Source organism: Paramormyrops kingsleyae, chromosome 5 (assembly GCF_048594095.1).
Source record: "Paramormyrops kingsleyae isolate MSU_618 chromosome 5, PKINGS_0.4, whole genome shotgun sequence".
NCBI classification, from domain to species: domain Eukaryota; kingdom Metazoa; phylum Chordata; class Actinopteri; order Osteoglossiformes; family Mormyridae; genus Paramormyrops; species Paramormyrops kingsleyae.
Window position 1 is genome coordinate 36,719,056 of NC_132801.1, and position 139,811 is coordinate 36,858,866.

General features: G+C 41.6%; 11 protein-coding genes and 1 long non-coding RNA gene across 25 annotated transcripts; 9 read left to right on the plus strand and 3 right to left on the minus strand.

Annotated features, from left to right (window-relative positions):
• The first annotated feature begins 4,296 nt into the window (after positions 1 to 4,296).
• Positions 4,297 to 14,149, plus strand: LOC111835820 (uncharacterized). Of its 5 annotated transcripts, none has more exons than XM_072712691.1 (13): positions 4,297 to 4,367; positions 4,769 to 4,902; positions 6,377 to 6,697; positions 6,919 to 7,221; positions 7,392 to 7,916; positions 8,617 to 8,787; positions 9,631 to 9,897; positions 10,083 to 10,133; positions 10,302 to 10,559; positions 11,357 to 11,692; positions 11,811 to 12,077; positions 12,383 to 12,667; positions 12,958 to 14,149. In XM_072712691.1, exons 2-13 carry the CDS (start codon positions 4,851 to 4,853, stop codon positions 12,969 to 12,971), a joined length of 2,850 nt encoding a protein of 949 aa, XP_072568792.1. In that variant the 5' UTR covers positions 4,297 to 4,367; positions 4,769 to 4,850; the 3' UTR covers positions 12,972 to 14,149. The 5 variants fall into 5 exon arrangements, with proteins under 5 accessions (XP_072568792.1, XP_023652278.2, XP_023652279.2 ...); XM_023796510.2 differs by having other exon boundaries at positions 7,392 to 7,697; positions 7,806 to 7,916; positions 12,383 to 14,149; XM_023796511.2 differs by having other exon boundaries at positions 7,392 to 7,697; positions 7,806 to 7,916; positions 9,667 to 9,897; positions 12,383 to 14,149.
• A 10,028-nt stretch (positions 14,150 to 24,177) lies between these two features.
• On the plus strand, positions 24,178 to 38,212 carry LOC111835821 (uncharacterized). Of its 2 annotated transcripts, XM_023796513.2 has the most exons (10): positions 24,178 to 24,547; positions 25,163 to 31,915; positions 32,891 to 33,101; positions 33,247 to 33,323; positions 33,688 to 33,787; positions 34,211 to 34,269; positions 34,380 to 34,512; positions 34,623 to 34,693; positions 36,244 to 36,296; positions 37,152 to 38,212. In XM_023796513.2, the coding sequence occupies exons 1-10, from the start codon at positions 24,491 to 24,493 to the stop codon at positions 37,213 to 37,215; spliced, it is 7,578 nt and encodes a 2,525-aa protein (XP_023652281.2). In that variant the 5' UTR covers positions 24,178 to 24,490; the 3' UTR covers positions 37,216 to 38,212. The 2 variants fall into 2 exon arrangements, 1 of the variants encoding a protein (XP_023652281.2); XR_011991829.1 differs by lacking the exons at positions 34,623 to 34,693; positions 36,244 to 36,296; positions 37,152 to 38,212 and having other exon boundaries at positions 33,247 to 33,312; positions 34,380 to 34,456.
• Positions 36,303 to 41,108, minus strand: LOC140590926 (uncharacterized). The gene is made up of 3 exons (XR_011991832.1): positions 40,994 to 41,108; positions 38,456 to 38,610; positions 36,303 to 37,039 (listed from the first exon to the last, which is right to left on the minus strand). It is a non-coding gene; the product is annotated as an uncharacterized lncRNA (long non-coding RNA).
• A 26-nt stretch (positions 41,109 to 41,134) lies between these two features.
• On the plus strand, positions 41,135 to 47,596 carry ppp4cb (protein phosphatase 4, catalytic subunit b). 3 transcript variants are annotated; one of them, XM_023796515.2, is made up of 9 exons: positions 41,135 to 41,301; positions 42,350 to 42,651; positions 42,970 to 43,021; positions 43,112 to 43,162; positions 43,837 to 43,938; positions 45,850 to 46,023; positions 46,255 to 46,381; positions 46,483 to 46,672; positions 46,774 to 47,596. In XM_023796515.2, the coding sequence occupies exons 2-9, from the start codon at positions 42,554 to 42,556 to the stop codon at positions 46,901 to 46,903; spliced, it is 924 nt and encodes a 307-aa protein (XP_023652283.1). In that variant the 5' UTR covers positions 41,135 to 41,301; positions 42,350 to 42,553; the 3' UTR covers positions 46,904 to 47,596. The 3 variants fall into 3 exon arrangements, with proteins under 3 accessions (XP_023652283.1, XP_023652285.1, XP_023652284.1); XM_023796517.2 differs by having other exon boundaries at positions 42,482 to 42,651; XM_023796516.2 differs by lacking the exon at positions 41,135 to 41,301 and adding an exon at positions 41,308 to 42,059.
• A 2,735-nt stretch (positions 47,597 to 50,331) lies between these two features.
• eif3c (eukaryotic translation initiation factor 3, subunit C) lies at positions 50,332 to 63,343 on the plus strand. Its single transcript, XM_023796523.2, has 23 exons — positions 50,332 to 50,488; positions 51,605 to 51,723; positions 51,807 to 51,872; positions 52,805 to 52,994; positions 53,120 to 53,245; positions 53,646 to 53,697; positions 54,969 to 55,099; positions 55,575 to 55,702; positions 55,929 to 56,076; positions 56,354 to 56,451; positions 56,649 to 56,790; positions 56,929 to 57,054; positions 57,160 to 57,253; positions 57,354 to 57,541; positions 57,809 to 58,033; positions 58,597 to 58,788; positions 58,993 to 59,164; positions 59,508 to 59,667; positions 59,834 to 59,899; positions 59,998 to 60,085; positions 60,273 to 60,438; positions 61,132 to 61,173; positions 62,964 to 63,343. Exons 2-23 carry the CDS (start codon positions 51,623 to 51,625, stop codon positions 63,038 to 63,040), a joined length of 2,778 nt encoding a protein of 925 aa, XP_023652291.1. The 5' UTR covers positions 50,332 to 50,488; positions 51,605 to 51,622; the 3' UTR covers positions 63,041 to 63,343.
• Positions 63,344 to 65,890: 2,547 nt separating this feature from the next.
• prodh2 (proline dehydrogenase 2) lies at positions 65,891 to 73,418 on the plus strand. 2 transcript variants are annotated; one of them, XM_023796525.2, is made up of 11 exons: positions 65,891 to 66,023; positions 66,384 to 66,764; positions 67,358 to 67,548; positions 68,295 to 68,418; positions 68,500 to 68,571; positions 68,655 to 68,735; positions 70,275 to 70,418; positions 70,794 to 70,960; positions 71,958 to 72,068; positions 72,202 to 72,290; positions 72,780 to 73,418. In XM_023796525.2, exons 2-11 carry the CDS (start codon positions 66,528 to 66,530, stop codon positions 72,968 to 72,970), a joined length of 1,407 nt encoding a protein of 468 aa, XP_023652293.1. In that variant the 5' UTR covers positions 65,891 to 66,023; positions 66,384 to 66,527; the 3' UTR covers positions 72,971 to 73,418. The 2 variants fall into 2 exon arrangements, with proteins under 2 accessions (XP_023652293.1, XP_023652292.1); XM_023796524.2 differs by having other exon boundaries at positions 68,295 to 68,571.
• Positions 73,419 to 76,395: 2,977 nt separating this feature from the next.
• Positions 76,396 to 88,022, minus strand: tbx6 (T-box transcription factor 6). Of its 4 annotated transcripts, XM_072712692.1 has the most exons (9): positions 87,894 to 87,909; positions 81,362 to 81,796; positions 80,605 to 80,812; positions 80,147 to 80,414; positions 79,372 to 79,515; positions 79,018 to 79,088; positions 78,702 to 78,772; positions 78,268 to 78,529; positions 76,396 to 78,002 (listed from the first exon to the last, which is right to left on the minus strand). In XM_072712692.1, exons 2-9 carry the CDS (start codon positions 81,429 to 81,431, stop codon positions 76,805 to 76,807), a joined length of 2,292 nt encoding a protein of 763 aa, XP_072568793.1. In that variant the 5' UTR covers positions 81,432 to 81,796; positions 87,894 to 87,909; the 3' UTR covers positions 76,396 to 76,804. The 4 variants fall into 4 exon arrangements, with proteins under 4 accessions (XP_072568793.1, XP_023652288.1, XP_072568794.1 ...); XM_023796520.1 differs by lacking the exon at positions 81,362 to 81,796 and having other exon boundaries at positions 87,894 to 88,022; XM_072712693.1 differs by lacking the exons at positions 81,362 to 81,796; positions 87,894 to 87,909 and adding an exon at positions 86,721 to 87,250.
• A 42-nt stretch (positions 88,023 to 88,064) lies between these two features.
• Positions 88,065 to 99,975, plus strand: mapk3 (mitogen-activated protein kinase 3). Its single transcript, XM_023796522.2, has 8 exons — positions 88,065 to 88,506; positions 89,451 to 89,633; positions 92,906 to 93,095; positions 93,722 to 93,838; positions 95,484 to 95,598; positions 95,697 to 95,828; positions 96,383 to 96,492; positions 97,259 to 99,975. The coding sequence occupies exons 1-8, from the start codon at positions 88,289 to 88,291 to the stop codon at positions 97,376 to 97,378; spliced, it is 1,185 nt and encodes a 394-aa protein (XP_023652290.1). The 5' UTR covers positions 88,065 to 88,288; the 3' UTR covers positions 97,379 to 99,975.
• A 2,158-nt stretch (positions 99,976 to 102,133) lies between these two features.
• On the plus strand, positions 102,134 to 104,985 carry gdpd3b (glycerophosphodiester phosphodiesterase domain containing 3b). Its single transcript, XM_072712811.1, is given in 3 exon segments — positions 102,134 to 102,150; positions 102,400 to 102,493; positions 104,848 to 104,985. Coding segments are annotated over 3 exon segments (249 nt in total).
• Positions 104,986 to 105,560: 575 nt separating this feature from the next.
• Positions 105,561 to 108,282, plus strand: LOC111835830 (protein yippee-like 3). Of its 2 annotated transcripts, XM_023796530.2 has the most exons (6): positions 105,561 to 105,638; positions 105,902 to 106,060; positions 106,590 to 106,708; positions 106,975 to 107,018; positions 107,178 to 107,286; positions 107,450 to 108,282. In XM_023796530.2, the coding sequence occupies exons 3-6, from the start codon at positions 106,592 to 106,594 to the stop codon at positions 107,537 to 107,539; spliced, it is 360 nt and encodes a 119-aa protein (XP_023652298.1). In that variant the 5' UTR covers positions 105,561 to 105,638; positions 105,902 to 106,060; positions 106,590 to 106,591; the 3' UTR covers positions 107,540 to 108,282. The 2 variants fall into 2 exon arrangements, with proteins under 2 accessions (XP_023652298.1, XP_023652299.1); XM_023796531.2 differs by lacking the exon at positions 105,902 to 106,060.
• A 506-nt stretch (positions 108,283 to 108,788) lies between these two features.
• Positions 108,789 to 113,721, minus strand: nif3l1 (NIF3 NGG1 interacting factor 3-like 1 (S. cerevisiae)). Of its 2 annotated transcripts, none has more exons than XM_023796526.2 (7): positions 113,626 to 113,721; positions 112,284 to 112,950; positions 110,322 to 110,478; positions 110,088 to 110,211; positions 109,827 to 109,965; positions 109,224 to 109,307; positions 108,789 to 109,077 (listed from the first exon to the last, which is right to left on the minus strand). In XM_023796526.2, exons 2-7 carry the CDS (start codon positions 112,936 to 112,938, stop codon positions 108,893 to 108,895), a joined length of 1,344 nt encoding a protein of 447 aa, XP_023652294.1. In that variant the 5' UTR covers positions 112,939 to 112,950; positions 113,626 to 113,721; the 3' UTR covers positions 108,789 to 108,892. The 2 variants fall into 2 exon arrangements, with proteins under 2 accessions (XP_023652294.1, XP_072568795.1); XM_072712694.1 differs by lacking the exon at positions 113,626 to 113,721 and having other exon boundaries at positions 112,284 to 112,679; positions 112,865 to 112,953.
• A 61-nt stretch (positions 113,722 to 113,782) lies between these two features.
• LOC111835829 (phosphatidylinositol transfer protein beta isoform-like) lies at positions 113,783 to 121,354 on the plus strand. The gene is made up of 11 exons (XM_023796529.2): positions 113,783 to 114,078; positions 114,456 to 114,486; positions 114,671 to 114,816; positions 115,855 to 115,946; positions 116,255 to 116,262; positions 116,369 to 116,443; positions 116,541 to 116,624; positions 117,100 to 117,177; positions 118,672 to 118,779; positions 119,073 to 119,195; positions 119,625 to 121,354. The coding sequence occupies exons 1-11, from the start codon at positions 114,059 to 114,061 to the stop codon at positions 119,670 to 119,672; spliced, it is 813 nt and encodes a 270-aa protein (XP_023652297.1). The 5' UTR covers positions 113,783 to 114,058; the 3' UTR covers positions 119,673 to 121,354.
• The last annotated feature ends 18,457 nt before the right edge of the window (positions 121,355 to 139,811 follow it).

The following is a 139,811-nucleotide window of genomic DNA, read 5'->3' on the forward strand; positions in this document are numbered from 1 at the left end:
TATTTTGCATTATGAGTAGAAGGAAACCTTTTTTTCATAGTTTTTTCATGCTTAGCAACTGTCTGCAAAATCACCATGAAATTTCTTTTATTATCTGATTGTGCTGACCCAGGGCGTAACTTTGGCTGGAACATTGGGGGGGTCAAGGTCTCCACCCATTACAGGGGAAGCATGATTATTGGGGGGGTTATATTGGCTGGATCTGATTATTGGGGGGGTCATGACCCCCCTAACCCCCCTGGAAATTACACCTATGGTGCTGACTCATCATGTCCTCTTTGTGCAATGTTTTGTGTGGCTGTAAGTAATACTACTTCACTTGATGTTTTAATATAATTTAGCTTTTCTTTAACTTGTTTCTTGTGTTCTTTGTTTTGGACATTTTGCAGTGTTGCAGTATTTTTTACAGCTAAATGATAATCCATGCAGTCATTGGCTGTTGGTGCCATTCAGACTTTGGATGCACTGCAAATCCTCCCTCTTTGCAAGTTGCTTTTTCTGTTTGTTAAATCCAAATAGATAGAGAGTCAAACACAGTCTCTGAGCTTTTGGGAGGACGAAAGTGTCTGCAGGTGCAACAATATGTGGAGTCCAAATTATTTGAGTATTCAAGGCAGGGGTGAATATTGTGCTAGGCCACCTTGAAACGTCTTCTTCTGTCTCCCATCAGAGTCCTTGGCTAAAGATTCAAAACAGGCTGTATTAGTGGATCATCTATACATTTGCTGATATCTACAAATTAAGAAAAAAAAACGCTAAGAAAAATCAGCCAAGAACTTCCTGCAATACACATTCTTATATCGATATAAAACTGTTGTTGTGTGACATATGGACTGTTTTCAGTTACAAATCTACACATCACTTCAGTGTGTCAGAGAACATCTCAGTCTCACAAACCTGATGATGTAGTGCTAGTGGATGCATATTGCTCCTCTGCAGGACAACACAGTGCGACAGTTTTAGATGTGAATGCTACAATAGACATAAACAACCAAAGTGGTGCTTTAGAGTCTCGTCATCACTAACCTATAATAGATAAAGACCAATGAGTTCATTAGGGCCCGCTGGCTTATATGTCTAATGGTAAATGTATGAGGCTATAAAGTTTATACAACAGTAAAAGCGACAAGGATGAAAAGATACTTTCCATTTGTTAATATCACAAAGAAGCAAGGAAGATGAGTCCCCCTCCCTATCCAACATAAACCTGGTTAGCGCTACTAGTGTTGCATCACCTGAGGGGGCAGCCCCTGCCAAGCTTTATCATCTAACACAAAAACATCCCAGTTTAACTCATAGTATCTAAAAGAATTCCCATGGCCTTTTTACAATCAGTCCAAAAAGGTCATGTTCTGCAGGTACTGTAAACGGTGGGAGAACTGTTGGCAGGCAAAACGTTGTACATAACTGGAAACCAGATTGTAAAAAGGGATAACGTATATAAGCATAGACTTAAAAAACACATTGTATGTCGAGATTCTTATATTGCCAAGAATCAGCCAAGCCACCATGGAACTGTGACCGCTACTATGAACAGCAAAAAAAATAAACTTAATGAGGAGGTTCTTAATGACATAAAAATCAATATGAACATTGCATACTGTATGCATGCAATGGCATAAACATTAATCCAACGCATGACAACCATACACATTGTGCAGAAATGACTGACTAAATAGCCAACAGGATGAAAGGAGCACTTGTCACAAAAGTTTGTCAGTAGCCAGACCACTGCAATTCAGACTAGGTAATCCACCTAATCCTTGCATTTAATTTTACTGCATTGCTTTTACTTTTACTCTATTGCTTTTAATTTTCCAGCTTAGGGTTTCTAACCCTATTTTTCTAACGTAAGCAAAAACAATAGAGAAAAACATTAATTTTCTTATTCTTTTATTTTTAATTTCTTTTCATTATTTTTATTTGTATTTATTTCACTTTCTTATTCAACATTTATTTCCTTATTCTTTTACAGATTTATCCTTTTTATGGCTCTCCTGTGACTCCGTAGTTTCTAGCTATTGAAAAGATCAGGGGCAAGTCAAGTTTGCCTGGGGCTTGACTTTCTCTTTTTGATTTTTTTTTGTTTTTTTTTTTAAAGAAAGCCTAGCATTGGGACTAAATTACTTGGAGCTATAGCTCCGAGTGAGTAATTGGACCTAACAACACCCATGCAGTCAGCCCTGCTCTGTCGAGAAGTGTCAGGCTGCGGATCCACTGTGAGGAAGATCCACAGAAGACCGGACTTCACTGTGGTGTCAATAGAGCTTTTTTATTTTAAATTCAGTATGTCATATTTTTTGCTATGTTTTAACTGATAATCTACACTATTTAAAAAGTTGTTTTTACACTTATCGTTTATTATGTTGGATGCATGGAAAAACAACATCCTCTGTCAATTAATTTTTGAGTTTTAAATTGCGTTGTAACAGTGAAAGATTGTTAAAATGAAGACATTTCTTTCTTTGATTATGCCAGTGTGATATGTCTAACTTAACTTTCTCTGAAATAATGCTAAATCTTAGCGGTAGCGGTTAAAATAAACAAGTGCTACTCCAATGGCTGCCTGGTGCATTGTTATTACTTCTCTGTTAACACAGTACTTTAACAGCTATTGGAATATCTTGTTTACTGTTGATCAGTTGTGATTACAGTGTTCATGTGCATTTATTATTTATACCACTTATATTGGAATGTAACAATCACCCACTTATAACTGGTAAGATGACATTCAACCTTATAGCATACCCTAAGTTTATTACAACTGCATGACCATAATGGGTTTTTTTACTTTCATATTCATTTGGCTTTGAAAAAGAATGTCTTCCTGTCCAATAAATGTAATTTATGTATGTTTCAGTTGTTAGCCAAATGTCAGTGTCACTGTAGGTAACAATAATAATAATCTATACTTTATTATTCCCTGTGGGGAAATTGTCTTTACACCTCCTCTAACTTGCTCTTGTAGTAAGCTGGCTGCAAAGGGCAGCCACCTGTTGCAGTGCCCAGGGAGATGGCAATTAAGGGCCTTGCTAAAATACTTGCAGATGTGCTGAGGCCAGATTCAAACTGGCAACCTTCCAATCACAGGCACACAGGCCTAACCCACTGAGCCACATGCTGCCCCTAGATTATAAAGGGGAGCCATTTTACACTCTCGGACAGACCAAAAACAGGGTTTTAACTGTTGAGTTCACCATGTGACAACTTCACATGAATGAACGGGCTAAAGTGTTTTTGATAATAATGTAAACTCACCTTGTGCTGGGCAAATGCGGCATTACACATAGGACATCTGGACTCATATTGTAAACCCCTACACTTGGATATATTATGTAACTCATTGTTATGTAGCAATGTCAATATCTTCGAAACACACACACACACACGGCTGTATTTCTGCTTACCAGATTATCAGATACAAAGTGCATAACTGCTGATATATTGCATTACAAGTGGTATAAACAATAAATGCACATGTACATTATAATCACAACTGAGCAACAGTAAACCCGTAATCCCAATTGAGCTCTAAAATTACAGTACTGTGTCAGTAACAGAGTAATCGCAACAAACATCACAGACATCACAGTACTGCTTGTTTATCTCTTAACCCATGCATGATGTCATAGGGGCATGCCCCCCCTGCCCTCCCCAGAACCATCACCATAAGCTGGCAAAGCAGTTTAACTGCACCATGATCCTTTGTGCATGGAACTCTCTTTACACCATTCTTTCAAGAAATTATATATCTTGGTGGTTTCTGGTGCTCTGTTGTCTCCTTAGGTTTTCAGATAGGTTCAAGTCCAGAGATTAAGTCAACCACAGTATTAAGACTGTATCATTTGCTCATGCTCATCAGATCATTCAGTTACTGCTCATGCCCTGTGAATTTTCAGACTGGAAGATTCCTGCAGGACAGAAATGCTTCACTGTTTTGTTTCAGGTGGCCTCTGGGGGTTTGAGTAGACATAAAGCATGTAAAAAAAACAACAAAAAAACCTGCACTCCACACCCACAGACCTGCCAGAACCACTCTGTGTGGCAAACAGACACTCAAGCCTTTAGGCGTCTTTGGCTGCATATTAGACATGTCTGCTTTTTTAGAACGGGATGAAGGGCAAATTGTCCTCTGACTATATTATTCTTTCCACTGCGCAACAGACCAATGCCTGTGTTTTTTACAAAAGTACATTTTTTACATTATGATGATCGCCATATATAACAACAAAAAAGTTTTTGGTGTTGTTCATACGGATATTTGTGGATAATAGCACTAAATTATCCGATAGTGTAGCACTAGAACGTAAAACAGAATTTGTGTTATTGTGAAATTTCTAATGCATAGCCAGTGAACTGTACTACAGGTAAGTGATGGCATTTTTCAATATTCCAGCAGTCTAAACCTGAGTTATTTACATCTATCTGGGTTGACATTATAGGATTAACTTAGTCCAAACTACAATCACCTCCTCAAGGTTAATATTTAACAATAATAACAGATTGATTATTGCTACATGGAATGTGATAGCACAGAAACAGACTAATAAAAAGTGTGACTACTCTCCCATTGTGTAATTTTGCATTAATGCAAGTTACAAGTTTGCTGTGTTCGTGTGCTGCGATAACATCACAAAATAGTACCTTTTTTGTACACTATTCATTGACTAGTAAAATGTAAATATATTCGACATACTATACCAAAGTGTACATATATTTAAGCGACAAATGCAGTACGTCTTAATTACCTGTGTGTCTACCCACATAGCCCTCCCCTGTTTCACTCTTTATATATATGTCCGTGTGTGGCAAGAAAAGATAAGGATTTAGTTCTGCACAAATCAGAGGCAATGAAGTTTAAAGTCCTCATCTGTTTCTGCCTTTTGACTGTAATAAAACATGGTAGGTACTATTTAATCATGCTTTCTTTGCAAATTACTATTAAATATTCATTATATATGTTAAAAGTTTAGATTTTCAGCTGATTTTCATAGTATAGATGCAATTATTGTGTTTTGACACTGTACGCTGTACAACTCGAGTAGCAGTAAAATTTTACATATATTGAGCAATGAAAATGTATTTAGAATGTATTTTGTTTCATAAGTGTGAATTTATCACTATAAACACAACATTTCTGCAGAAGTAAACTTTTGGGTTACACTTTGGAGGTAAGGAAATGGGCTGCTGATATTTTACCTTTTTGTTCTTGTCTGTTCTTGTGGGATTGTTAGTTTTACAGAGAAAGCTTGTTGATGGAATTTCCATAAAATACTTACACAAACCTGCCTGAATCTTTTGCTCTGATTACTGTTGCCAGTGACATGATAATTAGCTGTTCAGTACATCGCTGTCTTTTCATTAGACACACATCGTGGGCTGTACCAGTTATTGCGTAACTGCAGTTATTGATTACATTATATATAGCATTTAAGAAATGCAGATTTCTGGAAATGTCAGGTTTTCATTAGTGTGTATGAGTCAAATATGAGGCATGAAAGAGTTACTCATAGTTATGTGTGAATATTAAAAACTACAGTAACCCTTATAATAAATAAATATTAATAAATAAATGTTATTTTAAATATATATTTTACCCCTTTCTTTTAGTTTCTTTGTCCTTTCATTGCATCCAGATACCTGCATCGTTGCAACTATTGTGACTTTAATTGCGTAGTCAGTATTGAGTCTTTTTTAATTATGCATCTTGACCAACTCCTTTTTTGCAAACAACTTTTACGCCTATTACTATAGTCACTGCTGCCAGTGTAATAGTCACTGAATCACTCCTCCAAAAGATAAAGAAAAGGAGGAAGGAGTGCTGAGAAGCTGGCCTTTTGCGGGTGTTGTGGTGGCTTGCTGGATAAATCTGTGACCTCACACCTTTAGGGTGGTGGGTTTAATTCTTGGCTCGGCTTTGTATGCGGAATTTTGCATGTTTGCATGGGTTTTACTCAAACCCACAACCTGAAAACATTTAGTTTTAATTAACTACTGTCACTAAATTGCCCCTAGCATGTGTGTGTGTATGTGCTGTAAAGATATGACATTATGCCAAGGTGTTCAGTGGTTCACACTCTGAGATTCCTGGAATAGGCTGCAGGCTCTGACAATGTATTGGAAAATCAATCATGAATGGATGTTGACCTTTTAACTTTTATTATTATCCTGACAGAGCTGTAATGCACAGTATATATTCTGCCATCAGTGGGGTTTTTCCTTTGATGTTCCACCCATCTTCTGTAACCAGATGATGTGCCATTGCAGGACACACACTCACACATAGATTATGGCTAATTTAAAGACATTTAGCAAAGACATAACTCTTTTATAATAAGTTTTTGTTATAATATTGAAGTCTGCTTCTTCCTGACAGTTTCTCTTACAGATATCTGGGCTCATCCTAATTCATCAGTACTTCTGCCCTGTAATGTTGAAGCAGATGAGATAGAGCTGAACAAAAACATCTTTCTGCTGGGGGTTAGCTGGCTCCACAATGGATCAGTAATAGCATCTTCTGGAGCAGATGGCAATCGCACTGAAGAGGGGTTCAGCTTGGAGGCTGGAACCCTTGAAACTGGGGCTTTCTCATTGACTCTGCACAGCATCTCAGCCAGCAAGCAGGGGGAATATGTGTGTAGCATCAGCTACAACCACACTCTGCTGTATTCGGGCAGTGTAACACTATGCATTTTAGGTATGTCCTGCTCTTACATTGGTTGGACCTTTGACCATTATGTGGGAAGGTGAAGGTCACATTGCATTTTCAGCAAAAAAGACCAGTTATTAGCCTACAATCCTTGATAGTCTCAGTTTTTGATATACAGTATGTGTATTGCGAATACCTTTTTAAATGTATAGATGTCTTTCCATTATAACAGATTCATCTGATAACTGAGTTCTGTGCCTCCCTGCCAGGCCTGCCCTCTCTCTCCATTCCCTCTACGGTGGCTGTTATCGACAGGCCCAGCAGGATAGAGTGCCGGGCAGAGCATTTCACCCCCCCGCTGATTGATTTCACCTGGGTTCGAGCAGGTGTTGTGGTGAAACCCCCAGAGAGCATAACAGCAGTCAACAGAACCAGCAGTGGGTTCTTCTGGGCAGTGAGCAGCCTGACACTAACACCCACTGAGCAGGACAAGGATGTGAACTTCAGCTGTGTGGTGAAACACACCGCGTCAGAGGAACCCATTGTCTTGAACTTCCATCTCAATTTAATATGTAAGTGCCTGGATTTCTTGCACCGTGATTTATGTCTAGTTCTTGTTTTGGACTCGACTTTGTTTCTGGCCTGCTGTTACTTGTGAATGTTATCAGTTTTCATTCATTTAAAAGGGGAGATAAAAGGCTTATGCCGATGACGTCTCTTTATTTTTCCTTGCTCCTGTCAGATCTTCCTACTGTCACCCTCTCCGCCCTTCCCCTTACCTCACAATTTTCCCCTGTCACTCTCTCCTGCGATATCGAGGGATTTTACCCTGAGGAAATCTCTGTCTCCTGGTTCCAAAATGGCTCACTGGTGCCTGACATGCCGTTAGCCTGGCCTGGCCCTGGAGGTTCCTTCCGCACTCGCCGCTTCTATACTCTGAGAGCTGAAGACATGAGGAGAGGCACTGAGGTCCAGTGTGCGGTGCGGCACCCCGCTGTCGCTGAATCAGTCTCTGCCACCATGACTCTCTCTGCCACTGGTCCAAATGGTATTGGTATATCTGGGTTTCCCATATTTCAGTATCGTATTCCTCTGTTATACTTTACATACAGGCTGTTTCTCTGCAGAAGAGACACCATTATCTCTCTCCCGACAGCAAAAGAACCAGTAATGACTAAGTCTGCCAAGGCATCGGTGGCCGTTATTATCATTTCTCTGGCTATGATTTTCTTGCTCTGCTTTGGATTCTCATGGAAGAAAAGGGATGGTAGGTTTGTCCAGTCACCACCACTTCAGAGCTCCATTATTCTGTAACCCCAAAGATCTATAACTAACAAACAGATTGGTGAATTTTTAGTGAGTGTTTAAGCACTGCAGCCTCCAGCATGGTTGGTTTGATTCTCTTCCCACTCTGTGTGGGAACTGCCCATTGTGTGTTTGTGTGTGTGTGTGTGTGTGTGTGTGTGTATGCTCTGCAATGGACTGTCATCCAGTCCAGGGGTGTACCCCTGTCTCGTGCATTACCCTCTTCAGGAGTAAAGTTATGGATTAAATAGTATGTTGCATATAGCACATTACTATGCAGCATTGTACATTTCATTTATTTTGCAGATGCTTTTATCCACAGCAACATACATTTCAGAAAGCAGGGTCGGTCCCTGCAGCAATTGGGTCTTAAGAGCCTTGCTCAGGAGCCCAATATTGACATCACTCTGCCGACCCTGGCGACCTTCTGATCACAGGCACAGCGTGCTAACCCGCTGAGCCACGCAGTGCCACGGACATATAGTATTACAGATACGTTATTATTCCCACAGAAAATTTCCCTGAAGTACTTGGCTATGATGTAAAAAAAAACAATTTGCATTAGACCTGGGGTACAGAACTCCAGCTTTAAATATTCAAGTGTAGGTTTTGGATTGAATACTGTTCTTTCACACTGCACTAACCTGTCTTTTCCTGTTCAGAGAAAGAGAAATCCCTGGTTGTATCAGGCATAATCCTGCCCCCCCGAGTTATAGTGGGACAAAAGGGCAGAGTAACCATCAGCGTGGAAGGCAGGAGGGTGGACAGGGTGCAGGTTACTTGGTTCCTAAATGACATACCTATCTCAGATACTTCTAAAAGAGCACCAACAGGTACCAGCCTGTTTTTTCTCAAGCTGTTGTAGTTGGACCCCAGGTATATCATAAACAAAGAGCAAAAAAAAAAAAAAACATTGTCTATGTATATTATCCATTCAGGAGCATGTAGCATTGTTGCTGTTGTTAGAATTTTCCACTGCTGTCACTATTGCAATATTGGCATTTGCTTCTGTTATTTGAGAACCCAGCTGATCACCCACAGGTATCCTGTAGCATCCTCCAGTGTCCACAGTTTCATCATATTATTTTGGCTGCTAGGTTTAACATTTCAGTAGCTGATCTCACTGCATTGTACCATCAGATTAATGTATTTAACAAGTCTGGGAAATATACAAAGGATTCCCTCTATTTATTCAAGCTTAATTCCTTTCATTATCTTCATAAAACTGTCCTACATTCAGTGCATGAAAGCAGAGTTATAACAGGATATGACCGTGACCTTAACCTGAACTTCTGTTTGTCATTTTTGCCTCCTTTGTTTGTGAAAGCCAGACTATAGTATATCTTACATTTCCAGTGTGAATGGAACTATCATCCTTTGGGAGCATCAAATTAAGTTTTATTAGCAATTTGACCTTTAATCATTTTTGAAAGACATTTTACATGAAAATATCTTTGAAGTAATAAGCCCCTGAACCTGGTGAGGTCACCATTATTTTGATCACCTTATGCCTGCTGATAGTGTAAAATATTACAAGTGTAAGCAGTATTTACCTCTATCATCAGTTCATACTTAACGTGCATGCATTTCTTTTTATTTATACCTTTTAGCCTTTCTTAACCTTTCCCCATTTGTATTTCTTTCTTCTTCTCTTTCTCTTGTACAATATATATCAGCAAGTCCTTCTTTTTCTTACCTTCTCTGTTTGCCAGAAAATGAGAAAAATCTATTGCTGCCCCCAAATGGAAAATTTGGATATTACAAGCTACACACGCAGTACCCCATTCCATCAGGAAACAGCCGCACAATGCAGCTCTTCTCATCTGTCACATTCATCCCCGATATTGCTGTTCACAAAGGGGGCATCTTTAAGTGCCAAATCTCCTATAAGGGGAAAGACCAAGTGGTAGCAGAGAAAGTGTCAGACAAGTTAATGCTGTTAGGTAAGAAAAATATGTTCTGTGCTTACAACATAACAGTCTCTGTAAAATTTTACCTGTGTGTAGAGTCTTTGCCACCCATATCCTCTTGACACCTTCCCCGTATGCTGTTTTGTAGTGTTTTATTTATTTCCAGTGCTCTTGAGTCTGGCACTCTTTAGTTTTGAGACTATTCCTGCTTTTTTCAGCTGCCCCAGAAGTGTCAGAGATTAAATTTTCAGAACCAGCGGACGACAGAGGTAACAGCTCACTATCACTTCCATGCGATCCAGGCAAACAATTTTAATCGTGGAGCTTTTGTTGACCTGGAGGTACTACTGGCACATCAGTGTTGGGTAAATGTGCTTTCTAACATTTATTCCTCTCTTAACATTTCCTCCTGAAATCCCTCTGCTCCAACTCCCCAGGTGTTGTCACTCTTACAGTAGAAGCCTCTCGCTTTCATCCCGCCCTCATCACCTTCCGATGGTTTTGTCAGGGGGGAGAGCTCAGCCCCATAGCGCCACCACCGTCGCTCGCCACTCCCCGTCCAAGTATCCAGGGATTCTTCTCTGCTGTCAGCCAGTGCAAACTACCTCTGGAAGAGCTGGAGAAAGGCCAGACCAAGGTGTGGGTCACAGTGCACCACATGGCCATGAAGGGGCCAATCATACGACAGACTCCAGGTGTGTAAATGTGAAATGAGGCATGGGGTACACCATTTTCATTCTGGGAACATGTAGTTTTAAGCAAACTGAGAGAGATCATTTGCAGATGGGCATGATGAAGGATGGACAATCCACATTGTGGTTCACATAACAGGACTTTATTAAAACTCCGAAAGGACACAGGAAACAAACGGACCACAAGGGGTCAAAAAACAAAGTAAATGACAAAACTAAGCCAGGGAGCAACACAGGAATAACAATAGGAAACACAGAGCAACAACTACAAACAATGACCAACTGAGGAACAAAGGCAAGGGAAGGCACATGTATATATGGATAACGAGGGAAAGACGTAGACCAACTGCAATCAATGAACCTAACAATAGGGCTGGGAGCAACAAGACACAGGTGAGAGTCATGATCACGAAGGACTCAAACACTAGGAAAGGGGTAATCAGTGACACCTGCTGGCCAGGCAGGGACTGACACTGACAATCATAGAGCTAAGAGGTTTTAGAGAGAAAATATGCGCCAAAGGTGGGGCCCTCAAAATGACCATCTTATGAGATTCTGTGCCACCCCAGGCACTTCCCACCCCCCAAAGACATGTCATGTTATTCAGTGTAATATGAGTTTGCTGATACAAATCTGTTTGTCGACAATATCACAGTCAGATCAATAGTCTATGCATTCAGAAAAATAAAATAATTTGATAAAACAAAAAAAAAATTTGGGGGTAATACAGCTTACCCAATTTGAGAAAAATGAACCAAAATACAAGTGTTTACCTAAATGATGGTGTATTTCTTTTACAGGTTTCATAAAAATGCCTATTGTGTCTGAGATCTCCTCTTGCCCTGCATACACATCTTCTCCTGAGGAATCTGTCACTCTCCTGTGTGAAATCACGGGCTTTTTCCCACCCGAAATCTCCGTCACCTGGTGGGAAGACGGTGAGCAAGAGATAATGGAGGGCAAAGATTCCTGGGGGCCCTTACTGACCGATGGCAGCACTTACCGTGTGACTGCCACTCTGAGGATCGGACAGCGTGAAACAAAGGTGGAGAGGAGTGAGAGAGATATTGTTTGCAGAGTGATGCACTGCTCTTTACAGGAGCCCATTGAGAAACACTGGAGGCAGAGGCACATAGGTGATTGTTTCCTCATGTTCCTACAAAATGTTATGCTGATTCTGTTTAATTATGACATCACACATCACATTATAATGACGATAAGCCTTTATTTATAGGCGTGTCTCTTCTCTTACAGCCCTTCCCATTATTCCATCGTCTCTCTCTGTTCAGTGGAAAACGGGGGGTGTTGGGGAGTTTTCCCTGCTGTTGTCAGGGGGGCACCCGTACGCCACCCTTTTGTGGGCAGCTGGAGGCGCCACTCTGTCTCCCCTCATCTCAACAGAAAGCGAGGAGGACGGGAATGATGGAAGCAGGCAGCTAAAGAGTATGTGTACCCTGGAGAGGAGGACAGGGACAGGAAGGCGCCCTGCGGCAGGTGCTCACTGCATGGGGTCTCCACAGAGTAAGGGGCCCTTCAGTCATGTCATGGTGACTCTTCATCATTAGAGCTAACATTGGCTAGAGCAGCCACCTTGCATCATGCGTGCAGTACACAGGTGTGAGATTATCCATTTAGTGGCATCCGTAATAGATGCTAACATCCTAACATATGCAATTTAACATTTCTGAATTAATATTTGGAGCCCTGGAATACAAATGTATGTGGCATGTTATAGGGGATAATTATAAGGCATCTGGTTTTTGTAGAGAGAAGTTTCAAATTTGTAGAGTTATGCTTACCCCAGTTTCAAATCTTGAAAAATGCAGCTACAAAGGATGCCACTTTGGATTACAGTCCAATAGATATGAAGCGTATGGATGATGTAGAGCACGTATGGATTAAAAAGACCAGAAACAGACCTGGGACACCAATAGTGAAGCGCGCAACACAGAGAGAAGACGGGGCAGATGAGCAACAGGAAGAAAGGAAAAGAGAGAGTGACCTTTCCCAAGTAAATATTGTCCATATGGGAAAGGGTGAGGAAAGACTCAGGGTAACCGTGGAGATCACTCACCCCAGACTTCCTCTGCCTGTGCACCTGACATGGATGGGTAATTATCAATGCTATGATGATGCTGTGAAAGGAAGAATTTCGAAATGTGCCACTCTCTTAGTGGTAGTAGTGTTGAATCCTTGTTTTGGGGGGTGTTCCTGTGTATACTAGTGTTTTGCCTCTACTTATAGTTATCAAGGCATCCATAAAATGAATGATTGAAGGTGGAGACACCGTAGATTATCCAACATAAGTTTAAATACACATTGTGCTTTACAAGTAGATCCATGCCACACTCTGATTTCCTGAAGTGGCATTCACTGTTGCTGATGTGTTTTTTTCTTTTAGAACCACAGGAGTAATTACGTTTCTGATCTCAGGAACCCTACCAGTTGGGGAACATCTTCCTTGCAGGCTGCTTGAATGCCTATGGATTCCTGGTGCGAATTCTTTTCTCATATAGAGTTACCAGAAATTATGTCTGTGTGTGGATTAGGTTTATATTACACTGTGGGGACCAAATGTCCCCCACAATTGAATGAAAACCTGTTTTTTTTACATTGTGGGGTCCATTTTACAGGTCCTCAGAAAGATCTGTGAAGGGTTGTGTGCTTGTGAGCAGGTATACCTTACCTTATGGGGACAAAATGTCTCCACAAAGTGATGAATACACGTTTTTTTCCGTTATGGGGACCAGTTTCCTGGTCCCCAAAAGGGAAAACTCAATTTAATAAAAATGTGTAACTGCAATGAAAAAACTAAAAATGCAAAAACTCTTGTATTACTTATGGTTATTGTCACGTTCGGGCTTAAAGCGAGCAGGGAAGCAGGCGAAAGCAGCCAGGAAGTCAGGGTAACGGGGTTTATTGCACACAGACTGACAGGTACGGACACTACAATGACGGATCTGGGGTACACTGACTTAGACACGGACTAAATACAAGACACAGGCTAAGGGTAACGAATCACAGGTAAGAGACAATCAGGGAATCACACGAGGTAACGAGGTGGGCGTGGCACACATCGGGAGCGGACGGAGCGGGGCGTGACATAACCCCCCCCCAAAGGCGCGCACACTGGGCGCGCCCGAGAGGAGGCGACGGACGGGACGAAACCGGGGAACAGGACCTGGAAGACAAAGCAAAAACATCAACCAAAAACAGGGAACAAGACCGAGACACAAAACAGGAACAGGGACGAAAAGAAAGACAGAACCCGACAAAGAACAGGGAAAGCGGACAGACAGACCTGGAAGGGAGACACAGAAGGGGAAACAGGCGGAACAAAAGGGCCAGGAGTGAACGGAGGAGGAACAAAGGGACGAGGAGCAGAGACAGGCGGGACAAACGGAAAGGGAGGAGGAACAAGGGGAGCACGAGGGAGCCCAGGCGGGCGACGGGCAGCGGCCGGAGGGGCCGCAGGCGGGAGGGAGAAGGGAGCTGAAGGGGACCACCCAGGGGCCAAGGGAACGGGACGAGGGAGTGACGGAGGGGACACGGAGGGAGCAGGAGGGAACACCAGTGCAGGCGGGCAGGAGGGGGAAGCCGCGGCAGGTGAAGGCGCAGCCGGAGCCGGCGAAGGCGCCGTCCGACGCCAAGCCGGAGCAGGGGGGCCAGGAGGCGACCGACATGGAGCCGGAGGAGGGACCGAGGACCGGCACCGAGGATCCAGGGGAGGACCCGGCGGCGACCGCCGACCCCGAGCCGGAGGACCCGCAGGCAGCCACCGAGCTACAGCCAGGGGCCGAACGGGCGAGCCAGGGGGCAGGGCGGGCGGGACCCGGGCCTGACGCCTGTGTCCCCGTCCCTTGCGGGACACCGACAGGCGGGGTCCAGGGGGCTGTTGACCTCGCCGGGGCAAGGGCGAGGGAGTCATGAGGGAGGTCAGTCCTGGGCGGACAAGAGTCAAGGCCTCAACAGGCGGGGCAGCCAGAGCCGCGGGCGTGGCCGCAGGCGGGGCAGCCAGAGCCGTGGGCGTGGCCGTCTGGACAGGCGAGCCGGGCTGGGCCGGCGAGCCGGGCTGGGCCGGCTGGACAGGCGAGACGGGCAGGACCGGCGAGCAGGGCTGGCCGGACAGGACAGGCGAGACGGGCAGGACCGGCGAGCAGGGCTGGCCGGACAGGACAGGCGAGACGGGCAGGACCGGCGAGCAGGGCTGGCCGGACAGGACAGGCGAGACGGGCAGGTTAGGCGAGACGGGCTTGGGCGTGCGGCCAGCAGGAGGTGCCGCAGGCAGAGCAGGCCCCTCGGCGGACGTGGGTGCAGGCGGAGATAGCACCCGCACGTGGCCAACAGGGGGCGCCGCAGCAGGCACCACCAGCACGTGGCCAGCAGGCGCCACCTCGGCTGGCAGAGCTGAGGCGGCTGTAGGCGTGCGACCAGCAGGGGGTGCCTCGGCGGGCGCCGCCGTCACGTGGTCAGCAGGGGTCGCCTGGGTAGACGCCTCGGGCATACAGTCAGCAGGGGTCGCCTGGGTAGACGCCTCGGGCATACAGTCAGCAGGGGGCGCCTCGGCGGGTGCCGCCAGCACGCGACCAGCAGGGGGCGCAACCGCGGCCACCTCACGCAGCTCAGGCGCCGGCAGGACAGGCGGTTCCAGAGCCGGCAGGACGGGCGAGACGGGCAGGTCAGGAGCCGGCAGGACAGGCGAGACGGGCAGTTCAGGAGCCGGCAGGACAGGCGAGACGGGCAGGTCAAGAGCCGGCAGGACAGGCGAGACGGGCAGGTCAAGAGCCGGCAGGACAGGCGCCTCCATCACGCAGCCAGCAGGGGGCGCCGTCGCGGGCGCCGCCATCACGCGGCCAGCAGGGGGCGCCGTCGCGGGCGCCGCCATCACGCGGCCAGCAGGGGGCACCGCGGCGGGTGCCGCCATCACGCGGCCAGCAGGGGGCACCGCGGAGGGTGCCGCAGCCAGAGTGGTGGCAGCTGCAGGGACTGCAGGCAGAGCAGGCAGGACAGGCGGGTCAGGTGGGACAGGCGGGTTCGCCGGCAAAGCGGCGGAAGCTGCAGCAGGCGGTGCCGCGGGCAGAGCGGCGGCAGCTGCAGCAGGCAGGACAGGCGGGTCAGGCAGGACAGGCGGGTCAGGCAGGACAGGCGGGTCAGGCAGGACAGGCGGGTCAAGCGGTGCCGCTGGCAAAGCGGCGGAAGCTGCAGCAGGCGGTGCTGCAGGCAGATCGGCGGCGGCAGCAGGCAGTGCAGCCGCGGGCAGACCGGCGGCGGCAGCAGACAGCGCAGCCGCGGGCAGATCGGCGGCGGCAGCAGGCAGCGCAGCCGCGGGCAGATCGGCGGCGGCAGCAGGCAGCGCAGCCGCGGGCAGATCGGCGGCGGCAGCAGGCAGCGCAGCCGCGGGCAGATCGGCGGCGGCAGCAGCAGGCGGTGCCGCGGGCAGATCGGCGGCGGCAGCAGCAGGCAGTGCCGCGGGCAGATCGGCGGCGGCAGCAGCAGGCGGTGCCGCGGGCAGATCGGCGGCGGCAGCAGCAGGCGGTGCCGCGGGCAGATCGGCGGCGGCAGCAGCCGGTGCTGCTGACAGGTCCGGAGTAGCCGGATCTGGAGCCAGCAGGTCCGGCATGGATACGCCTGGGTCTATCCCTTTAAGGACGGCATCCGCGGCGTCTTCCCAGGCGGGGAGAAGGGAGCACGTTCCCAGAAAGAGCGTCGGGGCGGTTCTCTTTCCCTTTCCCCTTCGCCTCTTCTTTCTAGGGAGCGCGAGGCTCTCTAGGACCCAGGGCAGGTCCTTCTCCTGGGTGCGTTGCCCTGGCAGTTCTCCGGAGTAGGGGGGTTGAGCGGCCGAAGCCGCGTCACGCTCAGATATGCGCCGCTGAAGTGACGTCCTTCGCGGTGGGGTTGAGGCTGGAGTCCTTCCCGGCTTGCTAGCGACCGGGATCGAGGCAGGCGGTGAGTCGGGGGGCGGCTCCCAGGAGGTGTACCCCAAGGGGCCCAGCCAGACTGCCGCTCTCTCCCTCAGCTGCTTAAGGTGTTCTCCCACCTTGTCACGCAGCTGCTCCTCACCGATCTTGTGCCTCTGTCTCAGGAGCACCCAACATTTCTTCACCAGTGGGCGGGCTATTGGATCCCCTTGAAGCTCCAGCATGTTCGTCCACCAAACGATCTCTTCATCGAGGGGACACTTTTCCCAGGCAGCGCTGAGCGTGTTCGGCAGATCCGTCATTCTGTCACGTTCGGGCTTAAAGCGAGCAGGGAAGCAGGCGAAAGCAGCCAGGAAGTCAGGGTAACGGGGTTTATTGCACACAGACTGACAGGTACGGACACTACAATGACGGATCTGGGGTACACTGACTTAGACACGGACTAAATACAAGACACAGGCTAAGGGTAACGAATCACAGGTAAGAGACAATCAGGGAATCACACGAGGTAACGAGGTGGGCGTGGCACACATCGGGAGCGGACGGAGCGGGGCGTGACAGTTATGGTTAGGGCTGGGTAGGGACTGGCTCACAGTCTCCATTCTGATAAGACATTTTGGACAATTCTATGTTTCCAACTTTGTGAAAGCAGCTTGGGCAAGGCCCTTTTCTGTTCTAGCATGACAGGGCCTATGGTTGGTTGGGTGAGTTGGGTGTGGAAGAACTTGACTGGCCTGCACAGAGCCCTGACCTCAACCCAATTGAACAACTGAATGAACTGGGATGAATTACAGCGTAGACTGTGAGCCAGGCCTTCTCATCCAACCTCAGTGCCTGACCTCATAAATGCTCTCCTGGATGAATGGGCAAAAATTCCTACAGTCGCACTCTAAAATCTTGTGGAAATCTTTCCCAGAAGAGTGGCAGCTGTTATAGCTGCAAAGAGGGGACAAACTCCATATTGATGCCTATGGATTACAAATGGGGGTGGCACAGTGGTTAGCGCTACTGCCTCACAGTAAGAAGGTCCTGGGTTTGGTCCCAGGTCCCTTCTGTGTGGAGTTCACATGCTCTCCCTGTGTTCACATGGGTTTCCACTAGGGGCTCTGGTCTCCTCCCATAGTCCAAAAGCAAGCAGGGCAGGCTGATTTGCAAGTCTAAATTGGCTCTGTGAATGTGTGCACCCAGGGTGGTTCCTGCCTGCATCCATTGTTCCTGGAATAGGCTCTGGTCCCCCCCACAACCCCATTTGGGATTAAGCAGTTACAGGGATGGATGGATTTAGAATGGGATGTCATAAAAGTTCCTGTAGGTGTAATGGCCAGGTGTCCAAATGCTTTTGTCCATATTATGTGTGTATGTATAAATTAACTTTATAGAGTAACATTTATTATAATTGTTTAAAACACGAAACTGAATCTGGGGTCATAAACAAATGAATTAGTGTATTCTGAGCTCAAGATAAAATGTTGCTTATAGACTCAGACAGGGAGCAAGACAGGCCTAAGTAATGTTTCTGCACTACAAGTTACATGCTGTCTATACTGTTTGCATTTAACACAAAGAGGTGTGATGGTGTGAACATCTACTTCCTTTTCCATTATAAGAACAGCCTTAAAGAGACAGAAGCATGAAAAAACACCATAGACTATAGAGCTCACAAGAAAATTAATAATCATGATTCTGAAAGATAAAGAGCCAGTGACAAATGCAAATTTGAAGTTATTTAATCACCAATTATGATAAATAACCAGTACCAAAGATGTAATCCAAGAATTAGGAGTCAGAAAATCTGAGACAATGTCCTCAGGCAGGGGCATCCTTAGGAGTATTTTAGGGGGGCTTTAACCCCCCTAAAAATGTTTTTAGCCTCCCCAAATAAATGTATATTTACTGGCTTAAGTCATAAATCGCTTGCCATCAACCCTCCCTGTAAAGACTCAGCCCCCCTATCTATTCACCTCTAACTACTCCCCTGTCCTCAGATACACAGTAGAAACCTAAATTACTGAAAGAAGATACATTTTGCTTATTCCTGAGCCTTTGGTGATTCTGGCACAAAAATGAAGCAACGCATATAGTAAAAATGATCCACAATAACCAAAATTATAGTAAAACCATCGAAGGCAGGTACTGTAAGTTGGTCATAAAACAATAAGGTACTAGTGTTTGTGTGGGATTGGCATCTGTACCAACTAAGGGACCATGGACAGGGTACAAAAAGGGCAAGATTAATCTCCTTAACAGTTGAATGCTGCACCGTGCCAGTCAGGGCAGGCCCAAACCTTTTCCTTGTTCCCTGAGTTGGCTTTGTCAGTCTGTGAAAAACAGAGCCTCAGTGGTATGAGGTCTCTCTGTGGCCTCTCTCCCCCTTTCCCTGATTAAACGTGGCCTTTCAGCCAATCTGGATGCAGCTGGAAGAGTCTGGTGAGCCCAAAGTCCTGCCTGGAGATTTTCACGATTATTTCACTTAATTGTGCAGGAGTCATTGTCCTGTGGTGTGATGCTGAAACTTTCCAGGGTATCCATTTCCTGTGACAAAAACAACAGTCTGTTACAATAATCAAACTGGTTTTTAATATCACAAAAAATATCATGCATAAAGTATTGGAAGACAAGTAACTGGATGTACATAGTGCCCTCTGGTGGTAATAAATATCATATCCTTCATGAACAGTGATAGCAGTCTTTATGCAAACTTCATCTAAAGCAGCAAGGATCAATGGGAGTTCATAATCTATGTTTGACAATGAGTTGTTCAAAGCTCAGTATTCCATTCTATACAGGAATCCAGGTTGCCATGTTGCATACAGTTTCTCATGAATTAGAGGATGGCATCACGTTCCCTTGAAAGTGGTGTGAAGCACATTACGAGGACAGTTGGTATCAGGCACCTAGAAACAGGACTGAAGACCCATAAAGCAAGGAAGAAGCCCTTCATTAATGAGAAACTTCTCCTTAATGAGAAGCACCGGGCTGCAGTTTACAAATAATATATATACAGTGGCACATTGGTTTGCGAGTATAATTCGTTCCGGAAACGTGCTTGTAATCCAAAGTGCTCGTATATCAAAGCGAATTTCCCATAAGAAATAATGGAAACTCAGATGATTTGTTCCACCACTCAAAAACGTTCATATAAAAACAATTAATACAAAATATAAAGTAAAAATACATAAAACAAATTAACCTGCACTTTACCTTTACAAAGAATCGTGGATGATGAGGGACACGAGAGAGAGGAGAAGAGGAGGGTTATTTGGTAGGACGACTTTCACTATAACTAACGGAATCACTGCTATCTGTTGGTTCACGGGAATCTTTTTCTTTTTGTGCGACTTTAACAAGGAACCTATATCCAATGACAGCCGCTTTTGCCTCCTTTTCGCGGAAATGTGGACATTGCATTGTCATTAAACAGATTAATCGCTCGCACTGCTACACCCTTATTCGGGTGGTGCTTTTCTGCTAAATTTTGACTATACGAGTGAGGCACGCCGACTGACACCGAGCATGGGAGATGATTACCCACAATCCCACAGCGAGAGAGAAAGAGAAGAACCATTGGCTCAGTTGTGATCACGTGACGATCAGCAGACAAAGCTTATACATAATACTTGTATTGCAAGACCTTGCTCGTTTATCAAGTTAAAAAAAATTTGCTCGTCTTGCAAAAACACTCGCAGGCCAACTTACTTGCAATCCAAGATTTTACTGTACATTATTCACAGACGAACACCCATAAATTGAGAAATGAAACAAAAAATGTTCCAGTGGTCTCAATTTTTTTCCAGAGCTGTATGCATCCCTGCAGCAGAGAGGCACCTGGAAGTAGGTCAATTGCAAAATCCCAAATATATTTTCAAAATGTAAAGCCCCAATCTGTGGGTTCAGCCTGATCTGGGTAGTAAGTGCACATTTGCTCAGAACAAAAAAAATGTAATTTAAAATTAGAACACACGCAAATAAAGAGTAACACAATAACTAATCAATATCTCATTGATTTAACTGATTAAGTTAACGAATTGAGTGAGCTGGTGAAATTTAATAAATATATGGAGTGGCTGGGATGCTCCTCAGGAGGAATTGAAGCAGTGTTCATCTAGCCATCCAACTAGATATCATTAACTTTTTGGAGAATATAAGAAATTTATACTAGTTCTTATTGTGTTACTCTTAATTTGCACGTGTTCTAATCTTAAATTGTGTTTTTTGGTTCTGAGCAAATGTGCACTTACTACCCAAATAAATAGCTTTAAACATTTTCAATTGACTGCCTAAGACTTTTGCACAGTATTATGTATGTCGTGCAAGAAGCTGCTCGGAACGCAGACAGAAGAGCAGGACGCCAAGAGTCGGGGAAAATGCGGGGTTTAATCGAAGCGCATGCACAGGCACAGGCACAGGCACAGGCACAGGCACAGGCAGCAACACAGGTTGACAATACAATGATCGGACTGGGGAAACAAACTCAAACGCGGACTAAATACAGAGGACTAATGACAACAATCTGAACCAGCTGGTAAACACGGGATTCCACACGAGGTTAACGAGGGGGCGTGGCACACGGAAGGAGCAGACAAGCGGGGCATGACAGTGTACACACACATACACACACACACAGGTTTGTAAATATATCTTTGTGGGGACTCTCCATTTATTTCTATGGGGAACACTCTAATCGCATGACAACCATAACCCCTACCCAGCCCAAACCTTAACCATAAGAAACCAAACAAAATATGAGACTTTAATTTTTTGATTGCATTCACATATCTTTGTGGGGACCGGAAAAATGGTCTCATTGTGGGGGACATTTGATCCCCACAATGTAATATAAACATAATTCACACACCCACAGACACACACACACACAACTGTGGGAAAAAATAAAAGCACCACAAAAACACTAATTTCTCAATTTATGGGTGTGCGTCTGTGAATTTTTTAATATATATATATATATATATATATATATATATATATATATATATATATATATATATATATATTGCAAATTGTAGCCTGTTTCTTCTCTATTTCTCATTAAAGAAGGGCTTCTTCTTTGTTTTATGAAACTTCAGTCCTGCTTCTAGGAGCCTGATACGAATTGTCCTAGCAGTGCACTTCACACCTGCATTTCATGACAAACTGTCAGATAGGTTAACAGTCATCTCTGGTGTTGGAAAGTTGCTTCCACCCTTTACTTGGTTGGTTTCTCGCCATTCCCAGTGTCTCCTGCTTCACCTAATTTTTGTATATTGCTATCTTACATATTTTGAACCTGGAAGCAACCTGCTGCTCAGCGTAGCATTCGGCCAGCAGAACCACTATTAAACTATTTAAAAATGCAAATTTGTTTAAAAATATAGTGGTGTCATTTTTTTCTACGGCATACATGCAGACATACAGACACAAACAGATACTCACTGGCCACTTTATTACATAAACCTGTTCAACTGTTTGTTGAAGGACATATCTAATCAGCCAATCTAATATCAGCAGAACAATGCATAAAATTATGCCGACACAGGTAAGCAGCTTCAATTTTTGTTCACATTAAACACCAGAATGGGGAATAAAGGTGATGTAAGTGATTTTGAACATGGCATTGTTATTGGTTCCAGATGGGCTTATATGCAGGTCTACTGAGATTTTCACGCAGAACCATCTCTAGGATTTATACAGAATGGGCCGAAAAAGAAAAAAATGTTCAGTGAGTGGTAGTTCTCTGGCTGAAAATGCGGTCAGGGAAACAAGGCCTGACTGGTCAAACTGATAGAAAGGCAACAGTAACCCAGATAACCACTCATTACAACCAACTTTAAGCAGATGGGCTTCTGCAGCAGAAGACCACAGAGGGAGCCAGTCCTGTCTGCTAAGAACAGGGAACTGAGGCTACTGTGGGCATGGGCTCATTAAAATTGAACGATGGAAGACATGGAAGAAAATGTTGCCTTGTCAGATGCGTCTTGATTTCTGTTGCGACATTCCGATGGTACGGTCAGAGTTTGGCGTAAACAACATGAAAGCATGGATCCATCCTGCCTTCTATCAACAATTCTGGGTAGTGGTGTAATGGTGTAGGGGGATATTTTCCTGGTACCCTTTATTCAATGGACTCAAATGGCCTCCACAGCCACCTCAATCCAATAAAGCACCTATGGGATGTGGTGGAACGGGAGATTAGCATCATGAAGCTGCAACTGACAAATCTGCAGCAATTGGACCATGCAATTATGTCAACATGGATGAAAGTCTCTGTGGAATATTTTAAAACCTTGTTGAATCTACGCCACAAAGAACTAAGGCAGTTCTGAGGGCAAAAGGGGGTCTGACCTGGTACTAGCAAGGTGTACCTAATAAAGTGGCCAGTGAGTGCATGTATAACCTATAATGGATTTTATGTTCATCATCAGCATCACTATTTCCTAAATGATGGGACAAAAGAGGAGACAAAAATAGTTATGGGAAAAACTGAACTTTGCTTTTGCCACGTCACAAGAACACATACTCAAACCACATTCAGTTGAAAGGATTCACAAGCAGGAAAGAGATGCAAACTTACTCAACAACAATCCTGGAAAATCATCTAGTTAGCAATGAACATTCATTCATTCATTGCCCACGAAGTTGTTGCCTCAGTGACATACTCTTGGTTTAACAAAGGGGTGTGGGCCAGTTGTGCCTGGTGCTAAACTGGACTGCTTACTGGAGGCAGGTGTTACAGAATTAATTGCGCTGGCTTCAATTGTCGATGTTAAATACATAAGTGATAATTTGCATCACAGGATATTTTGCATCTGACTCCAGATTATTTAGTAAAGCTGTTTCCTCTTCTATTCAATCTGATTCGAATGAAATATGATCTATCTTTGTTTATAACTAGTTTTTAGTATATTTCATTATTCCTTGATCACATTGTATGTTTTTATAATAAATACAATGGCCCTTTGCTAAAGAACATGCATTTTTTTGTTTGTTTCTGTTCCTTCACCCTGAATTACGCCCAACTAACATATTCAACAGGAACGAGTCACTTTGCATCTGTGCATCGAGTGTGGTTATGGGTAAATGTCTGTCATTATGCACTGTGTGTAAGTGTACTTTTATTGTCTCTGCAATTACAGAATGTCGGCATTGTCCTCATCACTTTATATATAACAAAAACAGAACAGAATCAGTAAGCTGGGAAGCAGATAGTCTAACGTGTTATAAAGGTGTCTCTGCGTTATTATTAAATACCAAGTGTTTAAAAAGACATCCCGTGTTAAACATTTAGAAATGAGGTAGTGGTGGCTGAGGTTAACGACAGGAGCTTAAGTTTTTATGAGTACATTTCCATAGATGGAAATGTATGTCAATTTAATAAGCAGGAAAGGCAGCGTAATCAAGAACTAACCGTTACCAGTGCAATTTAGAACATTATTATATTCACGACATAATTCTGGTTTTATTTCTTTTTGAGGAAGTCAGGTCTGTAAGTTTTAAGTTTATGACTGTAACTGACACGTAAACCACAGTTTTTTCAACAAGAAAAATAAACTGATGGCAAATTAACTCCTTTCATGCACGGCCAATTTTCACAATAAAATAAATACACCGGCCAGCGCTGAAGTCGATGATAACTTGATGAAAAACTCCACCCCCCTCAGTATGACGGACTGCGGTGTCCAGTTTTCTCTGTGAATTTGTCTCTTCCTCATTTTAATGACAACAGGAACTAAACCACTTTGGACTTTTGAAAAAAAGTTTGCTATGGCTTTAATTTTAATTTCGGCTGACGACAGAACTCGCTTTAGATATTGCCGTACTTACATAAATGATAAATATTAAGTTTGTAGGAAACCCCGCAAATTCATTTCTTAAACTGATCAGAGAAATAATTGCTTTACTTGCTCTATATTTTCGTTGACGTTCAACAAGATAAGTACAGACGGTAACAGTTTATTGCTTGGACAGGTCTGAAGACACGAACTGTTTGATCGCAACAGGATATCGAACTTTTCTCTAAGCATGGACTCCCAGGCCAATTTTGTGTCACGTATTGGGCAGATGTTCTGGGAATTTTTGGTAAGTCGGCGCACTTGCTTATTTATTTATTATAGCCTATTTAATAATTTTTTATTATTGATGCTTCGCGAAAACCTACTGTAAAAAAGCCTTAAGTCTATTGAGGACGCCCAAAGATAAACAGTACATGTTAATAATTGTACATGAATTAATGGTATATTATAATAACATCTATAATATGCAATATTGTTTTATTGTTTCATTGCAAATAAATAGTCTGGTAACAGTACATTGTTCTATTGGTGATTTGAACGTGGCTTTAACTGATAACCGTCACTTGGTGATTAACAAGTTAATAAAACTGTTTTGCAGTATTTTCAAAGCAAAATACAGTTTTACTGTGTAAGTATTGTATGTAATATTAAATACACTGTGCATAGGTAGAAAAGCGGAATTCCATGTTTGCATTTTCGCATAACATTCCTGGTCAGATTCCGTGCGTGACAAAAAAAGGTAGCGGTATACAGTATACTTATGTGGTTCGGTGTTTATTATTAAGTTTGTTAGCTATATGTTCTCTTACTATCTATAGTCATTATAGTAGCGTAAGAAATTATAAATGATGGTAAAATAAAATTGCCGCTTCCTTTCTTTCTTATAAATGCAAACTCAAAGGGCTATGTCACATCAACTGTGCAGCGATATTTAACGGCAGCGCCTCCAGATACAGGAAACGATGACACAAATATTAGCCCGGAAGCTAGAGTTTGCGAAGAAAAAAACAGTGATAAGGAGGAAGAAGATAATTATTTAAGAGAAGAAACCAAAAGAGAGAGTAAATGTTGGTCACATGTGGACACTGCAGATGAAAGAGTGGTTAATTTGATGCGGCATGAGATCTTCCTTTCCAACCAGATGGAAAGCATGAGTGAGCAATGCATGTCTGTGTACGTCACAAGCACAGAGAAAGAACAGGTTAACCAACATCCGGAAAAGGCAGTCCTTGAAGAAGCTGATGATGCTCAAGACAAGGGGGATATAACACAAGACATAATAAAACTGGGGGTGGAAGTTGAAGATACTTATATCTTCACTAATGAACAAGAAAATAAAAATCAAGATGACAAAACAACTGAGGATGAATCTCACAAATCTGTTGATCAAAGAACAGAAAAAAAAATCGAATTAGTGGAAGAAACAGATGTCAGATTACCAGGGGATAAATATCCTTTCGGAGAGGAAGATGAATCTAAATGTGAAATAAAAAAAGAAAGGAAAAATGCAAGAAAATATGAAGATCTTATACAGTCAAATGAAGTGAGTATCTTCAGAGGGCACACTGAGGAACATGATGTGACTGAGAAGGTAATAGGAGACAGTGTGGTAAAAGAGGTGGTGATGACTCGAGAGGACATGATGAGAGACTCAAATGGAAAAACTGAACCAGTAGCAGGGGAGACACCATTTGAAGAAGACAAAGTTTTGCTTTCTGACATTATAGACACACGAGAAATAGAACCTGGAGAAACAGCAGATGGAGTGGAAGCAGGGGGAGCAGGACAAGGAAGCTATGAAGAAAATGAAAGATCCACAGAAGAAACAATGGTAATTGAAAGCATCACAAAAACAAGTATGGGAGTTTTAGAAAGAGGGTCAAAGGGAGAAGAAATGAGAGGAGAGTGGCAAGAAGTACAAAAAAGTCAAAGACTAGAAACAAAGAAGAAGAGCTATAAAAAAGACTTGGCTGGAGCAGATGAAAGGGACATAAGATATTTATATGAATTAGGAAGAGAAGATAGGTTAGGAGAAGAAGATGGTGAAGAATGTGCAAGAATACAGCCTGTGCAAAAAGAAAAGATGGATAATAGAAAAAAAGCAGAAAAAGAAGAAAAATCTTATGAAGAAAAACAAGAAGCTAGGATACAGGGGGAGTTTGGATCTGGGATGTATGGAGGCTTTGAAACTGCAATCAAAAAAGTAGATGTCAGTATGGAAAATAAAGAGTCAGACAAAGTCAGACAGGAGGAGGAGAAAAGAGAAGCGGAACAGAATGAAAAAGCAGAGATGGGAGTGCAAGAAAGGCTTCAGGTGATGGAAATTGAAATAAAATATGAAACAATCGAGGCAGGGGAAGGACAAGATGAGAGTAGAAAAACACAAATGGCAGGACAAGATGAGGTCCAAAGAGAAACACAAAGAAATGAAAAAAGCAAAGATGAAGAAATTTTACCAGAAAGTGTTCTCACATTAAACATGGGGCAATATGAAAGAACGGAACAGCAGGTGGAAGAGGAAGGAGATGTGAACAAATTGAGAGAAGAGCTGGATGAAGAAGACAAAAGTAAAGGATCTATGACAGAAGACAGAGATGAATCTGTTGTAATTGAAGAAAGTGGAGAGGATGGAGAAAGGGAAAGATGTTTATTTGAGATAGAAAAAGAAGAAAATGTTTATGAGGGAATGAGAGACACAGAAATCCTCCATGAAGAGAGACGGAGAGAAGAGAGTAAGACAAATGAAGAAGTAGCAGCATCCGGGGTGGATGTTGGAGAATCTGTGGAAGCAAACAAAAAAGTCGCTGAAGAAAACAAAGAGATATCAGGAACAGAATGGGAGGATGATATAAACCATGAGGGAGAGGAGTACAAAGAAAGCGAAAGAGAGGAAATATCTTCCAAAGAAGAGCCAGCTGGAGTTGAGGTCAGCATTGAAGAAGGAGAGTTAGACAAAGTCCAAGAGGAGGAGGAGGATAGAGGAGCAGAACTGAATGAAAAGATAGAGATAGAAGTGCAAGAAAGAGAAAAGGAGAGTGTGGAAGAGGAGGGAGATGTGGACAAACTGAGAGATGAGTTGGATGAAGAAGACAAAAGTCAAGGATCTGTAACAGAAGACAGAGATGAATCCGATGTAATTGAAGAAGGTGGAGAGGATGAAGAAAGAAAAAGATGCTTATTTGAGTCAGAAAAAGAAGAAAATAATGTTTATGAGGGAATGAGAGACACAGAAATCCTCCATGAAGAGAGACGGAGAGAAGAGAGTAAGATAAATGAAGAAGTAGCAGCATCCGGGGTGGATGTTGGAGAATCTGTGGAGGCAAACAAAAAAGTTGCTGCAGAAAACAAAGAGATATCAGGAACAGGATGGAGAGATGATATAAACTATGAGGGAGAGGTGAATGAGGAGAACGAAAAAGAAAGAGAGGAAAGATCTCCCAAAGAAAAGCCAACTGGAGTTGAGGTCAGCATGGAAGATGGAGAGTTAGACAAAGTCCAAGAGGAGGAGGAGGATAGAGGAGCAGAACTGAATGAAAAGATAGAGATAGAAGTGCAAGAAAGAGAAAAGGAGAGTGTGGAAGAGGAGGGAGATGTGGACAAACTGAGAGATGAGTTGGATGAAGAAGACAAAAGTCAAGGATCTGTAACAGAAGACAGAGATGAATCCGATGTAATTGAAGAAGGTGGAGAGGATGAAGAAAGAAAAAGATGTTTATTTGAGTCAGAAAAAGAAGAAAGTATCATTTATGAGGGAATGAGTGACAAAGAAATCCTCCATGAAGAGGGATGGAGAGAAAGGAGTAAGATAAATGAACAAGTAGCAGCAACCGGGGTGGATATTGGAGAATCTGTGGAAACAAACAAAAAAGTCACTGAAGAAAACAAAGAGATATCAGGAACAGGATGGAGAGATGATATAAACTATGAGGGAGAGGTGAATGAGGAGAACGAAAAAGAAAGAGAGGAAAGATCTTCTGAAGAAAAGTCAGCTAAAGCCAAGGTCAGTATGGAAGATGGAGAGTCAGCTAAAGTCAGAGAGAAGAAGGAAAATAGAGGAACAGAACAGAATGAAATGGTAGAGATGGAACTGCAAGAAAGGCTTAGTATAATGGAACCTGAAAAAAAACGTGAAACAATTATGGCAGGAGAAGAAGAGATGAGAAAAACACAGATGGCAGGACAAGATGAGGTCCAAAGAGAGGAAGAAACTGCTGAAGTGGAAGAGAATGAAACACAAAAAAATGAAAAAAGCAATGATGAGGTTACTTTACCAGAAGGTGTTTTCATATTAAACATGGGGCAGTTTGAAACAGAGAAAGAGAGGGTAGAAGAGGAAGGAGATGTGGACAAATTGAGAGATGAGCTGGATGAAGAAGACCATAATCAAGGATTAGTAACAGAAGACAGAGATGAATCAGATGTAATTGAAGAAGGTGGAGAGGATGGAGAAAGGGAAAGATGTTTACTTGAGATAGAAAAAGAAGAAAATAATGTTTATGAGGGAATGAGAGACACAGAAATCCTCCATGAAGAGAGATGGAGAGAAGAGAGTAAGATAAATGAAGAAGTAGCAGCATCCCGGGTGGATGTTGGAGAATCTGTGGAGGCAAACAAAGAAGCAGCTGAGGAAAACAAAGAGATATCAGGAACAGAATGGGAGGATGATATAAAACATGAGGGAGAGGAGTACAAAGAAAGAGAAAGAGAGGAAAGATCTCCCAAAGAAGAGCCAGCTGGAGTTGAGGTCAGCATGGAAATAGGAGAGTTAGACAAAGTCCAAGAGGAGGAGGAGGATAGAGGAGCAGAACTGAATGAAAAGATAGAGGTAGAAGTGCAAGAAAGAGAAAAGGAGAGTGTGGAAGAGGAGGGAGATGTGGACAAACTGAGAGATGAGTTGGATGAAGAAGACAAAAGTCAAGGATCTGTAACAGAAGACAGAGATGAATCCGATGTAATTGAAGAAGGTGGAGAGGATGGAGAAAGGGAAATACCATTATTTGAGTTAGAAAAAGAAGAAAATAATGTTTATGAGGGAATGAGAGACACAGAAATCCTCCATGAAGAGAGACGGAGAGAAGAGAGTAAGATAAATGAAGAAGTAGCAGCATCCGGGGTGGATGTTGGAGAATCTGTGGAAGCAAACAAAAAAGTCGCTGAAGAAAACAAAGAGATATCAGGAACAGAATGGGAGGATGATATAAACTATGAGGGAGAGGAGTACAAAGAAAGAGAAAGAGAGGAAATATCTTCCAAAGAAAAGCCAGCTGGAGTTGAGGTCAGCATGGAAGAAGGAGAGTTAGACAAAGTCCAAGAGGAGGAGGAGGATAGAGGAGCAGAACTGAATGAAAAGATAGAGATAGAAGTGCAAGAAAGAGAAGAAGAGAGAGTCAAAGAGGAAGGAGATGTGGACAAATTGAGAGATGAGCTGGATGAAGAAAACAAAAGTCAAGGATCTGTGACAGAAGACAGAGATGAATCCGATGTAATTGAACAGAGTGGAGAGGATGGAGAAAGGGAAAGATGTTTATTTGAGTCAGAAAAAGAAGAAATTATCATTTATGAGGGAATGAGAGACATAGAAGTCCTCCATGAAGAGGGATGGAGAGAAAAGAGTATGATAAATGAAGAAGTAGCAGCAACCGGGGTGGATGTTGGAGATTCTGTGGAAACAAACAAAAAAGTCACTGAAGAAAACAAAGACATATCAGGAACAGAATGGGAGGATGATATAAACCATGAGGGAGAGGAGTACAGAGAAAGAGAGGAAAGATCTTCCAAAGAAGAGCCAGCTGGAGCCGAGATCAGTATGAAAGATGAAAAGTCAGACCAAGTAAGAGAGGAGAAGGAGAATAGAGGAGCAGAAATGAATGAAGTGGTAGAGGTGGAAGTGCAAGAAAAGCTTCTGCTGATGGAACCTGAAATAAAAGATGAAACAATCATGGCAGGAGAAGGAGAGGAAGAGATGAGAAAAACACAGGTGGCAGGACAAGATAAGTTCCAAAGAGAGGAACAATCTGCTGAAGTAGAAAAGAATGCAACACAAAGATATGAGAAAAGCAATGACGAGGTCACTTTACCAGAAGGTGTTTTCACATTAGACATGAGGCAATTTGCAAGAGAGAAAGAGAGAGTAGAAGAGGAGGGAGATGTGGACAAATTGAGAGATGAGTTGGATGAAGAAGACAAAAATCAAGGATATCTATCAGACGACAGCGATGAATCAGATGTAATTGTAGAAGGTGTAGAGGATGGAGAAAGGGAAAGATGTTTATTTGAGATAGAAAAAGAAGAAAATAATGCTTCTGCTGGAATGAGAGACACAGAAATCCTCCATGAAGAAAGATGGAGAGAAGAGAGTAAGATAAATGAAGAAGTAGCAGCATCCTGGGTGGATGTTGGAGAATCTGTGGTAGTAGAGGAAGGAGATGTGGACAAACTGAGAGATGAGCTGGATGAAGAAAACAAAAATCAAGGATCAGTAACAGAAGACAGAGATGAATCTGGGGTAATTAAAGCTAGTCGAGAGGATGGAGAAAGGGAAAGATGTTTATTTGAGTTAGGAAAAGAAGAAAAAAATGATTCTGAGGGAATGAGAGACACAGAAATCCTCCATGAAGAGAGATGGAGAGAAGAGAGTAAGATAATTGAAGAAGTAGCAGTATCCTGGATTGATGTTGGAGAATCTGAAACATGTGAAGTAAATGTACAAAATTTAAGAGAAGGAAAAAATTTAGAGATCTCAGTGACAGAATTGCGAGATGATAGGAAACATAGAGAAAATGTTTATGAGTTAAAAGAACATGAAATATTTGATATATCTACAGAGGTGCAACCTTATGAGAATATCAACATATTCCATGAAGCATTAGATATGAGCAAAGAGAATGAAACAAAATCAGATTTGCAACAAACAGTAGAACCTCAAATAAATGAAGACAACATTTTTGGGAGGAATTCTCACATAATTGATTTGTTAAAAGTAGCTGAAGAACAGGAAACCAAAAAGGAAGAACGTGACAATGAATGTCCTGAAAAACAGCCAACCATATTGATAGTAGGAGAAACTAAAGATGAAGGGCATGTGTCAGATGAAAATGTAGACATAAAAACAATGGAAGAGGGAGATGGAATGGATTTCAATGTGGCTCCAGCTACCAAATCAGAACTTATCGAAGGATTTAGTGCAAACATTGTAACAGAGGGTATTACACTTAGAGATGGATGGGCAATAGAAAAGACAGAAGAAACCATAAATAATGATGGGAGTGAAAGTGGTGACACTCCGTATGCTGTGGACAGAGGAGCAATAAGGGGAGCAGAGAGTGGAAGGGATATCAATGAATCTACAATGAGCACAACAGAAGGACAAAGACCAAAAATACAGCTGAAAATCGAAAAGGGTGTAAAATTAGAAGAAGATGAAATTTTTACAAAGGCAAAAGACATTCAGAGTCAATTCAGTGATGCAAAATTGCACAAAACAAGTGAACACAGGAAACTGTTAGCAGAAAGTACAGGACAATCCAGAACAATAATCGTGAATGAAGAAACAGATGGAAATGAGGGAAGAAAGCATATTACAAAGGATGGAGTAGGCAAAAAAAGAATTCGGAAAAGGACCCATGAAAATGAAGAAGAAGAATTTAACCTTCAGGTAAGATTTATCATCCAAACATTTAACCACTTTTTTGAAGTTTAGTTCTACTGCTAAAGCAGTAGGTTTTATGTGGACTCATGTCCTGATTTTGCCAAGTTCAGTGTGTCATTGGGTAAACAAGGGAGTGGACAAAACATAGGAATATGCTTACCTGCAAAGGCTGTATGGAGCAATGTAAGGGTGTGTTTTTATTTCATGATGATAATAGCAATAATAATTAAAATGTTAATAATAATAATAATAGCAAGGCTTGAAACAGCAACCTCGCAAACACAAGCAGATAGGCTTAGCTTCTTGAGCCACATAATGATTCCTTGATGGCGGCAACCCTTGAGTTTGAAAATGAGAGAAAAAAAATAGCAAATGTGGTGATACGATCATACGATGACGACTGTGATTGGTTAAAGAAGAATAATGCAAGCCCTTCCCATGTTGACCTAGGGACACATAGAACTCTGCAAAATCATAATGTCCTTATGTGGACAAACGAAGGGACTGTGATGCTTTAATTCTACCAGAACACATGCATGCATTTTAACAGTGCTAAAATGATCAGAAAATGTCAGAGGTTGTTAGAATTATTAAAATCTTGAATTTTAAGTTAAGCTTCATGGTCCATTGTTTCTGTTTTCTCAGACTTCTGCTCTTTGTGTTTAGCTTGCAAGTTCTCCCCCTGTACTGTTCTCCCAGGGTCCAAAGACATGCGTCTAGCTTAACTGGCATCGCTGAATGGCCTGTAGTGCTTGATGATGTGTGAGCCGTGTGTATACAGTAGCATTCTATCCAGGGTGTGTCTTTGCGTTGTACCTTATGCTGTCTATGCTGTGTGTCCTGTGCTTCATGCCCTTTGCTTACTGGGATCAGTTCCAGACCACTATCTGACTCCGACCAGAATAAGCAGTTGCAAGCAGCATGTGTAGGATACAGTGTTCTTTCATTAATGATAAGAAATTGAGAGCATCTCCTTTACAGCTGGATTCACCCTCATTGGATTTCACTGCACAAAAGTCCCGAATCGCTCTTAAGAATCGCCACATTCGCGCACCCAAAGACCCTCGCATTCTCCTCCAAATACCTTCCTTAAGCCCCACTTCTGCACCACCAACACTGGATGAGGAGGCAGCAACAAAGCCAGCTGGAATAAAGGTGGGAGGAGTAGAGATGATGCGATTCAAACTGCCAGGTAAGGGACATTTAGAGAGTACTGAGGTCTTCAGATTTTGTTCTTCTATACAATTGACTGCAGGAATCTTACTTCAGCATTTTACAGAAGTATACACAGCAGTTCTCTCATTGGTCGTCCTTGTACTTACTGCTTGGCTGTACAGGTATTGGTGCAGGGTTTCCAGTACTGAAGAAAACAGAACGAAGAGTGGAGGAGAGGGGAGAAGAAGGTACAGGACAGGTATTTACACGTCTAGGGTGTGTCTGTGTTGCTCTGCAATTACACCACCAAAACACTAGCTGGCTGAGTGTGGGGGGTTTAATTTAGCTAAAACATATTTATCACAAAAAAAATCACATTGTGATACCTGAAATTTTTCAATATCGTGCAGTCATAGCATAAAGTTTTTTTTTTCAACACCATGAACAGCAACAACCATGGCAAAAACAGCAGGCTAGCAACATACCAATGTATAACTCAGCCTTTATTAGAGTGACTCACACCCTGAGGAACCTATAAGTAACACACTGATTCGTTGATTTATACTGTAGAACTTATAAATTGCCAGTATTCTTTAGTTGTGAACTGAATTATATTCCTATAGATGACCATAAAGGCACCAACCCCAAATCTTGGTCCTGAGGACAGGGAGCCAGCAGGCACAAAAAAGTGGGCAGCAGGATCTGTTGGAGTGAAGCTGCCAGGTAACTATTGAGTGATGTGAAACGAAGCAACCTGGTCTCATGGAGATTATGCAAAGTATCCATATATCCCAAATATCCATCCATGCATTGATCAATCCACTCATTTTCCAAATGCTTATCCAATACAGCATGACATTAAGCCAGGACATGAGGCAAAGGATAGCAGGGACAGAATGGCAGTCCTGCACAGGGCACACACAACACAATCACACACTAGGGGCAATTTAGAGACATAGATTCACTGTATGTAATAGTTAAACATATATTTTTAAGTTTCCTAGTTTTTAATATTTGCATTTTGAGTCTTGAATCATAAAAGAAAACAAAGAAATGAGAGTAAAAATAGTGAGTATGAGAATGACCATGGTCAGTCATCTTTGCCATTGAATGAGTTTTTCCCACAGCTTTGAGTTTATGCTTCAGGTTTTGGCCCAGGAATGCCTGCCCTGAGGAAGACAGACAAAGGAGTAAAGCTGATAGAGGTACAAAAAAAACACAAAGACAGAGCACTAGCCTTCTACATGACTAAAACACAAACCATTTATTCATTTATTAGTTTACCCAATTGACCAAAATAAATGAAATCTTTCAGAAGACTACAGATGATGCTACAGTCTCTCCTGGTAAATGTGATACATCGAGTGGGGGAGGAGCTGAGAGAAACGGAGAAGAGTCAAAGGAAAAGGGAATCAAAAGTGTTGGACCGTCCACTATAAAACTTCCAAGTACGAGAAAGCATATTGATTCTTTAATGTTTTTTTCTTGTTTGTGGCTGTATTTCTGTAGCATACATGGATAACTGCCCTCTATCTTATTACAAATTGTATTTGAACAGGTTTTGGTGCTGGTTTTCCTATGCTCAGAAAGACAGAAAGGGGAAGTAAAATGAGAGGTGAAGAGGGTAAAGTAAGTATTACAGTTGATATTTCACATGGTTCAGTATGTAAGAATATGTTTCTCTTAAAATTCTCTTAGTCCTCAATAACTGAGGCTTGTGATTTTTCTTGAGGATGGAGGGCTGGCTGTTCAGTTGGGTTTCAGGCTATTTCATTGAATTTAATTCTTATGCATAAGGTACAACGCAAAGCACTTCTATCTAGCAGCACAATAACATGAATTTATTTCCCTTCCAAAGTACAAGAAGTGGGGTGCACCTCATGTTGCTGAAATATATTTCACTTACACACACACAAACCCTATATATAATTGAGATTGAGCTTAAGGTCGACACTACCCGTTATGCATCTCTTGCCCTTCTACACATGCAGTTCATTACATGACCACTAAGCGACTCTGTCTGAAACGCAGATGAACTCATCGCGAAAAGTTTAAAAAGTTGTAAAACATGTATGTTTAATCCTGGAAGAAAAATAGACAGTTTATTTCTCATTGAATCTGAATTATTTAATAATTATAAACTGTTTCGCATATTGAAATTGCACCAGGATTTAAAGAGACGTTTTAGTTATTTTCCGCAAAACAAATGCATAACAAAACTTATATTAGGAACCATATAAGATACCTGTACTAAACATTTGGATTATGGGAAATATTTAAGTACTATTAAAAATACTAATTACATTTTTCATGGATCAGTGTCCATCAGGGAAGAGCCTAGATTCTGTCATGGCCTCGGGCGGTTCTGGCATGGGGGCGGGGCATCATGCAGGCGGGGAAAGGAGGTGACGATCCACTGGCAGCTCACAGGAACACAGGGATTTATTAACAAAACCAAAAACACTGGGAACACTACAAAACAAAAATGGACCAAACTGGGTAACGACACAGGAGGAGTGAGACATGAAACAATTAACCAGTCAGGGAGGGTGCAGGACAACGAGCAATCAGGTTGAACACACAAGGACTGGTACAAGAACAGGCAACAGATGAAACTAATAATTAACTCAAGGACCTGGGAGAACAGGGAACCTAAAAACTGATAGAGAAAAAGGAAACAGAATCTTACACTGGGGAATAATAAAGACAGGTAAAACACAACCAAGGCTCAAAGCAAAATATGCAGCTGTCAAGTGAGTAGTGGAAACACTCTAAAGACAACAGGGAGGACAGGATGGCCAGCGACACCTGCTGGCCAAACAGGGAGAAGACACGAAAGACTCAGACAGACGGGTGCTAACCCTGACAAGATTCAATGTACAGTAGCTACCAAAGTTAGAGCATTGGACTTATTAAAAAATTTTATGCCACCGCAGTTATAATTCATCCATCCCTGCAGCTTTTTTTTTTTTTCCAGATCGTTATAAATCAGTACTATATTGATTTGACTGACTGATTCACTGAGTGTTAATTGGTAATTGAATTAACCAAATAGTTTTAAATAGAGCCTTCAAAGTATAAATGTATCAAAAACACAGCCAACAGGATGTCTGGGTTAAAAATTGATTATTACCTTTATGATCATAATTTTCTAACAAGGTTTGTATTTTTATTAAAAGACATCAGAAGCAGAGCGGAATGAAACTGAAAATAATCAGCCAGAAAAACCAGGGTAAGAAAACTATGAACTTTAAATGTTTCATATTAAAATATTTTTACATTATTTCATATTGTACCTGAAATGACAATAATTTCCTTTTTTTCTGGTGTACTAAAATGATACTATATTCTGATTATCAAAAACCGGTCTAATGGCTTATCCAGGTTTGGGTAGTGGGTGCCTGGAGTCTGTACCAGGCAGCAGATGCAGGGCACAGCTAGAGATTCTGGGCCACCCTGCCCAATTTTAATTATAATTTTATGTGTTTAAGGGGCCCCCTGAATCTGCCTAGGTATCCATGCCCCCCTGATGCCCCTGAGCAGAAGGGATGATGGGATGTCAGTCCATTATAGGGATTATACTACAGGGGATTTTGAAAAACCAGTGAGCCTAACTCATGTGTTTGTACTGAGGGACGATAGTGGAGAGTTAATAAAGGAAACCCACAGATCACAAAGAGGAGATGCAAATTCCACACAAATAAAGCAGGGGAGATTCATACCCCATTGCTGAAGGAATGAGGCTACTACACATAGCATATTCATACAAATAAAAAGGCAATGTAAAACCAATCTACCATCCATTTTATAATTATTTTAAATAATACCTAATGGGTGGTGTGTGCCTCTGCAAATTAGGATGTTGTGCCTGGAAAGTTGCTGGTTTGATTTCCAAAGTGATTTTTTTCTTTGGACCCCTGAGCAAAATCCTTAACCACTGGGTGATGTTTAGAACAGACAGTTCGGATGATCAGCCTGTGATAAAAAAGAAAAGATCACTGCTTCAAATCCAAAAGTTAGCAGAGTGATTTCACTGTGTCCTTTACCACAAATCTTATTTTGATTTTCTGTCTCATTTTCTTCACAGATCAGACAGCCCAATGTTGGTGTCAGAGCTTAAAAAAAAATTTATGAAGACTGAAAGAAAGTGAAAAATCCATAATATATTATAATGAAATCGATAAGTAATAGAGCAATATGGTTATATTGTTCAAATGAAATTGATTGTGAAGGCAGGAGTAACTCATTTGAAGTTGGGATTCACGGTTCTCAAGTTTAAATGTCACAGCACTTTCTATCTGCTTCAAAGGTCTAAGTACAAACATTCATTACAACGTTGCTGATTAAGGACTACAGAATCTCTTTTCATTATAATGTAAATGCACATTTAAGCTGCTTCTTCCATTCGTGCTTTTAAAATGCTCATTCATGATTTAAAAATATTTACTTATGCATCTTATAATAACTTGCACTATATGATTCTTTGTTTTATTAAGAAAAAAGATATATAGCATATGTTTTTAATTGCTTTTAAAATACCACTCTGTACTTTGACATGTTCTGCACAAAAACTTATAAATAATGTCATGCATCCCATTTCGGATTTTATTATTATTATTATGATCTGGTATATAATTATTTTCTGTTAAGATTGTCTTTAAATTACTAATTGGGCACACCGAATGAATGTCAAGGTATTTTCCTATTACTTTTGTCTAATGCAAATAAATACTTATATTTTACTATTCCACATAAAATTTGAATGTAATGTTTAGGTATGAAATACAGTGAACAAATATGCTAAAAAGAAAACAGAATTGGTTAACATCTATGCATCTGTTATTCACATAGCAATTGTTTACCTAATTAAAATACATATTATAATTCATACGTAAAAAGAGAAAACATGTATGTGAATATTTGAGACAAAGGTAGAATGCAAACTTTATCAGGAACCAGTGAATTGTGGAAAATAATGGTTTTAATTAAGAGTTTCTGTTTAATATATATTCATGGAAATGTATTCTCTTAATTCATTATCCTTTTATAGTGTGTGGTGTATTTTCAGAGGAAAAATTCAGTTTGTAATGTCTTTGCTACCAGATTTTTTTTAAGCTATGCAGTTATAATGAATATTTTCAAAAACAAGTTGGGTTCTCCTGAAAACTTTCTATATTTACAAAAACGCCTTACAAATTGGTCACACTAAATTTCAGTATTAGAATAACAATGGCTCTGTGTAAGATGTGGTTAGTCCAAAGCTGCACTGGTCAGTAGGGTGACCATCCATCCAGATCTCAATCATTCCGGTTTTCCAGTCCTCTGTCCTGACTGCTGTTGGATGTCCTCCTCAATACATAAGAGATACATCCTGTCACCTGGAATTCTTACCTTGAGGTCACAGGTGGTGTTGATTAGGAGATTGAAGGGCTTGAGGTCTCTGTGTAACACATTAGCTCAGGGGTGCCCAACTCCAGTCCTGGAGGGCCGGAGCCCTGTGTAGCTTATTCTTTCCCTGTTCCACCATAAATGATTCAGCTGAAGAGCTGTGTGGTAATTAGCACAAGGAGTTGAATCAGGTGTGTTAAATGAGGGGAAACCCAAAAATGTGCAGGACTCTGGCCCTCCAGGACTGGAGTTGGGCACCCCTGCATTAGCTGAATGGATATATTTGAGGCCTCTAAGGATCTGGTAGAGGAAGTAGCAGATGTGGTCATTGCTGAGCTGCTGAGTCTTCAGCAGTTTGTACAAGTCTGTCTCCATTAGGTCCTGCACAATGTAGCTGATAGGCGTGTACAGTTAAGGACTTTATCCAAAGGCAACATATACATTTCCTCCTACTGCAAAGATCATTAGACGACATGAGCATTTATTTTGCATTTATAGTATGGCCTTTCGCATGATGAGAGGTTTACTTCAGCATGCAAAGTGTCAATTCACATCGTCAAATTAAATAGTGTGTTACAAACACACTAAGCAGCATGGTGGCTTGGTTGGTAGCTCTATTGCCTCACATATCCAGTGTCAGTGGATTGAATCCATGTTCCACAGTTTACAGTTCTACTACTCCCAAAACATGCTGTCAGGCTAATTAGTTCCCTTACCCTTCTTTTTCCTTCCCCATCAACTACTAATGGCACTCTCTCCCACCCCTGGTACATAGCAAAAACAAAGGGAAATGTGAGACACATGCGCACACATACTATGAAAGCCAAGAATGGGCGTCTTTCAATTTTTAAATGCATTTTTCTCAAGATAACGAGATAAATATCACGATAGATGTACTGTTCTCAGCTTTCATGGTGTTTGCATGATATACTCCCCCCACTCAACACTTTTCATGGGGGTCCTTATTTCTGAGCCTTAGTCCTTCTTTTTGGACACAGGTGTCCTTTTAAGAGTCATGCTGGTGGTCACCCTTCTGGGCAGGTGACCTACAAATTAAAAATGAGAATATGGGAATTCATTACATACAATAAGCAAGTTTATAGGATTATTATGGGAAAGTTTATCATAAATAGTACAGAACAGCACTCAGTTCCACCTCTGTTCTTTTGCTTCTCCAGTAGTGACCTGGATGTGCCCATTTCCCAACTCTCACCCTGGTCAGATTTACAGGTGATATCCCAGGTACAAGGCTGGGGTATACCCTAAATGGGATGCCAGTCCATCACAGGGCACAAGGCTGGGGTACACCCCAGATGGGATGCCAGTCCATTACAGGGCACAAGGCTAGGGTACACCCCAGATGGGATGCCAGTCCATAACAGGGCACAAGGCTAGGGTACACCCCGGAGGGGATGCCAGGCCATCACAAAGCACAAGGCTGGGGTACACCCCGGGGTACACCCCGGATGGCATGCCAGTCTATCACAGAGCACAAGGCTGGGATACACCCAGGACAGCAGGATGCCAGTCCTTCAGAGGCACATAGACTTGCAAACTATGCACAATATAAAGATGCAAGTTAGACTAACTATATGTCTTTGGACTGCAGGAGCAATCTTGCACAATTTCCACACACACCCAGAATGTGTAATTCTGACAGAATAGCTAATGAAATTCGTTTCTTGGGATTGATCTTGTAGAAGTAATTCACCACACAAGACTGAGTTTCTTCTTTGGGGGAACAAGCTTAATTCAGGAAGGTCAGTCCTGTATACCTATCATTCAATAGTGTCTCCTTTGTGGGTTTTGAGCCAACAAAGAATTTCTGAGTTCTGAGACGCAAATGCTTTAAGAATGGTACAAAAGGTGCAAATTTGTGTTCACTATGCAATTAATTGTTCAAGCAGAATAAAAGTATATTAGAATATGTATTTTAAGTGGAAAAAACTTTATGACACTAATACCACCACTAATATTTTAGGAATGTCAATTAAATAATAAAAAAATAAACATTAATAAATAAGAGATCTGAACTGGGACCATTCTGCACAGTGCTCCATAACATAACAAAGGAACCTTAGCTATCAAAAAAAGTTGACCAAGGCCTAAGCATTGCATAATTATTACGTCGGTATATGGGGTAGCTAATTAATATTGACATGGTGATAAATGCAGTCAGCAGGAGGAACCCTCCCGTTAGCAGCTTAAATAGTTGGAACCGTTCAGTTGCATGTTAGCAGCATGGCTTTTGGGAAACGTACCCCCATATGACACAGGGAAAAACATGCAAACTATACAGAGAAGAGGCGGGTTTGAATCCCAAACCCGGGTGCTGTGAAACGGTACCAAGACGCCAGTCCCATTTTAAGGTTTTTTTTTTTTTACATTTCAAAATCACAAAATAGTTTTAAAATACTAATTATGAATGCCTTAGAAGTTAGTACAAATGAATTTACTTCGCATCCTATTTCAGTTTTCTCTTTATGTTTTTAAATTGTTTATATGTGAATGGTGTTAAAATGTAACTGTAAATTTAAATACCTTTGCGATTATCGTAGACCTTTAATTTGGAAATAACATTAGCCTGTTTTTTAAACATTTAAAACGTTGTGGCCCCTCCCCTCCCCCCATTGTCGGAACAAAGCGTGACGTCAAGATCACGAAAAGAAACCCAAGCGCAGTCCTTCCGAGGTGGAGCTCATCACCGGAAGCTGTCGCGCGCGCGCGCGTGTGTGTGTGTGCATGTGCGGCATTGCGCGTGAGGGGGCGCTAGCCATCTACAGCCACGGCTTTAGTGGCGCTGTGAAAAGAACCGGGGGAAACCGGGAAAAGAAACGTATTTCAAAGAGGTAACAACTAACTTAGAGCTTTACACGAATTTTATACGATTGTTAGTAGTTCTTCGTACGGCGAAATCTGAAATTGATCGCGTGTTCACGTTTTATGTAGATCTCGGTCGGTCTTAGTCCGCCCGTCGTCTTTTTTCCTGGGCCTTTCGTTGTTGCGAACTGGCTAAATTGAGACTAGCTGACTAACTGGCTAACACACTTCAGTGGCCGAGAAAAATGTTGAGTGTCGTTTAAAATAATTTTAAACTTAAATTGATACACGAGTGGTATTACTGTTGGTATTTATAATACGTGTTAAACTTCGGTTAGTTCGGTATTTCTTGGTGGAACTTCAGTAAAACAACGCAAGACCGCAGGCTAGCCTAGCTAGCGGATTTTCACGGACGTACACTATCTAACCGGCAGTTTGATTTAAACACATCAGTGTATTCTCAAACTCGGCATTAACATTTCACTAATCGTTTAAGGCACTTCTTTTTTCAGCTAGCGCCGAGTGAGGATAACTGGTTGTGTGGCTCATTTGTCTCTTAGCAAATGCCGGTTTTGTTTGCGGAGTCCCTGGCGAACGAACGAGAGATCCCTCGCCGACGGTACTCTAAATTTGACTAGAAAAATAGTATTTTCATCAACGAAGGAAATTGAACAGGTGTTGTCGTATACTTTGAATAAAAAGCAGTTGTACTGTAACTAAAATGCGGTTTTTATATTTGGTAAATCGTTGACCATAAACATCTAAACCAAACGAGGAACAACTAGTAGTGAGTATTGCTTTCGTAAGTTAACTTCTGTAGGAGTTTTTAGTCTAGCAACGCTGATATGAGCATCGCGATTTTTATTCATGTTTTAAATAATGTATTATTTTTACGAGCTGTTATATAACCCTAAGTTAACACATTGGTGTTCTTCACTATTTTGTTTGTACTTGGTTCATAACGTGTAATTGATAAGCTCATTGTTTAATCACCTGCATTATTTTTCGTTTGTACGTTTGAATATTTAGTTGGAGTCGGCAGATTGTGAGATTTTGTTTTTCCTCTCTTTTGTATAGGTTCTTTCATCCTTCTGGATCGCCCCCTCTACTCTCCTTTGCGTTTAATCTTTAATTTTAGTCGGAGGTAGTCAGTAATCGGTGTTTGTGAGTTGGAAAGTAACTGTGCTTGTTTGTATGTCAATGAGACAGTGCTGGTGTACCTGTTCAACACAAATTTTGAATCGGTGACGTGGGTGAGGTGCTGTCCATCTGTTGTTCACTATGGGGGACATTAGTGACTTAGACAGACAAATTGACCAGCTCCGGCGGTGCGAGCTCATCAAAGAAAATGAGGTGAAGGCTCTGTGTGCCAAAGCCAGGTAATTAATTTTTTTTGTATGGAAACCATGTGTACGTTTAATTTATTGCTGATGTTTATTTCCATTCAAATATTACCTTGTATGCTTGGGCAAGAATGTTCAAACCAGGAAATGCATCATATATATATTTGAGCCATTTGTACATCCAGATTACATTGTGTTTGCTGTCAGACCCCTTTGAAGTTCTTCCTTCAATAAAAAAAAAGTGTAGTGACTGATTGTGCCTGGTCCTTCATTATTCATATGTGGATTTATGTGTAATTCACATTTGGATTTTTTTTTAATGCTGTGTATATGTGTGTGCGCTTGTGTTTCTAGGGAGATACTTGTTGAAGAAAGCAATGTTCAAAGAGTGGACTCTCCAGTCACTGTAAGTAGTGCTTTTTTTTTTTTTAACCCGCCCTTGAGTATGGTATCTTTCAGTAATGTAAGTAAAGTATTTTCTCCCCCACTATGTCAGGTATGTGGTGATATCCATGGGCAGTTTTATGACCTGAAGGAGTTGTTCAGAGTAAGTACAGTGATTTTCCCATACTCCTGGGTTTGGATTTTTTAAATTTTCATTTTTCCAAGTTTGCTTCGTTATAAGTTTTGAAAATAGTAGGTTTGTCTTTTGCCATAATGGAGTATAATTTCTGTGTGTGTGTGTATGTGTGTGTGTGTGTGTGTGTGTGAGAGAGAGAGAGAGAGAGAGATATTAAGCAACTTGTGTCCTTTGGTAGCAACAAATGAATACACAAAGCATTTTTGTTGAGAAACACGGTAGCTTGACTCTGGGTCCATTGTGTGTGTATCAGAAAGGCCACATTTGTAATGGTTTTATCATCGGAGGGCAAGGTGCTTTCGGGTATTTTCTCAGTCCTTGTAGATATTGCTTGGCATTCCCTTGCTCAAGTACTCAGTGCTCGTTGATTTTTATGCAATCTAGGTATAACAGGACCTGGAGTCCTGCGGTGGTTTTATTTCCAATCCTGCAATTAAGTGCAAAGTCACAAAGCTGGTTGAGAAGGAAAATTTTAAATTTGCATATGCATCTGTTTGTCCACATCCTGATATACAGTTTTTAAGTAGGGGTGGGATTAACAATCTCAATGCAGCTATGGTAGTATTGTTCTGAAACATTATTTCTCATTAAATCATTATGTACTACTGGAAAACCATAATTTGCCAATTGTCCATTAACAGGTTGGTGGTGATGTCCCAGAGACAAATTACCTCTTCATGGGTGATTTTGTGGACCGCGGATTCTACAGTGTGGAGACGTTTCTCCTTCTCCTTGCTCTTAAGGTAACTTGGCAGTCATGTTCCCACACTTACATTGAAAGGATTCTTCACATGAGGTCTTCACATGTACTACATTTCATTTCATAATTGGTAGTATGAGATTTATACATTTTTGTTTAATAAAACAGAATCCATATCCATTCACTGTAGTAATGCTGTAGAAAAGAATTTTTGTATTCACCTGAATATAAAACCCACCACTTTTACAGAACCATTTTTGAAAGGTTTTCGTAATACCAGATTATTCTACTTAAAAAAAATAAAAATAAAAAAAAAAAGACAAAATCATACAAGAACCATCCCTGATAAAAAGCAATCACGGGCAGTTGCAATCAGCTTTCACATTGGTGTGTTAAACAGAAAACATAACAAAAAACAAATATTTAGTGGGAAATGGGATACATGGTCAATACTACAAACTCCAGAAACGTAGAGAGCACAGAATGTTTTCGATACAGCAGACCCCCATAAAGAAAGCAAGAACGTATTGTGGGGAGTGGTTGAGTCAGTTTAATAAAGGTGAAAGTTGTAAAATGAGTTACTCAAGTGACAGCCACTACTGGTTTAATTTAACAGGCAACCCAAAAATATACGTGGTGCAAAGCATGCGGGTAACTGCATAATTAGCCCTTCTGAACAACTCTGCGGCATCACATTGTTAGTCAAGCATGGCCAGGCTGTGGAATCATCGCTCATGACGTATTGCTAAAACGTCTTACATTTGAAGTATGCGGTCACCTTTAGGTGGACAATTTGTGCCATCTACTGCTGTATGTGTGTAATGACATAAAATTTTGGGTCCTCGAATACAAGATGACACCAGTTTTTTTTTTTTTTTTTTAAATCTAATGTTTTGGGGGGGAAAACACGAACTTATATTTGGTCCAGTATGGTACTTTCAAAACAAATTATCGGCGCCAATCCACACCTATTTGATGGATCGGGTATCGGCCATGCGTGACCGATCCATGTCCTATGCTTACTTATTTAGTTTTTGGCAATCTCTAAAAAGAACTCCTATTTCGTGTTAAATCTATTTGTACAATCAGTCGCACGACAGCTCTTTCCCATTTTACATGTGTTTATTTGCAGCATTCAAATCAAAGGTTAACGCTGCCCCTCAGTCTTTTTTGCTACTCGGTGGGTGTGAGTACAGTCACTTCCGCCTGCTGTGACATCATGCGCATACCCTTCGCAGTACGAGGACGTGGCGATCTGGGAGTATTTTACACTTTTAACGGAAACCAGTAGCACAGTGATTTGTAATCTTTATAAAAAGTTTTGAGAGGTGGGAATAGCATTTAATGGACAATCCCACTTAACAAAGCGCATGCAACTGTGCAAGACAAAAAAAGCAATGGTTGATTTTGGAGTCGCTGACTTGGACAGTTTTGTGAACTTGCTGCAGCTTGTGATACAACAGGGGCTGCCATCGCAAAAAAGTGTTAATCAGCTGACTCCAATGGGAGAAAATTTGTGTTAATTTTAAGCATTCGCCACTTGTGTATACTTGCAGTTCAATATGAATATCTTCAATGCAAATGCCTCAAACACTTAAACACTTATCACAATACAAATGAGGTGAACAGTACATTATGTATGTTTGTAGTAGCCTAATTAAATATTTTTTGGCATACATTTTTTCCATCTATTTACTAGCTTAAAAAATTAATATATAAAGTATAACAAAGTAAGAATAGCTCTTGCATCGGAATCGGATCGGAACTGTAAAAATGTGGATCGGCTCATCCCTACAAATTATTGTACTGACATTGCTGCAGAATATAGATTTTGGATATGGCTAAGTCTAAATCCACGTTGGTTTGGGGTGTGATATTGTTCATTTACTAACTTGAGCAGGCTGCTTCATTTTCCTATTAAACACCTTTCATTAACCCTTGTCCTAAATTTCAGGTGCGATATCCAGACAGAATCACACTGATAAGAGGGAACCATGAATCCAGGCAGATTACACAGGTGTATGGCTTTTATGATGAGTGCCTAAGGAAATATGGGTCTGTGACTGTGTGGCGATACTGTACAGAGATCTTCGACTACTTGTCTCTCTCTGCAATTATTGACGGGAAGGTTAGTGTTTCTCCTGTCCATAATGATCTGCGGTCTAATGATTTAAATTAATGATTTGATTTACAAAAAAAAAAAAATCTACAAAAAATGTAAACTAATACCCTTGATCACAATTCCAAGAATGTATAGAGCAAGACATGGAAATCGAATTTTACTGGCCTCAGTTTGTATTATCCTATAATTGGGTGTGTGTATTATCAGTGACAGACTTCTCCATCCCTGCATCCTCAGATATTTTGCGTGCATGGTGGGCTCTCCCCATCTATACAAACTCTGGACCAAATAAGAACCATTGACAGGAAGCAGGAGGTCCCACATGATGGGCCTATGTGTGACTTGCTATGGTCTGACCCAGAAGGTAAGAACCCCCTCCCTCGACATTGCTATACAATGTTCAGAAATCATCCCCTTTATATATTCATATGTACCATTGCCCCCACCCTCATTTTTCTCTTTCAGACACAACAGGGTGGGGTGTGAGTCCAAGAGGTGCTGGATATCTGTTTGGTAGTGACGTTGTTGCCCAGTTTAATGCTGCAAACGACATTGACATGATCTGCAGGGCCCACCAGCTTGTTATGGAAGGGTATAAGTGGCACTTCAATGAAACTGTGCTGACAGTGTGGTCAGCACCAAACTACTGCTACAGGTACCATCTTTCTTACCTGCTATATGCTGTGGTCATGGCCATCAACTGTTTTGTATTTGAGCTCTTTTAATTGTTTAGAATGAATTGTTTGTCTCTCTCAGGTGTGGGAATGTAGCAGCAATACTGGAGCTGGATGAACATCTGCAAAAAGAATTCATTATTTTTGAAGCTGCACCACAGGAAACAAGAGGCATCCCTTCCAAAAAGCCAGTGGCTGATTACTTTCTGTGACCTAAGATTAAGAATCAGTCAACATAGACCGCAGGAGAACACTCTAATATTTGTGCATCTTTCCCACTGCACTGTTTCTTTATATTGTCCTCTTATGCCGCAGTCTCTTCTCTTGTTCTACCTCTATATTAGATATTCTTCCTCTTGTGGTTTGTCCCCAACATTCTACATACCTTTCTATATTCACCATCATTCACTCGTGCTACTGTTGTAAAACCAGTCTGTCAATGTTATACTTGCGTATGTCTTCTGTGCCCCTATTCTGCAGTATCCTAGCATTTTCAAAGAAGTAAGTGATGGTAACTGGCAGCAAATGAGATTGCAGAGATTGATATAAGTGACTGCAGAATGTCAAGGTGGAGTGGCACGACCATTTGCATTTGTTTCCTTTGAACATCTTTGCTTTGGCCTGTGAGAAAAAGGCAACTGGATGATTTTCAGTTTGGTCATGTTACTGATTTGGTGTCTGAAACATATAGTGGTACAAGTGCGTCAGTCAGCAGTTTTTGGGCTGACAGCAGTATTTGTGGTGGAACAACTGCAGAACTGCTATGTAGCTCTGCATTCAGCAAGTTCAGACAAGTGGAAACAACCAAACTGAGAACTTATTCCCATTTCATTGACCAATCTTTCCATAGGAATCATTGACTTTTATTGATCTGTGAAAATAAATTGTACCTTTTTTTAAAATAATTGTAGCTTCTTTATCGGTTATTTTTTACTTGCATTTACTTTTATTGAGCAGATGGTTTTGTAGCGACGTATATAAGTGAGACAAATGGCGCATTGCAAACGTGTGCTCTTGAAGAATCTGGGTACAAGTGCAGCTGAGCTTCCAATGAATGTCTAGTGTAAGCAGCACTGGAGCAAGAGCTACACGTTGAAGCTCAAACTGGGCAGAAATGCATAACTTCTGAAACTCAGCAGCCTATTCTTGTACTGAGAAGTAAAGGCTATTCCATGTGAAATTTCTATGTGATCCCAAACCTTTGAACAGTGATGTAGATTATTCAGCGCTGTTTGGTTTTATCAAGTTAACCTATCAGTTATAATTACCATTTCGTGTCTCACATCCCCACTTTCTATTAAAATATAGTAGTGCCAGCTTCAGTGTTGAAAAGGGGAAAAAATATACATTGTTTGAGCTGTGTTCCTTTCATTTTTAGCTGCTTATCCTAGTCTGGGTTATGGGTAAGCCTAGAGCCTGTCCCAAGGGGAACAAGGCTTCCAAGTGATACCAATAACCTGAACAGGACACCAGTCCATTGCAGGCACAATCACACAGACAAAGTAGGATGTTGGTTGGCGTAACTGCGTGCAGCCGCCTCACACAGTGGTGTTAGGCAACAGTGCTATCTGTTTACAAAACAAGAATGAGCTTGTTCTGTGGGGACAAAAGTTTAGTTCAGAAAAGCCAGTCCTGTAGCAACTGCTCAGCTCTGGCCCTTGTCCTCTGGGATGTAGATCATGTAAGTAGAATAATGAGTAAATCTGTAAATTTAAAGACTTTTTGTTGTTCACTCAAGTAGTGGTGCAAATTTGAGTTTACCAGTTGATTGTTCAGGACTGTTGAACATAATATACACTCACCTAAAGGATTATTAGGAACACCTGTTCAATTTCTCATTAATGCAATTATCTAATCAACCAATCACATGGCAGTTGCTTCAATGCATTTAGGGGTGTGGTGCTGGTCAAGACAATCTCCTGAACTCCAAACTGAATGTCAGAATGGGAAAGAAAGGTGATTTAAGCAATTTTGAGCGTGGCATGGTTGTTGGTGCCAGATGGGCCGGTCTGAGTATTTCACAATCTGCTCAGTTACTGGGATTTTCACGCACAACCATTTCTAGGGTTTACAAAGAATGGTGTGCAAAGGGAAAAACATCCAGTATGCGGCAGTCCTGTGGGCGAAAATGCCTTGTTGATGCTAGAGGTCAGAGGAGAATGGGCCGACTGATTCAAGCTGATAGAAGAGCAACTTTGACTGAAATAACCACTCGTTACAACCGAGGTATGCAGCAAAGCATTTGTGAAGCCACAACACGCACAACCTTGAGGCGGATGGGCTACAACAGCAGAAGACCCCACCGGGTACCACTCATCTCCACTACAAATAGGAAAAAGAGGCTACAATTTGCACGAGCTCACCAAAATTGGACAGTTGAAGACTGGAAAAATGTTGCCTGGTCTGATGAGTCTCGATTTCTGTTGAGACATTCAAATAGTAGAGTCAGAATTTGGTGTAAACAATGAGAACATGGATCCATCATGCCTTGTTACCACTGTGCAGGCTGCTGGTGGTGGTGTAATGGTGTGGGGGATGTTTTCTTGGCACACTTTAGGCCCCTTAGTGCCAATTGGGCATCGTTTAAATGCCACGGCCTACCTGAGCATTGTTTCTGACCATGTCCATCCCTTTATGACCACCATGTACCCATCCTCTGATGGCTACTTCCAGCAGGATAATGCACCATGTCACAAAGCTCGAATCATTTCAAATTGGTTTCTTGAACATGACAATGAGTTCACTGTACTAAAATGACCCCCACAGTCACCAGATCTCAACCCAATAGAGCATCTTTGGGATGTGGTGGAACGGGAGCTTCGTGCCCTGGATGTGCATCCCACAAATCTCCATCAACTGCAAGATGCTATCCTATCAATATGGGCCAACATTTCTAAAGAATGCTTTCAGCACCTTGTTGAATCAATGCCACGTAGAATTAAGGCAGTTCTGAAGGCGAAAGGGGGTCAAACACCATATTAGTATGGTGTTCCTAATAATCCTTTAGGTGAGTGTACATCTCATCTCTTCCGCAAATGATGTGCAACGTCCTGAAAATCTGTGATTTTGCTATTCATTGGTGGTAAAATAAGGCAGCAAGAAGTTCCACTGATGTCCTACTCACCCGTCCATACCTCAGTCCGGAAAAAATAAAATAATTATATATATATATATATATATATATATATACACACACACACATACACACAGTATTACCGAAATGCCAGCCAACACCACTGCCCTCTCCGATACTACTCATCTGCCTCCTTGACATCAATATCCCTAAGGTGGGATGTCTGACACTAATTATATTAGAGTGTTCATTTTAAGAGAAATAAAAACTATTTGTGCCATAAATGCAGATAATATTTCAGAAATGTCAATTCGGTCAAAAGCCCAATTAATAATTAGAATATCCGGAATGGTAACAAGTGCATCTCAGTGCTCTATAACATTAAATGGAAATATTAGGCATACGAAAAGTTAACCAAGGACCATGGATAGCATGATTTTCACCTTAATATAAGGGTGAATTAATTAATATTAATATATATATATAATTCAACGTACATAACACAGCGATATACTCCGTCACAGCGATCCCCATGATTATCTGCGTTTTTCACCGGCAGTCCCCAGCAGTATGCGCGCGTGTCCGTCACTTCCTCTTCCGCCGAGCGTCCGACCGCTCAAGCAGCGTTTCCCCACACGCATCCTTAAGACTAATAGGCAATATCAGTACGCGCGTTTTAAAATCTTCTTTGCTCACGGATTGACAGCATTTTTTGTGGACGCAGGTGAGGTCGAGTCCTCGAATTGTGGTTCCCTATGAGCGCTGGAGGGTATGCGGTGTTTAGGCGCGGTGCCGGTGCTGTGCCTGGCCTTTATCAGCCATGTAGATGTCCAGGCCTGTCGGCTGCGCAGATAAAGCGCGTGCACTTAGCATATGCAGTTCAGCTTAGTAAATTCCACTTTTTTATAATTGCATACGTTTTGAATTTATACGGTTGATTATGTTATACGATTGCTGCGTCATTAAGATTGCTCCCTGAGATTTGTTGAGGTTGATTTCTCGTTATTCTAGTTAGATTGGCCTTTTAGCTTTATATTGGTTAGCTCCTTGGCATATGATGGTACCGAGTAATTTTAATTGCATTTCCCAGTCGTTTTTGAAAATGTAAAGAGCGTTATTTCTCCATGTTTTGGAGTGTGAGCAAATCGTAAGAGTCGTGTCGGGATGAGTTATTTGTTCGAGGAGTTTAGGTCCTAGCTAAGTTCATTTAGCTGGCATGAAAACTGCAATGGGGACTCAGTGTCCGAATGTGTAATGTTCGGTAGTAAGGAAGCTGTCAGGCTGAATTTTGGCCAAAAGTAATGTTGTTAAAATTAATATTAAGGGTGTGGTCTTTAAAAATCTTCTGCCACTTTTTGTTGTGGACTTGAAAGAGACAACTTTAATTACAGTTACCACGAAATTAAATGTGCAGCTTATTCATTTTAAAATGTTTATATGAGTATGAATGAATATGTGAAACATTAAGTGTAATAAAATATATGAATATACACGATTATTATTATTATTTATTATTATAACAACAACAGTAATAATATTTAAATAAAACCTTAAAACGATGTTAGCTTTAAAGCTTAGGTGAGCCTTACATAAATGCATGCCGTCAGAGGTATCGGTCATCGATAAATATTTTTTGTTGAGAAAATCTGTCACAGGAAAGAATCCCTTCCTTCAGTGAAAATATCATGGCTTCCTTGCTAATGCAATGTGCTTAGTATAGTGGGTCATATTTCTCCACTCTGTCACACAACTGAATTTGCACATGGATGTTAAATTTCAGTTTCACATGTCAAGCAAAAATCGGGGTTTAGTGTATTGATGGTAGTTTGTTTCTTTACAGCATCAGCTTCCTACAGCAATGTCTCGTTTCTTTGCGACTGGATCTGACAGTGAGACGGAGGAGTCCTCATCTGGGGAAGAGGTCATTGCCAAAACCACTGGGACCACCTTCACTAAACAGTTAGTGTCTGCCCATCACCTGGGTTCCTCCAGCTGCCCTTTTGTGCCACCTCTGCTGTTTCTCACTCTGCTGTTTTCCTCAGGTCTCTGCTGCTAAGCGACGATGAAGAGGACACCAAGAGGGTGGTGCGCAGTGCCAAGGACAAGAGGTCAGTTTTTGTGTTGAATGCAGTAGAGGTGTATGTATCATGTTAGTGATGTGATTATTTGGGTTGTGTGAATATGTATTGTAAACCTTAAAATTCAAAAGTTCTTTCATAAAGGAGAATAATTTCTGTAACTTGTTTACAGGCAGTATATGCATGCAATTAGTCTCCTGATTAAAACCACATACTCTTTTTGGAGGGGATTCTGCATTGAGTCCGAAGTACTCAACCCAGTTACTTAACTGGTTGTGTTATTGCTAAGTCATTTTTTTAAAAGAGTACTTGCTTTGTTGTTAAAGCATCAATACCAGCAAACTGGCTATGTTTATGTGCCTAATTGATAAAGTATGCTTTAGTGTTATTTTGAACGATTACTTAAAAACCAAAGATCAAATTTTCTGGATGTTCATGACATGAGCTAGCTTAAGTAAAATACTGATCAAGTTTGAAATATAGGTTTTTTGTTATTGAATTTTTAATATTTTAATCAGTTATTACATAGTAGTTATTTATATTGGGATGGCATATTATATGTTCAATCTATAGAGCTGGACAATAGCTTTAGAACAATATGAGGACCACTTCTGTGCAGCTTACATTAAGGTAAATATAGCTAGTCAGAGTCATAGCCCCCCCCCCCAAAAAGAATTTTTTCGCTTAAATCTCCCTCAATATTGATCCCAGACATGCCCAATCTCAGTTTCATGAATTACTCATGTGACCAAATCAGCATGCCAAGTTTCGTTAAAATCCCTGACGATTAGGTCCAAAACTGTGATGATTTGACATGGAATGACCCATGCCCTGGTTTTAGTCTACTGCACATAATGTTTAATATAAGGTCTTGTTGACAGTCAATTTCTCTGATTCACTGTCACTCCTCCTGCCATTGTTTTCCCAGCACCAGTATGCTAACTGCCTAATTTTGGCTCCAGGTTCGAGGAGCTTACAAACCTGATCAAAACTATCAGAAATGCCATGAAGATTCGGGACATGTCAAAGTGCTTGGAGGAGTTTGAGCAGCTATGTCGGGCCTTCGTTAAGAGCAAGAATATTGTGGACAAGGAGGGTGTTCCCAAGTTCTACATCCGGCTTCTGGCTGACCTTGAGGATTACCTGAATCAGGTGTGAGACACGCAAACCTTGTGTTTAATGAGCTGGGAGTTGATGACTTCAGTGTCACAATGTAGCTCCTGATTCAGATATTGGGATTTGACGTTCTGACAGTAACCATGTCTTTCCTGTGACAGTTGTGGGAGGATAAAGAAGGGAAGAAGAAGATGAACAAGAACAACGCCAAGGCCTTGAGCACCCTGCGACAGAAAATCCGCAAATACAACCGTGACTTTGAAAATGAAATTGCCAACTACAAGGAGGTATGTTCTATGAGTCAGCAGAATGAGGAAATGCATGTTAAAAGCACCACTTTTTTGGTCCATATTAATTGTGCAGAAAATTGGCGCACAGTTAGGATTATTTGTCTAACATCCATACTCATACTACGGACGTAATTGGTACGGCTGCCTCTGCTGATTTTAAATTAATGCATCTTCCAGAATATTCAGTTTTAGAGTAATAATGAAACTGAAGTTGTTTTATTTATTTTTTTATTATTATTGAAGTTGAGCTTAAATTGTGGCTTTAAGGGGCTACCTAGAGTAAAACCGCATGGATCTTCTGTCTGTCCTAAGGAATAAGGCAGCTCTGAGTGATTGTTTCTGCCAAGCTCACGCCCAGCACAATTAAATGACTCTAACGTACTTCCTCTGCTGTCAGAATCCAGAGCAGTCTCCAGACGAGGAGGAGGAGAAGGATGAGTGGCCTTCAGGTGAGCTGATGTGGTATTTCTGTGAATATTATACAGGTGCTGAATTTCTCCTCTGCTTTTGTATTGTGCCCTGGTTGTACAGTGTAGTGCACTAGGGGTTTTCCGTAACACATTCTGAAAACTGGAAAGTGACATGGGTTGCCTGAAATCCTGCAGTATATCATCATGAATATTTGGGAGTAAATGTATTCATTAAATTCCCAAGCCTCTAATTAGAGATGGCATGATATTTTTTTCTGGTCCTATACCAATATTAAACTCAAATATCTACCGATACAATCTGATATTTTTTCCCCATTTATCAACTACTAAGTATTAAATGAGATGTGTACCAATACATTTTAATTAACATGTCAAATTGACAACTGTCTGCATTTAGTGTTGTGCAGCGTTGCTCGAGTATGCCAAGAATTGGAAAATATAACGATCATGTTGCTCAAACAAAAGGTATGCCAGTGCAGTACAGGAGCGCATCCACAGCCAACATGATTTACGCAAGTCTACTGCTTGGTTTTATTCAGTAACACCGAAAACGATCAGAAATATTTATTCAAGTGCAAATTGTGCAGTCTCTTGCCAAATATAATAAAGAAATCAATCAAAAATATCACTATACTCCAGCTATCCATTTCTAGTTAAAAATTGCACAAGTGTCCAGTACAAAATATGTAATGGGGCACAGATAAAACTGTTAACTAGGAATTAATTAAACTTTAGAAAGAATACAAGTCTGAAGACATCTAGTTTGTACAAATTTTACTGTGTTCAAACTTGAGAAAAATCAGCACTGTCCTTACGTACATTGTACTCTGCAGTTTTGCTTTTTTTTCTTTTAGCGTGAACCACATTAAGTTAGTGTGAAATTTATTATGCTTGGGTATTTATTTTATGTGAATTTAAGTATTCTGTATTTATATTTAAAGTGTTAATATAGGCCTGTTGTTCAAGCCATTCTTTAATGTCGTCAGCCTTCGTTTTTGCTCTTTTTTTCTTAGAAGTCCTGTATCAGGCACCGATTTAACTGTGGTTTTTGCACCAGTATCAAGAAAAAATCCAAATGATAACCAACCCTACATATAGTTGGAAATGTTGGTTATCCAAATGGATCTTTTGCTTTGCAGGTTCACGTCGTTCCCTGTTTACGTTGGTCACGTGGTTCATAGTCATTGTTGGATTATTTCGTAAATGCTCTCTAAAGGCTGTGGTATGTGTAAGACCCCAGTCACTTAATCATTTTTGAGGATCTTTCTTTTCCTACTCTTGGTACCCAGGTTCGTCTTCAGAGAGCGACGACGACGAGGACAAAGGGGAGAAGGCAGCAAAGAACAGAAGCTCATTCTTGAAAAAGAAACCCAGCAGTGAGCCCCTTCCTGATGCCAAGAAGTTCCTCAAGGGAGCTGTGGTAAGACAAGGGGTCACTTGGCAAACTAGCTGCAACTGAGGAAAAATAACGTTTTCATTGAACGCTATATTTCTAACGCTTGCATGTTCTTTGGTCAGTAGGCTCTTCCCAGGAATTAAATTGGTGGAAATGTTTTTAAATGTATATAACTTTACCCAATATAAGAGTTTGACTGACAAAACTCTCTTATGGAACTGCTATGTAACTGGGATGCATAAAGTTTATGGGAAGTACTGGAATTGGTGCTTATGGATATATGGGGCCATTGTGATGTTTCAGATCTATAGGTGATTTGGTCTGTATCGAATGGAACTTTTGCCATAATTTGACACGAACCAGACAGTAGGGGATGCTAGTTCATGTCATGATGCAGACAGAATAAATGCGATTTATTCATTTGAGCTTTGGGAGGTGAACCATTTGGAAACACTAGAAACCTTTTTGCTTTTCCTCTTGATATGCTGTGAATTTTCAGGATGAAGAGTCAGAGAGTGAAGATGAAGAAGATGATGAAGACTGGAGTTCAGACACAGCAGAAAGTGGCAGTGAGAGTGAAGATGACGAAGGAAAGAATGCCTCCCTCGCTGCGGTTTTCCTCAAAAAGTGAGTCTCCTTCACTCCCGTTCTTCCACTGTATATTTGTGGCCCTGTATATTTATTTGCATGGTGGTTAGACTGTTATTGTCTCGGTCAACCTTTTCTCAATACCGGAGAAACGTTTTCTTTGTGCTATTTTTCGCAAGTTTTTGGTGTAATTTTTTTAAAACCAACTGCAATTTTTATGCTTCCTCTTATTTCTACATTTATCCAAGTTGTATCTCTCTTTCAGGACTCAGGAGCCTGACAAACAAGCCGCAGGAAAGAAGAAAAGGAGACCAAAGAAAACTGGGCAGCAAGATGAGGAGGGTGAAGAGGAGCAAGGTGATGAAGAAGAGAGTGGTTGGAAGAAGGTTAAAGGCGGCGTGCCCCTGGTCAAGGTAGCGTGCAATTCTTTATTTGACTGTGATGCTATGTCTGTGTGCAGGCCTCCTGTCTACACTGACTATATTCATGTCTGTGTGCAGGCCTCCTGTCTACACTGACTATATTCATGTCTGTGTGCAGGCCTCCTGTCTACACTGACTATATTCATGTCTGTGTGCAGGCCTCCTGTCTACACTGACTATATTCATGTCTGTGTGCAGGCCTCCTGTCTACACTGACTATATTCATGACGGCTGGTTTTCTTTCCTTATGCTTTATTTTTGGCAATAGCCAAGGATGTTTCCCAAGGGCACTGAGATCAACACTGGTGTTGTTGTCAAGAAGTTGAATGAGATCCTTCAGGCTCGTGGCAAGAAGGGAACTGATAGGTATGACCCCTCCATCCTATAATTGTTCGTCTGTGAAAACGAAACATCTGATTGCAGTTGCTTCTGCAGGTGAATGACTCCTGTTGGGGAGGAATACACATCTGAACAGACTTCTAAGCTACCGCTTTGTTCCTGAATGCTCTCACCTGCGCGACTCTACAGTGAAACTTAACTATCTATTTCTTACCAACCCCCAGAGCTGCCCAGATTGAGCTCTTCCATGCTCTTGCTGGAATTGCCAATGAAAACAACTTAGGAGAGGGAATTCTGGTCAAGATCAAATTCAACATCATCGCCTCACTCTACGACTATAACCCCAACTTGGCTGCTTTTATGAAGGTGAGGTTCAGGATTGCTTCCATGGAGTGTTAAATTTGGACCTTTTCAAGCAGTACTGGGAAACTCCACTTGAATGCTTGCAATTATGCAGCCTTTGTTATAACGTGCTGGATTAATCTATTTCTCTTCCTTTTTCAGCCTGAGATGTGGAAGAATTGTCTGGATTGCATCGATGAACTGCTTAATATTTTGTTTGACAACAGTAACATTTTCATTGGAGAAAATATCGCAGAGGACAGTGAAAATCTCGCCGTCTCTGATCAGGTGAGAAACATCAAATTCAACTAGAAATCCACACTGATCTGTTACGGTAGAAGGTTAAATAACTGAAAGGGGTGGATCATCTGAAGATTGCTGTTGTACTTGCAGCCGTTCCGGGTCCGAGGATGCATTCTCACTCTGGTTGAAAGGATGGATGAGGAGTTCACCAAAATCATGCAGAACACTGACCCACACTCACAGGGTGAGCTGCTTTGGATTTTCCCCACAATATTGGAGTCATCACTCCTTATGTTTTTTTTATTTTTATTTAACTTTCCCTTCATATCTTTTTTTTACGTCAGAGTACGTGGACAACCTGAAAGATGAGGGCCGCGTGTGCGGGATCATCGACCGCTTGCTGCAGTACCTGGAGAACAAGGGCAGCACAGAAGAAGTATGCCGGGTCTACCTACGCAGGATCATGCACACCTACTACAAATTTGACTACAAGGCCCATCGACGCAGCCTGGGCCTGCAGGGGGAGTCCAAGGTACAGCATTAGGTTTGACACATACGCAAACATGCAGCGTATATATGCACAGTGAAACACTTTGCCGCCTACTCCCTCGAGCTCTCAAAAAGTCCTCATACAAAAGCCAAAAGAGAAATTAAGTGTCACTATAACATATGAAATTGTAAATCATTAGTTGTATTGATTGATTATTTGGGATTAGGGCATCAGTTGGCTGATATAAGAAATGATATTGCTTCTCAGTCAATTCAAATGTTTAGTCCATCTCTTTGAATCCTTTGCCAGTCTGAGCAAGACCAAGAGGAGAGTGAGGGGGAGGACAGCGCAGTGGTGATGGACCGACTCTGCAAGTTCATCTACGCGAAGGACCGCACCGACCGCATCCGCACCTGCGCCATCCTCTGCCACATCTATCACCACGCGCTACACAGCCGCTGGTACCAGGCCCGCGACCTCATGCTCATGAGCCACCTGCAGGACAATATCCAGCATGCCGACCCACCAGTACAGGTAACATTTACCTCTGTGTCTATTCACTTGGCAGATCCTTTTGTCCAAAGGGATGTACTAGTGAGGATTAGACTGCAGGGTCAGACAGTGTTTTAGGGCCCAGTGGTGACCTCAGTCTGAGATTTGAACCAGCAGCCACCTGTTTACGGGGCTAGAATTCTAAGCTGCAGAGCCACTCAATTACTCCTGAACAATTAGTGTTGTGCACATCTGCACTTGGATGTGTATTTAAATATATAACATTGTAGCCTCATCTCCAGGGTTGATGGTATAGTTCTGACCCCCAGATCTGTGTGTTTAGTTTCCCTATTTGCAGAGTTTTTCTCCCACAGCTTGTGATTTACTGAATTGATGCCTGTAAATTTGTGCATTTGTGCCCTGTGATGGACTGGCACCCCATGCAGTTCCTGGGATAAGTTCCAGGCTCACTGTGACCCTATACTGAATAAGCGATTATGGATGGGTGTAAAGACAATAGTTAACGAACATGTCGTTAATGTAATGGAAAATGTACACGTGCAAAGCTAAAACCACATGACATTGTCTGTTTCCTTTTATTTCAGATCCTGTACAACCGCACCATGGTGCAGCTGGGCATCTGTGCCTTCAGACAGGGTATGATCAAGGACGCCCACAATGCCCTTTTGGACATCCAATCGAGTGGCCGTGCCAAGGAGCTGCTTGGACAGGGTCTGCTGATGAGGAACATGCAGGAGAGGAATGCGGAGCAGGAGAAGATTGAGAAGAGGCGTCAGGTAACGGGGATTTTCAGCGGCCTGGAATGTTGGAACGTTGAAAACTGAGGCTGAAGCCATTGATTGTACTGTGACTGATGCGTATATTAATTAGCTGATTATTGATTCGCTCGATCACCAGACAGCTGCCTTCTGCACAAAATCGTCATTGTCATGTCCGCCCACATCACGTGTCACTGACCCCCCCCACCTTCCCTCGGCCAGGTCCCCTTCCACATGCACATTAACCTGGAGCTGCTGGAGTGTGTATACCTGGTTTCTGCTATGCTGCTGGAGATCCCCTACATGGCTGCTCACGAGTTTGACGCCCGTCGCAGGATGATTAGCAAGCAGTTTCACCACCAGCTTAGGGTCGGCGAGAGGCAGCCTCTGCTGGGTAACCGCCAGCCCCTATCATGGGGATTAAAGATTCCTCCAGATCAGGGAATATATGTTGTCATGCCGGGATTTCTCGTATATAACTTGCCATTGTTTTTGCATTGCCATCTCTTTGTGTGAAAGTTAGCAGCTTAATAGAAATGCAGAAATGTTTAATGCAATGATTTACATTTGAGTTTTAAGTGCATTTTAAATCGGGTTCCATTATACTTAACACCCCCACCCTTTTGAGAAAATGGCCGACCTTGAGTGAATTGTCACTGTCTGCGCCTTTTCAGATGTCGGGCAAACAGCAGGCAGTTAATACCGGCGACTATCTGTCCTTCCCCCCATTTCCTCAGGTCCCCCTGAGAGCATGCGGGAGCACGTGGTGGCGGCCAGCAAGGCCATGAAGATGGGCGACTGGCGCACATGTCACTCATTCATCATCAACGAGAAAATGAACAGCAAAGTGTGGGACCTGTTTCCTGAAAGCCAGAGAGTCCGGGAGATGCTCGTCCGGTAATTTGCTCTCCCCAGTGCATCACTGAGCTGAGGATGGTGGAAGCACAGTACTGACTGCTCAATTTTAAAACCACCGTCTATTACTGTATTGTATTTGATTCTTTGTGATTAATGCTGTATACCCTTTTATATCTGACTGGTAATTTTTTTGGGTTGACTGCAGGAAGATCCAAGAGGAATCTCTGCGTACCTACCTGTTCACCTACAGTAGTGTGTATGACTCCATCAGGTATCATTCCGCACCAACTGTTTTAGTCCCTGAGCTCTTCCCCTGATAAACTCAGTGTAGCTGTAAAATGTCATTGGGTGCTTTGTTCCCTCTTACAGCATGGAGACCCTCTCTGAGATGTTTGAGCTGGAGTTGCCCACAGTTCACAGCATCATCAGCAAGATGATCATTAACGAGGAGCTCATGGTAAACAACTTTGTGGTTAATTTCTCTGCAGTCTACCTTTCTAGGAAGGTAGATTGATTTTGCATTCATCATTATCTTTGGGTGCCTCACAGTGTTACTGAAGGTGTTCATGCAAATCATCTTTACTTCTGTAGTAGCTTCAAAGTGCATCTTTTAGAAGTGTTACAGTGTACAGTGTTTCCCCTAGGCATCCCTGGACCAGCCCACTCAGACTGTCGTGATGCACCGCACAGAGCCCACATCCCTGCAGAACATGGCCCTGCAGCTGGCTGAGAAACTCGGTGGGCTTGTGGAGAACAATGAGAGGGTCTTCGATCTGAAACAGGGCGTTTATGGGGGCTACTTCAACAGGGGTAAGTATTACCGGCAGCGGTCATCATGGAGATTTCTCATTGCCATACAACCTTGACAGCTAGAGACATAAGATCCCACCACCAATCAGTTTCAGACAACAGGCTATAATAGCATTCAACACCTATACTGCCTTGCCGTATTAATATAAGTTTTGTATAAATAGATGGATTATATGAAGGGTTTTCGAGACCTTAGAATGTCTATGGAGGACTTCAATATCCTCCTTGAGAGGGTAGTTCCACTCATCATGTGGAACCCTCCTAAGAAAGGCAATCAGCCCCAAGGACAGGCTTTCTGTTACAATACGGTTTCTAATCTAATTTCTGAGTACTCCAGTTCTGTGTTCGCACATGTGCAGTGAGGACAACCCACTCAGGTTAAAGTGAGTCGGCTCGTGGTCCTGCTCCTACAGTGCGATATCCCACGACGGGTGACCGAAGTTTCAAACCGGTTTGATTTTCTCACGATCATCCTATTGCCAGTGGGGACCTGGTCAGGAGGGGTGAATCGGTGCTCCTTAAATCCTGTACACTATGCGATATACAATACACGATCAAGCTGAAATTTGGCCCGATTCCAAGAATTATCGCACGAGTGAAAAATCGGCTCAAAATGGGCCGAGAATCGCAGTGTATGCCCAGCTTTATGCATCTAAACAGTAGGCATATCATTTTTTTTTGTCTTTATTCCAGACCAGAAAGGTGGTTACCAGCAAAAGCAGGGCTATCAGAGAGGTAAATATCATTGTCGTTTCTTTGATATGGTGCAATAAATGTAATCACTCCTGTCTTTGTGGTTGCTTGTAATCCATGTGATGGGGAATTGCAGAGCTGTGAGTGAAGCAGAGCTGCTTCGGACAAGTGTTGTCAGTTTTTGCGTACATGCTGTTGTCTCTCTTTCTAAAATGTTCTTTCAGTGGATGCAAACCATTGAAACCAGGTTACCAAGGAGAGGGGTTCATTAACTAATTTATTAATCTCTCTACTTCTAAAGAAACGTCTCTTCTTATTTGAAGCAGTCATTAAAGCCTCAGTTATGTCACTCGGTTGACATGCTCATCTAAGTCAAGCTACGGTTATAGCTACGCATTTAATCGGGCTACTGTCCTTGCCCCAGTATACATGCACGGGAGGGAAACAGATTTATTGACCGAAGTATGTTTGACTCCACTACAACAGCTGGCGATATGGCTCCTTTCGGCTTGTTGGTATTTGGCTTTTTCTGGTTGATCTATTGCATCACAGACATAAAAAAACAAAATAAAAATAATAATGGATGCATGGATAAATGGAGTGACACAAGCTTTAATTGCGATGTGGTCAGAAGAACAGATGCAAGATCAGGATATCATAACAAGAAATAAAATACTTTGTATAATATATTATGGCAGCACAGTATTGGAAATTGTTCAGATATTGCAATATGGTTTTGTCGTAATAAATATTGGGCTATTTGAAACCGAAAAAGGAGTTCAGCAAATTTTACACAAACCCATCTAGGAGTGATTTAAACAGCAAGGATGAAAATGATTGATTGTCTTGGAGAAAGCATGCAGTGTACATGTAAAAGCAGTGGAGGTAAACTTTAAACTGATTTTTAAACATATATTAGATAGTCTTGAAAATGAATAATCATTAAAATTGCAAAACTTGCTCGGTTTTTTTTTCTCCCTATGACAAAGTAAAAATGTTTTAGCACGACTTAAACTCCCTGCACTGTAATATTCATACCGAATTGAAAGTCAGAGATAGCCTGATCTTAATCTAGCCGACTAGTGCTGTAAGAATTGGATGTGCATAACATATAATGTTGGTATTAATGTTGCACGACGTCCAGTCCTATAACACATTGCAGCTATTTATCAAAATAAGTACAAAATACCCCGCCTTGCATTGTTATGTAATGCGACACCAGTACCAGTTTATACACCAGTGGAAAACCAACACCTTGAAGTACCAAAAGTACTGTACCTAGTGCGGTGAAAAAGCACCTTTAGTTGAGTGGGGAATTGGCCAGCTTTACAGCGCTGTACATTTCATATGTGCTGTACATCCTTTGCTGTGCCTCCGTGCTGCTTTTATCTGTTACTACTGGCACAAAGGCCGGGGTGGGGGGGGACTACGGAGCATGCGCAGAGTACCTAGGCCAGTTTGAGTCTGATTGAACGTATGCATGCAGGAGTAAATCGACTCCCAGTTGCATTATCTGGGTGTCTTAGTCTGACAAAGAGAAATTCGATTTAGTGCGATTTCAGTCGGGCTAACATGTTCACATATACGGTAGAAGTGCGGTTTTAGTTGAACTAACACTAATTTCATTTTCTTAGTGTGCATGTAAATTTGCTGTGTTTAGTGCAGATGAGCTCTTTTCCTCTCTCTCCTCCAAGTACTGTTGCATAACTGGTTTTCTAATACTTTGTCAATCATCTCTTTGTGTGTACCTGCCGCTTTCTGTGTAACAATGTAGGATTGTGTCTAATTACTGTGTGTTCGCATTGCATTGACGTCTGTTCTCTGTCCCATAGACCAGAAAGGCGGGTACCAACAGAAACAAGGATACCAGAGAGGTGGCTACAGGAATCAGGCTCAAAGCTCATATTGATCAGCTGGAACCTGGTCTTGCAACTCCTGAAGTCCTGTTGAACTTCCCAAATGAACGATCTTCATTTAATTACATTTGTGTTTTTGCCGGCTAAGGCATAAAATGATCTGCTCTTACATAAGTGCTGTGACTCTGCGTTTGATAGTCAGGATCATTGTGGTACCGATTTTCCTTCGTACAGCTACCATTTAAAATGAAGTTTGCAAGAACATAAGCATTCTTACCTTTAGTTGAAATATTTCCAAGTATCTGAGTGCTCAATTGAATTTTAACCCCAAGCAATAAAGATTACTCATTCAGCTACTCCCAACTGTTTTTGTCAAAAGCAGCGTATGAAACATTTCTTCAACATGATGGTGTGACAGTCAATGAAGTCTACAATTTGTTTCTTGAATAGTCAGTTTTAAAGATACTTTGTGGTTTCATGGTTTATGAAATTTATCTCAACTGAAAGCTTGGGAGTTAGCTTCTCATCACAGAATCATAATATATAGTGAGTTACTAAATAATACAGGTCTGCTAATAAGTTACAACCAGTCTCCTGGTTAAGAACGAGATCCATTCCCTGTCTGTCTAAGTTGAATTGGCAAACAAGTCAGAAACTGTAGTAACTACATACGGTACTGTACACAGTGCGTTGCAAAGTAATTTGTGCATTGAATATTATGAAACTTTGTATTTATCTCATTTTTACTAGACTTTATTTTTGTCCATTAATATGAGTTGTCTGTAAGTCAGATGTTAACCTGAGGACTATCTGTTTATAGGCCTATGCAAGTTTGGACTAGGGGGAGTTTTGAAATACAATGATCTTATTATTGTAAAGACATAGAAAGTTAAGGCAATCTTGCCTTGGAAAGACTTGCCTCCTTGGCACACAAAGAGACTTAAATTCCAAATTGATTTAGTTTGGGGATTTTGCTGTCCAATGATCATTTAGTATTCTTCCAAGAAGATAATGATCACCACCCTGCCAAAAAAAAAAAAACTAAATGACTAAAAAAAAAAACTGGTTTATTGGTACTTTCAAAAGAGATACTGGGTTTGGTATTTAAGGAGGGGTCCACAATACAGCCACGGGGACATTATGTAGCCTCATGGTAGGTGTGATTAGCATCTATAGGCAGATCCCTCATAACTACTGTATATCTTCTGCTGGGTTGTGTATTACTTTCAGTGTATGTGTTGTCTTTTATGTGTAAAATACAGTTAGGTTAGAATTAGGTTAACCTCTGTATTCATCTTGAGTTGTAGTTTACGTTTTTCACCCATTGAATGCATTATATTTTGATTACTTCTTGGCTTTCGGAAATTGCTAACTCTAATATATTCCAGGGGAGTGGTATTACTTCTATTCCTGGCCAGGATTAAGTATACAGTAGATAATGAGGTAAGAGCATTGTGTATTACCACCTAATGACTAGCTTTATGACTAAGAGCTTGGCTTAGGTAAACTGGCAGCCGCCTTATATTATGCAGTGATAAACTTTCTTAGCCTCTGAACCGAGTCAATCGGGTAATTGACCTTGGCTAATTATGCAAGCGGATCTGCTAAGCTGACCTGACAACTTGTAGACAAGCTGGATGTCTGGGTTGAATCACAAAATTAAACAGAGTCACTTCTCTGAATTAACCAACCGAGCTGCTGATGTGCTACTTCATGGTCCCTGAACAACACTAAACGATATCGCTTTATTGGCCAAAAGCGAATCCTGAAGTAATCAGCGCAACCTAGATTATCTGGAGATTATAACTAAATGATTCAAAGCCAGTTCATAAACTGTAAATTATCTGATTTAATTAGGTCTAAAAGGTAAGTGTCTTTTCAGGAGCACTGAGGAATACATTGAGAACCTTCAGCCGCACAAATGGATTCCTTCTTCAGGACAGCGGGTAGTTTCTGACCACACAATACTTTTTGATATATTTGTTAGGTGACAAAACAACTCATTTAGCAACTCGAGCTCATTTCACTTGCTCCTCCAAACCACCTGCTGCTTTCCCTTAGGTGTTCCTGACCCTCCATGATATCATTCCAGGTTCCCTTTCTATCACATTTCCCATGTGCTACTTTTCAGTTTGTTCCACATGGGCAATTTGAAAGTGAAGTTCTGTTTTCCAGTATTAGAACTAATAAGCTGCCTTCCACCATAAAGACTGCACCAGGCACCCCTGAATGGCAGGCAAAGAAGCTGTATGAGCAGGTGAAGTCAAGATCACTGATCCACTGGTTTTTAATTATGTTTTAGTTAACCTGGTCAAACCAAACTGACTGACCTTACGCTGCAATCTCAACCAACATGGATTTTGAAGGTTCCTGACTTCATTCATTGAGTTGTTCAAACAAAGGTGTTGGGAAACACTTGCAGGGGTACATGGGCCAAGAGTGCTTTGAGTTCAATGGCAGAGCAAGAAGTTTGATTTTAATTACTGTGTGCTGTAAATTGTTAACATGCAGTTGAACAATAACTCTACACAATAAAGCCATTTTCTGGCACAAAAATCTCCAAACTGTGAGTGAATGTCCATGACAACCTAAGATTAAATTTCATAGAGGAAACGGTGTTATTGTCACCCCCCTGAAAAAAAAACATGGAGATTTCATAAGATACTGCTTTGCTTCAAGAGAAACACAGAAAAATAAATATGATGCCCATTGACAAGAAATCTTCAAGCACTATAAGTCTATAACCAATTTCTGTGTTGCAGGCATTTATTAACCAAAGTAAATGATTAACCGAATCGTGACCCAAAAAATGACTCCACCCCTCCCCCTCCCCCTCTTAATTTCTGAAAGTCCCTATTTAAAACATTTTTTTGCTACTTCCAATATTTGCAGCACATGGTACTGATTGTTTTGCTCATTTAGGTATGTCTCTCTCTTTAATTAAATTCAAGATATTCCAGTTAGTCTAGGTGGTGCTTTTTTAGGGTGTACACAGAGGTTAACATGAAACCAAAATGCTGAGTATGAAAATGCGAGGTAAGAGTGTGTACACCCAAATAAATTATATATCTTATATTGAAGTCGTATTTTATTTTAAAATATTTCTTTGAAATTAATTCTTAGTACCTGAAGATTTTAGCCAAAAGATTTGTATGCTTGCAGATATTTAGAGGTAAATGATGGATCTATTGACTGATAATATTAACCTTGGTGGTATCTGTCTCTATCTTCTTGGTTAATAATAGTTTTGTTTATAGAGTTTTTTTTTCATCTTTTATATTAAATATCATCAGCTTTAAGCATTTCCTTGTGTGACAAAAATTTTAAATGTGACCCCATGTATTAAAAGTTACTCAGACAATGTGAATTTGTTTAATTGCACTTCTGTTTCCCTAGGAGAGTTCCCACACAGACTTGGACATTTGAACCAGCTAATTCAGAACATATGGTGTTGTATCCATAAGTCTTGTTAAATTATAGCTAACTTCCAAGCTATTCACATAGACATATAGGTTACTTCTGAATATCAAATCATATGTGATGTCGACTCTTGTTCGGCTCCATCACCTGTCAGTGCCTCTGTTGAGAAGAGCAGCTCCCAAAGTTTTCGATGGTCGGCACCTGCCTGCCCTCCATTCTCACACGAGCAGCCGCCCACCGGACCTGACCTTTGAGGACCCCAGCGCCTTCAGTGTGAAGAGTTTCAGGGAGCTCATGCGAGCGCTGGGGGTGTTTCAGCTGTGTTCCTTTCCCGTGCTGGTCAACAATTGTGGGAAGGTAAGTATTATTTATTTGATATATATGTTTTGTGTTGTCCAGATTTATTCATAATGACTGTTGGCATGGGTGGGCTGGTTTGGAGTGACCAGTTATTTGAAAAAAAAATAATAAAAAAATAATGACTCTTGGTCTCTATTATGGATGCTATTGTAAAGACTTTCATTGTGTTAAATGCAACAAGATTACTTTGGTGATTTAAAAAGACGATGCAATATAAATATATAAAAAAGTAAACTACATATAAAGGTAAATATAGTGAAGTAGTCTTGCTGTAACAGAGAGAAATAAATAGGTGGACTGTAAACAGTAACATAAAGTGCAGAAGTGACAAGTGACCATTATTGTAGATTATTTGTATATTACACATTGACTAGTAATTCCTGTGAAACTGCAACAGTCGAGTATTGTATTTTTATTATGAAATGTATCATTCTTGGGTCTTTGAATTAGCTGTGAGATAGCCTTTGGAAAAAAGCTTTTCCTAAACCTGTCCAAACTGTCATCTAATCACCATGCATATAAACATCAGTTAAACAAACGGCATTCTTCGCTTGTCTTTACAGCTCTTGCTCTCTGTCTTTCTCCCTCAGCTCCTGTCTGCTACTCGCTCTATTCTGGGTAAACAAGGCTTCTCTCTGATCATGCGCCCCTCAATCTATGCCCAGTTCGTTGCTGGAGAGAGTGAGGGTGAAATCGCTGTTGCCATGGAGAAGATGAGGTCATTGGGTTTACGCACCATGTTGGCAGTACCCATTGAGGAGGACCTGGGAGAGAGCACTGGGTTTGATCATAAGCATTCATCCTCCAAACAATTGTCCAATTCAGCATGTTTCACTCCTAATTGTCTTTTATTTGTATGTATTGAGCATTTGTGCTTTTAGGCAGAGGTATTATACAGATAAAATTAAATATTCATAAGCACTGGGTTCAAGAGTTATTTGATTTTTTTTAAATATTATTAGCATTATTCATTTTCACTGTTATTGTTGTGTAAAAACTATTTAAAATCAGGCTCAGTGTCCTTGTTCTACAACCATGTTCTCTTCAGCTTGTGCAATGCATAAAAACAGCAATGTGGTAAATTAGTTAAGCAGAAACACAGTGTTTTTAAGCAAAATATATGAACAACAGAAGATACTCCATTGAGATGAAAACTGGACAGGGAGTTCAGGGGTCAAGGTTAGTTATCTATGCTTGGAAAAGGATCCTCCTGATAAAGAACAGGGGTAGTGGACATGCTTATCAGTACCTGCTTCATTGCCATTTGCTGTATCACTGATGAAAAAACCCACAGGACATAACAAAATTGTCTTAATTTAATTTTTTATCCATTTGCTTTGTGCATTGTTTGTTTTAATTTTACATTTACATATGATATTGTGTATAGTACCAGACAGCTTATGAACTGCCTACTGTACTTACAGACCTGTATGAATATTGTACGGAATGTTATCTACTGGTTGTCATTAGCACTGTTCCTTCAGATTGCGTTGTCAGTGGTCTCATAAAAGCCATCTTCTGTGGTAGGGAGTGTCGCTACGATGAAAATCTGGAGGCCATGCTGCAGTGTGTGCGCCTGTCCCATACCAAAGCTTGCTCAGATCCTAAGATGCAGCTGAAGATCACTGCACTGCTAAGCCCTGAGCTCTGCGTGAGTCGCGCATCCACACATGGCCAAGGGACTGTCAACTTAGTGACCTGTAAATTTGTTGTATGTCTCCATTTTCTTCAGGTGAAGATAACCTCCAATCTGCCAGAACATCCGTTTGACCTGGCCCAGCTAGTCAAAGCAATGGATGGAGAGGTAAAAGACAATATGAATAAGTGTTTTGATGTCATGGGTCATTCCTACTCTAGTTATTGACTTATATTGATCTGTTCCCCAAGCCTGTCCACTTCCCAGGTTTAACTGAGGAGGAGAATGCACATTTCCACTGTGGCCTACATCGGCTCAACAAGGTTGGAGAGGTAGGAAAGGACTGGCACTGCCCAATTGATCCTCATTACTGTCTGTCTGCTCAGGGTAGTTCCCTTCTTATGAGATGTACCACATGGCACTGGACTCCATACAGTGTGGCTGGGGCACTGTTTGCTCACTACATAACATGAGCTGCGCATAGGCATGCGAATATGAATGGACAACTCGTCCCAAAAGTGTCAGCAGAGGGAAAGGTGAAAGCAGACAAAATTTGACCTTGTGAATGTGATAAGTCAAAAAGAATTTCATGGATCGTATTACTGTTTCGCAAACATCAAATGGATGCCAATCTACACCTGGGGTGTTTCTCAATATGCGTACTTGACCATACTTGTATTCTCGTGTACCTGTTTCATGTTATCTTCCATTGCGGAACACCAGTTCTAACACTAAGAACAAAAGTATGGGAACGGTAAAAATCTCCGGATGTCATTCTTGCCCCACCCCAAATATCAAGGATACATCAGTTGCATCCTCGCCAAACGAGACCAATCCCATGTGTCCCAAGTTGGTTCTTGGAAGGCAAGTTAGCAAGACTGGTCTTCCGAAGACCACAAGTATGGTATTTGCATTCTTGGTATTGAGAAACACCCCTGATTTTGAGACAAAGTGCCTCAAAAATGAAGCCACAGTGGTATGTGGCAGCAAAGTAAGGAAATGGCAGTTATAGAAGATACATGGGTCTTGTGAACACAGTAACTCTAAAAGTATTTTATAGATCTTTTTCAATTTTTTTAAGGTGACAACCTAAAAGTGATCCAATTTTCAGACAGACCCAAAACTGAGGCAGCACCACACAGTGATATCAAACAAAGGCAGTTTCAGATTCTTGAGCTCATTAGTACAACAACTCAAAAAATATTATTTACAACTTTTGCAAAAATGGTGAAGGGTGTTGATGTGGACCTGATCGAATTTTGAGACAAATCACTCCAAAATTGAAGCAATAACACCTAGTGATAGCAAAGATACTTGACCTTGTCAATATGGACAAGTCAAAAATTTTGTCCAATTTTTTCCAATTGCACCAAATTGAAGCAATGAAGCTTAGTGACAGCAAATAGAGCATCTTTTTAAGTATGCAACAGAATAGATGTTTATTAATATACATAACTGATCATTCTTAGCTGAGTTATAGCAATGGTTTTCATTGCCTAACATTAAGGAACTTGACAACTGGTAACAACTTCTCTGGTGTTATTTGTGCATTTTTTAAAATCATAATTTAATACCTGTTTCAAGAGTAACAATACAACTTATAATAGGCTTATAATTGATACTTTCATTCTTTTTTTTTTTGGTCGCAGTTATTTGTACTAGACAAGTAGTTATGACATATCACAATTAAAACCCAACCACTCTGATTTCCTTCATCTAGTATCCAGTAGGGTGCTCCAGCGCCCCCTCTTGTCTGTTGCATCAAAGAAAAACACAGCACTATGTTATTTCGCAATGGCTCAGGGAGTGATGTGTGACAACACACAATGTATCAAGCTGACAGAATTTAACAGTGGCTGCAATTCCAACAGGCCAGTATCTCAAAGGTGCGAGTTTTGGTTGATGCGGAGTACACCTATATGAACCCTGCCTTGTCCCTGGTCACTATGGCAATGATGAAGAAGTTCAACCAAAAGGAGCCTTGGGTCTGGAACACGTATCAGTGCTATCTTAAGGTTTCTCTCCTCTTATTTTTTTCGTAACTATATACAGGCAGTTCTTCACTAACGTAAATAAAGTGTTCCACAAATCAGCAAAAAGCAAAATTTAATGTAAGTCAGATTTATCTTCCCATATTATCTATTCAAGACACCAGAAAAATAGACATGTGATGCAAAAATATACTAGCCCTTGAATATTGAATAAATAGCCAACTTTTCCCATAAGTCAAGAGCTGCCTGTATGGTTAACATTTTGTTCTGTTTTGTTCTGTAATTTACAATTGTCATTTTTAATATGGTATTTTATAAGATGGAAACAAAATAAGAATATTTGATTGAAGTAAATATTTATATTTATGCCCTTTACTCAATGACTGATTTCCTGCTCAGGAATCAAGGTCTCTTTTACTTGATGCAATCAGTCAATCTGTGAAGCATTCATTCTGCCTTGGAGTCAAGCTTGTGCGAGGAGCTTACATGGACAAGGAAAGGAAGCTGGCTAAAGGGGAAGGCAGACCTGACCCCATTCATCAGTCGTGGGAGGACACCAATGCCAGGTGCCCGAGGAACTGCGAATGTATTTGGTTTATTTAAGGATAGAAAAAATATGATGCAACTCTTGATTGCAGCAGACTCTTCTTTCACTAGATGTGAAAGAGGAAGAAACACCCATTTTCCAGTTTTATTTAGGAGACATCCTCTCTAGGTTAAACCCGTTTTCACATATGAACTCCGGACATTGTCTGAAGAATCAGGTCAGGTCATTTTCTGGAGTTGCCCTTTCACACATGTGGCACACAACTGGAGATTGTTCGTGTCAAACCCGTTCACACCTGCTAGAAATAGTACAGCTGGATTAGACAAGGGGTGGCGCTTGGGTAGAGCATGCAGGAGGCAGGGTGTGATGTAAAACACACCCTGCAGAAATGGAAGTGTTTTGTTTACAGCACTGCTGATAGAAGGTCCCGATTCATGCAGTCTCTCCAGTTACCCATGTTTTGTTAGGGTTTCTTCTGTAACTGACCCTTCTTCTTCACCGTCAGATTTGTATTCTTCTGTTTTTGCACCAGCCACATGATACAAACGTCATCAATGCGCCCACTTGCTCATAGTGAATTGTCCGGAATTCTCCCTGTTCCATTTACACATGGGGATCATTTAGAAATTAGCCTTTGTACTAGGGAACTAGCAGGGTAAAGTCTGTTTAATGTCCGGTATGACATTTGGACATTTGTGTTCATACATGCAGTCCCTCCAGGTAAAGTCTAGAAAAGTTCAGGGTAGCAGTGCATGTCTGATAGGGGCTCAATATAATAGGTGTAGCGGTGACATTACAGGGATACTTGGTGCAAACTTTGATAAACTACCTTTACCCTGATGCCACATGAAGGGAGAACACCTGGCTGTCTGTGCAGGGGTGTTCATCCCCCTCCTCTAGGGCATTCTGAAATGGGCATGGAGGTGCCGATAGGCTGGAGATGGAAGTGTTACTTGATATTCCTCAGCATATTCTTCTAATGTCTGTTTGTCATGTTGTGTTTTATGGGTTTCTAGTTACAATGGATCAATGGACATCATGCTGAACCTGATCTCCCAGAATCCTCAGCGTTACCAGATTATTGTGGCGACACACAATGAAGAATCAGTGAGACATGCAATTTCACAGTAAGATGGAACTACCATATGCACTATACTGCCAACCTCAAATATGAACTTATTCTCTCTCTTCTCTCTCTGACAGTATATAGTGTTAGGCTGCTCGTACCTGTATTTCAAACCATTGGTATCTCTCCCTTAGGATGGTGAAATTGAGGATAGACAAGCATGCTGGCTCTGTGTGCTTTGGACAGCTACTGGGGATGTGTGATCATGTCTCTCTTACATTGGGTAATGTTTTTCAATGTGTGGCTCTGAGAGTGGTGTGTGGCTCAGTGGGTAAAGCATTTTGCTTGTGATCGGAAGGTTTCTTGTTCAAATCCCATGGTTAGCAGAGTGATTTCACTGTTGGGCCCTTGAGCGAGACCCTTGCTCCAGGGACTTACTGACCCTGCTTTCTCAATTGTACATCGCTTTTGATGAAAACGTCTGCTAAATAAATAAAATGTGAATGAATTAGATTGTCATTTACTATCAGTACCAGTTATACAGCAATTGTGTGAGGTAAATTAATTCATTATTGCTATTTAAGGGCACAGTACTTATGATGTCTATGGGAGTTTAAAAAGACACTTCAGTACAAATAAACTATCAATGAATCTTTTAATAGAGGCAATAAATCTGCACAAGATTTACTGGTGTGCATTATTATATTGTATGGCAGGATGTGTGATAAATATATTATTTCTGAGTCTGTATGCTCTGTGTGTACTCACCTAGCTCAGCACGGTTATTCGGTGTACAAGTCCGTGCCCTACGGCTCTGTGGATGACACACTGCCCTACTTAGTGCGCCGGGCCCAGGAGAACCGCACCGTCCTGCAGGGCATCCGCAAGGAGCGGGACCTGCTGAGGCAGGAGCTGTGGAGGAGACTGAATGAGGGACTGAGGCTCCGGAGGCAGGTGGTGTGACGAGAGAGAAGGGGAATGAGGACCTGAGAGAATGGCCAGGCGAGTGAAGGAATCGACAGTTACAGGGAGGGGGGGGGGGGGAGACTATGGCTAAAGTTTAGCCCAGGCAGTAGAAAGGGCATTTCTGGAGGGGATGATAAAAGTGAGGTTCTTTAGATATTTAAAGGCAAAATAGAGATCAAGATGTCTTTTCTTTTTGAGTAATATTGTAGGTGAGAGTTTCCAATCTGGTGCTTGGGGAGCCCCAGACAATCCACGTTTTTGCTCCCTCCCAGCTCCCTGCCAGAAGCCCAAACGTGTATTGTCTGGGGGACCAGGTTGGAAACACTGCTGTAGATGAAGTTGGGCTGGAAAACATGTAAAAAGACATTGAGTGTATTCATTTAAAACTGTTAACTTTTACTACCAGTTTTGTTACTAAAATGAAATAAAAGCTGCATCTTACCAATGTTGTTCTCCAGAATCCTGGAATTTTTATTACGTTGTTCGCTACCCCCCTTGTTTTCTTAGAAAACATTTGTCACCAAATGGATAAATGTGGTTAGTGAGAAGTAATTAGCACCTTGTCACTAATTACCTCTTCGTTTGCATTCCTCACTCAACACAAAATAGTGAACAAATGTTATAATCTTTTCCCTATTCTTCAAGAAACCAAAAATGTTCACAGAATACAGATATGTACACAAATTATTTGCACACTTGATACTGGAAACAACATGAAATTAATATTTATTTGATATATGTTAATGTACATGTATGGAAATTTCATGATCTCAGAATAGGAGCCTTCAGCAATGGTTACATTGGCAATGGGTGCAGCTGCGGAAAAAATTGAGACCACCCAATATTTTTTATCAAATCTGCATTTTTAAATGGTTTATTTGTGGTTCTACTGGCAGAAGGCTACACTCAAAATTTCTGACAGCAGTACACAAGAATAAGGTGAAGCAGGAGACACTGAGAACGACCAGAAACCAGCCAGGTAAAGGGCGGAAGTGACTTTCTAATGCCAGAGACAACCACTAATTTATCCAAAAGTTTCTCATGAATCGTATGATGACATCAAGTGACCATCAGCACGAATGGGAAACATTAAATGCAGATGTGAAGGGCACTGCTAGGACAGTTCATATCAGGCTCCTAGAAGCAGGGCTGAAGTCCCATAAAGCAAGGAAGAAGCCCTTCATTAATGAGAAACAGAGAAGAATCAGGCTACAGTTTGCAAAAAAAAATCATATTATTCACAAACGCACACCCATAAATTGAGAAATGAATGAAACAAAAATTGTGCTGTGGTCTCCTCATTTTATCTGTGGCTGTATAAATGAAATAGTTACCATGCAATTCCCCTGAATCAAAATAACCAAATGAAAGTATTGTGTTTGACATTAGTATTGATTTATACAGATTGTTTTAAAAAGGGTCATATAGAGTTTTGTGATAAATAAATTCACCATGAAAATAGCTCCCTAAATGGTTAATTAGTAGTACAAAATGATAAAATGTAATCTATCAAAGAAATCAACAATTTACAAAAAAATAAATCCCTGGAGAAACAATAAGTATAAAAGCAACGCCATAGTCAAGAAATGGGGGTGTAGGTTTAAGTCTTAATATATAAAAATGGATAAAGTTGCATTTTTTAATATGACTGGTATATAATTGCAATCACCTTAAACAAGAGACTATTGAGGTTAAAAGATGTATGAAAAGATTACATAATAAGATCATCACTAATCCTTGTCAGGGTCACAGGGGGGCTGGAACCCATCCCAGGCAGCGTAGGGGATAAGGCTCCCAGAGGTGCCAATAGCCTGCCTGCATGTCAATGGACTGCTGGAGGAAGCCAGAGTATCCAGAGGTGCGAGACAGCAGCACTACCCACTGAGTCACCAGGCCACCCACATGCTCTGCATGGTGTTCAAGATCATTTAAATAGTTACTCTCCCCAGCTACCAATGCATAATGGATGCAAGGCTTCAGCACAACGAGGTGAGGACCAAAGCAACTGTCCACCCATCCATTTTCCATAACCACACATACTCAGTGATTGCTTTATTAATTACATGCCAATAGCTAATACTTAATTGGAACCCCTTTTGCCTCCAGAACTGCTTCAAGGGTAGAGGAGTTGTGCATTCAGAGAAGCCCTCCTGCACACCATTGTTGTGCTGAGCTGTTATTTTTCCACACGTGGCCTTCCTGTTAGCTTCAATGAGATTGGCCATTTTTCTCTGATCTCATTCATTAATAAGATGTTTTTGCCCTTTATTGCAGCATTGTCGGTAAACTTTTGACACTGTAAGGTGGCTGTTTTTGAGATGGCTACATTTAAAATCACTTTGATTCACTAATGTTAGAATTTCAAATGCTTAACTAGACAGTAACTGAATCTCCTGAAGACTTTTTACTGCTATATGTATTCAGATGCAGTCACATGATTTGCCATTTGGAGTATCAAGTTGTCAGTGTTAACAAAAAGGTGCAGCTAATAGCTGCTGTAAAGAGTGCAGTGGGCAACCTAAGAAACATGAATAACAAAGCAGAGGACAAGTAACAATGGAAAAAAAAGTAAATTTTAAGTTTTAAAAAGTAATTAATTTCATGCTCCTGTATTTTGCCAGGAAGGTTTTTTTCCCTTTGGAGGCAAATTGCTGGAAGTGAGAAATCTTTTGTCCTACTTCCCACTCTCTTCCTACACTTAATTCACTCTATAGTTGAATATATCACCAAAACCCAAACAGAGAGATGTACGTCAAAAGATGAAAGCATACTTTCTATGACACTATTTAAAAAATAAAAAATATTTTTAAATAATTTGAAAAACTTGAATCAAAAGTATTTATATAAGTATATAAATATTATAAAAGTGCCCTGCATTGCAGGGTTGGGGCCATTCCGGAATGCATTGATCAATTCCAGTCCAAATCAGGAAATGGAACTGGAGTTGGGATTGGGGAAAAAAACTACGGGGAACAGAATTGGAGTTGAATTTGAATTTCAGGGAGATTTAAGTTCCAACTCCAGTTCCATTTCCTGATTTGGACTGGAATTGATCAATGCATTCCGGAATGGCCCCAACCCTGCTGCATAGGACAAGTGGGTATAGAAAAGGGATGGATGGATGGATATTATAAAGGTCAAGATGATGCACAGATTATGACTCCTCCCCCATGTTCATAAGACTTTTCAGATGATTTATTAGAACCACACATAGGGCTCTCAGAAAGTGACGTTGTATGATGCTACAGAGTAGAAATGATCATGGTATTTAATCTAATGTTATATGTTTCTGTCTGTACTGTGTGAAAATGAGAGAGTATTAATGAAAATGAAAACCAATTGTCTCAAAGCTTTCTCAATACATTGTGCTCATACCCCAGAAATTGATATGATGTACAGTAAAAACAGTGATAAACAGTAAATAACTCAAATAAACATGCTTTATTTTAAGAATTTATAGTGAGTTATGTAGTAAAAAAAAAATGTATTAAATTTACAAATGCATTTTTAAATTTCAGTTGACAAGCCATTCAAGCTATTACAAAGTGAAAGAAAAATGTACACCTAACAAACTAAAGTTTCTATTAGCTCACTGAACTATTTTTTCTTATCATGCCCCTATACAATTGAGCAAACTAACATAACAAACTTTTGGACAACTACACCTTATAATGTGTGAATACAAACCTCATCCTCATATTAACTTTTTAATGTTTTTTATATCGCCATTCAGAAGGACAAACCAAAAAACGAGAAACTAGTCCCGTTAATAATCTTCATTCCCAAGTTCTTTCTGCATGTAATTACTATTTTCTATTGAAAAATAATAAATTATAACAGACTCCTCCCTCCAATGTCCAGGTAGGTTCCCTGACCATGTGTGTGTCCGTGTCGGTGCTGTCCATATATGTGCCTGAGTGGAATTGCAAAGGAGGATCGTGGATCCTGACAAATTCTCAATGGGTAAGATGGAAAGGAGGAATAAAGAGAATTAGAAGCAGGAGAGGATGATGGGAGACAAGAAGGGAGAGAAGGATCCAGAGCAGGCATAAGAGGAGGGTGATGAACCATTTCTGGTAGATAAGGAGAACTGGGGTTGAACTGAGGAAAGGGGCCTATTTCAGAGGAAGGGTAGGAGGATGGAGTAGGGGAGGCAAAGGGCAGGTAGCTAGCTGGTGGGAGAGGATGATTAGGAACAGAGGAGACATGGTGGGATGGAGCTGCTGGTGGGAGAGTGGGAAAGGAAGCTGTAGATGAAGCTAATGCATAACTGGCAGAGGAACCAAGAATTGGATGAGAAGCATGGAGAGCGGAAGAGGAAGGAAACGAAGGAAATGCAGAAGTGGGTGAAGCTTGGTTAAGAACCAAGGAATTACACTGGGTATTGATGGAGGATGTAACTGTTGAATTGATGATAGAGGGATGAGGCTGGCTGGTGATGGACGGTAGAGCAACTGGATTGGGGAGTGAAGAAGAACCATGATTGGGCGGTGGAAAGGAGCAGGAAGTGGGGGCAGAACTTATTTCATTAGCGGCTGAAGGCACATTGGAAGGTGGAAGACTTGAACTGAGGATGGAGGGGGGTGCGAGGGTGGGGACAGAAGGATGAAGGGAAGGATAGGTCGAGGGAGGAGGAGGACTAACAAGGGGGTGTGGAGAATCAGACTGAGTAAGAGCTGGATAAGATGGCATGGACGGGGGACCTTGGGGCTGCGGTGATGAGGAGGATGGGGACAACAAGTGGTAGCTAGAGTCTGGCAGTGAAGGAGAGGAAGTAGGAGCAGGAACTGGAGAAGGAAGAAGAGAAGGATAGGAAGAAGATGACACTGATGGATACAATGATCCAGAGGCAGAAGATGGCTGTGAGGTAGATGAGGCTGCAGAAAGAGATGGATAGGGAGACACAGTGCTGGGCCCAGGCGGGTAGGAGGCTGGACACTGAGGAGGTGCTGCAGCAGCGAAAGAGGAGGGGCTGGAGGAGGTGGCGGGAAATGCCGGAGTGTACGAAGGGAGAATCATCTGGGCAGAGCTGTAGAGGAAAAAAGGTAAAGGAAGACGATCTTCAATTACTGTCTCTACTTTAATGACTGAAAAATTCTGTTACATTTGGATGATAAACATTCTTGTTTAGACCAAGTATTACGTAATAATCCATGCATGTACATTTGCTTTTAAGTAATTCTCAGTATCAGAAGATTGAGGAGCTTTATAGTGAATATTAAAAACCTCTAAGGGAAGTCAGTGGAATAACTACACTTTTCAGTCATCCTGAGCAGTAATTGAACAGCACTTACTTGTCAATTAGGCCATCATTATCAGCGCTGGGTGTCGTTTGCACACTTTCGATGGGAGCTGTGATCTCGGCAATCGTAGGTGTAGGGTAGGCCTGGCCAAGGTCCAGGGGCTCGCCTGCGACAGGTGCCTCTTGGAAGGCGCGGGCGTTTGGGCTGAAGCCACAGACAGGGTCGGGGATCGGGAGGTCCTCCAAGTCAAGCTCCTGGCAGTCTGTTGTTGACTGAGGCAGAAGCTCAGTGGAATCACATGGATCACAAGACACTGAGGATTAAAATAGAAAGTATAACACTGCAGTTAACACAACAGCGTCCAAGCTTGGAGTGTTCCATGAAAAAATATCATCAGGAAAAGGTGGCTATAACAGGGAGAAAATGGCAAGCGAAGCCAAATGACAGGAGTAGGGAAAAAGGAAATAATGCACTTTTTTACTTACCCACGTCTAATGGTTCTGATTGTTGGTTTGTCTGGCAGCTTATTTTCCTCTTTAGCCTAGCTTCCCTTTGTCTGCAGGTTATAGACATTATAAAGAATTTTAAAAAGTCAATAGGAAGAACAGCAGAACTTGTGTTTCAGTCTGAGAGAATAGCTGAAAGGTCAAAAAAGGTTATTGGATTGGAATACTACTATTTCTGGATGTATTGCATTTTCTGAGGTGTGGAGAGAACAGGCTACTTTTAGTAGTTCTTGACTGTAGATCCAGTTTTTGTGTGTTTATTTGTGTACTTGCTCTTAAGACATGGGTCCATTACCTTTTGTTGTTCATTCCGTTCTCTCTGAATCCCTTTGCAAAAGGATTGGAATTAATCTTCAGTTCAGTTATCTATTGAGACAACATGCTTAATCAAAAATCAGTGCGGACAAAATGCAAACACGGCGTTTTTCAAGATTCTAAAATGCTGCCAAGCTAGAGACACCTAGTGATTTAGAACAATTCTAGGTTTGGCACCATATGCAAATTTACTTCAGCCTTGTTTCTCTATAAATTAATGATTTGTTTCTCTCTCTGTCCTTCAAGTGTTTATTCTCAGATCTTTCACATATGGGTCTTTGTGTGCCTTCTGGGTACTACAGCACTGCACTGCCTGCTCTGGCATTACACATACCTTGCTGTTCTGGTAGGCTGTGACAGTGAAGAACTGGGTCTCGGGGAAAACAAAGGAATGGCGACCCCCTCCCCACATCAGTACATCTCTGGCTTCAATCACATGCAGGCGCGGCTGATAGCGATGGAGAGAGTGCAGGATGATCTGAGAGGAGAGAGACAGAGGGAGGTAAAGTGAAAGCTGCAAGATGAATTTAATATGGACAAAACACAGTATGCAGTAGGACAATCCAAATCTGCATATGCAGACATACATAAAAGAATCATTACAATAAAAAAACTGTGCAGTGTGAGAATACTAATGAAAAATGTGTTTTAAAATGAAGTAAGTTCCACCCATTTACATTTCACATGGGCTTTGGGTGAGAAACTGTATAGCTGTACCTTGTGTGTATATATATGCACATCTGTGACACCACTATGATATGAAGCTTATTATTGTTATTGTTGTTGTTATCATTATTAACAACACACCTATAATGAGAGGTCATAGTGCCTATAGCCTATCTCAGAATAGGCAAAAAAACTGGATTGGATGCCTCTCCAATGGAGGGCACACGCTCGCACACAGCCAGCCACTATCAGAAAATCAGAGATTCCACTTCCCCTAATTACATGTTTTTGGACTGTGGAGGATGTGGGGCAGGAATCAAGCCTACAGCCCAGGAGGTATCAGGCAGCAGTGATATCCATAGTGCTGGATACTCTGTATTGCCCTCTTTTAGGAATACTGTTGACAGAGACGTGCCACACAAACCGACAAAGGTCAGGCTCACATGTCCCCGTGTGTCCAGTGTGTTGTTGGTCAGCTTGGCACGGTGGAAGGAGATGGTCCGGCTTTGCCAGTGTGTGCCCGTGGCAGGGGAGTCCGGGTGGATGAACACACGATCGGGAAGGCGGGCCTCCGCTCCACCCACAGCCTGCCAGGAATCTCCCTGGAAACGGTATCTTGACGCATCCGCCGGGATGACTTCCAGTAACAGAATGTAGCGCAGAGAGGGGTTCAGCCCAGAGAGCTTCACTCTGAGCTGGGGGAACATTCGGCTGGGAGAGACAGAGACAGACAGTGAGTCCAGGGCTCACGCTGACACAGAAAGGCCAAAGCCTAAGAGCCAATGAGAGAGGAGAAGATGGTGAATGTCTAATGATGCTGAGGGTTATTCTAATAAGCTAATAGTAGCTAATAATATCAGGACCTAATCCTGCAATGTGGGCAGATGAGCAGTTACTTTACCGGCCTGTTTTCGTAATAATCATCTCAGTCCCTATGCTGCTGAATTGTTTCCATAAGGACGAGTTTTCCAGCTCCATGACAACGGTGCCTTGTTCTTTCCCATTCACCTCGCTGGGAACAGGTGGAGCGAGCATGCGCTGGGGCGCAGCTCTGACTGCCATCTCACACGTGGTGGGGAAGAGCGGCAGGTGCGATGGTGTCTCCCGTTCTGCAATCCAGAATGAGCCACCGATCAGTGCCAGTACTCACACAATGATTGTACTATGTTACACAACAGCTACACCACAAATACACATTTCATAAGGCATACATTTAAAAAGAAATGAACACTCTATGAGAAGTTTTCATTATGTAATATACTTCTATGCTAGTTTTTATAAGTATCCATTTAACGGATGCTTTTATCCGCAGCAACATACATTTCAGAAAGCAGGGTAGGACAATCCTTACAACAACTAGGGGGTTAAGGGCCTAGCACAAGAACCCAGTGGTGAAATGAGTCTGCTGACCACTGGACCCTCTGATCACTGGTACAGTGTCCTAACCCAATGAGCCACGCCTGAGTATTAAGCAGTATTGCATAGGAAATAACCACAATTAAGTCCTCCAAACTGGAAAATAATTGAATCAGTCACCAATGCACATTACCCTGCACTGGAAACGCAGTTGTGAAAGAGGGATAGGTCTTTGTACCGACACATGTAACACGCCGAAGTGACCGCAGTCTCCCTTGCTCTTCCGCCTTGTTGGCACTCACCTCTATAGCAGCAGTCTGTAAGTCTCTGGGGCCCCATGGCCAAACTCGGATACATTTCCACCCCCAACATCCCAGGTTCCTCTTCTCCTGCCCTCTCAGTGCCTCCTCGCACAGTTTGCGTTCCTCTGTCAGTCCCCTACTACTCACAGTATTTGTTTTCGTTTTTTTTGTCTTAATGCAGATTGTCTTTCATTTAGGTACTTTATGAAAGATTCCTTCAGTTTTGTGGCTTTCAAAATCCTTGTTTTGGAAATGTTGTTTCACTGTACGTCTGTCCTTTTCCTTGCTCTTCGCACAAATGCCCTTTTCTCGGTATCCTTGCTTTTTATATGTGGGTCGGTGTTCGCACGTTAACCAAATGGTAATACCTTCACACTTCCATCCACTCTGCCTCACACCAACCTACAGGCCCCTGCCCCTCATTTCTCTTCACAGCTACGTAAACAAACACAGCCACATTTAACAACCGTCCCTTTATAAGGAAGCATCATGACCAATAGAATAAAATGTATTACATGTAATTGTGCACATATACAGCTTCCCTTGGGAAAATTTAAATTTTCTGATTCTTCTCAAGTCCATAATGTTACTCTGTATCATCAAGACAGTTCAACATTAGTTTAGAACCAAATACAAACAAATCAGGCACATAAAGACACTTCCTCTGGACAATTTGAGGAACTGAAAGTTCTTCACTTTCATTTTGTGTCATTCTTAATGTTATTAAAAAAACTCTTTTGGATAACAGCCTTTCTCCACCACTCTGCCCTGCCTTTCACTTAAAGTATGCCAGACTTACTGTGTTTATGCGCCCTCTGCCTTCCCAGTAGGAGGTATGGGGTAAGTATGCAGGTGGAAGGGTGCAATAGTAGCAGTTTGCTCTTATGTAAACAGCCTGACAGACACTTGTACAATGACACTGAAGGAATGAACAACAGATCACACGTGTTGGCTTTTAGAGGCCGTATATTTGTTGACTGAATCTTCTACAAAGGAAAGGAATGTGTCTAGAGTGGACCTCAAAAGTCTACATACCCATTTTGAAATTGAGTGTTTTTCCACCATTTTTACTGTTAATATTTAAGCAAAGAATATTTTATTGATAAAACATTTTTGATCCCTTATTTTTAAAAATCTGCACACTTTAATTCATTTGTAGTAAAAGCACTTTTTACTTTAGAAACGAAACAGTACTGAATCTGTTTGGATATATCTTTACCATCCACACCTGGGTTTTTAAACTCTCCCACATTATTATGCAAACTCCTCTTAGTCCTCAAGTTTTCTACAGAGTTTCAAGTCCGGGTTCCAGGTTCTGACTGAACCATTCATGGACATTGACACTGATGTTTTGCTTTAAGCTTGTTTTGCCAGTTGTTTCATACTTGTTTTGGCTTTGCTTGCATTAGTGCATCTCTTTAACTCAGCTGAGTTTTGCTTATTGTATTTTGAGCTATTTAAAGTGAGTGTGTGCTATGGAATGGACTGGCATCCCACCCAGGGTGTACCCCAGCCTCGTGCCCTGCGATGGACTGGCATCCCATCCAGGGTGTACCCCAGCCTTGTGCCCTGCGATGGGATACCCCCTTTGAGCCTGTCTTGCTGGAGTAAGGCAGCCTCATAACTTTACCCTGCTACCGCCATGCAACAGGAACTGTGTTCTGTGGTTGATTGGTTTTGTATCAGACGTATCCTTTGGAATGAGGATTTTAAGAAATGGTCTCCAGAGACCAGACAGTATTTTCTCCAGATTTTTTCAAGGAGCAGAGTTAGTTTTCTTGCATAATTAAGACAGGACTGGATGTTCTTTTTGTGAGAAATGGCTGTCCTCTTCTTACTCTGCCGCACAGCTCAGATGTGAAAAGGAGCTGCAGCAAAGACTCCACATTCTTTTGACATTTCCTGCATGTCAAGGTTTGCCTTTGCCAGTCTCCATGATGAGCTTCTTGCTTGGATAGTCATTCATTTTGGTGAGATGGTCTTCCAGCTAGGTTTTTCTGGTACCATATTAACTCTACTTCTCTATAATGGTTTTTACTGCTATTTACAGCATATTTAAGTCTTTCAGAAATGTTATATGCCTCACTAGATTAGTAACTATTAATCTCTTAACCATAAGGTCATGAAGATAATATTACTAGTGTTATGCTAATGGTTGTCTTTGCATACGGGAATGTTCTCTGCACCAAAGGCAGTTCCAGGGAAATACTACAGTAGTTCATTTTTATTGATCTACAAGAATTCTATTAATGACTTTAATCACCTGATCAGTTTAATCTGTAAAGTCATGTTGAGCTTTGCACATGATACTGAATTTGATTGATAAAATCTCAATGCAATATAATGCGCACTGTAAGGGGTGAATACACTTGCCCAATTGTGGTGTTATGGCTTTGTTTTTACCATGTTTTTACCTTGGACTACCGTGTCCAAGTGCATGTAAAAAGTTTGATCTAACGGATGTCAAGTATGGGCGTTAATTATGCAGGGGATGGGGGGGGTTGTAACCCCCCCCTTCCAATAACCAAACCAGCCAATACAACCCCCCCCCCCCCGGACCCATTTAAATAGGTGGAGACCTCAACCCCCCAGGGCTAAACTAAAAGTTATGCCCTTGATGTCAGGTCTCAAAACACTACATTATTCATATCTAGCAAAATCATATGCAAAACGTTATAAACATTAAGTGAACGAAAATGTGTTTTTCTTGATTTGCTTGAGCAAAACCAGACATTTCTCTTGCAGGGAAAGAGCTGTCTGTTATTTTAGTTGTTGTTTTTATGGCCCATTTGGGCAGAAGTAAACAACCACGGATGAGATAAGAAACAGAGGAAGCTAAGGTGAGAAATCCCAGTCTGTGACAGATGGAGGGGGAAAGGAAGGTGGCTAAAATCCAAAGGTTACAGCTTCTTAATGGTGGGAAGGGGTCACTCACAATGCCCACAGTGGCTCTTCATCGCTTCAAGCACAGATAATAAACATTGTTCAGTTTGTGTATATCCTTGATATTTTGTAAGTGTGTTCTCTGCATTGAACTGGCACCCTGCCCAGGGTGTCCCCCAGCCTTGTGCTCTGCAATGGACTGGCATCCCATCCAGGGTGTACCCCAGCCTTCTGCCCTGTGTCAGACTGGCATCCTGCCCAGGGTGTACCCCAGCCTTGTGCCCTGTGACAGACTGGCATCCTGCCCAGGGTGTACCCCAGCCTTGTGCCCTGTGATTGACTGGCATCCCATGCAGGGTGTACCCCAGCCTTGTGCCCTGTGATTGACTGGCATCCCATGCAGGGTGTACCCCAGCCTTGTGCCCTGTGATTGACTGGCATCCCATGCAGGGTGTACCCCAGCCTTGTGCCCTGTGATTGACTGGCATCCCATGCAGGGTGTACCCCAGCCTTGTGCCCTGTGATTGACTGGCATCCCATCCAGGGTGTACCCCAGCCTTGTGCCCTATGCTGCCTAGGATAAGCTTCTGGATCCCACAACTAGGCCTGTCACTTTCAAAATCTGAATAAATAAGGAACACTGCCACCCCCCATTTCCGGGTGCCTGACAATGAAATTTGGATGGGAGGGGGGATTGATCGCACAGTAAACTGTATTTCAATTAGGGACAAATTGTATCCTGTTTTGGTTTAAAACAGGACAGACATTTTACTTATCGATAAGGGCAGATCCTGTACAATACGGGATGGGTAGCAACTATACCCATGACCCCGATCTGAATAAATGGCTGAAGGATAGGTGGATGGATTGTATTAATCAATATTCAAGGCCTGAGCATAAAAAAGGGTTAGGAAACTACAGACATCAGTTTTGGTTTATCAGAAATTCTGGTGTAATTTCTGAATATTGAAAGCTCTAGGATCTGACTCTAGTCCCTGAGCAGCCTAGATACATTTTTCCTGCTTCCATGCTATCAATGGGTAGCAAATCAACACACATTCATGCTGTCAATGGCTTGGCTACATAACAAAGAGAAAGTTCCAGCTCTAGCATTGTTTTCAGTCCAGTGTACAAATTATTCATTGGCAGCATTTAAAGCCAAGAGGCTCTCTCAGTGGGAGGGGTTTGGCTGAAAGACCAGTGTGCATATGGTTAAGTCAGTGACAGGGTCACCTGACAAGGGTACATCCTGGAAAAGATACCAATCCAATAACCCAACTGCATGGCTTTGGACCTACAGAAGAAAGCCACATAATTCATACAAATACCCCATCCACAGGGATGAGAACCTCCAATCTCGGAGGTATAAGACAGTGATTCTCAGCCCGGCCCTTGGGTACCCTCAGACAGTCCACGTTTTTGCTCCCTTCTAGCTCCCGGTAGAGTTGGTAGGGAACCCGGTAGGGAGCTGGGACGGGTGCAAAAACATGGACGGTCTGGGGGTCCCCGAGGACCAGCTTGGGAAATACTGGTGTAAGGCAACAGCGCTAGTCACTGAGCCACCATAGTTAAGTAATCACTGTCATTTGTGATAATATTAAATTCCTTTTACACATTTCAACATTTATCTATCTGATCCTGACCTATCATTGGTTCCTGACTCCTAAATAAGAGCTAAATTAGTTCCTGGGTTAATGTTACATATTTAATTTTGATTGTGAAACACATTCAGCTATACAGAACCATGAAACACTACATCTCTAAAAGTCAATAAGCCTGTTAAGTAAGAAATAAACACTGGCAGGCATCAGAAAGACTGATAAACAGATTTAAATGAGTCACTTGACCCATTTATATAGATGGAGGTATTCTGAAGTATTTCATGTTTTGTAGCTCATTACTAATATTTAATTATGGGATTATATATTTAGCACTACTGCGATGGGTTGGCCCCCCATCCTGGGTTGTTCCCTGCCTCGTGCCCATAGCTTCCGGGATTGGCTCCGGACCCCTCGCGACCCAGAAGGATAAGCGGTTTGGAAAATGGATGGATGGATGGATATTTAGTACTAAATGAGACTTACATATTTTGTATTTTAAGTGTAATTCCATGTAAAAACATAAAACATTAAACAAAAAATAAAACATTAAGGCCCTTTCTAGACCCTGTGGTACATGTTTCCTAACATTTAAAGTAGTACTGATCATTACTTGGAGCAGTGATTTCATGATTGCACAAGATGAGTTTTGTTTTTCAGCCACAGTCAATATGACCCTTGAGGAACAGGTCTGCAAAAGTTACAGCATTCTCAATGACCTTGGACTGTTTGGCCATTTGTCAGCATGGTCAAACACACATGGAACATATCACAGTGTCAGATTAATGCAGGGGCTGTAAGAAAGAGCCTCCTATCTTAATGAGCTCACTTTCTTGTCCATAAATTTTTTTTAATTTGTTCAATTTGTTGTCACTTACCAGTGGCTCTGACCGGTGGTTAGATTTCCTGACAGCCTTCAGAAAATGTGAAAAGTTGGTACTGTAGGATATATGATTTACTTTTTAATGCATTATAATTTATTCTAGGAAAGCTATAATTAACTAAACTGTTCAAAGTACCCTAGTAACAATACAACTTCTGCTGTTACTGAAAGCAGGCTTAATATTCTCTGTTATTGTAATCACCTACAGTGTGTAATCCTCAGAAGGCTTGGACAGAAAGCGATACAGAAAACAGGTAAATAATTAGTCACTTTCAGTAATGGTGAAACGTCAGTGACATGCCTGACAGCCTTTAACTTCTGGCTTGCAGACTCTAATGGCTGAATGATGAGCCTGCCCATTATTCAGGGAGCCACTGAGAGCTCAGCACCTCCTTTTAGCACTTTGACACCAGCCAGTGTCTGCCGCACAATCCACACAGAATCTTATTTCCCGCACGCTCTATTCCTGCCAAAAAAAATCCTAATTTATTACCATTATGAGAGACCAGCAGCTGCCAAGTCTGGCTTTAACTGGTATGGTCTAAAATGCTGACCATGTTGTTTCTAGCACAGCTGGAAGACTTAATAAAAAACATTACCTGTTTATAATCCCTGTTCCACTTGTTTATTATTAATGCATTATTTCAATAATGGTTTTTCAATAATGGAAATCAATTCACCTAAAAGCCCATACGAATTGGCTAGAAATATCCCCGAGACACTGGTCAGTTTCTCGCTACATTCAAGGAACTCAAAGCAACTGATTGTGTATAGAAGTGTTTATGCTAATAAAAAGCAAACACAGATGTGTCAGCTCACTGAGAAATGCATACGCTAGAAACCTTTCCGTTATAATTTTAATTATTTTTATCTAAGAAATTATCTCACCATTGCATGGATAAATCTGTGGAGGCTATGTGTATCTACATTACACAATGGTTTAATGATGACATTTATGCTGCATATGAACAATGCAATATTTCATACGTTTCATTTAAAAAATCATAAAAATGACATAGATTATGGTGAATCACGTATTTAACAAATGACTTAATGAACCATAACTTATGAGTATCGTTATTTTATGTAATGCAGGCGAGGCAGAATTTTATGGTAGCATTTTCGTCATCACCATTACTCCTGCCATGTTGTAATACAGCATGAGTACCTGCTGAAAGATGACCACCCAGGCTCGCTGTTTGCCAAGCGGAGTCCTCGCCTTCCCGTAGGCGTGGCACGCCCACTCTCACGCTCGGCCTTGTTTCTCGGGCGCGTTCGTGCCCGCATATCGTCGATTCCGATCTGCCTCGTCGTGGACGCGCACGGCTACATCTCCAGCCTGTCGGGCGCGTTTCAGCGCGGAATCGGAGCGCGTTTATACAGAGCAGGCCCCTCGGCAGCGTTCGCGGCGTCTGTCAAGGAAACGGACGGACCCAGCGGAGTAAATCTCGCGAAGTCCGTAGCTTATAAATCTGTATTTTCCGAGGAATACCCGCACGCCTGAATCTCAACGTTTGTATCTGCGGAAGAAGCGTTAAACGGTTGTTATTTCTTAGAGGAACGATGGCAGATTCGAACAACAGCGCTGCGACAGTCGGCGGAGCCGCAGCCACCGGTAGCGGCGCAGCCGCTGGGCCTGGAAACGCCACGGCACCCGGCGGAGCGACCGGGGCGGCGGGGTCCAAACCTGGCCTGGAGTCGGTGAAGGGGCAAAATTTCGACGTGGGACCCCGCTATACGGACCTGATGTACATCGGCGAGGGGGCGTATGGAATGGTTTGGTGAGGCTCTGTTCCGTGCTGCTAAAACGTCAGGACGAGATACTCGTCTTATATGTTTTCAAATTAGCTCGCCGACTGGGAAACATCAGGAAAAAGCACTGGCCTGATAAACATCAGATTTATTCTTTTACCGGGTTTATTAAACTTTTTAGAACGCGTTCTTGACCCCTGATAGCATATATGTGTCGTGTTTACAACCCGCAGGCTAACTTGGCTAGTAGCTAGCACTCCTCGCGCAAGAATTCTAGGCGTGGTTGAGGCGACCAGGTCGCAGCTTGCTCAGCGCTTAGCCGCCGATTTCTTCTCTGCACAGGAAGCAGAACAGCCCAAAAGCCCGGGCATCTTAATGCATTATTAACGAGACACGGGCTCTTTGATGTGTGTTTAATCGTGCAATTCAATTACCGAGTCATGCTAGCCTAACTCCTAAATGGGAAATAACCGCCCGACGGTGGTGCAGGCTCCCTGGACTCGTTTTCTAGGTGCATTCAATCGGTGAATAAATTACACGATGGCTACGAATGGCAGGCATATTCTTGTTGAGATTCGTATAGGAAATGTCAGAGTTTAAGCAGCCTGTCGGTTAGTGCCGCTCTCCATCTGCTGCTATCTGCCTACGCGCCGCATGAAGCGATCCGTGTCCTTCCTGTAGTGTTAGTTTGAAAATGAGTATTTGGATTCATGGACGTTTGGCATCGGCCAAACCTGTATAGTAACAAAAGTATAACAATATAGGGATCTCAGGTTGGTGTCTGATATTTATTAACTGATTTGGGTTTCTTACAAGTTTAAACTGCATATAAATTAGACAACCAGTTTTAACGAAACGGTTCCCTTGCGTCGAGTCAGTGTTTGATATGTGCAGTGTGACAATTTAATTTTTTTTAAGAAACCGACACGTCTGTAAAAATTAACGATTGCTGTTTGTACACGTTCAATCTCAGCTCTGCCTATGATAACGTTAACAAGCTGCGTGTGGCCATTAAGAAAATCAGCCCTTTCGAGCATCAGACGTATTGCCAGCGCACCCTGAGGGAGATCAAGATCCTGCTCCGATTTCGCCATGAGAACATCATCGGCATCAATGACATCCTGAGAGCCCGGCACATTGACAACATGAGAGATGTGTATCCTTCACAAAACCACTGCCATGTTCCTCTGGCCTCACTGCAGGTTTTATGTCTCCCTGCATTAAGTGTTTCTTGTTTACCCGTCTGCTTATACTGCTTACTTGATGTGTACATTTACTTATTTAGCACAGAGCAAGGTACAATCGAGGCAGATGGCAAGGGTATGGATTTTAATAGCCCACTGGCTAGGCTGAACTTCCCGTGAATGCCCAAGTGTAAGCAGTATTGGAGCAAGAGCTAACCACCCCAAAATAGCAAGAATGTAACTATTTACATAAAAAAATATATATATTGGAAGCTGCAGATTAAAATTTATAGACCTATTTACATAAGAACGCTCTGCTTGAAGTTTCTGTGTTAGACAAATAGTTCTTTATCTTTGTCTCACACCCTAGCCATGTGAGAACATAGTGTCATTTTGGTTGTCCAAGTTCTTTATAAATCAGCCTGTCTACAAATTTACAGAGTAGCTGTTTTGTTAAGAAATGAAAGGCAAGATGTTCAGCCACCTTAGGACAATGACTCAGTGTGTATTCATGATTTCCTGTTTATCGTAGAGGTTGTAATTATGGATTATGTTTCTCTAGGTCAGGCAGTGAGTTGTTAACTGTTTAATCCTGTAGAAAGAAGCAGGTTGTGTTGGATATCTTGTAGCACTTTTCCACTGCCATACAGGAACCGACCCATACCTGAGCCTCACTGCATAGAGACACTAAACTTATACAGCACGATTCCAGCTCACTTTCCGGGTTTGGTGAGCGACAGTGACTTAAAACTACATCTATATTGTCCATGTGGCGTACATCATGATGTGCTATTTATTTTTACATTTTTGCTATGCACTAATTCCCACTAGCACGTCTGTGAGAATCGCTGTTATATTAGCACCCGACACTAGTGGAATTTGCATTCCTTTGTGTAAATTTGCATTACGAATCCATTCTGTTTCATTCTATAGTACTTTTTTAAGTATGAGGTTGGAAATTTTCAAGTTACGAATTATCAGGAATGTATCAAAACATTCCCATGTGCAATATTACTAATAGTGAGTAATATATAGAATATGCCTTTTTTTCCTTCAGATAATTCATACATATCACCCCAAATCACTGGTATCTCCGCATTTCAATCAGATGGTAGTGACCCAACCAACTCGGTTTATTCACACTTTCGGTCCTGCTTATTTTCAGCACGTATATGGCTTGTCTACGGCTCGCATACTTTGCAATGGAAAACTGTTACTTCGCGGTTTCACGTTAGGTGTGGCTCAGTTCCTCGTGGCAGCGGAAAAGTGCCATTGGTGCCTTGTAAATGGACTGATAAGAAGAGTGAACTGGGGAGGTCTTAGGACTCCATTTAAAGTTAATGTAATTGTGCTGAATTCCAGTAGAACAGTTACATGAGTACCCAAATGTGCTTGATTTGGGAGGGGGGGGGAATCTTGGATTTATCGTCTGTATAAATAATTTACACAGTACCCTTTGCCATTTTAAAAATGAGTATTGCACATTTGAGCTGGCTGTTAAGAACTGGTCTGTTGCACTGATAACCCAGCTGAAGATGGTATTGGGGAAGCAGAACTGATGTCCATTTTGCAGAGTGAATTTGGTGTTTATTGGGCAGTTGTGTTGCTCAATGTTTAAAAGATAGCATCAGCAGGAATTTGGCTAATGTGAAAAGAAGTAAACAAGCACAGCTGTAACTAGATTTATATCTGCCTGGGCAGATTGGTGTGAATTTGACTCTGTCTTCTTGATCCTGTAAATTGGAATCGATAAAGTGTGGATGCTGCTTTTTCCATAAAAAGGCTAAAATATTTTTCAACTTGGTGGCCAACTATGTATAGCCTGTGTTTCTGGTGACTGTCCATATTAATTATCTAAATGTAAAAAATGAGCCAGTTTCACAGTGTGATTAGCCATATAAATAGGCTTCCTGCTATACCTGCCATAGGCAAAAAGAGGTTGGGAATAATGAATAATTTGAATAAGCTGGTTGCATTTTCTCTAATACAAAAAGTTATTGCATTGTGTATTGTTTCATTACTTGTTTAGAAATCATGCATATCATTCTTGTTCCCTTCCCAAAAATCTAAGTTTGTCTTATTCACATGAGCTTGGGTGACATTGTTTAGTGACACCAGTTAGGGCACTTTTCTCAAAGTACCATACTTCAAGGTGTTGGTTTTTCCACTGGTGTAAACTGGTACCGGTGTCAAATGACATCACACATAAGGTGGGGTATTTTGTTCTGAATTTGAAAAATAACTGTAGTATATTATAGGGCTGGTTGATGTGCAGTATTAATACCAACATGGCATATTATGCACATGCAATTCTTATGTCACTAGTCAGCTAGATTAAGATCAGGCTTTTTCTTCCTTTCAATTCCCTACGGACATTATATGCAGGGATTTTAACTTTACCTGAAACAATTTTACTGTCACTAGGAAAAAAAAAAAAATCCTTGGCTATCTTTGAAATTGTAATTCTTTTACAGATTATCTAATATGTTTAAAGTTTACCTCCACTGCTTTTGCGTGAATGTCTCTGAGAAAACATACAGCAATCATAATCATTTTCATCCTTGCTGTTTAAATCACTCCTAGATGGATCTGTGAGATTTACAAAGTTCTTTATGCTTTATAAATGCCTCAATATTTATTACAACAAAATCACAACAAAAATTGTATCTGTTCTTCTGACCACATCACTTTTTATTGTTTTCTGAGATCGTAACTGTTTTCAAGGCAGGATTTGTATTATGTATGGTTATGCAAATAGCCTGCCTCTAATCGACAAAGAAAGCGTTTCAAGTCCCACCCCAAAGTACTGAGGTACCAAAGAAGTGCCCCAGCTGGTTTGGCACTTTTGGTACTAGAACTTTTGGTACTCGACTGGAATCAGTGGAAACCGTAAAGTACGGTACTTGGTGCTGTGGAAAAGTGCCCTTAGCCTCACTCCATGTCTTTGGACTGATAGAACACTGAGTACTGTAAACTCTGGAGGCTGGATTCAGTCCGCTGACACTGGACATGAGGCAACAGGGCCACCCACTGAGCCACCATGCTGCTCGGTGTGTTTGTAACACTCTATTTAATTTGACGATGTGAATCGATACTTGCGCACTGGAGAAACTTAACCTCTCATCATGCGAAAGACCATATTGTAAATGTGAAATAAATGCTTATGTCATCTAATGATCTTTGCAGTAGGAGGAAATGTATATGTTGCCTTTGGATAAAATCCTTAACTGTACATGCCTATCAGCTACATTGTGCAGGACCTAATGGAGACAGACTTGTACAAACTGCTGAAGACTCAGCAGCTCAGCAATGACCACATCTGCTACTTCCTCTACCAGATCCTTAGAGGCCTCAAGTATATCCATTCAGCTAATGTGTTGCACAGAGACCTCAAGCCCTCCAATCTCCTAATCAACACCACTTGTGACCTCAAGGTAAGAATCCCAGGTAACAGGGTGTATCTCATGTAGACCACCCAGCAATGGTTTGTCATTCATGTAGACTAACAAATGGAGTGTCTGACATTCTTTCTACTGGAAACCAGTATATAGCAGGATAATGTAGTAAAGTGTACTGATCCATTTAGACTGAGAAATGTTTAAGGTTGAATTATTTGGTTTTACACCCTTTATATCCTGACACTTTATTACTAAATTACATTTTAGTTTGTCTCACTTAACTGCATTTTAAATAATGAATGTCATTATAGTCATTAGTTTGAGTGATGCAACACATGGGTTTTGTTTCTATGAATGATTCCACTTTACTGTTAGTAGCTGATTTATTTAGAGTTTATGTTTTAGTTAGTTTCTAATTCAGACTTTGGTAAGTTTGTTTTGCACCAATTCTGAATTAGATCCTGTAGGTCATTGAGCTTTCACTGGGTTCAAATTTGGCAGAATTAAAGGGAATATCCAGTGGTACTTGTGATCAAGCTGATTGGTGTCTGCTCAGCTTTGCATGGAGATTGTGAGGTGATGGGAACAGAAGAACCTATGAAAAGCATGGCTGTTATTGGAGCATTCCTTCCATCTTTAATACCATCTCTCTTACCTGCTAGATCTGTGATTTTGGACTGGCTCGGATAGCTGACCCAGAGCATGATCATACAGGCTTCTTGACGGAGTATGTGGCGACCCGTTGGTACCGTGCCCCTGAGATTATGCTTAATTCCAAGGTACCACTTTGAGCATTATCTTCTACATGCCAAACATGCTGTTATGTCCTTCTTGTATATTGTCTTTTATGTAGACATTTTATATTTTGAAATTCAATATATTAAGTGCCCAAATTCTCAGACTAATAATTCTAATAGATGTTGTCTTGGCATCCTGTTCAGCTCTTCCCCAACATTGTTTTTTTTCTGGGACTGGCTGGGGTGCATTACTGGTTACTGAAATGAAACGGTACTACAGAAAATTAGTGTTAAAGGGTTCATTGTGCCATTTCTCACATTGCACACAAGACTTCTGTAAAAATTAGAGAACCTTCAATACATCTCAAAATTCTTATCTGCAGTATAGTTTTTGTGGACTTCTGAATCCATTTTTATTTTTATTTTGGATAAAAAAAAAAAAACTTTTTATGCTCAATCCATAGAAAATCTCTAACTGAACTACTCACCACCCCATGAGTAGGTGGGTCTGGATGTATAATGCAGTTGGTTAGAAATTTGTGCCTATGTCTGGGAGGCTGTGGATTCAGATACCATAGCTGGCAGTGTAATCATACCATCGAGCGATTGAGCAAAGCCCTTAACCCCAATTGCTCCAGGGACTCTGGCTGAACCTGTTCTCTGCTATTCACTTGTACGTCACTTTGGACAAAAGTGTCTGCTGAATAAATCAATGTTAATGCAATGTAAATCTCTAGTGGGAAATTCTGGTACCACGGAACATAAAGTGCAGGAGTGCAAGGGCAGTGCAGGTAGTACAGAGAGAGTCATTGTTACACAGACATGGATGGATGAGTGGGACTGCTGATTTGTATACATGCTTTATCTAGCCTAGTCCTACATAGGCTCTAAGAATGCTGTCCAATTACATTTGGCAGAAATGACAGTGGACCTGTTGGGAGGAAGCGGTATATTGTCTTGTGGCATTCGGGAGAAAGTGCTGCCCAGCATATGGTGGTGGGATGAGTGATGGATATGACATTGTGCAGGGGAAGGACAGAGTGGTTCACGAGGGGTGATATCTTTACTGTTGCCGTCCTTCTGGAGATTGCCCATTCATTGACTCATGATGTTGCTTCCCCAGAAGACAACAGCTTAGGAAATTTCGTTCGTTGCTATGGACTCATAGAAGATCCCTTGTAGCTTTTTGCACACATTATAAGACCTCCAGAGTGGCTTCCTCTGGCTTCCCTTGTTACGGTGCATCTGATATTAGTCAAGTGCTTCAAGTGGATCGCAAGGTGCTTTTCTGATCACAGCACCCCCTCATCCTCTCCCTGGGTGGGTGGTGATCTCACAGGCTCCCAGGAACATACGAAGCCTCCACAATGTGCCACACGGTCTCAAAGCATCACATGCCACCTGTTAGGTAGAGCATGATCCAGGACACTGTGGGAGCCCCATCTTGCATCTCTGCAAGCTTATTCCACAGTCGGATCAGCTGGTTGCTATATTTGCTAACTGTACTCATATATATATATATGAGTATATATAACTGTACTCATATATATATATATATAAAGGGTTAAAAGCAACCAATAAAAAGTCTTAGAAGGTAAAATAATACATAAATGGCGCAAATAACCAAGCAATGTATAAGGCAATCCATGCTAGAAAGCTAATGACTCTGTCATTTGTGCTCTCTTAGGGCTATACCATGTCCATTGATATTTGGTCAGTGGGGTGTATCCTGGCTGAGATGCTCTCCAATAGACCCATTTTTCCAGGGAAGCACTACCTGGACCAGCTGAACCACATACTGGGTAAAACACACTGGGCCCACCTGGATACGGTATTGTGAATTACAGCACAATCTGTCAGCTTGTACTGATGCAGTATGTCATTGATTTTGTCCTGCCAGGCATCTTGGGCTCCCCTTCTCAAGATGACCTGAACTGCATCATTAATATGAAGGCCAGGAACTACCTACAGTCTCTTCCCCCAAAACCCAGTATTCCATGGATTAAACTGTTTCCCAAGGCAGATAACAAAGGTACCTACTCTATGCTCTATTGAAAAGAGGAGAGTCTATGCTTTTGTGTTTCTATTTCCATACTTCCTTTATCCATTATATACTCTAATTTAAAATTGAACCTAAATGAACCTGAACCTTTACATCACAAGTGAGGTTTCTCATGTACATTGTATTCAAAAATACACACATACTAATACCAAAACGAATTTTTTGAGTATGCAAATATGGACACACTTTTGTAACAGATTCTGATGGAACAAGTCACCAAAGCATTTTAATTTTATACTGTGGTGGACCTGTTATGTGTTTTAAATTGTAAATGTCCTTTATGAATTAAATCTATGTAAAAAGTAATATTAAAAAAAATAATAAAACAAGTGTTCCTTTTGTGAGCCCTGAATAGCATGAATTACTTGAGTAGGGGGTGATTTCTTACAGCTACCAGCAGGGGTCACTATATAGCAACACATAGCACAACATATTAGCTGTTCTGAAGCTAATATAAAGACGTGCTGCTGTTCACCATGTATGTGCTGTGGGCAGGTTTTCATTGTCATTGTGTATTTTATCAGCCCTGGATTTGCTGGACCGGATGTTAACCTTTAACCCCAACAAGCGCATTACGGTGGAACAGGCTCTGGCCCACCCTTACCTGGAGCAGTACTATGACCCCTCGGATGAGGTGAGCCTGACCTTTTTTTGTCCTTATTTCTTCTATTGTGGTGATTTGTAAATTTAGCATCCTATCACTCTGCCTAGTGAATGCCTGTATATTTTGGTAGTGCTGCATAAGGAATGTTTCAATTTTTAATCGCTTTGTTTAGTTTCCCTTGACACTTTTTCCAATCCACTTGTCACAACCCACTTAATAGCTAATTTTTCCAGATGAAGTCAGAACACTCTTCCTTTTGCCTTTATGTGCCTTAATTCATTGGATAACGTTTTGTGTGTGTTTTAAGTTAGGAAAGTACTGCCTTTACTTTACTGCTCCTCATTTATCAGCCATTATAAACAATGACACAGTAAACCAGTGATCCCTCATTCCTTGAAGCCAAAAAACACATTTTATACACGTTAAAGAATGTTCTGCACATATTATTGAAAAAATGTCTCCTTATCTAAAATGGCTGCAGCTTTTTCTGCAGCTGTTTGCATTTGGCTTCCGCCTGATTGGTCAGTAGTGTGTGAATGCGCATGAGCAGCTGTCAGCAGGCATGCTTGCAGCACCATTTCCACCAGTGCTGCTTATGTCTGACCTGCTTTTGCAAAACTGTTCCTTTTGTGTTTTTCCAGTTTATTAAATACTGACAATAACCACTTGATGTTGTACAGGTACCACGTTATAATTGCTGCATAATCATGATTGCTTTTGTTAAACTAGCAGTTGTTGTATGACTTGTCTTGTGCACTAAACTGACTGGCTTTGTTGTGTGTGTGTGTACATGCAGCCGGTTGCAGAGGAGCCTTTCACATTTAACATGGAGCTTGATGACTTGCCCAAGGAGAAGTTAAAGGAGCTGATTTACGAGGAGACTGCACGTTTCCAGGCAAATTACCAGGGGTCCTGAGGGACCAATAAGAGGATAGGAAACTGGGGTGATGGGAATGAAAGGCAATGAGGAGTTGAGGTGAAGGGTGGAATTCACTAGGACTCCCAGAAAGAAAACATACAGTAAGATACATGTATGTCCCACTTTGAGACACCCCAGCTTGTGTTTCTGTTCAACCAAAATAGGTTCTTCGAAAAACGATCAAATCTTTCCTGTATTATTTAGCATAATATCTAACTTTAAAATTAGTTTTACACTTTCTGGGATTCGTGAACCTGGACAAGTATTGCTCTTTTAAAGACTGAATGTTAGATGGTACTTTCAGTCTTTGGAGAACTGCCCTTTAAGATTATATCTAATCAAATAAATGGCAGGTCTTTATGACACACAAATCAATATTTTAATATTCATGAAATGCCTAAACAAATCTGATGTATTGCATGCATAGTATTTGTTCTATAACTTAAAGCAAGATAAAACGCGGTCTTACAACTGTGCATATTTTCAGCTTTGAAGACAACAGCAAAGCAGAAAAGGCTTCAAACAATTATTAAATGTATTAAACGTAATGTTTAATGGATAACGTTGTATGAGAGAAGTCATGTCTTCAATAGGTTTCCTCTGTCATAGCTCTGTAATTCAACGGTTTAACTGTTGGTATGTGTTGTTGGTCCTTCCTTCGACTGGCCTTTTCACTTTTCTCCATCCCTGCCCTTTATTCCCCCCTGTGTCTTGCAGTCCTCCCCAGCTCTCACTGGGCTGTGGCCCGTCACCCATCGTGCATATTGCTGTAATGGACCCTTCTGTCTGTTTTTATTTCTTCACAGAAGGGCCATTGTTGGTCTGTAAACGTAGGCATAATTTTGTTTACATTTTAAGAATAACTGTTGTGACTTACGGTTTATGGCCAGACATTTTTTAGGTTTATGGAATTTAAATTTAGTCTATAAAATACTTGTTCATTGTTTTACTGTTTAAAGAGATGAAATTTCTATTTTATGGTCTTTATATGTTCAAGTTTGGTTGGAATATTTGTCAGTCACATGGTCCCTGTGTTATGTTCGTTGGACGGGATATGGTGAGACACTTTACTGTTGCCCTAACTGCCTTTCAAATTGGTGTATTTTCCCCCTTTCATCCCACTTTTCCTCTATTTCAGAAAGTCACTCACCCATCTATGCGTTTTAAAAATCAAACCCAAGCCCCAGCCTTTGCTCTGTTTTGTGTTCTTTCCCTGACATTGTCCCTATATGGTGTTTATCTCTCCCTTTGTCCTTACATTTCAGGGAGTTTTTGTGTAAATATTCTTACCCTTTTTGTTGGCATGGCCAGCCAGGTCTATGATTATTTATTAAATGACGGTTGTACCTTTTTAAGAGGGTGTCTTGCTCACAGTTATCTTCTGTATTTCATTTTTTTAATGGTTTGATTGTACTAGTTGTGGGAGAAGTTGCGCCTGTTGTAAAGCCTTGAGCAGCAGACACATCCTTGATCTGTCACTGACTCCTATATAACATTTATCTTTCTCACCCAATCCTTCAACCTTCAATCGGCATTCCCCTTAGAGCGCTCCTGTTCCCAGTACAGCCCAATGAGCTTTGCTACTCCACCACATCTGCTAAAATGGGGAGTCTGTACCACATTGCCACGCCATTGTGTTATCACCCAAAGCTCACAGATATGCTTTGTTGTTGGAAGTGCTGTCCTGTCACATCTGCATCTCGACTTCAATGTTTCTGAAAGGGCTCACATAACGGCTGTGGTAATAAAGTCCATATCTGTTTAGGCTTGCCTACTTTGTGAATATTTGTAAGATGCCTATGTTAATGACATTTTATATGTGAGATTTGATATTGTATTCTCAAATTTATAAAGTAAATATGAAACACCCATTGACAGTTTGTGAAGGTTTGCAGTTGCTTTCTGTTAAGATGACATGTACGGTCTGTTGCTCGTTTCAGAAAATGCCTCGTCTTTCTACATGTTGGGGAATTTTCCATGGTGAGGCAGTTGTGTAATATAACTATTGATAATGTGATGCAAAATAGAAATCGAAGCAAATGGGGATCTCGCATGGCAATGGTACATACTGTTTTTGCATATTAGGCAGCCGCAATTATCGTTGTTTGAAAACAGATTTCCTTAAAGGGACCAGATGCTGATTAGTTGTCTTTTTTGCTAGTTCCCTGATAAAGTGCTGCATACATAATAAAAGTAATGATGAACAGTGTCTGACATCTAGAATTTTACACTGGTGAAAAATATGAATGAATTGAACTGTTCTTGTAATCTGTAGTTAAAGTATATGGAATGCGTATAGGTCATCAACCTTTATTTTGTTTGTTTTTGAGTTGCTGTTATTCCTGTGTATATTGTTAAGTTGGTGAAGCTTTGGCGGTTTTTTATTATTACAGAAAAGGGACTTGATTTTTTTTTTTCCTCTGTTTTGGGTGTAATAAAAGCCAACATTTTGTTTCCGACATGATTTTTTTTTCTAAATATTAAAATGGAATTATTTTAAAAGTATGAAATACTCAGAGATTAATAGAAAATGTATACAGAATATGGGTATTATGATAAACAGAAGTTAAATAAAATTTCCATTCTGAATATTATTTCCTTTCTCCATTGTTTTATTGTGTCGTCCCTAGAAAAGTTGAATGAAACAAATTTTGTATGAAATGCTGTAGAAAGTGTCAAGGCCAGAACCTGGTGCTTAAAAGCATAGGCCTATATGAAGGCACAATACAGACATGGTGTGGTTGCTTAGCCTTTAATATGGCAAGTATATACCAAAAGGTTTAGAATACAGCATCATTTATTTCCTGTTGGATTAATCGTTACCAGCAACTTGCCACACAAGCTGTCTTTTCTGGGAAATAGTTAACTGTCCAAGTCATCTATTGTGTCTTAACGGGTTTCTGGAGTCACTTGTTTCAACTGCTTTGTAAAAGAAACTTTGTGTTATTACATTCTTTAGAGATATGTAACCATTTACATATGATGCAATTCTCAAAGAATTTCCCCATTGTGGGATTAATAAAGTCTAATCTAATCTAATCTAATTTGCATGTTTAGTAACCCTCTGAATTTAAATATAAAACAAGCTTTATGCAAAGAATGGCAAGGAAGGGGAGTAAAGGTTAATACTGGCATAAACAGTGCATGTGATAATGTATGTTTCTACACTAGCTACAGTACATTCGAACTACACCAACAGTGTACTGTAAAGCGAGGAATGGCATCTTCAGCAGAAACAGGAACGAAGGAAGGAGCTTAAATGCGTGTAGACAAAAGTTTAACATCTCCGACCGAGGATCCTGTTTCAGCTGACGGGTGGAGCAGAGCAATCGGAGGGACACCTGATTTTGACAAATAGGGAAATGCTTTATAGGAACGAGGAGTGGTGAAGTGAAAAGGGGAAATGTCCAGCAATCATGAGAATGAAGAATTGAAGTGTATCTTCAATCACTATTTATAACTGAATGATTTCCCCCCTTTGGTGTATTTTGTAAAGGTGACTAGTCTCACCTTTAAAGGATTTTTGATATAAATAATTAAGAATTTAGCCAGTGAGCCAACTTGCGTTTTTTTTACCATTGTGATTTTATCCACCTGAGGAATCCAACTTATCTGGGTTTTGAGATGATGTATAGTCTTCTTCATTACATTCTCCCAGTGCTGGGGGGGGGGGGGGGGGGCTATGTTCTAATGTTACTCTACCTCTTAAAGAACCCTCACATCTTGCATAAGAAATAACAGGCTTTTCAGAGCAAACACATCTCCCACAGAAGACGTAAGGCACATAGATATGCTTTAAATGCTACCTTTAGAATATGCTCCATGACCTGCTGATATGTTACTGAGAGGTGAGCTTTGTGTCTTCCTTTTTATTTCTGGGCTATTAGTTAAGTAACTATATAGTGGTACCTCAGTTCTCGAACTCATTACAACTCGAATTTCTTAAAAGTCGAACCAACCACTTCGAAAAAAAATTACCTAGAGTTTGATCTGAATCTCAGGATTCAAACCGTGAACGCTGACCTAAGATAGCTTGCATGCGCTGGGAAATGAGTCAGGCTCTTAGCAGAAGCAAGGGGTAAAGCTTCAGTTTCAGCCTCGCATGAATACATATATTTAGACAGTAAAAATACATTTAGACAATGATAGTAACAGTAATTATTATTATATAATAAAATACATTTAAAAATAAAGATTTCTTATTCATTATTTTAATATTAATAATAAACCATTAACCGTTTAATTATAATGTTGTGCCGAGCAGGACGGAACGGAGACAAAGGCGCAGACGTTAGGGTATCGGGGAATACGGGGTTCAATTATAGGTAAGGCAGGTAAAACGCAGATGGACAATACAATGACCGGACTGGGGAAACAAACTGAAACGCGGACGAAATACAGAGGACTAATGACAACAACCAGAAACAGCTGATCACGTGGGGATTCCACACGGGGTTTGGATACATTTATTTTCTTACTGTTTTGATAAATGTACTTAGATGTGTTTAGTACAGTATATGCTCTTCTTGTTTTATCCGGGTCATTTTATGTTTAAATGCTAAAAAAAAAAAACATATTTAGGTGTATTTTTTTGGGGCCGGGAAACAATTAATTGGTTTTCCATTATTTCTTATGGGGAAAATTCGATCACAACTCGAACTTTTTAGGATTCGATCCGGAGTTCTGAACGGATTAAATTCGAGTTCTGAGGTACCACTGTATATTTTCTTTTGTCAAGGAGCAGGAGAGAACATGCAAGCTTTTACACAGTGAGTAATAAGACTTTTTATTTTAATTTAGCATCCATTGCAGTAGACCAGGACTGCTCATTTCTGCTCCTGAGAGCTACCACCATATAGATCATAGGAGCAACATTCATTTAACATACCTGATACAGATAATCAGGCCCTTCAGTAGCATCTTATATTACAGCCAGCTATGTTAACATGCAAGGTGGTAGACAGCCAGGAGCAGAATGAGCAGCTTTCTAGTAGGCTAATGGTTTCTCCTTATTGCAGTGCTGTTAAAGAAGGTACTCACCTGCTGGAGCTGAAATGCCACCTGACACAGGATGGTCACGTGGTCGTGTCTCACGATGAGAATCTCCTACATCAGACCTGATAGAAGGACGAGGAGTGAACAGAGGAGGCATAGAGGGACGAGGGACGGAAACAGGAGGAACAAAGGGACCAGGAGGGAACAGACCAGGAGGCAGGAAGGGAAAGGACGGAGGAACAAGGGGAGACCGAGGGAACCCAGGCAGGCGAGGGGAGGCACCGGAGGGGGACCCGGAGGCGACAGCCGAGCAGGAGCCGCAAGACCCGCAGGCAGCCACCGAGCCACAGCCAGGGGTCGCACGGGCGAGCCAGGGGGCAGGGTGGGCGGGACCCGGTCCCTGCGTCTGTGTCCTCTCCCTCTCCGGGACACAGACAGTCGGGGACCTGGTCTGGCTCCACCATGCTGGGGTGATGGTGGAGGAACCCCTCTAACTCCCCAGAGTTTTTGGGGCCCCGGAGGTAGATCCCCAAGGGGTCCCATTCCAGCTCCTCTTCCGATTCCACTATGGAGGGAGGTGCAGGAGGCAGAGGCTTGGGAGCTTTGGGCAGAGCAGAGACGGGCGGAGCAGCTGGAACCTCGGACACTGCGGGCGGAGCCGGGACAGGGGGCATAGCCTGAGCCGCATCAGGAGCCTCGGGAGCAGCAGTGGGTGAAGGCTCGGGCAGAGCACCGGGCGGAGCCAGCGAGACAGGCAGGACAGGCGGAGCCAGCGAGACAGGCAGGACAGGCAGAGCAGCAGCCGGAGGCCTAGGAGCCTCAGGCGGAGCAGGAGGCGCGGCCGGGGTCTCGGGAGTGGTGGCAGGCGGAGGAGGCATTACACGAGGTAATGAGGGGGGCATGGCACACACGAGGATCGGACAGTACTAAGCCTAGCTAAACTCAAAATAAATAAATCGCAGGGCCCTGATGGCATCTTACCTATAGTTTTAAAAGAGATGAGGGATATTATTAGCCAACCTTTAACTTTAATATTCCAGAAATCGTTATCTGCGGGTGTGGTACCTTCAGATTGGAAGCATGCTAATATAACACCCATATTCAAAAAATGGGATAGAAGTAATCCAGCAAACTATAGGCCAATCAGTTTAACTAGCATTACTGGAAAAATATTGGATGCAAATAACATTCTGAGGGATAGCCAGCATGGATTTAGGAGAGGTAGATCCTGTTTAACAAATCTACTTGAGTTTTTGAGGAAGCTACAAGTGAAATTGATCACAAAAAGGCCTAAGATGTGATCTACTTAGATTTCCAGAAGGCTTTTGATGTTGTGCCCCCACAAACAGCTCTTGCTAAAGCTCAAAGCTGCAGGGATTTTAGGAAATGTAGCAGCTTGGATCGAAAACTGGTTAACTGACAGGAAGCAGCGAGTAGTTATTAGAGGCACAATGTCACAGTGGGCCTGCGTTCATAGTGGGATACCGCAGGGTTCAATTTTAGGACCACTATTGTTCCTAATATACATTAATGATATTGATACCAATACATACAATAAACTGGTTAAATTTGCAGACGACACCAAGGTGGGTGATCTAGCAGCAGAGAGACTACAACAGGATCTGGATTTAATTAGTGACTGGGCTGATACTTGGCAGATGAAATTTAACACAGTTAAATGTAAGGTCATCCATGCAGGAAGCAGAAATATAAAGTACAGATATTTTATGGGTTCCACTGAAATAAAGGTAGCTGATTATGAGAAAGATCTCGGTGTGTATGTTGATGCTTCCATGTCCCACTCTCACCAGTGTGGGGAAGCAATAAAAAAGGCCAATAGAATGTTGGGTTATATCTCTAGGTGTGTGGAGTTTAAGTCAAGGGAGGTGATGTTACATTTATATAATTCCTTGGTAAGACCCCACCTAGAATATTGTGTGCAGGTTTGGTCACCATACCTTAAAAAGGACATTGCTGTCTTAGAAAAGGTGCAACGGAGGGCTACGAGAATGATTCCTGGTCTTAGAGGAATGTCTTATGAGGAGAGGTTAGCTGAGCTGAATCTGTTTAGCCTCGAGCAAAGGAGACTAAGGGAGACATGATCCAGGTCTATAAGATTCTAACGGGTCTGGATGCTGTTCAGCCAAATGGCTATTTCAATATTAGTTTAAATACTAGAACTGGTGGCCATAAGTGGAAATTAGTGGGAGAACATTTTAAAACAAATTTGAGGAAGCACTTCTTTACACAGCATGTAGTTAGAGTATGGAATAGTCTTCCTGCTAGTGTAGCGGAAGCTAAACCCTTGAGTTCCTTTAAATCAGAGCTAGATAAGATTTTAACAACTCTGGCCTATTAGTTAAGTGATCCCCAAACGAGCTTGATGGGCAGAATGGCCCCCTCTCGTTTGCAAATTTCTTATGTTCTTATTTCACTTCTCCATACATATCCCCTGTTCCATGGATGCCCAGAATTCTGTGATGCCCTATCTGTTCACGTTAAGCAGAGGTCTCTAGCTGCATATGCTTTACTACACTGGCCTGTTGCCTTTTGTGCCCCTGGGAATGAGTTTCCTGCAGTTTTACCTTCCCCAGATCATAAACCTTTGAGCATAACGTGAACTATCTTTGAGTGTAGGTATGTGCATTTCGCACACATGTTGAATTTGTACTTCTGGACAACAGTAAGTGTCCTCTCCAAAGCTCTTGTGCTTTCTGCATTGGGGGCCCCGTGATAAAAGAGCCCTGGTAGCATGGCTCTTTTCATGATTTTAGGTATCTGTTCAATCTGTATAGAATTTGCATGCTCTCCCTCAGCCAGCACTGGTTTCCGTTGGATACTCTGAATACATCTATCTAAATAAATAAATACATCGGAAAAACATGCATAATATTTTCCCATTCGATCCCACATAAGTCGTACTTATTTTGGATATCCCATGCTTTTTTCCATTGAATATAATCAGTCAATTCTTATATTATACAATTATACGTGACGATACTATTAACCCGCCAGTGCGGTTCAAAACCATTTAAACCATTCCCAGTTTTCGTATCATACAGTGAGCGAGCAGTATAGAGTTGAAAATGTAAAACGTGTTCTGATTGTTCACCTTTCATACACGCTCCTTCGTTGAAAATGCTGATTGGTCCACTGACCGTTTGCGTGACGTAATTGCGTTTAGGAGTTCAGCCTGAATTCATGTTGTAAACAAACCAGCGCTCTGCGGTGGTGTCATGTTTTGGTTTCGCTAGCTCTGCAAGTACGTTGATTATATTTTTTCTCTGCTCAATTTTAGATATTTAAAATTATACCCTGAAAGGCGGTCTCACGTACTTGGATATAGTGAGAAGTAAAACGGAAAAAGCCGATTTTAAAATAGCTAGTTACTTAAACTACTAAAGTTAGCAAGTTTCTTATTCTGTTTTTACAGCTGAATAACTATGTACATTAATAAATTATAAGCTTACGTTGTTGGTTAAACCTACTTGTATATAGGTAGCTAATTCGTTATTATTTTAATAGGAACGAAGCTATGAAATAATGTTACACTTCCGTATACCGTTTTATCAATTATGTTGACTGAAGTAAGTCTAATATAGAAGAAAGCCAAAACAAACGTAACTCGGAGTTAACGGTGGAATAAACAGATTCGTGTCCTGTCTGTTAAAGCTCAGGTTTTAGGTAAGTTGCTGAATTTCCAAGTATGTTTTACTTATAATGTTATTACATGGGCAGTTAATTGTTTAAGGCGAGCTGGAATCATGCGGCCGTGTGGAATTTTGGTACAAAGGTTATGTTTTGCTGTTGCTGCAGTCACACTGTAGTATCTGTATTTGATTGCAACTCTGCTGGGTTTTCTGTTTTAACGGCTGCATTTTTGCCTTGTCAACATGTTCAATAGAATTAAGCTCTCAAAAATAGAACAGCAGATAGTCTCCAGAAAAACAGATAAGTTGGTATTTAAAGCATGCTACTTGATAGGAAGGGCTTTATGAACTTATCGCAAGTCTGACTCTATCTCCTGTGTTTGTTGTATTATTGTTTTTTTCTTTCGGCGTTTCCGTGTTTGTGTCACCCGGGGGGAGGGGGGGGTTGACCTGCACGTTAGCGCACTTTTGTAGACTTTATTTTCTTGTGGGTTTTCAGTTATACTGTATTTACATTCTGTCCTTATTTGTTAATGCTTCATTCTATGCTGGTTCTGTTTCAGACATGGTGAAACTGACCAAGGCAAAGACCTTCCAGGCATACTTGGATTCATGCCATCGTAGGTATGCCTGTGTGCACTGTCGTGCTCATTTGGCCAACCACGATGACCTCATTTCCAAGGTAAACATTAGCAAGGCAGCGGAAGCAATGTGCACCTTATTCCAGTGAACAAAATCTATCGCTTACAGGAATTTTATACACTTTGCAGTTGCGATTTCTATTACTATTGTTTTATTCAACAATGAAAGGAATGAACATTTAAAATGTATTGCAGCTGTATGTAATTTGATTATCAATTAGTGATTTTATTGTACATGATTGTTATACTGTTGCTTTTTCTTAATGCATTTCTTGGTATTAACGTGACCATTATCTTTGCATCTCAGTCTTTTCAGGGCAGTCAAGGACGAGCGTACCTCTTCAATTCAGTGTGAGTTTCCACTTTACTTTTCCTCTCTATGCGAATGCATTTTTTCTGCGTGTTGTTATTTCATGAAAACACAGTTTTAAAACAGCAGTGCTGGACACAGAGAGCTGGGCTGGTACAGTGGTGGTTAAGGCTGCATGGCGGTATGTGGGCTCTTTTCAGGGTGAACGTAGCATGTGGTCCTGCAGAAGAGAGAGTCCTTCTGACGGGTCTCCATGCCGTGGCAGACATCTACTGTGAGAGATGTCATACAACACTAGGCTGGAAATATGTAAGAAAGCAGTACAGTATTACTCCATCTCACTAACACGGTATAGAGTTGGAGAAGCCATTCTGTATATTCAACTGCAGTTCTGTGTTTAGTCTGCGGGTTCTGCAGTAGTATTGCCAATTCCATGGATTCCCTGATTTTCTTGTTTTTTCTTCCCCCACAGGAACAGGCATTTGAGTCAAGCCAAAAGTACAAAGAGGGAAAGTTTATCATTGAGGTATCCCACATGATCAAAGACAATGGCTGGGACTGAGCTTAGCATCTGAACCTTTTATGTGCTCAGACTGCCGGGTTGAGACGAGGACATTCACACATTTGCAGTCACTGAATTATAACTAGTGAATAGCTGTCTACAAATGGTCAACTGATTCAGTCACCTGTGATTGAGCCACTCTAAGTTCTCTGCTTGTGTCTTACCACCTAGCTGCTTTTCAAATTGCTGCATACTGTATGTGATGATTTTTATATCTCCCCAATTAATTATCCTTCCTACTGCTATTTGGGAGATGAGGGTTGGACAAGGAAAAAAATGCTGCGGGATGGTTGCAACAGCATCAGTATATAATAATCTTTTGTAGCAAATGGAGTGATGCATTTTTCAGACTTGAGATCCCCATTAGTTTGTATGCTTTATCACATGAAATCAAAGGTATTAGTGTAATTTGTCAGGTTCGGATAGTGCTATGGATTACATGTGATTACATGGCAGATTTCCAAGGTGTATTTTAGGTGAACAATCAAGTACAGATTTTTTTAGTCACTTTATGCACTTTGTATTAGTTGTGTTGTGTGTATATATGTATGTATATATGTATGTGTATGTGGATATATGTATATGTGAAAGTTTTGCAAGGACACTATTTGAGCATAGTGTAATATGTATCATGAATCCATGAATTACTTTGTATGTACAAGTGTTTTTTTAAACTATCATTTATTAGTGATTTGTGAAACTGCTTTAATGCTCGGTTTAATAAAAGTTGCTATAATTACTGATCTCTTTCTGTAGCTACTGCCTACTGAACATTATCTTTCATAAAATATTACTGGGAAACTTGAATTTTGCCAGGCTTATATGGTTTGAACACATAGCCTTTCCCATGATATATTTCCACATATGATTGAATTTGTTTCCTATTTAAACTGTATTACCTCCCTGCGCTAACACTTTTACTACTGGGGATACTGGGTGCAGCAAGTAGTAGAGCTTGTTCTTAAGTATCTGATGTGTTCATGCCAAACAAAGGCATGCTGTGAAATGGTTATTTAGTAACTACATTAATATTCCAAAAATACAGGAACCTTAAATGACAGTACTGTTAGGTGTTTTTACAGTAATGTACTTTATATGAAATTTGTCAAGACCCAAAAATTGAAGTGTAGTATGGCATTTAAATCATTAAATAGTGCCATATGTTGTAACAACATGTAGCACTTTCAAAGCTATTCCAGAATTATGATTGAAGATTACTACCGGAGTTTAATTATATCACTACAAAAGATTATTCACATGAATCTTGTTTTTATTTGGAGGCATGCAGTACATTTCAGATCAGTTGTGTGGTCTGCATTAAAGTCTCATGAATAACTAGAGACAATGATTTCCTTAGACTACTTCAAGAGGGTCCCTGTCTTTCTGTGATAATCTAATTGACACGGATTCAGGCAAATGCACTGCCAGCCTTTCCCTGAGTACAGACAAAAAACCACGCTCGCTGTTGCTATGGTCACAGAGGATCACGCTTGTTCCTGCAGCAACAGTATCCAGGACCTCGTGATGTGACATCTCCCCTATGAGTAAGAAATATAGACGAGTCAGACTATTGTAGATGTAGATTCATAAACTGCATATAACATGCATATACATTATAAAACAATGTCAAATTGTGACTGTAGCTCTGAAATTGAGCAGATAAGCTTTGATAATTTATAGCTACCTGTTATGCAGAGATCTGCCTTTACTCCTTGCAGAACTGAGCTTCCTGATCCAGCGCAAACCGCCACAGTGCTAACTGTAGACTCTAAGAAATAATTAAAAGTAAGAGTAGAGTAATCTTCAACTAATGTAACGGGAGGAGATACTGCTCTGGTGATTAGTGTGTAATGCATGATGCAGTCTTACAAATGCATGTATACAGGGTAGGGGCACATAGTCAATGAGTGTGAGGTGGTCTTTTGGATGCTAGCTGGTTGCTTAGGAACATCACACTAGAAGAAAGCTTCATTACAGCTTATGAATGCAACACTGCAATCTTGAATGAAGTAATAGCATAAAGCCAGATCAAAGTCTTTAAGTTACACAAGTACTGTTGGTTGGGTAACTGATGATTTCCTGGTGGCACAAATTTTAAAATCACAAAAAATGAATAATACTGAAGTCTACTGATTTAAACTGATCCCAAAAATACCTAAGTCCTGTAAGAAACAATGACATTTTAGAAGCTTCTGTGCAATTCTACCAAATGTCAAACATGTATGTAAAATTTTAAATATCAACAAAACAACTGCACACTTGCTGCAGGCTGCCTGGAAAAACTTGCCAAGTGTTTGCTGGGTACCAAGAGCCAATCTCACATGACTCAATCCCAAGTGAGCTTTGACTCGATCGACCGCTGCTGCCACAGAAATAGGCTCATCCAAAATACTCCGTCTCCCCTGCCCGCAACCAGGGAGTGGTGGCTTAAAAAAAAAAAATGAAAGGTGCAAATTACATCTGAAGCCTGCTGTGTACATAAGACAGCAATGCTGTTTGCATGACAACTCAAAAGTGGAGTAACAATCACAGCAATGAACTTGTGTACCTTGCTGGCTGGAAGAATGTTGAGACTTTGACAAGCCAATAAGTGCTTTGACAGAATTTGGACAACACCAGTCAGCTCTGAGTCTATACAGGACATGCTCACACTGTACATGTCACTGTCCGGTCTGAAGAAAGAATAAGGGGATGATGATAGAAGAAAAGAAACAATATACACCAATTACAGTGAATATTAAAATAATCTACATTATAAAAAATGCATTGAAAACAAAAGCACCTGGCAGCATTGAACTTAAAGGTGCGTCCTGCCTCTCGTTCCTTTAATTCAGCTAGAACTGTGTTTAGTTCTTCATGGTTTCTGACAGTAAATTCCAGCTTGTGACAGACGGGTGCACTACTGACAGCCTGATGGAGGACTGACACACTGCCACTACCTGGAAAAGAAACACCCATCATCACTATAAAAGCAGAGGAGAATAACATTCAGTTCACACATCTTACTGCTATAACTACAGAAAACATATACACAAGTAGATATCTATCATGTACCAACAACTATTCATGTGGAAGAAATGTAGTATTTTTAGTAACATTCTCAAAGTAACTACAGTACACATACCAATGAATGCACTTCTTCGTATACAGTTCTTAACTACTTCTCAAAAAAAAAAAAAACAATCACAGGTGTATTTTTATTGACTGCTTACCACTCATTTCCAATGACAAACTAATTAGTATTAAGAATGAGATAAGTCATGCATCATTTTAAGACCTACACTGGCCCATTTTTAAGGTGCAGTGTCACACTTTTCAAGGATGTTTTGAAGGAAAGGACATCCTTCCATGCAACTTACAGCTCTCCCATGTACATGTATACCAAGTGCTAATAAGATTGTGCCAGGAAGATTAACAGTGATTATAAGATTAGAAGGTGTTATGTGATATTTTCCTTGTCCTGTTCACATATACTACACAGTAAGTTGAATGGGTTTGACTTCAGCATCCCCACCATTCCATATGTTTATTATATTGCACCACCAGACACACTGATTACAACAGCTAATAATATAGTCTGTAAATGGTTGAGAAAGGGTGCCAAAAGTGAAATATTTGGGACTACTCAGAGTATTCAAAGAAAGGTATGGGACCCAGTAATATATATATTCAGTTTTGCAGCATAGGGCCACAAAAATGATTCCTGGTCTTAGAGGAATGTCATACGAGGAAAGGTTATTTGAGCCAAATCTGTTCAGCCTCAAGAAAAGGAGACTGAGGGGGGACATGATCCAGGTCTATAAGATTCTAACAGGTTTGGATGCTGTTCAACCGAATAGTTACTTCAGCATTAGTTCAAATACAAGAACTCGTGGCCATAGGTGGAAATTAGCGGGAGAACATTTCAAACTGGATTTAAGGAAGTACTTCTTTACACAGCGTGTAGTCAGAGTATGGAATAGTCTTCCTGACAACGTAGTGCAAGCTGAATCCTTGGGTTCCTTTAAATCAGAGCTAGATAAGATTTTAACAACTGAGCTATTAGTTAAGTTCTCCCCAAGCGAGCTCGATGGGCCGAATAGCCTCCTCTCGTTTGTATAGTTCTTATATAGTACACAAAGGTGCAAGTAACCAGCACCACAGAACATGGTAGGTAAAGAGGTAAAAGTTTTATATGTACAAGCATGACTTCTAAATTGCGATACAGCTCTTAAACTGGATTGGCCCAGACTATTGTGTCTAATTTCTAGTATTTCTAATTATTACAAGGATGAAATAGAATTCATTATATCATATGCTGCTTTTTTCAACTCTGCAAATTTGATAACATTTATGCGACACTCGTGGCCATAAGTGGAAACATTTTGAACGGGAGAACATTTTAAAACAAATTTGAGAAAGCACTTCTTGACACAGCGTGTAGTTAGAGTATGGAATAGTCTTCCTGCTAGTGTAGCGGAAGCTAAAACCATGGGTTCCTTTAAATCAGAGCTAGATAAGATTTTAACAACTCTGAGCTATTAGTTAAGTTCTCCCCAAACGAGCTTGATGGGCCGAATGGCCTCCTCTCGTTTGTAAATTTCTTATGTTCTTATGACACACGTACTTGAATACTTCATTTTTAAACACATTTAGAGAAGAGGTACCAGATACTTGCAGCACTCAGCATATCTCTAGGAGAAACTTCCCAGAAAGCAAAATTTTTGGTTACTGTATCTACTGCATGTGTGTGTCTTTTTCTTACCCACTCCTCCAATCAGCCAGTCGTTGATTCCACCTTTCACGCTATCCAATGAAGTGTGGGGAGAGTAGACTGCAATTCCTGCTTCAAGTGCCCGAATGGCTAACTGTTGCTTCCAGTCCTTCTGAACTAATCGTTTAAATGGTCGAAACAGTGGGGGGTGGTATGAAATAATGAGGTCACAGCTCATGTCTACCGCCTCCTCCATGACGGCCATTGTCAGGTCATTAGTCAACAAAATGGTTTGGATTGGATGAGGTCTACTGGGTTCGACCAAGAGGCCAACATTGTCCCATGGTTCAGCTAACGACAATGGAGCTAGCTGCTCCAGCACTCCCAAGACATCAGATAAAGTCATAGTTATAGGGGACTGAATAGTGTGACAGAAGGCAGACGATACTGAAAAGAAATCAGGAAATAGCACTAAACAAAGAGAGCAACGACAAGATTTAAAACTAGAATTGTGTGTGAAAGATGTACAATATTTTGAATACAATAATGGGAATAAAGAGAAAGGCTGGGGTAAGAAAACAGTGGGAGAAACTGATAGTGTACGAAAGAATAAGGGATTATGCGGGAATGACCAAAGAGTGGCGTTGGCCAGTCTGTGTGCCAGTCGAAACAGTCTCATAGAGGCTTTAAACCATCCACCAGGCATCTGTTTGGATTCCTGTGTACAGCATAAAAGAGAAAAGCCTGGCATTAAACCAAAAGGCCAGACAAACACTTGGTTGACAGTTTTCTAATTAATCACACAAAGCACACTACGAGGACATTATATCCCCCATCAAATACCATCAACTAAAATGGAACATTAATGTAGGATCTGGTTTTATATTTTAATATGACTGATAGTTTTGTTACTTAATGAGGTTCATGCTAAAAATATCACAAGCTGGCTAAAAGCAAAACTTTGCCAATAGGGATGTTGGAAAAATGCCTGCAATGTTACAGAATTTAATTTCTCTCATTCAGAGGAATAAAACAGCGAAAGAATTTGCAATAGTGATACTTCTCTTTGATTCGGTTCACGACAGGAGAATAACTGCATGGTTAAGTTCAAGTTCAAAACCATGCTAAGAATTATTACCTAGAGGCGATACTATCTAAATCACTGGTCCCGTCTTGTACACAGTAAGTGAAATATCATTTAAGAAGAGAAATGTATTGCTAGTTCAAACAGCCAAAGAAAAGCAATTCAACTACAGTTTAAGATACCAATTTGAAATACGATACACCATCAAATTACACTACGATGGGGTCGTTCCTGCGAGACATGATGAAATAACACACCCATAAAGTTAGTAAACGAAGAAAAAGGGAAGAAGTCTACAGAAACACTTACATGCTACACTTCAGTTGAACTTCTGCGACAAGAAACACACCTGTTTAACCTTGTTACAAAGTACTTCCTGTGTTGAGTGTTTCCGATTGGTAGTTAAAGAGCTATTATGTGACGTCATACCGGTTTACGCGTAGCGGCCGCTTTGATTGGTTCATGTTTGGTAGCCGCTTTTAGCGGGCCTCCGCTTACACCCTAATCGATTGTTTGTTTGTTTGTTTGTTCGTTCGTTTATTTATTTATTGTCCTCCTTAACGGAAGAGGCGGTCGGGTGGAGCCGCATCGTTCACTCCTTCGCAAGATGGATGGTCACTCTGTTTGACCAAACGCGCCAGGCAGCCTTCTCGCAGGCCTGTCCATGACGTGTAATAACGTGCCGCTCATATTTCCGGCGAACAGATCCTGTTGTTGAATGTAGCCATTGGCCGGATTCGGTATGGTACTTATTAAAGAATAGTGAGTATTGATTGAAATTCCTCTTTCGTGCTAGGTATACATTTATCAATGAAAACGACAAGGATTTAAAACAATAGCAAAAATGAGAATTGATGGAGAATTTAATAGAATTTAACAGGCGCTTTGTTTATGGGCTGTAAATCTAGCTCATAATATTCTTTTTCCAGCTAGCTGCTCATTGCAGCTGTTTACGCCATTATGTTAATCACAGGATAGCCCGCTGCATTTGTATACTGTATTTAGATTTGTATTTTATTTTTAATCCTTCTTAGTATATTGTTGTAAAGTTAGGAGCCGGTATCCAGTAGTGTAACGTATTGTTGACTTTCCGTAGTGCACAGTCACAAATTGATGTAAGGCTTTTGTCTTTTCCACAGCCAAGTAGTGCTGCCGTGCTCTGTCGAAGAGGTAAATAATGATGCTAAGTAGCTACTCATTTGTAATTGGCTGGGTGCCAGTTTTCAGTTGCACTCGTTTAATGTCCAGTGTATGTTACATTGATCCGTTTCATTGCAGTTGCATTGCTTTATCCTAGTTTGTCCGTTTCAATTTCCTTTGAGCTAATCTGTCTATCAACTTGTTCTTTTCTAAGTACCAGATCGGTCAATTGTTCTCTGTTGCTGAGGCCAGTAAGAACAACACAGGAGGCGGGGAGGGCATTGAAGTTCTCCGAAATGAACCGTATGAAAACGATGGCGAGAAGGGCCAGTACACTCACAAAATGTACCACATACACAGGTCAGCATATCAAGTTCACGCACCCTTTTGAAGATCCTATCTTTTGTATATATCGTTGTTTTTATTTTAAATGTATAATTGGTCTATTTGTGCCATAATTAGATCCATATGGTTAGTTAATGTCAATAAGTAATTAATTTCACTGTAACTTTTCATTCGTCATTTCTAATGGCTACAGGTGGTTCAATGGTTAATGGATATGTAACCATAATACCTGGCAACATTAGGTTAGATTTCTCTTTATCATGGGGGGGAGGGGGTCATTGAAGTGCATATATGGAAAATTGGGAGAAATCCAGAGACACTGGGAGTGTTGGCAGATATTGCCTAGTCAGTCAAAATTAGTTACTTTACATATAGATGTTGATATGGAATAATTTTAGGTTTCTGGAATGAAACTATTAATTACTATTCTGTTCATCTTAGTAACTGGAAATTAAGGAGAGAAACAGGGTGAATGGGATTCCATTTCATTGCAGGACCCATACAGAGAAAACAAGGTCATACATTAAGGGTGGTATTATAATTATTTCCCCTAAGAGAAAAATGCACAAAATAAGAATAAGTAAACTTTATATAATGAGTTGGAGGCCGATTCAGACCTACAACCTTAAAGGTGTGAGGTGACAGCGTTACCCACTGACCTATTGTGCCACCTTGTTATTTTATTATAATTAATTAATGATAAAACATCCCTGTGTATAAATATATATATGTGTGTATATATAAATTAATTAATTAATTATATATATATATATAATTTATATGTACAGTATACATATACAATTTTTATATATATATAAAATTTATATATATATATATATATATATATATATATATATATATATATATATATAATTTTTTTTCATTAAATTCCTTCAAGAAAGTTGGGGGCAAACTGAACCATTTAATCAAGTATAATTGGTTTAGCAATTCTGCTGTTTCTACTGAAACAGGGCTGCGATTTAGTCTCTTCCTAGTTAATGAGAATTTGCTGTACATTGCATTGCATTTATTGCTCTTTTGATTCTCTTGCAGTAAGGTGCCAAGTTTCATCCAGATGTTTGCCCCAGAGGGAGCTTTGGTCTTTCACGAGAAGGCTTGGAATTCCTATCCTTACTGTCGCACAAGTCAGTTTTCAAAGCCTGTCAATTTATTTTCACAGTCCATAGTGGAAATCAAGTCAATTTACTTGCTCATTTCACACATTCAAAATGCAATAATATTTCTACACTCGAATTTACTACACTCTACACCAAATCTAATCCCTTAGAACTCTTTTACTGTAATTTGTACTGAGCAAATGCAGATAATACATGTTCCAGAAGAAGTGCATATTTTGTATATATAGCATGTACCCTGAATATTTTCAGTGATTTGTTCCTTTTTTTGTGGCTTGGCCTTCAATCCATCTCCGGATGTCATGATAAATATGCAGTTGTGACGGTGAGTGAACATTTAGTTTCTCTGATGCCTTGTGTATTGATTTTGTCTTTCTGTAGTTTTAAGGGTGAAATGGGGATTACAGTGGTAGTGTAATTTGTCTTCGCAGAATGAATACATGAAGGATGACTTTTTCATTAAGATAGAGACTTGGCATAAACCTGACTTGGGAACAAGTGACAATGTGAGTGCTAGCCGTGATGTCCGTCTCGGTCTGTAATTCCATTGTTTAGATCCTGTTTAGTCAAGAAAAAGTGGCAATGGCACAACTTCTCTTGCAGCCTCATGGTCTGTCGCCTGAAGAGTGGGAGGAGACTGAGGTGGTGCCCATTGATATTGCAGATCGATCCCAAGTTGAAGATGTTGTAAGTATCACTCCAGAGTTATAAATGGATGCTCTCTCAGTATCAGGGAGTCATTTATTCTGTGTAATTTTTTTATTCATATTAATTGTGTGGTGTGTATCTCAGTGGGTTAGGATGCTAAATCAAATCCTGTGGGGTGATTTCAGCTTTGGGCCCTGAACAAGGCTCTTAACCTTCAGTTAATCCAGAGATTGTCTGATCCTGCTTTCTCAATTACATGTTAATCTGGGGGTTAATCTGCTAAAAAAATAAAATGTAATATAAATATAATTCAAGTCATTATTTTGTTACATCGGGGCTGCAACATTGCTTAAAATTTTCTTAGAATTGCCCAGATTCAAAACATGGAAAAATGTCACAAATTGATCGGACTGCAAACTGAAATCCAGTTTCAGTAAATAAATCATACATAAATACATAGGGTATAACATTAGAAAACTTTTTTTTCTCTGACTTTCCCTCTTCTGTTTCTCAGGATTACAAGGAAGAAGAAGATCCAGCCCTATTCCATTCTGAGAAAACAGGCAGAGGACCACTGGGGCCTGGCTGGAAGGTATCCCTATTTAAGCAAATAATTTGGTATTTCTGTGTCATTTGTAAGGAAATCAGTACAGGAAAAATGACAATGATTGGCAGATGTATAGCAGTGATATAATGAAAGAGTTGTTATAGTTTCTTTACAGTATTGACTTTTTCCAAAGGTTACAAGGTAATTACCGAAAGAGTTAAACCCTGTACTGGGGCTGGGTGATATGGCAAAATATTTTATCACAATATTTTTTCCCCCATCGGTCAGTATCAAAATTATCACAAGAGGGTTCCTGTAGCTCATTTGTTAGAGCTTAAAACCCCATCCCCGATGAACCTGGTATGCTCTGATTGAGTTTTCCCTACACATTCTGCCTCTGTCTTGCAGTCTGCAGACAGATCCTTGCAGATAAGCAGCCAATAAGGATTGTGTTACGAGGTGACCTCATCGTGTCATAGAAGTAAGGGTTGGAATTCCACTGAGGCGTTTCAGGCAGATTATAGAAGAGTGGTTTCTGTGGTGAGAGTTACACCCTTTGGAGTGTTCTTAGGGCCTTAAAACTTTGCAGAGTGTGTACATGCACATAAAGCTATATAAAACACTAAAGGAAAGGGGAAAGTCAGAAAAGCTTAATGAGGTCCTTTTAAATTGCAAAAAGTACCGTTACACCACCAACGTCTTTTTACTTTATCAACGATACCCCTGTTTTTTTTTTTTGTTTTTTTTTAAAAGATGTTGTGGCTGCTCAGCTGTCACTTTCTTCACCAATTTCTTCCATGATGTTACCAAAACTGCCACATGGTGCTGGCTCTGCTAATTCCATCAGCCTTGTTTTATGTTTGTTTGTTGCTTTGTCTTAAAACTTCCTTATGATTGGTTGGAATTGCGTTCTTTCCTGTGAAACCCCTGGCAGATTTTATCATGAGATGTTGGAATAGTATTGCTTTTAAAACACGGACATAGGAACCGGTGGCGTCCTCTCAATAGTGAACTTGGCTTTCTTTGTCCCTGTTATAAACAGACATTTGCTTTTATATTATTAAGTTGTGCCACCCCCCACCCCACTCAAAAATCCATTCTTTTTAAAATACTATCAAATCTTGCATACTGCGGTATGATGTCTGGATGGTATGGCAGTATTAAAATTAGATGCTGCTCAAGCCTAGTGCTGGCTAGGGTTGCAACAGTAAAACTTCTTTCCGGATAATTTAGCTGCCACTGAACAGCATGGCAGCAGATTTCCAGGACATTGCATGTCATTTTCAGGTGTCAGGGAGCTGTTGTCAATTTGCGGGAGACTCCCAGAAGTTCTGGGAGAAGTGGGATACCTCTTATTTAAATTTTGTACTACAATAAGTTGAAATATTGCTTCTATTGCCCAGCACAAACTCTATAGCTTTCGATGCTGTACATCACTGTCAGAAAATTGCTAAGCTAAAGAGAGCATTCTGAAATGTAACAAAGACACTAAGTGACATGTCTGTCATATGTATCTCTTTGTCCTGTTTCTCTCTGTAGAAGGAGCTGCACAACAGCACCTGTCCCTATATGACAGCCTATAAACTGGTTACTGTTCATTTCCGCTGGTGGGGTCTGCAAGGGAGAGTGGAGAAGTTCATCCACAAGGTGAAAATGTTTTATCTGTTTTAGACCAGTTTGCCATTTCACCAATAACCTTCTTAAAACCTGTTCTATCAAATGCAGTTTATGGAAATAGTGAAAGTTAATCAGTGGCAGTCTAAATTTTTCCAGTATGCTATATAGTTACAGTAAATGTTGCATTAATTGTTGGAGACAACACCATTGATGTGGATATTTGAATTGTAGGGAAATATGTGAAATATAATGTAGAGATTATATTATGCCCTGCAGGCTGAGATATTAATACAGTCCTTATTGCTTTGTTCTTGTTTGAGTAGCAGGAGAAGAGGCTGTTCACTAACTTTCACAGACAGCTGTTTTGCTGGCTGGAACGATGGATTGACCTGTCCATGGATGACATCAGGAGAATGGAGGATGAGACACAAAGAGAGCTGGACCAGGTACAGTGATCAATGAATATTTAATTCATTTATAGGGGCTTTTGTGCTGAGAAACAATTGTGCTGCTTTTTCTCCAATGTAGGGCGCACACACTCATATTATAGAAAAATTACTGCCACTGAGTTGTAAAAACAGCAATAATTATCCTGTTGCAACCTGGTAACATCTCAGCTTTTAGTGACGTATCATGTCTGAGCATAGGCTGTTTGATGAACGGTAGAATGAAACGGAAAACATTTTTATAAAAGATGCTATGTCAAAGAAAGACATGCCCTAGGCCAACAGACACAAATCATTTGTATAGTATGAGCTGTTCTGATGTAGAGCTGTATGCTCCGTTTGCTTTAGTGATACATGACAAATCACCCTAGGCTTTTACATTTGGTTGAGAGAACCTAATAATTTTAATGCTTTTCTCTCTCGTTCTAGATGCGTAATGAGGGCTGCATCAGAGGGATGAAAGCTGGGGAAGACTAAAGTGAGATGGAAACAAACATCGAGGGCTAAATCTGTTCATTATACCTCTGTTGCGCTCTCATACTCCCTCCTGCTGCAGCCTGCAGATCTGTGCATTCAACATTACAGCCCTTTCTGATGGAAAACTGTTTCACAAAAAAGGTTACTGTCTATGTACGTGTGAATGGGTGTGTGTCTGTATGCTAAGGTCACATTGTGTACCTGTTCTTTGATAGTACATAATACCAAACTTGTTCAGATTATTGTTTGTAAATTTTAATTTATTTCACATCAGTAGTTCTGAAGCTTGACCAGTTGCATTCTCATGCAGTTTGAAAGAAATATTCATTGAGGTCCTTGTTCAGGGTCCTTTGGGGCAACTGGGAATAGAAGGTTTTTATTTATTTGTTTGTTTGTTTATTTATTTGTCTATTTATTTATTAAGAACAATACATTTCATTCCCAATATGTCAGATGGCCAGCAAAATGGAAGGTAGTCAGGTTGTTGGGGAGAATAGTGGGTGTCATTTTGTGTATTTTTCATCCAAACAAAAGTAATTGCAGATGTATAAACTAGAGGGTCTCGAAATAAGATGCCAAAAAGAAGCCAAAGCAGAGAATATTTGAAAACTTAACTAATCTTTGGCACAAGGGCATCCATACTCTGCAAAGGAATTCCTGCGGATATAAAATTGACTAAAATTTTTAGCGCACATAAGTATCTGCAACATGTTAGGAATGACCAAATTGCACTAATTTGGGGAAGAAGTTACTTTCTGACTTTGTGTTAGCCAGCTGCCAACAGAAGTACAACGATTTGATAACGCCTCCAATGCAGCTATTGTGTGCTAGCATGCAAAATACAGTGCCATTTTAAGATAAATAGTGTAGTATTAGTGGTAACAGAAATGCTTTCATTTCATGCTATATTTATTTACACATTCATTTGAGGTATATTAGGAATATTCTGGGTTTTGCATGTGGAACCATTATTCCCCCAAGCATGGTATCAAAAGGTATTAAATATTGTTATTCTGATTAAATATCAGCACTGAAGTTCACAGTGCTGGTGTCATGACATTGACGCGAGTGCACACGCATGTAGGCCTGCCTGCCTGCTGCTCTTCAGGTGTCTGATGTTAATCTCTACATATAATTTACTACCAAGCTTTTGAGATTGATATGAAACTTCTTTTTATGCAAGTAGTATTGAACATATTGTTGATTTGCTGCTGTATTTGCTGATGTTAAAACTGTACAATTACTGTAATGTTTCACTGGTTCTCTCAAACCAAGCCCACTTAATTTTTTAGACTTGCAATGCATTTCATTCCTAAATTTTAACAGTCTTGTTGAACTTGGCAAAATAAATATTTCATAATTGTGTATTTTACTGAATTGTGCAATGCATATGAAGTATGAATTTTCTAATGAAATTCCTGTAAAGTAGGGCAGTATTGTCTGCCCGGACATGGATACTTGTTGCAGATATACGTAGATGTTCTTGCATTGTTGTGTTCTGAACATCTTTGATTCTATACTAGTACCCCTGTAAAATATTTCCACACATTTATACCTAAATATAATCATACAAACCATTTAACTGTATTAAGCTGCTTGCTGCTTGGGTTAGTAATGGATGAGCTGTCACGAGAGAAAACAAGTAACATGGACAATAATAAATACTTTATGTCATTTGATAAGTCAATGAGCTTTATTTGTGCCTTCCTTTGTAAAAAATTAAACTTAAAATATGTCAGTAGTCTTTTTTTTCCACATAAATGCTTAAATTGGTGAATATTTAGCAATATACAGTACCAGTCAAAAGTTGCGGCATGCCAAGCCACCTACAAATGAGACCTGGCCATCTGACCTAAGCACCGTAGAAAGGGTTTTGGAGGAGTTTGACCAGAGTGTGAAGGAAAAGCAGCCTATGAGAGCTCAGCATGTATGTGTGACCTCCTTCAAGACAGCTGGAAAAGCATCCCAGGAGGCCACCTCATGAAACTGGCATGTAGGAGACTGTAGGGCCAGCCAGTCTCTAGAGTAATTGGGGTTTAAGGCCTTTGCTCAGGGGCCCAAAGGTGGGATCACTCTGCTAACCCAGAGATTTGAACCAGCAACTCTCAGTCCCAACCCACAGAGCTGCCCCCTCTCCATCAAATACATTTTTTAACACTTTTTTTTGGTCAGTACATAATTCCTTATGTTATTTTATAGTTTTGTTGTCTTTATAATTATTCTAAAATGCAGAGAATGCTAAAAAAAATTAACCTTTCTGTGGGTGTGTCCAAACTATTACTGTAAATTGCTATAATTTATGTCTTCAAAACTAAAATCCTAACGCATATTCTTATGATATGGGTGATGGGTTGGTCTCAAGTGGGATAGGACTTCATCAAGAGAACTACCTGGATGCCATTAGTCCTTCGCAGGACACGCACAATTTATGATACCTAATTTTTTGTTGCATAAAAGTTGAGACAAATTTTGATATACAGCTAATATCACTATGTAAAAATAATCAATTTAATAAAGACCTTTGTCACGATAGAAAGGGAACAGAGACCAGGATCCAGGAATGCAGGCAGGACAAAGATTTAATGGGCGTCTCAAGGACAGAGTGCCACACCAGTAAACAGAGCAGGAGGTAAAGTCCACCGAATCTTCCCTCGGTGGACCTGGGTAGGGAGTAATGCTCGGGGCGAAGCCCCTGCACAGGTAAGGGTGCTCGAGTGTCCGAGGAGAGGCTAGCAGTACTCGTGGTCTTGGATCAGAAGAGTAGGTCGTTACCAGGAGAATCTGTCCGACGAAGAAAGACAAGACCAGACCACACAGGTGAGGGAAGGCACGAGGAGCCGGGCTCGACGGGACAGGCGGGTCAGGTTCGGGATCTGGGCTGTGGGAGGAAGGAGAAGAGGTAAGGAACCGACAGGAGGCAAACAGGTCAGGTAAGGGAGATCGGGTAGACAGGAAACAGGAGAATTGTTTGGTATGGCCACGGAACATGAGCGCAATACTTCGCACTGTCCTGTTGTTCTGAATCTCCTTATATCAGGAGGTTAATTGCCTCCTGAGTGGCTGCACCTGTCTGGCTCCGCCCTCGCTGACGTGACAACCTTAGCATTTTAGAAACTGATTTCTCAGTTACAATGCAGTGACCATCAATATAAATTAAAGATGATAATTTGACAGCAGGGATACAGGAATTGTGTGGTCATCCATAATCACTATGTGCTGCTATACTTCAATTTTGGTGGATCTGTCTCAAAATTTCACTCAGACAATGTGCCTACCAAATTTGGAAAAGATCTCTTAAATACCTTTGTGCTAGCAGTTTAGTTAGCAGTAACAGATGATCTACAACTGTGGGGGTCTCTATGTGTGTGTCTATATGACCATTTATACCATTGTTGTGTCTGTTACAGTTCTTACTGTTATGTCACAGAAAATGTTGGTCATTCTGCAAATGATAGAGTAACAAATTGAATGTAAATACTTTAGATGTATGAAGCATATACAGTGCCCTACACAATGCTTGGGACAAAGACACATTTTTTCTTGATTTACCCCTCTGCTCCACAGCTTAAAAATTCAGTAACACTTTACATTAACTGTACCTTCATGATGCCTTTATAATGCATTCATTGAACATTCAGTGCCCCTATATAATGCATTTATAGAGCATTCATAAGAAACATGTAAATATACCTTAATATCCTAACATACCTTAACAGCCGTAATATATTAATATTAATGTATATTAAAGCTGTTAAGGTATTTTAGGATGTTAAGGTACAGTATAGATACATGCTGACTATGAGTGTTCTATAAATGCATTATGAATGTATTATAACAGTGCACTGAATGTTCTATTAATGCATAATGAATTCTTTATGAAGGTGCAGTTAATGTAAAGCACTACCAAACATTCAAATCAAACAATTCAGGCATATATACAACACATACAAAATGCACAATTATCCAAACAACATGAGTTAAAGAATAAAGAAATTGGCATGTAAGTGGAATGCGCAAAAAATGAATGGCTGCAGTTTCAGAGTTATGTGTCACTGATAGGTCTCAGAACATTCAGATAAAAACACATTTATTGTTTTTCCATTTCCACTTGGTCCATCTAGTATTTCTAGAAATTGCAGAGGTTGGGGGTGTGGGAGGAGTAAGGATTAGATTGGGGAGAGGAGATGGGGCTGTCTAGGGAATATACATTATTGTCATGCTGACAGCATTCTGTCCGGTTTGTAATTTCTCTTGTATCCATTGCCGGTAAAAGTCTCACAGTGAAAAAAACAATATAGGTGAATATTAATGTTTTATGTTGAGATTAAGCTGAATTTAGCCTCTTTTCCATTGTTTAGAACATTTATACAATGTATAGACAACTGCCAATCTAGAGGAAGCAAAGGAAATGAGGGGTAGAACTGATATTAAATGCAGATTCTGCAACTTAGGTGTCATTGGAAATTACTTAACCAGCTCATGTCCTGTCAAGCTTAGGTCATGCCTAAAAACCCTGGGTCCATGTGTTCATTATTTTGGCAACCATGTCTAGAAGAAGAGATCCTAGTGACTTTGAGTTAGGGATACATTTGTCAGGAGCTTCAATGACAAACCGCTCAACTTGCTGAGGTTTTACAAGGAACAGTGGCTATGGTGATCTGTCATGGAAGTCTGTAGGAAGGTCACAAACCAGGCATAACTATGGATGGAAAAACATGCACTCATTAGCCATGGTGTCTGCTCATGATTTGTGATGCTAGGCAAAACAGAGCGGAAACTTTACATCTGGCATCTAATGTCAATCTGAGCTGCAAACAGGTAGTTTTGTCAGGTGCAGTCTGTTGAACATTTCAGAAACTGACACTTTGGTCAAGCTGCAGTGTATGAACTCCATGTTGTACATAGAAATTCAGAAAAAACAGACAGTAGCTGACTGAGCTGTAGGGAAGTTTGGGTTATCCTTTGCCCTGTTCTTAGCAAGTACATGGATATATGTTTTGCACAACAAAACAACCCTAGAGGCTTAAGTATTCATTTCCGATGGTGGAGGTCTCTGTAGGGAGCCTTTTCTTTGTAATCACCAATTAACACCAAATTCTGTTATGTGCTACCACTGATCCCAGCCCTCTAGAAAAGATCTGCCAAACAACTGTTTTCACTAAGCTTGACCTACACAGCATGTATTATCTAATTGGAATTCTAATTGGAGTGAGTGTAAGACAGCTTTTATTACCATTAAAGGGCACAAGAATATTTAATTATGCCTTATGGAATGGTGAATGTACCTTCATTTTTTTCTACTGTTCATGAATGAAATTTTTTAGGATATGCTACACCAGTTTTTGATCAAGTACATTGGTGGCCTCCGTATTTATTTAACTAGTCCACCTGAATGTCAATTCCTGAAGAGTCTCCATGAACATATACACTTTGTCAGGAATTTAACTTCATTGGCTATTCCACTAGCTTAACTCATCAAAACTCTAACAAATTGTCATGGGATGATCCTGCTTATGCTTCCATTCAGTTATTGAAGAATTTGTTTTCTTTTGTACCTATCTTGAAAAAAAAACAGACCCTTCTTAACCATTGTGGTGGAAGTGGTTGCATCTGAGGTGTGAGGGGGGACATTTTATCCCTGAAAATTGGAATGAATTGAAAGACAAGGGGGAGACACAGGGAGCACAGAGGGGCCAGAAGGAAACAAAGCCATGGAGGGATGAGGAGCGAACACAGGGGACACATAGAAACTAAAGGGGAATGATGGAGTAGCAGGATGGGGAGTGAGCACAGGGGACACAAATGCATTGGGAAGAAACAACGGTGGAGCAGGATGGGGCATGGACACAGGAAACAAGGGGGTCAAGGGCAAGGGGCAACGGGGAGCTGAAGGGACCCTCGGCAGGCGTAAGGTGGGGTGCACTGGAGAACAGGGGCTGATGGGGATGCCGAGGGTGGTGAGGAGGGAGTCGAAAGGGGAACTAGGAGAGGCGAGGAGGAAATTGGAGGGGATGCAGGCGACTGCAAGACCGGAGCCGGGGCTGAAGGGGATAAGGATGAAGGCAATGGGGCAGGTAAAGGGGCTGGTGGAGATGGCGAGGAGGGAGCTGAAGGGGACATTGGCGGAGGAGAGGAGGGAACTGTACCCAAGGTAGGCGGGGGTACAGCCATAGCCGGTCCAGGAGCAGGTGACCAACAAGTCGTAGTCAGGGGACTCGTAGGCAACCGACAAGGAGTCGGCGACCAGGCCACAGCTGGCTGATGAGCTGCAGGCGGGGGACTCGCAGGCTGTTGGGGAGGCACCAGTGAGGGACACGCAGGTCAGGCCATAGCCGGCCAACAAGGCGCCGTGGGTGAAGCTGGGGGTACCTGCCGTGTTGGAGCCTGGTGGAGTGAAGTCGAACCAAAGAGTCGACCCCGACGTCGGTGTCCCCTCCCTTTCTGGGAGACCGAGAGGCGGGAACCCAGTCGAGATCCGCCGCGAAAAGGTGGCTTTGGCTGGGGTGACCCCTTGGACCCAGAGGGCTGCAGCCAGGGTATCAGGGACCTGGAGTCTCGTAGTTTGGCGTGTCAGTCACTAGGCCCGGGGCTGCTGGGGGTGGCGCATCAACTGCCGGGACTGGGGCTTCGTAAAGCGGTGCGTCGACAGGTGGGACTGGATCCTGGGGTGGCGGCATGTCAGCCGCCGAAGCTGGCTCTTTGCTGGGTGGTGTGTCGACCGCCGGGACTGGGGCTTCGCAAAGCGGCGCATTGACAGGCAGGACTGAATCCTGGGGGGGGCGCATAAGCTGCCAGGGCTGCACCCTCGCGGGGCGGTGCGTTAGCCACCAGGACTGGAGTACCTAGGGTCAATACTTCCACTGCGGGAATCACTGAGGGCGGCGCGCCGACTGCAGGGACTTGGGTCTCACAGGGTGACCCGTCATCCGCCGGGTCGAGACTCTCAGAGGGCGGCGTGTCGGCCACCAAGTCGAGATCCTCGGGCACCATGTCGGCCGCCGAGTCGGGAACCTTCGGGTGCCGGGACTTCGGGCACGGGGACCTCTGACACCAGAACAGTGACCTCTGATGCTGGCGCGGGGACCTCTGAAGCCAGCGCGGGGACCACAGGTGCAGGGACCACAGGCACAGGGACCACAGGCGCCGGGCCAGGAACCTTGAACGGGGGTGCTGCAGGGACCTTGGGTGGCGGGCAGCAGCACAGGGACCTTGGGTGGCGGGCGGCAGCACAGGGACCTACTGCGGCGGAGCAGCTCAGGGACCTCGGGCGGTGCAGCCAAAGCCGTCGGGTCAGGAGCCATGGGGAATAAGGCAGGACCTGGAGCCACGGGGAGCTGAGCAGGAACCATGGGGGCGGCACATCAGCCGCCAGAGCAGGAACCACTGGGGGCAGAGCAGGAACCATGGGGGCCAGAGCAGGAGCAACTGGAACCACGGGGGGCAGAGCAGGAACCACAGGTATCTCAGGGGGCGAAGCAGGAACCACAGATACCTCGGGGGACGAAGCAGGAACCACAGGTACCTCGAGGGGCGAAGCAGGAACCACAGGTAACTCGAGGGGCGAAGCAGGAACCACAGGTACCTCAGGTACCCGAGCAAGGGGGTGCACCTCAACTGCGGGCACAGTATCCCCTGCTGGGGAAGCCTGCTCTGTTCTCAAGCGGAGCAGCTTCTTCATGGTCTCCTCCACCTTTTCCAGCTGCTGTGGTGGAGACACTGGGGTGACTGCACCTCTGGCTCTCCCATGACCTCCCAGTACAGACCCTTGAGGGTGAAAAACCATCTGGCAAGGGTCTCAGGCGTAGGCGACAGTGAAGCTGTAGACAGGGCACAGGCGAAGCCGCAGGTGGGTGAGCCACGGGTGCAGGCGAAGCCGCAGGTGGACGAGCCTCTGGCGCAGGCGAAGCCGCAGGCGGGCGAGCCTCGGGCGCAGGCGACGCCGCAGGCTGGCGCCCCCTTCTTGGGGAACTTGGGGATCCAGGGAATTCTCTCTTTGATAGCCCTGGCACCTTTCCGGGCCAGACGTGTGGCTGCGGGGACTAAGGTGAGGGAAATTGAGCCTACTTGGAACTCCGCCTCTGTAACAGGTTGGAGGAGGAGGGGCATCTCAGGAGCTGGCGCAGTGGAATGATGCGCTTCAGGAGCCGGTTTGCTGGACTGGGAGGCTGGCAACTTGGGTGCGAAGATTACCGCGGGTTTGACCACAGTGGGGTATACCCCTTTAAGGGCCACGGGGAAGCAAGCAGGACTCGCATCAGGCAGCGGGGATTTCCCCAAGGGATCTGCCCCTCCGCATTTCTTTCGCCCCTTCCGCCGAGCAGACATCGCGGGGGGGGGACGGGGAGTTTGGACTGTCCGGACGGCGGGGGAAGAGGCAGTCCACCATCCAGGTGCACTAGCCGGATCATTGCCTCCGCCACTCTTTCCCTCAATTGCCGCAGGTTGGCTCGCACCTCTTCCGTAAGAATCAGAATCTCCCGTGAGCGACTAGGGAGGGCTTGCGCTGCGGGGTCCTTCTTCACCTTGGGCTGGGTGAGCCAGTAAATTACCTCGTCGATTGCTTGGAGGTATTCTGCTTCTGTCAGGGGAGGCATTTTCTTAACAAGTCCAGTCATTCTGTCGCGAACGCCGACCGGAGAAGCAATAGCAGGGAGGCGAGGGTGCAGGGAATGAAAGATTTATTGAAGAAACACGTAAGGCAAAACACCGAAACTGACGCAAGACATCTGTGACTGGAGTGGGGAAAACATACCTAACGCAGACTTAAATACATGTGGACTAATGACAGCAATCAGTAACAGCTGGTGAACACAGGGAATCCACACGGGGTTAATGAGGGGGTGTGGCACAAGGAAGGAGCGGATGAGCGGAGCAGGACAGATATAATATGATATTCAGAACATAGTGTAATTTATTTACCAACATAGTTTTTGGGAATTCCCATTTGCATAATACACGAAAGTCATTGAAAATTCAAAATAGACACCATTTTTCAAGATGGCGGCCATGACTTTTATGAATATTTGCAATAAATTGCGAAAAAGTTGCATAAACTAGACCAGTTTCTGTATCATTGGTCTTGGAAGAGCAAAGGCATGGGTTGTATGTAGCAGCTCCCTCATTTGTGGTCCTTATAGACCACTGAAACTTGGAATATCTCTATGTGGCTCAATGAGTTAGTGGGTATTGGATTTAGCCAGGGCTGCCCATTGTCACAGATTTTTATTGACAGAATTTCTATGAGCAGTCAAGAGATTCAGGGTGTCTAGTTTGATTACCTCAGGGTTGCATTTTTGTATTAAGCAGATGATGTGGTCCCGTTGACTTCATCATGCAGTGACTTCCAGTATGCACTCAGGTGGTTTGCAGTTGAGTATGAAGTGGCTGGAATGAGGATCAGGACCATTAATTTGGAGGCCATGTTTCTCAACCAGAAAAGGGTAGATTGCATCCTCCAGGTTGGGGATGAGTTACTTTCGCATTTGGAGGAGTTTAAGAATCTTGGGATCTTGAGTTTTATTTCAGTTAAACATGGTTCAGCAGGAAGTGAGTCTCGGGTAGGTAATTGTTAATTAAGTTATTTTAAAAGTTTAATTTTAAGGTTGGCGGCATGGTGGTGCAGTGGTTAGCACTGTTGCCTCACACCTCTGCGACATGGGTGCGAGTCTCCGCTTGGGTCACATGTGTGTAGAGTTTGCATGTTCTCCCCATGTCATCTTGGGGTTTCCTCCAGGTACTCCGGTTTCCCCCCACAGTCCAAAGACATGCTGAGGCTAATTGGAGTTGCTAAATTGCCCTTAGGTGTGCTTGTGTGAGTGAATGGTGTGTGAGTGTGCCCTGTGATGGGCTGCCCCCCTGTCCAGGGTTGTTCCCTGCCTCGTGCCCATTGCTTCCGGGATAGGCTCCGGACCCCCCGCGACCCAGTAGGATAAGCGGGTTGGACAATGGATGAATGGATGGAATTTTAAGGTTGTTATCGCTGACGCTGTCGGATAATAATTTTTTTTAAGTTTTAACGCAAGTGTTAATTTAGTGTTTTATTGTACTCGGCCCTTTATTGTTTTAACAATGGGTGTGTCCGAAATTGCACACTTGCACACTTTTAATGCGCAATTTTAGGGCGTTGTGCGTTCACACTGACAACTAAGCTAAAATTCAGTGCACTGAAAGTACCCGGATGGTGCACTGAAAACGGCCAGAAAACGCAGTGCATAATGATGGACACTACTCGCACTAAATGGACGCCATTTTGACTACGTAGCAGAAGGGGAGGGACTTTCGGCAAGTTTTCAGAGTTGAATAATGGCGGACAACAGCACAGACACGCAAGCCCAAGCGGAGGCAACTGCTTCATATACACTCACCTAAAGGATTATTAGGAACACCTGTTCAATTTCTCATTAATGCAATTATCTAATCAACCAATCACATGGCAGTTGCTTCAATGCATTTAGGAGTGTGGTCCTGGTCAAGACAATCTCCTGAACTCCAAACTGAATGTCAGAATGGGAAAGAAAGGTGATTTAAGCAATTTTGAGCGTGGCATGGTTGTTGGTGCCAGACGGGCCGGTCTGAGTATTTCACAATCTGCTCAGTTACTGGGATTTTCACGCACAACCATTTCTAGGGTTTACAAAGAATGGTGTGCAAAGGGAAAAACATCCAGTATGCGGCAGTCCTGTGGGCGAAAATGCCTTGTTGATGCTAGAGGTCAGAGGAGAATGGGCCGACTGATTCGAGCTGATAGAAGAGCAACTTTGACTGAAATAACCACTCGTTACAACCGAGGTATGCAGCAAAGCATTTGTGAAGCCACAACACGCACAACCTTGAGGCGGATGGGCTACAACAGCAGAAGACCCCACCGGGTACCACTCATCTCCACTACAAATAGGAAAAAGAGGCTACAATTTGCACGAGCTCACCAAAATTGGACAGTTGAAGACTGGAAAAATGTTGCCTGGTCTGATGAGTCTCGATTTCTGTTGAGACATTCAAATGGTAGAGTCAGAATTTGGCGTAAACAGAATAAGAACATGGATCCATCATGCCTTGTTACCACTGTGCAGGCTGGTGGTGGTGGTGTAATGGTGTGGGGGATGTTTTCTTGGCACACTTTAGGCCCCTTAGTGCCAATTGGGCATCGTTTAAATGCCACGGCCTACCTGAGCATTGTTTCTGACCATGTCCATCCCTTTATGACCACCATGTACCCATCCTCTGATGGCTACTTCCAGCAGGATAATGCACCATGTCACAAAGCTCGAATAATTTCAAATTGGTTTCTTGAACATGACAATGAGTTCACTGTACTAAAATGGCCCCCACAGTCACCAGATCTCAACCCAATAGAGCATCTTTGGGATGTGGTGGAACGGGAGCTTCGTGCCCTGGATGTGCATCCCACAAATCTCCATCAACTGCAAGATGCTATCCTATCAATATGGGCCAACATTTCTAAAGAATGCTTTCAGCACCTTGTTGAATCAATGCCACGTAGAATTAAGGCAGTTCTGAAGGCGAAAGGGGGTCAAACACCGTATTAGTATGGTGTTCCTAATAATCCTTTAGGTGAGTGTAAATGTAAATAACGTTAATTAAATTATTTTACTGATGTATACTGTGGTGTGTAGCCTGTCACTCTCTGACGACAGTTAGCATATATAACAGTTAGGACAACACTTACCCGTGGTAGTGTGCACTACAGAAAGAAGTGCGCACTATGCACTACATCTAAGTGCACTGACGCAAAAGCGCGATTTTGGACACACCCTAGGTAGGCCTGGGCTTTTGAAGAGGGACAGTATTCAGTAAATGAACTTGAACAGGCAACTGCAAACATGGAAAAATCCCTTCGTAGCACACTAGACCTTGTAGCTCCACTTAAGAAGGTAAAGCATAGAGATAAGAAACCTGCCCCCTGGTACTCTGATCATACATGTGAACGCAAACAGGCATCACGCAAGCTAGAGCGCAAATGGCACTCAACTAAACTAGAAGTTTTCAAATCTGCATGGAAAGAGAGCCTGTCTAAATACAGACAAGCACTAGTGACTGCTACGTCTGTGTATCTCTCCAGATTAATAGACGGGAACAAAACCAATCCAAAATTCCTATTTGAATCAGTGGCTAGGTGAACACAGAATTCTTCATTAAACTCGCAAGTCCTGCAAGCTCTTAAGAGTGATGACTTTATTACATTTTTTAATGGTAAAACAACTAAGATTAGACAGACCATCCAGTGCACGTCCTTAGCTACTTACGGCTGCCAGCCTCCTGCTAGTCTTATGCCTACCAATAATGAGACCTTTGACTCTTTCATTCCTATAAAACTCTCAGAACTTTTGAGCTTAATTTCCTTTAGGAGAGGTAGATCCTGTTTAACGAATCTACTTGAGTTCTTTGAGGAAGCTACAAGTGAAATTGATCGCAAAAAAGGCCTACGATGTGATCTACTTAGATTTCAATAAGGCCTTTGATGTTGTCCCCCACAAACAGCTCTTGCTAAAGCTCAAAGCTGCAGAGATTTTAGGAACTGTAGCAGCTTGGATTGAAAACTGGTTAACTGACAGGAAGCAGCGAGTAGTTATTAGAGCACTGGTTCCCAAACTTTCTCTGCAGGGCCCCCCTTTTCTAAACAGGAACATTATTGAGCCCCCCCATTCAAACTACACAGGTTCAGATTCAAACTTTATTTGAAATACAACTCCCTTTTCTAATTGAGAGAAACAAAAGCAATTACAAAATACAAATGGTGCAATTTCACCACTGTGGGAGAAAAAAGAGCAATCAATTAAAAATAAAAGTCCAGCATAAGTTTGAAATTATGCAAATGCAGATTTAACATTCCTGTTAATATTCATTAGCGTACACAAATTAAAGTTGGTCTTACATTTACCGCATTTTGTTTTTAATGATAACCACAGGTTTCAGCCTATACTATACAACAAAACAACACTAAATCATACCCATTAATTGATAATCTCCCTGCACTTCATGTAGAAAATTTTAAACCTCATTTTTCATGATATGCTGCAAAACGTCATCACGCGTCACCATGTCACATGGTACAAAAACCTTGCAAGAGCAAGACGACTTAAGACAGATTGTATAGCACCTCTCAGTCAGCTGAACAAACTGGAACTGCCTCCGTGACGACACAACTTTGCCCTTATTAGCTGAAGAACGTGTCGTTTGTATGATTTTTGTATCCCAGGAAGTTCCGATGCGTTATCTGCTATTTCTCCCGAATATCACGTAAAGCAGTGAGAACTAGTTTAAAGTTAATTTACCTGGTAAAATAAAGTTTAAATAAATTACATAAATGCTCTAATAGTACACGTAAGTTAGGGGTTCATTTATTGTTAGTTACTGTAATGTTGCGCTGCTTTATTTGTTTAATCGTCCAGTCTGTGAAGAGATTATTTTAGAGTGGCACATGCCCCTGAGGCTATCCCATTGCTGCGCCCCTCCGCAATACCTCAGGCCCCCCTAGGCAGGCGCGCCCCCCTGTTTGGGAACCACTGTATTAGAGGCACAATGTCACAGTGGGCCTGCGTTCATAGCAGGGCTGTGGAGTTGGTAGATAAATGCTCCGACTCCGACTCCTCAGTTTCTAAATCTTCCGACTCCGACTCCCCGACTCCTCTGTATGTATATACTATGCTAATGTATTTTCTACATCCATTGAAGGAAAGGAAGGCAACATACATGTCATTTCACCACAGAACTACTGGCTAGGAAGCCAACACTCTACTATAATGCCAGATTAAAGACAAACACAATGAAAACAAGGTTTCAAGGGTAGCGCATAGCGAAGGGGAGCCGACGGAGCTGAGAACACACCAGATGATTTTTCAGGCGTTTGACGCGTGATGACTCGTTGAACGGCCGAAAAATCGGCAGTGCATCTGTAAATGTATGGGGGGCTTTAGGCTAGGTTCACAGTTCCCTGTAACAGTGGAACATGACACAATGGAAAGCGGTGCCGCACCTTACCTGTGCATTACATCCCATATAGTGACGCATACAGTCAATGAAAAGCATGCTTCATGGTTACTTGACATGTTCATTTTGTGGTAACATTATGCACTGCATGCATTGGGCTTTATTCTTACAGCAGAGAAGTAGTTCATTATGACTGTTTGTGAATTGGGACATTTCAACTTACTTTTTTAATTCCCATTTAAATTTAGTCGGAGTCGGAGTCGGTTAACTTTTTGCTGACTCCGACTCCAGGTACCCAAAATTGTCTCCGACTCCGACTCCTCGACTCCGACTCCACAGCCCTGGTTCATAGTGGGGTACCTCAGGATTCAATTTTAGGACCACTATTGTTCCTAATATACATTAATGATATTGACACCAATACATACAGTAAACTGGTTAAATTTGCAGACAACACCAAGGTGGGTGGTGTAGCAGATACTGATCTAGCAGCAGAGAGGCTACAACGGGATGTGGATTTAATTAACAACTGGGCTGATACCTGGCAGATGAAATTTAACATAGATAAATGTAAGGTAATCCATGCAGGGAGCAGAAATATAATGTACAGATATTTTATGGGTTCCACTGAAATAAAGGTAGTTGATTACGAAAAAGATCTCGGTGTGTATGTTGATGCTTCCATGTCCCACTCTCGCCAGTGTGGGGAAGCAATAAAAAAGACCAATAGAATGTTGGGTTATATCTCTAGGTGTATGGAGTTTAAGTCAAGGGAAGTGATGCTATAATTATATAATTCCTTGGTAAGACCCCACCTAGAACATTGTGTGCAGGTTCGGTCACCATACCTTAAGGAGGACATTGCTGCCTTAGAAAAGGTGCAACGGAGGGCTACGAGAATAATTCCTGGTCTTAGAGGAATGTCTTGAGAGGTTAGCTGAGTTGAATCTGTTTAGCCTCGAGCAAAGGAGACTAAGGGGGGACATGATCCAGGTATATAAGATTCTAACTGGTCTGGATGCTGTTCAGCCAAATGGTTATTTCAATATTAGTTTAAATACTAGAACTCGTGGCCATAAGTGGAAATTAGTGGGAGAACATTTTAAAACGAATTTGAGGAAGCATTTCTTTACACAGCGTGTAGTTAGAGTATGGAATAGTCTTCCTGCTAGTGTAACGCAAGCTAAAACCCTGGGTTCCTTTAAATCAGAGCTAGATAAGATTTTAACAACTCTGAGCTATTAACTAAGTTCTCCCCAAATGACCTCCTCTCGTTTGTAAATTTGTTATGTTCTTATGTTTCATCTTTCACAGTCAGTTGCACACAATGGGCTTAGGTCACTGTGCAATGATGGACTAGGCCTGTAGTCCGTCCATTTTCTACAGTCACTTACATAAGAACATAAGAACTATACAAACGAGAGGAGGCCATTCGGCCCATCGAGCTCGCTTGGGGAGAACTTAACTAATAGCTCAGAGTTGTTAAAATCTTATCTAGCTCTGATTTAAAGGAACCCAAGGATTCAGCTTGCACTACGTTATCAGGAAGACTATTCCATACTCTGACTACACGCTGTGTAAAGAAGTGCTTCCTTAAATCCAGTTTGAAATGTTCTCCCGCTAATTTCCACTTATGGCCACGAGTTCTTGTATTCGAACTAATGCTGAAGTAACTATTCGGTTGAACAGCATCCAAACCTGTTAGAATCTTATAGACCTGGATCATGTCCCCCCTCAGTCTCCTTTTCTTGAGGCTGAACAGATTTAGCTCAAATAACCTTTCCTTGTATGACATTCCTCTAAGACCAGGAATCATTCTTGTGGCCGTACGCTGCACCTTTTCTAAGGCCGCAATGTCCTTTTTAAGATATGGTGACCAAACCTGCACACAATATTCTAGGTGAGGTCTCACCAAGGAATTGTATAATCTTAGCATTACCTCCCTTGACTTAAACTCCACACACCTGGAGATATACCCCAACATCCTATTGGCCTTTTTTATTGCTTCCCCGCACTGGCGAGAATGAGACATGGAAGCATCAACATACACACCAAGGTCTTTCTCATAATCAGCTACCTTTATTTCAGTAGGTCCCATAAAATACCTGTACTTTATATTTCTGCTCCCTACATGGAGTACCTTACATTTGTCTATGTTAAATTTCATCTGCCAGGTGTCAGCCTAGTCACTAATTAAATTTAGATCCCGCTGTAGCTGCTGAGCCGCTAGTTCAGTATCTGCTACACCACCCACCTTGGTGTCATCTGCAAATTTCACCAGTTACTGTATATATTGGTGTCTATATCATTTATGTAAATTAGGAACAATAGTGGTCCTAAAATTGAACCCTGCGGTACCCCACTATGAACGCAGGCCCACTGTGACATTGAGCCTCTTATAACTACTCGCTGTTTCCTATCCGTTAACCAGTTATCAATCCAGGTCGCAACAGTTCCTAAAATACCTGTCGCTTGAGTTTAAGTGAGAGCCTCTTGTGGGGGACAACGTCAAAAGCCTTTTGGAAATCTAAGTAGATGACATCATAGGCCTTCTTATCATTAACTTCCTGAGTAGCTTGCTCAAAAAACTCCAACAGATTTGTTAAACACGATCTACCTCTCCTAAATGCATGCGGGCTATCCCTCAAAATGTTATTTGAGTCCAGGTAATCTACCATTTTCTCTTTGATTATAGCCTCCATAACTTTACCAGTTATACAAGTTAGACTGATTGGCCTATAGTTTGACAAATTACTTCTATCCCCTTTTTTGAAAATGGGCATTATGTTGGCATGCTTCCAATCAGAAGGTACCACACCATGCCATCAGGGCCCTGTGATTTATTTATTTTGAGCTTAGCTAGGCTTTGCAAAACATCAGCTTCAGTTATATATATATTAGTTATAGACGATGTTGGATTAGTAATAAGAACTGGTACTGTAAGTTACTAGTGTCCTCAACAGTGAATACCCATGCAAAACTATCATTGAACTCATTTACTATGTCAATGTCGTTTTCAATTATAAGACCCTTACTATCCTGCAGATTAGTAATTTCAGCTTTTAGAGCTCTTTTAGAGTTAAAATACTGGAAGAAACTTTTAACGTCATCCTTAGCCTCCAATGCGATCTTCCTTTCGACATTCCTTTTAGCTCGTCTAATGTCATTTTTTAATTCAGCCTGTAGATTTAGATACTCTTGCTTTATTCTCTCATCATCAGTTATTTTCCATTTCTGGAACAAAGCCCTTTTCCTCCTTACTTTACAGTATACTTTATTTCCCTAGTAAACCACCTAGGTTGCAATTTCCTAGATTTATTCCTGCTGTAAACAGGTATGAAGTCCTCTTGCACTTGCAATAATGTGCTTTTAAAAAATTCCCATGCCTCTTCAACAGTTTTGTTATTTAACTCCATCCAGTTCACAGTTTCTAGTTTTAATCTCATACAATTGAAGTTAGTCTTCCTAACATTATATATTTTTGATTTGGACTTTGCTCTTCGGGCACTAAACTTAACCTCAAATTTAACCATGTTATGATCGCTACTGTCAAGTGGTTCTAAAACGTCTAATTTACCAATCCTGTCCTGGTTATTAGAGAAAACAAGATCAAGAATGGCATCTCCCCTGGTAGGGGTGTTAACAAACTGAGTAAAAAAACAATCCTGTACTATCCACCATCTCAAGTTCATTTTCAGAAGAGCCAGCAACAATGTCCCACTGCATCCCCGGTAGATTAAAATCACCCATAACTACCACATCATTTTTATTGCTCATAATCCTAATATCACTGTATAACAATCTGCTTTCCTTGGCAGCTACATTAGGTGCTCTGTAACAAACACCGACAATTAGGCTATTTGAGTTTTTAGCATCTACCGTAATTTTACCCATATAGCTTCCGTACTTTTACTTATATCAGTAAGCTCCCTTGCCTGCAAGTTTTCCTTTACATATACTGCAACACCACCTCCCTTCTTACCTATACGGTCTTTACGGAACAACGTGTAACCATCCATATTATATTCTTTGTACATCCTTTTCACTCAACCACGTTTCAGCTATTGCTATAATATCATAAGAGTCCGATGAGATAAGAGCCTCTAAATCATGAATTTTATTCCTAATACTCCTGGCGTTTAAATACAGACAACAAAGGGTAGGCCTATTACAGTGCCTACTTATAATATGATTTTTTGGGGCTTTCCGTTTCCCCCCAGTTACATACTTAACTAACCTCCCTGCCCCCCCAGTCCCTAGTTTAAACATTCCTCAACTACTCTACAAATACGCCTTCCCAGTACACTGGTTCCCCTCCGGTTCAGATGCAACCCATCCGGCTTGAACAGGTCCCACCTGTTCCAGAAGGTCCTCCAGTGCCCCATAAACCTAAACCCCTCTTTCCTACACCATCCTTTTAGCCACGCATTTAATCTCCTTATCTCAGCTAACTTAGCCTGACTTGCGCGTGGCACGGGGAGTATTTCAGAAAATACCACCATGGACGTTCTGCTTCTAAGCTTATTGGCGACTTCTATAAATTTATCCTGCAGAACAGCCCTTCTACCCTTGCCTATGTCGTTGCTGCCAACATGCACCACGACAACTGGATCCACCCCAGCTGGGGCCAAAAGCTTGTCCACACGATCTGGAAGGTCTCCTACCTGGGCACCAGGCAGGCAAGACACCGTACGGGACCCTCTATCACGCGTGCACACATAACTGTCTACTCCCCTAATAATTGAATCCCCCACTACCACAACCTCCCTCTTCCTGGGGGGAGGGGGCTCCTCAGTGCCCAAGGGCCCACCTGCCTCCCCAGTCCCTTCCGGCTCTAAAGCTGGAAGCACCTCCCCCCCGCTAGTGGCGTACACACCATCTCCCTAAACGGCGTATCAACTAGCTCATCTAACTCACTGTTGCATTGGATGAGAGCCAGTTGCTCCTCAAGGTCGCGAACCTTGACCATGAGTGAGTCCACTAGCTTACATCGCTCGCAGATGAAGTCCGACTGGACACTAACGTCCAGAAGGGCAAACATCTTGCAAACGCAACACTGAGCCGGCCCCATAATTAACTAACTCACTATGACCTCGTACTCCCAGCCCAGTAAATTTATAGCCTATAGTGTATTTAACTATAAAGATTAATTTGCGTAACAATAAATGCAGTAACGTGCCGAGTACACTAAAATAAGTTATTACTTGTGTTAAAACGGAACTTAATTATTATTTTATTTAAAATTTTAAACCTGATAAATTTACTACTACTTAGTCTACCAGAAGAACTTCTGCCTGAACCAAGTATGAACTAAAAACAAGGCGAAATCGAAGTTGCTCTTGGGAGGTCGAAAAACCACAAAAACCCCCTCACAGCAGGCTACTGCCGGAGCGGGGAAAAAGTGGAAAATGTCCTCCCGGTCCCGACTGGCGACCGAGCAAAGCTCAGGAGCAACTGTCCTTTTCCGGCGCTGGGTAGCGATACCGACGTTAGATATTATTAGTTATTATCGCCCCGCGGGTGTTTGTTACGGAGTTAAACGCGGACAGAAAAACGCCGCTCACGCGACACCCGCAGCTCTCTGTCGGTAATAATCGCGCTGTTAATTAACAGACAGGAAAGACAAACACTCACACCGAACGAAATAAGAACAATAAATAGAAATAAACAGCCACCCACGTAAACAGGTAAAGCACACAAACACTCAAAATACGTTCAAAACACTCCAAAAAACAATCCCAAACAATCGCTGCAGCTCAACACCACTCTCTCGCAGCAATCCCAGCAATCCAGAGTTACAGGGGGTCCAGAGTCTATCCTGGAGTCTATTGGCACAAACATTTGTCTGAAAGAAAAAGGATTGTACAGAGACAAATTCGTACTACAGGTAGATGCAAGGAAGCACTAATAGTCATAGACATTCCTCACTTAACGAGTTACGTTCCATCCAACTAGGTCGTTAAGCGAATTAGTCGATAAGCAAGGAGCTGCTCCTTCCTGATATTTCAAGCATACTGTACTGATAGTGGGTTTGTAGTGGGGACTGGAATTTGACACCCCTGGCGAAGAGGATCACTCTGTCTGTGCCATGTTTGGTTGACTTGGGGGGGATATAGTCCAAAAGAACAATCCTGGGTTGCATCATATGACACCCCTCCCTGACTGAGGACTTCCATCACACCTAACCAGATT

What these genes read in the sequence shown, in the direction of transcription:
- LOC111835821 (XM_023796513.2), top strand. Translation starts at nt 24,491, where the DNA reads ATGGACTCCCAGGCCAATTTTGTGTCACGTATTGGGCAGATGTTCTGG. An exon ending in AAGAAGAATTTAACCTTCAG is followed by an intron (nt 31,916 to 32,890) that starts GTAAGATTTATC and finishes TCTCCTTTACAG; the next exon opens with CTGGATTCACCCTCATTGGA. An exon ending in GATGCGATTCAAACTGCCAG is followed by an intron (nt 33,102 to 33,246) that starts GTAAGGGACATT and finishes TTGGCTGTACAG; the next exon opens with GTATTGGTGCAGGGTTTCCA.
- LOC111835830 (XM_023796530.2), top strand. Translation starts at nt 106,592, where the DNA reads ATGGTGAAACTGACCAAGGCAAAGACCTTCCAGGCATACTTGGATTCA. An exon ending in ACGATGACCTCATTTCCAAG is followed by an intron (nt 106,709 to 106,974) that starts GTAAACATTAGC and finishes TTTGCATCTCAG; the next exon opens with TCTTTTCAGGGCAGTCAAGG. An exon ending in CAACACTAGGCTGGAAATAT is followed by an intron (nt 107,287 to 107,449) that starts GTAAGAAAGCAG and finishes CTTCCCCCACAG; the next exon opens with GAACAGGCATTTGAGTCAAG.
- prodh2 (XM_023796524.2), top strand. Translation starts at nt 66,528, where the DNA reads ATGTCGACTCTTGTTCGGCTCCATCACCTGTCAGTGCCTCTGTTGAGA. An exon ending in GACCTGGGAGAGAGCACTGG is followed by an intron (nt 67,549 to 68,294) that starts GTTTGATCATAA and finishes CTTCTGTGGTAG; the next exon opens with GGAGTGTCGCTACGATGAAA. An exon ending in GGCTCAACAAGGTTGGAGAG is followed by an intron (nt 68,736 to 70,274) that starts GTAGGAAAGGAC and finishes CAATTCCAACAG; the next exon opens with GCCAGTATCTCAAAGGTGCG.
- tbx6 (XM_072712692.1), bottom strand. Translation starts at nt 81,431, where the DNA reads ATGTTGGGGGTGGAAATGTATCCGAGTTTGGCCATGGGGCCCCAGAGA. An exon ending in ATTATTACGAAAACAGGCCG is followed by an intron (nt 80,415 to 80,604) that starts GTAAAGTAACTG and finishes TGTCTCTCCCAG; the next exon opens with CCGAATGTTCCCCCAGCTCA. An exon ending in CACTGGACACACGGGGACAT is followed by an intron (nt 79,516 to 80,146) that starts GTGAGCCTGACC and finishes CTCTCCTCTCAG; the next exon opens with ATCATCCTGCACTCTCTCCA.
- LOC111835829 (XM_023796529.2), top strand. Translation starts at nt 114,059, where the DNA reads ATGGTACTTATTAAAGAATA. An exon ending in ATGGTACTTATTAAAGAATA is followed by an intron (nt 114,079 to 114,455) that starts GTGAGTATTGAT and finishes TCTTTTCCACAG; the next exon opens with CCAAGTAGTGCTGCCGTGCT. An exon ending in AAAATGTACCACATACACAG is followed by an intron (nt 114,817 to 115,854) that starts GTCAGCATATCA and finishes ATTCTCTTGCAG; the next exon opens with TAAGGTGCCAAGTTTCATCC.
- ppp4cb (XM_023796515.2), top strand. Translation starts at nt 42,554, where the DNA reads ATGGGGGACATTAGTGACTTAGACAGACAAATTGACCAGCTCCGGCGG. An exon ending in TCCTTCTCCTTGCTCTTAAG is followed by an intron (nt 43,939 to 45,849) that starts GTAACTTGGCAG and finishes CCTAAATTTCAG; the next exon opens with GTGCGATATCCAGACAGAAT. An exon ending in CTGCAATTATTGACGGGAAG is followed by an intron (nt 46,024 to 46,254) that starts GTTAGTGTTTCT and finishes CTGCATCCTCAG; the next exon opens with ATATTTTGCGTGCATGGTGG.
- nif3l1 (XM_023796526.2), bottom strand. Translation starts at nt 112,938, where the DNA reads ATGCCTGGTGGATGGTTTAAAGCCTCTATGAGACTGTTTCGACTGGCA. An exon ending in ACATTCTTCCAGCCAGCAAG is followed by an intron (nt 109,966 to 110,087) that starts GTACACAAGTTC and finishes TTTTTTTTTAAG; the next exon opens with CCACCACTCCCTGGTTGCGG. An exon ending in GGCAGATCTCTGCATAACAG is followed by an intron (nt 109,078 to 109,223) that starts GTAGCTATAAAT and finishes TCTTACTCATAG; the next exon opens with GGGAGATGTCACATCACGAG.
- eif3c (XM_023796523.2), top strand. Translation starts at nt 51,623, where the DNA reads ATGTCTCGTTTCTTTGCGACTGGATCTGACAGTGAGACGGAGGAGTCC. An exon ending in AAATTGCCAACTACAAGGAG is followed by an intron (nt 53,246 to 53,645) that starts GTATGTTCTATG and finishes CTCTGCTGTCAG; the next exon opens with AATCCAGAGCAGTCTCCAGA. An exon ending in GAAGGATGAGTGGCCTTCAG is followed by an intron (nt 53,698 to 54,968) that starts GTGAGCTGATGT and finishes CTTGGTACCCAG; the next exon opens with GTTCGTCTTCAGAGAGCGAC.
- LOC111835820 (XM_072712689.1), top strand. Translation starts at nt 4,851, where the DNA reads ATGAAGTTTAAAGTCCTCATCTGTTTCTGCCTTTTGACTGTAATAAAA. An exon ending in TGTAACACTATGCATTTTAG is followed by an intron (nt 6,698 to 6,918) that starts GTATGTCCTGCT and finishes CCTCCCTGCCAG; the next exon opens with GCCTGCCCTCTCTCTCCATT. An exon ending in CTGGAGGCAGAGGCACATAG is followed by an intron (nt 11,693 to 11,810) that starts GTGATTGTTTCC and finishes CTTCTCTTACAG; the next exon opens with CCCTTCCCATTATTCCATCG.
- mapk3 (XM_023796522.2), top strand. Translation starts at nt 88,289, where the DNA reads ATGGCAGATTCGAACAACAGCGCTGCGACAGTCGGCGGAGCCGCAGCC. An exon ending in ATTGACAACATGAGAGATGT is followed by an intron (nt 89,634 to 92,905) that starts GTATCCTTCACA and finishes CATGCCTATCAG; the next exon opens with CTACATTGTGCAGGACCTAA. An exon ending in CCAGCTGAACCACATACTGG is followed by an intron (nt 95,599 to 95,696) that starts GTAAAACACACT and finishes TTGTCCTGCCAG; the next exon opens with GCATCTTGGGCTCCCCTTCT.